This window comes from the organism of the source record quoted next, unplaced genomic scaffold, assembly GCF_019419815.1.
Source record: "Pyrus x bretschneideri cultivar Hongxiangsu unplaced genomic scaffold, Pyrus_bretschneideri_v1 Contig17, whole genome shotgun sequence".
Classification (NCBI taxonomy): domain Eukaryota; kingdom Viridiplantae; phylum Streptophyta; class Magnoliopsida; order Rosales; family Rosaceae; genus Pyrus; species Pyrus x bretschneideri.
In genome coordinates this window covers 7,137,257-7,247,478 of record NW_025999468.1, presented here as the reverse complement: position 1 = coordinate 7,247,478, position 110,222 = coordinate 7,137,257, and the positions used below count along the sequence as shown (strand labels likewise).

At 37.1% G+C, this 110,222-nt stretch overlaps 14 protein-coding genes, 1 long non-coding RNA gene and 1 pseudogene across 17 annotated transcripts; 12 read left to right on the top strand and 4 right to left on the bottom strand.

Moving 5' to 3' along the window:
* Nucleotides 1–2,485: 2,485 nt before the first annotated feature.
* On the top strand, nucleotides 2,486–6,249 carry LOC103946380 (ras-related protein RABD1-like). Its single transcript, XM_009357065.3, has 8 exons — nucleotides 2,486–2,648; nucleotides 2,784–2,856; nucleotides 3,001–3,048; nucleotides 3,323–3,370; nucleotides 3,911–3,982; nucleotides 4,872–5,027; nucleotides 5,733–5,836; nucleotides 6,013–6,249. Exons 1-8 carry the CDS (start codon nucleotides 2,635–2,637, stop codon nucleotides 6,101–6,103), a joined length of 606 nt encoding a protein of 201 aa, XP_009355340.1. The 5' UTR covers nucleotides 2,486–2,634; the 3' UTR covers nucleotides 6,104–6,249.
* Nucleotides 6,250–7,495: 1,246 nt separating this feature from the next.
* LOC103946379 (ras-related protein RABA2a-like) lies at nucleotides 7,496–10,065 on the bottom strand. The gene is made up of 2 exons (XM_009357064.3): nucleotides 9,793–10,065; nucleotides 7,496–8,171 (listed from the first exon to the last, which is right to left on the bottom strand). The coding sequence occupies exons 1-2, from the start codon at nucleotides 9,955–9,957 to the stop codon at nucleotides 7,686–7,688; spliced, it is 651 nt and encodes a 216-aa protein (XP_009355339.1). The 5' UTR covers nucleotides 9,958–10,065; the 3' UTR covers nucleotides 7,496–7,685.
* Nucleotides 10,066–17,473: 7,408 nt separating this feature from the next.
* Nucleotides 17,474–20,607, top strand: LOC103946377 (elongation factor 1-gamma). The gene is made up of 8 exons (XM_009357063.3): nucleotides 17,474–17,603; nucleotides 17,734–17,779; nucleotides 18,247–18,396; nucleotides 18,480–18,540; nucleotides 18,624–18,676; nucleotides 18,824–18,925; nucleotides 19,440–19,947; nucleotides 20,039–20,607. Exons 2-8 carry the CDS (start codon nucleotides 17,771–17,773, stop codon nucleotides 20,416–20,418), a joined length of 1,263 nt encoding a protein of 420 aa, XP_009355338.2. The 5' UTR covers nucleotides 17,474–17,603; nucleotides 17,734–17,770; the 3' UTR covers nucleotides 20,419–20,607.
* A 1,253-nt stretch (nucleotides 20,608–21,860) lies between these two features.
* Nucleotides 21,861–24,256, top strand: LOC103946376. Its single transcript, XM_018647269.2, has 3 exons — nucleotides 21,861–22,020; nucleotides 22,846–23,105; nucleotides 24,005–24,256. Exons 1-2 carry the CDS (start codon nucleotides 21,945–21,947, stop codon nucleotides 23,082–23,084), a joined length of 315 nt encoding a protein of 104 aa, XP_018502785.1. The 5' UTR covers nucleotides 21,861–21,944; the 3' UTR covers nucleotides 23,085–23,105; nucleotides 24,005–24,256.
* Nucleotides 24,257–26,299: 2,043 nt separating this feature from the next.
* On the bottom strand, nucleotides 26,300–32,588 carry LOC103946375 (KH domain-containing protein At1g09660/At1g09670). Its single transcript, XM_009357062.3, has 8 exons — nucleotides 32,430–32,588; nucleotides 32,055–32,165; nucleotides 29,950–30,035; nucleotides 29,093–29,232; nucleotides 28,485–28,619; nucleotides 28,281–28,397; nucleotides 27,152–27,295; nucleotides 26,300–27,076 (listed from the first exon to the last, which is right to left on the bottom strand). The coding sequence occupies exons 2-8, from the start codon at nucleotides 32,150–32,152 to the stop codon at nucleotides 26,918–26,920; spliced, it is 879 nt and encodes a 292-aa protein (XP_009355337.2). The 5' UTR covers nucleotides 32,153–32,165; nucleotides 32,430–32,588; the 3' UTR covers nucleotides 26,300–26,917.
* A 2,217-nt stretch (nucleotides 32,589–34,805) lies between these two features.
* LOC103946373 (regulator of nonsense transcripts UPF3) lies at nucleotides 34,806–42,658 on the top strand. Of its 2 annotated transcripts, XM_048581700.1 has the most exons (12): nucleotides 34,808–35,238; nucleotides 35,903–36,009; nucleotides 36,371–36,466; nucleotides 36,592–36,690; nucleotides 36,809–36,888; nucleotides 37,056–37,169; nucleotides 38,120–38,267; nucleotides 38,944–39,014; nucleotides 39,536–39,983; nucleotides 40,711–40,823; nucleotides 40,924–40,984; nucleotides 41,917–42,658. In XM_048581700.1, the coding sequence occupies exons 1-11, from the start codon at nucleotides 35,096–35,098 to the stop codon at nucleotides 40,960–40,962; spliced, it is 1,458 nt and encodes a 485-aa protein (XP_048437657.1). In that variant the 5' UTR covers nucleotides 34,808–35,095; the 3' UTR covers nucleotides 40,963–40,984; nucleotides 41,917–42,658. The 2 variants fall into 2 exon arrangements, with proteins under 2 accessions (XP_009355334.2, XP_048437657.1); XM_009357059.3 differs by lacking the exon at nucleotides 40,924–40,984 and having other exon boundaries at nucleotides 34,806–35,238.
* A 1,413-nt stretch (nucleotides 42,659–44,071) lies between these two features.
* LOC103946374 (prolycopene isomerase, chloroplastic) lies at nucleotides 44,072–47,699 on the top strand. The gene is made up of 9 exons (XM_009357061.3): nucleotides 44,072–44,294; nucleotides 44,484–44,707; nucleotides 44,802–44,912; nucleotides 45,219–45,272; nucleotides 45,356–45,643; nucleotides 45,905–46,096; nucleotides 46,195–46,353; nucleotides 46,568–46,804; nucleotides 47,250–47,699. The coding sequence occupies exons 1-9, from the start codon at nucleotides 44,108–44,110 to the stop codon at nucleotides 47,562–47,564; spliced, it is 1,767 nt and encodes a 588-aa protein (XP_009355336.2). The 5' UTR covers nucleotides 44,072–44,107; the 3' UTR covers nucleotides 47,565–47,699.
* A 3,279-nt stretch (nucleotides 47,700–50,978) lies between these two features.
* On the top strand, nucleotides 50,979–57,507 carry LOC103946372 (shaggy-related protein kinase kappa). Its single transcript, XM_009357058.3, has 13 exons — nucleotides 50,979–51,231; nucleotides 51,564–51,819; nucleotides 52,051–52,143; nucleotides 52,269–52,328; nucleotides 52,418–52,690; nucleotides 52,788–52,862; nucleotides 54,000–54,056; nucleotides 54,155–54,295; nucleotides 54,388–54,438; nucleotides 54,773–54,868; nucleotides 55,823–55,906; nucleotides 56,004–56,106; nucleotides 57,105–57,507. The coding sequence occupies exons 2-13, from the start codon at nucleotides 51,673–51,675 to the stop codon at nucleotides 57,191–57,193; spliced, it is 1,269 nt and encodes a 422-aa protein (XP_009355333.1). The 5' UTR covers nucleotides 50,979–51,231; nucleotides 51,564–51,672; the 3' UTR covers nucleotides 57,194–57,507.
* A 1,788-nt stretch (nucleotides 57,508–59,295) lies between these two features.
* On the top strand, nucleotides 59,296–62,083 carry LOC103946369 (bifunctional protein FolD 4, chloroplastic-like). Its single transcript, XM_048581699.1, has 5 exons — nucleotides 59,296–59,614; nucleotides 59,796–60,121; nucleotides 60,689–60,925; nucleotides 61,001–61,168; nucleotides 61,498–62,083. The coding sequence occupies exons 1-5, from the start codon at nucleotides 59,425–59,427 to the stop codon at nucleotides 61,666–61,668; spliced, it is 1,092 nt and encodes a 363-aa protein (XP_048437656.1). The 5' UTR covers nucleotides 59,296–59,424; the 3' UTR covers nucleotides 61,669–62,083.
* Nucleotides 62,084–62,813: 730 nt separating this feature from the next.
* On the top strand, nucleotides 62,814–65,825 carry LOC103946370 (phosphoribosylamine--glycine ligase). The gene is made up of 4 exons (XM_009357057.3): nucleotides 62,814–63,222; nucleotides 63,350–63,720; nucleotides 63,896–64,426; nucleotides 65,281–65,825. Exons 1-4 carry the CDS (start codon nucleotides 63,000–63,002, stop codon nucleotides 65,701–65,703), a joined length of 1,548 nt encoding a protein of 515 aa, XP_009355332.2. The 5' UTR covers nucleotides 62,814–62,999; the 3' UTR covers nucleotides 65,704–65,825.
* A 2,321-nt stretch (nucleotides 65,826–68,146) lies between these two features.
* On the top strand, nucleotides 68,147–71,028 carry LOC103946368 (uncharacterized RNA-binding protein C1827.05c). Of its 2 annotated transcripts, none has more exons than XM_009357053.3 (10): nucleotides 68,147–68,259; nucleotides 68,662–68,818; nucleotides 68,919–69,033; nucleotides 69,164–69,219; nucleotides 69,492–69,539; nucleotides 69,626–69,723; nucleotides 70,203–70,272; nucleotides 70,392–70,502; nucleotides 70,671–70,724; nucleotides 70,803–71,028. In XM_009357053.3, the coding sequence occupies exons 2-10, from the start codon at nucleotides 68,669–68,671 to the stop codon at nucleotides 70,815–70,817; spliced, it is 717 nt and encodes a 238-aa protein (XP_009355328.2). In that variant the 5' UTR covers nucleotides 68,147–68,259; nucleotides 68,662–68,668; the 3' UTR covers nucleotides 70,818–71,028. The 2 variants fall into 2 exon arrangements, with proteins under 2 accessions (XP_009355328.2, XP_009355329.2); XM_009357054.3 differs by having other exon boundaries at nucleotides 68,154–68,259; nucleotides 68,665–68,818.
* Nucleotides 71,029–71,228: 200 nt separating this feature from the next.
* LOC103946367 (trafficking protein particle complex subunit 2-like) lies at nucleotides 71,229–73,433 on the bottom strand. Its single transcript, XM_009357052.3, has 5 exons — nucleotides 73,242–73,433; nucleotides 72,764–72,849; nucleotides 72,606–72,667; nucleotides 72,211–72,296; nucleotides 71,229–71,575 (listed from the first exon to the last, which is right to left on the bottom strand). Exons 1-5 carry the CDS (start codon nucleotides 73,320–73,322, stop codon nucleotides 71,483–71,485), a joined length of 408 nt encoding a protein of 135 aa, XP_009355327.1. The 5' UTR covers nucleotides 73,323–73,433; the 3' UTR covers nucleotides 71,229–71,482.
* Nucleotides 73,434–78,400: 4,967 nt separating this feature from the next.
* Nucleotides 78,401–89,993, top strand: LOC103946462 (annotated as a pseudogene).
* A 2,925-nt stretch (nucleotides 89,994–92,918) lies between these two features.
* LOC125476028 lies at nucleotides 92,919–94,084 on the bottom strand. The gene is made up of 2 exons (XR_007257385.1): nucleotides 93,947–94,084; nucleotides 92,919–93,433 (listed from the first exon to the last, which is right to left on the bottom strand). It is a non-coding gene; the product is annotated as an uncharacterized LOC125476028 (long non-coding RNA).
* Nucleotides 94,078–96,943, top strand: LOC103946366 (cytochrome P450 98A2). Its single transcript, XM_009357051.3, has 3 exons — nucleotides 94,078–94,647; nucleotides 95,583–95,980; nucleotides 96,192–96,943. Exons 1-3 carry the CDS (start codon nucleotides 94,152–94,154, stop codon nucleotides 96,834–96,836), a joined length of 1,539 nt encoding a protein of 512 aa, XP_009355326.2. The 5' UTR covers nucleotides 94,078–94,151; the 3' UTR covers nucleotides 96,837–96,943.
* Nucleotides 96,944–102,966: 6,023 nt separating this feature from the next.
* Nucleotides 102,967–107,182, top strand: LOC103946365 (cytochrome P450 98A2). Its single transcript, XM_048581697.1, has 3 exons — nucleotides 102,967–103,485; nucleotides 105,818–106,215; nucleotides 106,426–107,182. The coding sequence occupies exons 1-3, from the start codon at nucleotides 102,990–102,992 to the stop codon at nucleotides 107,068–107,070; spliced, it is 1,539 nt and encodes a 512-aa protein (XP_048437654.1). The 5' UTR covers nucleotides 102,967–102,989; the 3' UTR covers nucleotides 107,071–107,182.
* The last annotated feature ends 3,040 nt before the right edge of the window (nucleotides 107,183–110,222 follow it).

The following is a 110,222-nucleotide window of genomic DNA, read 5'->3' as shown; positions in this document are numbered from 1 at the left end:
TGCCAGCATGTGTGCCTATTTGGACAGAAAATAGTCATTGGGCCGTTATTATGGGCCAATATCATTTCTCATTCAAAAATGTTATTGGGCCTTGATTTATTTGGAGACATCAGTCAGTCACCACGTTCAGAGACTCAATCAAATCTATAATACTCTCTATTAATTAATAAAACACTAATTGTCAATTAAAATTCTACGAAATTATCAGTTTAACTCTCTAATTAAAACATAACATGAATAAAAAATATGGGGCATAAATGTAATTTCACACAACCAAATTTTTTTTTTCTTCAAAGCGTTGCCTATATGTAATCCTAACATATCTCTATTTAAAAAAATTAAAATTAAAATTAAAATATAAAAAAAAAAAAAAAAAAAAAAAAGCACTTCCCACTCCCACATTCTCTATCACTCTCTTCCTCTCTTCTTCTATTTCAAAAACAAAAATAAAAAAATTTCTCACACACTGTGTGTGCGCTAGTAATATTTTTAAGAAAACCTTCCGTGTCAACTTTTTTCTCCTTTCTTTTCCTATTTTGCCATCACTTTTGATACACACTATTGAAAAAAGGAGGGTAAAATAGTAATTTTGTACCTTTTGACAAATTGATAATCATGTCCCTATTTTTCCTCTTTTATCCTCTTTTTTTATACTTATTTTTTCAATTTTACCCTCACTTTTGATACACAATATTTACATATGGAGGACAAAACAGTAATTATGTAATATTAATATGCACTTATTAAGAGAAGAACCGCAATTCTCTGCTAGTGGCTTTTAGAATAAGATCAAGTTGATTGAACTCTATAAAAGGGAGAAGAACCGCATAAGGTAAGACCATCTCCAAATGAGATGTCAAATTTTAAACTTAAAACTTAAATTTAAAGGCTTATGTGGCACTTTGGCATTTTAAAAATTTTTTGCTCTCCAACCGATATGTCAAATTTTAAACATAAAATGATAATTCATATGTATTTTCTTTGCATTGGGAATGAAAAGAAACAAAAGGATAATGCTTTAAACCAATAAAAAAACATTTAATAATTAACTAAAAAAATCTGAAGGTGCTGTCAAATTTGGCAGTAAGGGGGAAATATGTCAATACATGTCATGCCACATCAGATTTGGCTTCTCGATTGTAAAACATTAATGTTGTCCTTTATTACCGTTATTGCTGATTTGGACAATTTGACATCTTCTTTGGAGATGTTCTAAGGATTCAACTTTTCAACCAAAAACTTTTGATATCAACTTGAGCTATAAGATGTATTTGCAAGGAAGCGATACTAGTTCTTAGCTCTTTTAGTGATCATTTAGGCTTTCTTTTGCCACATATGTACGTTTATAAGCTATTTCAACTTCTTTTCCTTTCTTAGTCTCTAAGCTTGTATGAACCATGTCAACTGAATAAAATCACTTTCGATTTAATTTCAAATATTATTTCGGTATTCACTAAGATGATATTAAAATCTCTAGCAAGCAACGCATAGAAAATAATCAAGCACGAGTCATTGCCCCGCTCATGGCACAATTATTTGATTATAAGTTAGTTAACTTGTGGTGTAAGTTTCATTACCATCATCAATTTCACTAAATTTACAATTCTTTGGCACATCTACAGTCAATCAACAAACACATACAACTCAAGAGTCAGGCTTTTCTCTGTGGCTTTAAGTGCAATCATTGAACATCAAAGAGTCAAGAAATAATTGTCATCGTTCAAATACGAGTGCTTTTCATGGCTCCGTATTTCGTTGATTTCGAAGGCTCTGTATTCATGTGAGGAACATAGCGGGTCCTGAGTTTTTTTATGCCCGAGACGAATCTCAAAATGTTATTTATCAAAAGTTAGAAAAATTGTCTTTAAGAAAAAACAGAAAGAAAAAATTGAATGATTGCTATTTAAAATAGCTTTAGAGATTACCATAACTTTGTACTTTAGTTTAAAATCGATATAAATGATTTTTGAAATTGTCTACCGACAATTATTTCGGTCAAATTTCTCTTAAATTGAAGTGCTTTTGTCAAATCAACCCCTTACATTTTTTTTTTTCAAAAGGATGACAACTGGTGGTAAGTCACGGTTATTCACTTCTTACAAGGGTCGAAAAGACTCACAGAGGCATTTCAGTCTCTCCCAGCCACAAGTTTGGCTTCCACACCAGCAACAAGTTTTGAACCCGAAACCTTCAGTTTTTAGTTTTAAGGAAGTCTCGTAATCTACCTTTTATCACTCGATCACCAGCTCGTAATTAAATCAACCTCTTACATTGAACTAGTGGTTTCTTCAATTTAACAGATATTTGTTGCGGAATGATCAGAATAATTAAAAGTGAACAATATCTCAACCACTCATATTAATTTTAAAACTCCGGATTTAAAGTAATAAGGTATGTTAATCCGGAAAAACATTTTGGACAAAAAGTCAAAAGTTAAAATCATGAACTTCGTCGTTGGGCCGCCGTTCCAAAACGTTGTCTGAAACCCTTGACGAGTGAGGAGGGGAAGGAAGTGAGGAGGGGAAGGAAGTAGAGCAAAAGACTGAGACAAAACTCCTCTTCTTTCTTCGTGTCTTTAAAACCCCGAAAGGAAACTTGCCCCAACATTTTTCGATTTCAATTTGCAGCTCAATCATGAGCAACGAATAGTAAGCCATTTTTCTTCTCACCAAACTTCCCCTTCCCCTAATTTTCCCTCCCTTTCTTTCAATTTTTTTTTATCACGTGCCTCGATTATCTTACGGATTTTGAGTTTTCTTCTGTTGTTTTGGGTTTTTATTTAGCGATTATTTGTTCAAGCTTCTGCTAATTGGGGACTCGTCCGTTGGAAAATCTTGCTTGCTTCTCAGATTCGCTGTGAGTTCATTTCCTTTACACTTTTTCTTTTCTACCTTTTTTGGAAAATTGTTTGTGCTAATTTGGAAATAAATTTTAGGGTTTTGAGGTTAATTATTCTGTAATTGCTGCTCTAATTAATGCCTTTCGTATTTCTTTTATCAGGATGATTCCTATGTTGACAGCTACATAAGCACCATTGGAGTTGATTTTGTGAGTATATGCATCTGATATATATATGTGTGTGTGTCATTGCACTCGGTTTTGCGCCAAGTATTCTGTTTGCTCCAAGTATTCCATTTCTATTCTTAAAGTCTCTTTTTAAGTATTTCTAGGTCTTCCTCCACTCTTTTTGTTCTGAGCCTTTGACTAATAATTGCATCTTCGAACTAAGAGCATCTGTCTTTGGTGCACATGTACTCATTATTTGTATATTTACTTTGTTATTTATGGCTTATTTGTTGATATTTTGTTTTATAATTTTCAGAAAATCAGAACAGTGGAGCTGGATGGCAAGACAGTCAAGCTGCAGATTGTGAGTAGCGGTTGCTTTCCTTTTTTTTTATTCTATTAAATGCAATTACTTGTTGGGGCCAGTGAGTCTTCATGTTTGTTTGTCAAAAATCAAAAGTATAGGTATGGGCCTATTACGGGTTTTGAATCAATTGGCAGTATCTGATTTATGTATGTATATTGGGTTTTTGGTAAAAACTGTTCTCCGAAATTTGATAATCTTCTGATGTAAATGCACGTTATGAGTTGGCTATTTGCATTCCGTTTATGATGAAAACTTTAAGCTTAACAGAACTTTAGTTCCAAAACAACTACAAATTGTATGTCTGTGTCATATAAGAGGATAGTTCTAACTAAGTCTATGTCTAATTTAAACATCTTTAAGTTTATCAAGTCTAACGCAGGCAGATCAGTAGAAATATCAAAGTTGACAGCGGGGATATATTGGAAATGTTAGGTGTGATGCGTCATGGAAAACTAAATAGGCTGTTCCATTTCTCTTGCTTCTTGATTGATCAACATTTGGTTGGAAGTTAACATATTCTGCTTTTCTGTCACCTAGTGGGATACTGCTGGACAGGAGCGATTCAGGACTATAACAAGCAGTTACTACCGAGGAGCACATGGGATAATTGTAAGAATGCTTGCTTGCTTTTAGTATTTTTTTTTTTTGTTCCTTGGGTTGGGGGTTACCGGAGTTGGGGAAAGTTAATTGTAAGAATAGATCTTGGGACCCATGGACTGGAAGTATTAGTCAATACCCTTAACTGGGATGGATGCACATGATTTTGTCGCTGGCTTTTGACTTACAAGTTACTGATTTCTTATGCAATCATTCATGATGTAAAACAAATGTAACTGCAGTTGTTTTGTTCATCATAAAATATAACAGTTATCCCTGTGGAATGTTAAGAGTACTATTATTCTGAGCTTAAGGGCCCGTTCGATAACCTTTTCATTTTAGTTTTTAATTTCCATTTTTTTTCAATTTTCATTGGAGATAGAGAGAGTCGATGGAAGGAGGGAGGAATCAAGAACATGGAGGGAGTGTAGTGGGAGGAAGGTGGGAGAATTGCACATGGAATGCCTAGCAAAATGAAAACCAAAACTAGAAAAGAAAACCTATTTAAAGTTTTCAGTCTTTCGTTTTTGGTTTCTCTATTGTGTTGTTGCATGACCACTTGGTTTAGTGAAATAGCATGGACCTTGTGAAGGACCTGCCGGATCAGTCATTTGCTGCAATCAATCAAACTTGCATGATGAAGTTACCTGAGATAAATGTTGATGTAGATTATTACTACCTCTTTGTATATATTTTCTTTTCTTTAAATCAAAGGGCGAAATATTACCTTAACTATCTTTCTTTATTTTCTATGTTGAAGTCAATAGTTAATGAAAGTGACTTTTTAAAAGCTATTCTGCAACATTAACGGTGCATAACTTTTCGATTTTACACAATAATGTAACGTGTGGTTTAACTCTTTATTGTAAATGAAGTCTTAATTCTTTTGGAACTGCTACAGATTGTGTATGATGTTACTGAGATGGAGAGCTTCAATAACGTGAAGCAGTGGCTGAATGAGATTGACAGATATGCAAGTGACAGTGTGTGCAAGCTTCTAGTTGGTAATAAATGTGATTTAGTTGAGAACAAGGTTGTCGATACACAAACTGCCAAGGTAAAGATTGTAGTTTGGTTGCCTGAACAATTAAACAATTTACTTTAAAGCTGATTTTCATCACGACACACTTTTGGGCAATTGATATGCTCAGTCCCCTAAAAGCATCACTCGTTCCATAGAACTGTTAAACTGTAGGCGTGTACTGTGTTACCTTATATATCTATATGCTGTTGCTAATTTGTTGCTTCAGATCTCAAGTCTGATTCATGCTTTGCAATATGCTTCATTGTAAATAACGTGTGTGTGTGTGCGTGTGTCTCATTTGTTGCCTTTTCTGTGGGATTGATATTCATTCGACATTTGACGTTTGTTTTTTTGCTTCAGTTCTCAACTGCCAGATTAGGGGAAAAAAATCCATATTCCGGTTATGTTTATTCACCCACGTCTGGTTACAAGTCTGGTTATGTTTATTGCGTATTATAATGCTATAATATAAATTCTTCTTTGAAAATAATAAGTGTACCTCTGAGTGCTTATCATTATTAGAGCGGGTGTAACAGATTGGAGCTTCTGGGAAGACATTTATGGTCAAATGCCCCTTATGACTTTCAGGATGATTCACGTAAAATGTTGAGTTGGAGAAAGTGATTTCCATTAATGAACATACAATCTTTGTCGATTAAGCTGTCTGTAAATAGCAATGATTTGTTAATAACTGCTTGCTGTGGCGTAATTTTTGTTTCTTGTACTGATGCACCGTAGGCTTTTGCTGATGAGCTTGGGATTCCTTTCCTCGAGACAAGTGCTAAAGACTCGATCAATGTTGAGCAGGCTTTCTTAACCATGTCTGCCGAGATAAAGAAAAAGTAAAACCACTAATCAACTCTTTCATGCTCTAATCACTTGCTTAAGACTTTCTTGTTATAGACGTCCCTAAATTGATCTTACTAAACTGCAGTTGTTTTTTTGTTGTTACTGTTTATTCTTGTCGATGGATAGCAATCTCGTGTCTTCGTAATTGTTTTCCTTTAAAATTTTGCAGAATGGGAAGCCAACCAACTGGTAACAAGTCGAGCGGAACTGTTGAAATGAGGAGCCAGCCAATTCAGCAGAACAGCAATTGTTGCGGTTAGCCATTACGTTCCTCGAAAGAAATCTGTTATAAAATCGTAGAATTGTGGAACTGTGTTGAGTGAATTGTCTGTGGATCTTTCATAAACTTGTAAAATATTGCCTACTTGAAGACTTGCCTATGGGAAAAATGGAATTAGGCCTCTTAGATGTTTCGGCATTGCCGTCCAACACGATTGAAAGAACAAATTTGCAGGATTACGAAAACTGTTGAACTCAAGTGAATCCAAACCTGATAAAAAATTAATGAACCTGATTCCGGTCCAACATATTGAGTAAAAAGAAAGGAAAACGAACGAAAATTCTAAAAAAACTTTAGTTTTAATGAAAAATGACAAATAAAGGTGTAATGAATAGTATTAGGGAAAGGTAAAAATATGATTTTTCGTTAAAAGTGAACAATATCGGGATTATATCATTAAAACTCCCAAAAAAAGGAATCGTTAAAATTCCCAAAACGTTCAAAAAAAAACTTTAGTTTGAATGAAAAATGACAAATAAAGGTGTAGTGAATAATACCAGGGAAAAGTAAAAATATGGTTTTTCGTTAAAAATGAACGGTATTGGAGTGTTTCGTTAAAACTTTTTGAAATAAAATTCATAGAAGCTGCAAATTTTAGGAAGAAAACGCTGAAGGCCCGTTTGATGCCATTTCGTTTTTTCATGTTCCATCTTTTGCTCTATGGAAAGGGGGAAAAGTATGAGTGCCTTGTGCAGTGGCACCACGCCTACCCTCACGGCCAGCCCTGATATACGGAAGAATGAAGAAGGGTGAAAGCAGGGTGTTGATTTTCAATTTTTTTAGCTTTTGCACGCTTACCTCTTTATTTTTACCAACGAATTGAATAAATTAAACGAAAACTGTCAAGGTTTAAATAGAGGCTAAAAAGGGTTGTGTATGGCGTTATTTTCTCTTGTTTGCAAAAGATAAAACAACAAACGAGAGGAGGAAATGCCGCTCAAAGGAGAAATGCTGCCGGAAGAAGAGGAAACAAGACTCGAGTTTCTAGAAATGTTCCAAGAGGGAGTTCCATAGGAAGAGGAAAATTATTAACCTAACGTACATGGCACCGACCTAACAACTACATCTCAGATCAATTCAATAATTTGTTGTACCGTTTTAATTTTCTTTTAAAAGCAAAACATTTGGGGAAAATGGTTGAATACAAGAACTACTTGAGCCATAAACCTCTTGCACGATGCTTCCAATTCTTAAAAAAGGTCGAATACTGCAAACTATTTTTCGTTTCAATGTACACACCCAAAAAATCATTGTCGTGACTACGGAGCCAGAGTATAGACATAGCCTTGCCTATACTCCATGACTCCCTCAAAGAACGTCTTGCTACGGTTCCTAATAGCAATAGTTCGAAATATCGAATGCAAGCTTCCTGTAAATAGGTAGAAAATGATCATTTTGGGTGTGACCTGTTAAGTATTTCTACAATAAATATGCCCTTACAGGAAAAACCCGGGCAACGAACAAATAAATTATAGTTCGACATAGGAATAAACAAAAATAAGTTGAAAATAATAACCCACGACAGAAAGGAATATGAAAAGACAAACTGATTTTGATCAACCTCAGGTTGAAGAACAGCAAGTCTTCTTTGTATTGACCTCTGATCCTCCTGTGACTGCAATAGTCTTCCCTTCTTTGACGCTTGCAGGTGTTGGCTCGCCTGATGAGAGAGACTTCTTACTAATAATCCGGTATATCTCTGCCAGAATTGTCTGGAAAGCCTTCTCAACGTTGATTGCTTCAAGAGCAGACGTTTCAATGAATGAAAGGCCTTCCCTTTCGGCATAACCCTGGGCATCTTCAGTGGCAACTGCACGTAGATGCTTCAGATCAGTCTTGTTCCCGATCATCATGATCACAATGTTTGCGTCAGCATGGTCTCTCAATTCCTTCAGCCACCTGCTTACATTCTCAAATGTTGTTGGTTTGGTTACATCATAGACAAGTAAAGCTCCAAGGGCGCCTCTATAGTAGGCACTAGTAATTGCTCTATATCGCTCCTGTCCTGCTGTGTCCCATATCTGAGCTTTCACAGTTCTCCCCTCAACCTGATAAAATCAAGAGGAGGTCTTAAACAACACAATTCATCCACTCAAGTGTAAGCAAGTATTGTCTTGTTGACCGAGGGAGGTCATAAATGTGATCTAATGGCAATGAGGTGGTGGATGATAGAGGTGAGACTTTGCTTGTACAAACCTGACCAATCCTAACTTTGGACAACTTGGCCCAAAATATTCAGCAAGCTCAGCAAGCACAGACATAATTCTTAACATGAGTTAAAAGTTGGGAAAACGTAAGAAGGGGAATCACCAACACAAGCAACACGAGCAACTTATAAGTGAATCTGTTTAATACATACCCACATATAAGGAAGGACCGACAGACATCCACATCATTGAAAAAATGAGGACATCAAACCTCTGGCAACCTCAACTCGTGGTCCATTTCTTAGGTTCATTTCATGGATCATTTATGGTAAAATTAGCCAAATTGGAACCCGTTAGTCATCGAACTTGTGCATACAAACACAATGGATCTGATAAATTGAAATGACAAGGATTTTTGGTCAAAATGATTCCTGAGATTTGCATAACACATAACTTTAGTCCCTGAGATTTAAATTCAATAGAAGTGATCCCTGAGATTGTTCACCATCCAGTATTTTGGTCATCCCATTAAAAAACTCCGCACATAACTTTGGTCCCTAAGATTTGCCAAATACATAATTTTGGTCCTGGGATCTGCCTAACCCATAATTTTGGTCCCTGAGATTGTCCATCATCTATCATTTTGGTCATTCCGTTAAAAAGCTCAGGGACCACTTAACGGAGTTTTTTTTAATGGAAGGACCAAAATAATGGATGATGAACAATCACATGAACCACTTCTATTGATTTTAAATCTCATGGACCAAAGTTATGTGTTATGAAAATCCCATGTACCATTTTGGCTAAAAAGCCAAATGACAATGATGGTTATCAAATGGCCAAATGATTTCCAATTTGTCTAATTTATAACACCACAAAAAACCAAGAAACTAACTTGGGAAGCTGTGACCAACCCCTCACATGAGTTCCCTGGGATCTTAAGGCAAAGTGAATGTCTAAGGTGGGCAAGCAAGAGCAAACCCCTTAATCCAACCATGCCTTCCAGATGGCCGGGGATGATTTAGTATCTAGTTACGAAATTTGGATTTCTCTTGTAGGAAAAAGGATTTGGCAACTATCCATCTAATCCCACGAGGTATCATTTCTTAATTTTTAGAACTTTTTTAAGAAATGCTTGTGTTCGGAAAAAAAAAAAAAAGTAATCAGATCCCAAATTCGGGTACTCAATGGGAGTGAAGAACAAACCCAATTGAATCGGTTCTCGAGAATTCAACAAACCCCATTCTGGAACCAAGAAACATAGCAGATCTGGAACAATTTTGCATTATAAAAATTGGAAACCGATCCAAATCCCGGTTCAATTATGCATTTCTCAAAAAAAAAAAAAAAAAAAAAAGATCCAAATTAACTGAAAAAAATTATGAACAAGCATAATAAATGAGATCAATTCTGGTCCAGTAACAAGCACAAACACAATTGGGTGTGCGTAATCTTTCTATATATATATATATATATGCAAGAGAGAGAGAGAGAGAGAGAGAGAGAGAGAGAGGTGGTGAACCTGGAGAGTCCGGGTGGCAAATTCGACGCCAATGGTGGACTTAGACTCCAAACAGAACTCGTTGCGAGTGAATCGGGAGAGGAGGTTCGATTTCCCAACGCCAGAATCGCCGATTAGTACCACTTTGAATAAGTAATCGTATTCCTCGTCCGGCCTTCTCGCCATATCTCTCTCGTTTTTTGCCTTCTTTGTAATTTCGTTCGAAATTATGAGTGCGAAAAAAAACAGACGAGCGAAGAAGCAGCAGCAGCAGCACCAGATGTGTAGAAACGGACAGAAAATCAAAGCGCTGACGTGGGTTTGGTTGGCATTTTGTGCAGGTCCAAAATGTCCCCGGTCTTTTGACTGATATAGCCTTGAATATTTAATGGTTTGTTGTTATATTGGAAATAAGAAATGGTAGAAAAGAAAACAAAATTATAAAAAAAAAATTTAATTTTTTTTCTTAAACTATCAAGTAATCTAAATACTTTGTTTAAACTTTCTATTTTAATAAATTTTAAATATTTTATTATTAATAATTCAAATTCAATCCATTCATTTTTTAAATATTGTTCTATGTTATTTATACTCTTCTTACTCAGGGATCACACTTAGTGTTTAAATTATCGGAGTCGGTGAAAATATCGAATTCGATATACAAATTTGTGAAAATATCGATGGATATATCGATATCGATGATCTTAGGCGGAAATGATATAAATTTGCTTAAAACATGAAAATTTAAAATGAAACTTTAGAGAATGTCATATGAAAATTTGTCGATAATAAACTAATCAGTCGGAAATCTATTAATTAAACGACATTTAACAGCTTATCCAATATCTTCACCCCGCCTTACATATCTTTCTCTAATTTTTAGAAGAAATTTCAAACACTGTCCACAAGTCTTTTTTTTTTTTAATATTTAACAAGTAAACAATAATTCTCTAAATTTAAAGTGTAGCTGGTCATTTTGCTATAATAGCGAATTTTTTACAATAATTTCTTGAAGATGATTTTTTAAAATTTCTCTCTTTAAAATAAAGTTTTAGTTGTTTTATAACATCTCCTTTTATTTGTGGCATTTTCTCTGCACTCCATCTAAATACTCCGTGTCCATATCAGATAACGACATCAAGGATAAAAAGGCGACCATCAACAAGAAGTTATAATATTGATTCCGAAAGCAATATATGCAAATCCAACGGCACCTAAATTAAAGACAGTTGAAGATGCACCTGGCATAGCAGTAAAATGGAGTGCTTGACAAAGGGAAAGAGATCCTATCCGAATTTCTTCCACCAATGTCACTGGATCAAGTGATCCGGATTTTAATCTCTGTCTTCTAAATTTCATCCAATGATCCACTTGTTTTGATCTTTTAAAAGTTGTGATAATTTTTTACCGTTTAATGAAATTTGGAAAGTTCAGATCACTTGATCTGATAATATTGACGGAAGAGATCCGAAGAAGATCTCTTTCCTTGACAAGTAGAGAAAACTAGGAGGGACATGAAAGAGGGGAAGGATCCTACCATTGCTAGCTTTCAGAACAAAACGGTACAAAAATTTCATTGCCTCGTTAACCCTTTGCAGCTGTACCAACAACTTTTTCTTTTCCTTTTTATGTTTTCAGTTGAAGGGTACCTTTTAAGGTTCCTAAGTTTCTATATTTAGTCTTTGCACGTTTACCCGTATTTCTCTAAATTTCCATCATAATTCAACGATTCATAACATGACACATCATTCAAAGATGAATTTAAAAGTGATAGGTTTTAGGTATGATTCTCATCAAAAACGAATTTGAATCACGTTATTGTTAACCCATTGTGAGGCCAAGATCACCCCTCTCCCCTAGTATGAATAATATCATTTGTTCAAAAAAAATATTTTAATAAATTTTAATATTTTATTATTAACAATTCAAGTTCAACCCACTTATTTTTTAAAATATTTATTTTTTGAAACAATATTCTTTGTGATGTGCTATTCACACATATTTTTTTATTTCTCACAGACCTTTCTGATTTCAGTCATCAGATCAGATGAAATGAAGAAGATCAAAAGATAGAAATTAACAAGGGGTATGAAATAAGTAAAAATGGGTGTGTGGATAGCACATCCTATTTTTTATATATTATTATATCTATTCCACACACCCCTATTTTTTATATATTATTATATCTATACTTTTCTCCTTTCTCAGGATCACTTGCAATGACCTAAGTTTCACAATGAGCTAGCAATAATGTAATTCAAATTCGTCTTTGACAATATTCAAATCTAAAATCTCTCACTTATAAGTGAATAGGAATGTTACTCGATTGTAATACTAAATGGCAAATTTAGCTCTTTAAAATAGAGATTTAGTTGTTTTCCAGCATCTCTTTTTTCTTGTGGCATTTCTCTAACCCTTCGTCTAAATAATGTGTGTTCATGTCAGAAAATGATATAAAAAATAAAAAGGCAACCATCAACGAGACGTTGCTTCGAATTCCGAAGCATCAAGTAGTAATAATATTGAGAGAGGAAGTTTTAATACATGCAAATCCAACGACATTTCTTTTTCTGATCAAAACGGTACAACATTTAATATGCCTGGTAACTCTTTGCAGTTTTGTAACAACAACTTTCTCTTTTTCTTTTTATGTTTTTCAATTGAGGGGATCCTTTTAGAGTGGTTCCACAGAGGGCTCTTTAGGTTGGCACCCAGCCAAGTTATTGGCTCGGCACCTAGCCAATCCACTCCAGTCCAGCCCAGTAAATAGGTTGGCACCCAACCCAAGCTGGTCTCCATGCTAGCCCAAAATCGACAGAGCCATGGACCAACCCATCTGACACCATGCTGACGCCAGCGTGGCATCGGAGGGCATTTGAATTTTTTTTTTTTGCTCCAGACGCATGCAATACACGCACATGTGGCCGCACGTCCCAACAACAAAAAGTGGGGGTGGCCCGTCAGTGCAAGCGCACTGAGATGATCAAATGGGAAGCCACGTGTTCGTTTCTAGGTCGTTGGATTTCCAATGGCTGGTTTTCTGGACCGTTGGATTTTCAACAGTAAAAAAATTTTGAATTTGAAATTGACCTGGACCGTCTAATCCAGAGATCAACGGTCCACATTTGTTTGCCAGAAATAAATAAAAAAAAGGCACAATGATTAGAATTATGATTGTTGGCCACATGTCAAGGTATAGGCTATTGGATTTTAATCTTTTTCAAATCCAACAGTCCAGATTAATTACCTAAATTAAAATTGATCAAAATTAAATAAAAATTGTTTAAAAAATACATAAAAGTTTTAAATTTTTTTTTCCTATAAATACCTAACCCTCATAGTCCACCTTACACTACATTTCAATATTTTCAACAATTTTTACCAAAGCTTTCATATAATTTTTTAGAGAAAACAAAAAATGACTACGTGGAAGTTCATCGAAGATCTTACTTTGTCTGAATGCTGGGTTCACACTATTCATGACCTGATTACGTGTAATGAGATGGATAAACGAGAAATGTGGAGTAAAATTATGAAAGTGTTTTGCGATGTACATGAAAAAGATGCTAGAAGTAGTCAAGGTATTCAAGGTTGTTGGAAAAAACTCAACCTGTATCAAATGGCATTTAGTCGAGGTCTTCAAGGTCGTTGGGTAAGGACATTTAGGTCATTCTGAGCTATTGGAACACCAAAAAAAACATGCCAAATCCATGTATCAAATGAAGCCATCGCTTCCAAAATGATACTTTTGGCTCATTTTCTGTCGCCATAAGCTCCTTGCCATGCACTTGGATAGTTTTTCCAAGTCCAATGCATGCAGTCGATGCTTTCAATCATGTCAGGGAAGCCTCGCATCTCACCCTTCCTTAGAAGCTTTAGCATGTCCCTTGGCGTGGGTTTTCGGAGGTACTCATTGGTATAAAGCATTTCAATTGCAAAGCAAAACCACATTAGGGACTCTAGAACAGTTGTTTTTTCCATTCTCACGATCTCATCCACTCGATTTGTAGATGCTCCATATGCAAGCATTCGCAAGGCAGCCGTAATTTTTTGTTCAGGAAAAAGACCTAGAGCATGAAAAACATCATCTTTTTGCACAAAGTATGGATCATGGTTGCAAATGACACTCATGATTTTGTCGAACAAACTTCGACGATGTCTAAAAACATGATTAGGAAATACGCTGTTGGGAATAAAATAATCTTCTAAGAGATCTTTACCTCGTCTTTCCCTTTTTCTATTGAAGTTCGCGGCATGTCTAGGTTTGGCTTTCTGACCCACAGCTTCCATGACATGGCGGGAATGTGAGGCCCTTTGCCTTCTATGGTCATCATCCTTATCCTCCTCCATTGCGAATGCCTCATCTCCACCTCAACCTTCCTCGAGATTGACCAATTCTTCCTGTTGTTCTAATAATCTTTTCTGTTGCTCCTCAAACTGTTTATACACTCTCCTTGAAGAAGACATTGTAAAAAGAACTCAAGATTTGAAAACGATAAAGAAGGATTTTGAGCTAAAAAAAAAGATTTGAGTTTGGTGTGAGGATGGATGTAGGGATGTAAGGTAAAAAGAAAGGATGAGATTCTGGACAATGCCATGTGGCACTACATGATTGGTTGAAAATCTTATCGCAATATTGGCTAAATTATTGTAAACAGATAGTGACACGAGGCGCGTCGGGATTGGTTGAAAATCTTAGCAGAAATCTATTCACAAAATAGTACGTTCGGATAATGACACGTGGTGTGATGAGATTGGTTAAAAATCATATCCAAAATTAAAACTACTTTTATTTATTATTTTAAAAAAAATTAATAATATTTTAAAGGAATCTTTTGATATAAGCGATTCAGTTTTGAATTTTCTAAATCAAACATCCATGTCTTTTAGTGATTTGATTAAACTTTTTTTTTTTATCATAATTTTGGTGCTATATGCACATTATATTGTATCAAATTCCCTATAATCTAGCCTTTGATTACACTCTTCTCCGTTAAAGATAATTGTTAAAAAAAAAAAAATTGGTTAGATTCAATTTATTTTCACAATAATGCTACAATTTAGCAATAATTATCTACGATTTAAGATTTTTTTCTTTCCAAAATAGTTTCAAATATTTTTAAATCCCTCAAAATCAAACATACCGAAATAAGTTTTTCTTTTAGTACGTGAAAAGAAAATAGGATTGAGAATGCTATAAACGTACCAATACACAATGTGTACAAAATAAAATGTACCAAAATAAAAATAATGTACCAATATTAACAATATGTATCAAATCAAATGTACAAAAATTGCAAAAAAAAAAAACGTACCAATTAATGATTTTTGTAAATTCAAACGTACCCACATATAATATATACGTAATGTATTGTACCTAATAATAAGTTGTCAACAACTATACCTGAAAAAAACAGCAAAAAAAATATAATTTCACAAAAAAATTAAAAAAATTATACAGAGTTTTTATGTTGATCACCAACTATTTGAAAAAGAAAAAACCATTTGGAAAAAAAAATTATATTAAATGTTTGCATAACAAAAAAAAGCCTATGATAAAAAAACATATTTGTAAGAAGAGAAAATATAGTTTAATTACTAATATCTCTACTAAATAAGGAAAAGTGCATCATGCAGATAAAATGATAAATTCAAAAATTATTTTAATTTAAAAAAATAGAGGTGACTGTTGGTTAAATCACTTTAATTAAATTTTAAAAAAGCATAGATGTTTAATTTAAATGATATAGAAAAACTGTAGGGAATTCTAATTTCCCTATTTTAATTGGGCTGGGTGCGAGCACATTTTGTAGGGGTGGAGATCGTTTGTGCCAGCGCATTTTTTTAGGGGGTGGAGATGCATTTTGTCACATCCCGGCTGGAGCCCTCACCACATCCAGGCTCGACTCTACCGTAGCACGATATTGTTCGTTTTGGGCCTCTACCACACCCTCACGGTTTTGTTTCTAGGAACTCACACGAGAACTTCCCAGTGCACCACCCATCTTGGGATTGCTCTTGCGTGAACTCGCTTAACTTCGGAGTTCCGATGGAACCCGAAGCCAGCGAGTTCCCAAAAGGTCTCGTGCTAAGTAGAGATGAGAATATACATATAAGGTTTACATGATCCACTCCCCTGGGTGATGTGGGATGTTACAATCCACTCCCCTTAGGGGCCCGACATCCTCGTCGGCACACATCTGGCCAGGGATTGGCTCTGATACCAAATTGTCACATCCCAGCCCGAGCCCCCACTACATCGGGGGCTCAACTCTATCGTAGCACGATATTGTCCGTTTTGGGCCCCTACCACACCCTCGTGGTTTTGTTTATGGGAACTCACACGAGAACTTCCCAGTAGGTCACTCATTTTGGGATTGCTCTTAAGTGAATTCGCTTAACTTTGGAGTTCCGATGGAACCTGAAGCCAGTGAGCTTCTAAAAGGGCTCGTGCTAGGTAGAGATGAGAATATACATATAAGGCTTACAAGATACACTTCCCTGGGTGATGTGGGATGTTACACATATGGCCTATTACTGTTCATTGGGGTCTATCATTGTTGACTGAGTGGATTAAATAGGCTGGGTGTTGATACATTTTTTTAGGGGTGAAGTTGCTTTTAATGATTCTGAGTCTCTACATTTAGTCTTTCATGCATTTACTCGCATTTCTCTGAATTTCCACCATAATTCAACGATTCATAATATGACACATCACCTTCAATTAAGTTGATTTATAATTCCAAAATGTTTTAGTTTTTAGAAAAAGAAAATAAGTTTCTTTACGTCTGTTAACTCTCTTTCCTTTAGGGTTAATCTTTTAGCCGCATCTCTTCTTTTCTTTCATGGTCATTCATTTGTCTCCAATCTCATTAGAAACTGTATCTCACAAAAGAGCACTAAAAAAAACTAAATTAAGAACAAGGTTTGCATAGGCAAGGGGAAAACGACACTTCAGAGAATATGTAATAACAAACTTCCTCCCTCTTTTTAATATTTATCAACCTCGTGCATATAATGCGAAGCAATTGTCATTTTCACTAACTCTATTAGAATTTCTATTCAAAATAAAGAGTCTAAAGGGCAAAAAAAAAAAAAAAATAGATAGAATTCTAACGGAGTTTGCCAAAAGAACTATTGCTCCGCATTATTACAAATTCAGGAACCAATATTCACGAATTTTAGTTTAGAGACCAAAGCTCCAATTGAGTTAAAGTTAAAGAACTATTGTTCCAATTATCCCAATAAACCTTCAAGTGACTAGCATATCACGAAATATAACACACTCTAAATGAAAATTTAATTACGAAACAATACAATACATAAGTTCGAATCATAAACATGGAATTTTGGAATCTCTAAATGTGTTCCAATTTGCATTCAACTTCTTCCAAGATATTCGGATTCGGAAACTTTTGAATCAAATTGAAATTTTTACTCATGGAATCGAAAATCTGAATCCAACTTCTACCCCTAGGTCAGCCATTGGGCCGACCATATTTACACACTTCTTTTTATCTTTTACACACTCATTTCAATTTTTAGCCGTCAGATCGAATGAATTGAAGAAAATCAAAGTACAGAAATTAACAAAAAGTGTGCGATAAGTTAAAGAAAATTTGTGGGCTTAAAATGGGCCGGATGGTAGTTTAAAGGGAAAATATGACCCGACCCATAAACAGTTGCAGTCGTTTTCACTCGGACTAAAAACCCTAGCACTTGGCTTTTCCTACATCGTCTCTTGCTCTCTTATTCGCATCACTCCACTTGTGCTGCAGCTGCTCTCTCTCTCTCTCTCTTTCTCTCTCGCGGAAGAACGCTCCGCCTCACAGGTCTCTCTCTGTTTGTTTCTCGAGAAAATTGAAATGAAAATTCTTCTCTTCCAATCTACCAATTTCTTTTCCTACGGTAATCAAATTGCTGATAACAAAGGTGTTTTTTTTTGGCCTTTGCATGTTTCAGATCTTAAGTCTGAGCGAAACGTTTTTCCGGAACAGCCATGGCTTTGGTGAGTTTAGTTCGTTTCTTCTTATTTTTCGATTCGAATTGTTCTGATTGTACTGTAGTCCAATTCTTATCGCGGTTGATTTATGTTTGGTTTGCATCTCAAAAAAGTTCTTAATTTTATGAATAATATGATCGTATGTGTTCGGTTTTACCAGTGGCCGATTTACTTATGGTTGATGATACAATTCAAATTTGGATGTTCTTATATTGATCTGTGTTCGAAATCGGATTCATTTTGCAATATGGGTTTTGTTGATCTGATATTATTGATAAACACTAGAAAACTCGTCAGAACTTAAGCAATTTTAGGGGTTTGTTCTGCTTTAGTTCACTTCATATTCGTACCTGTTAAGGTTTTTTATATGATTTGTGGGAACCACCCGATGTGTTTTGGTTTCAATTATTATGTTATGGGCTTCAATTTTGGGATCTCCGTTTGCTAATAGGTTTGTATTGTTTACTTTTCAGGTCTTGCATGCAGGGAAGACAAACAAAAATGGTTACAAGGCGCTCATTGTTGCCGAGTACAGTGGTGTGAAAGTTGAACTTGCACCGAACTTTGAGATGGGTGTTACAAACAAGACTCCTGAGTATTTGAAGTTAAACCCTATCGGAAAGGTAGAATTTCGTTTTCTTTACATATACATGCTTGATGAAATTTTAGTTTGATTTTATGTATTAAAGAATCTGTCATATTCCAGGTTCCGCTGTTGGTAACACCTGATGGTCCCATCTTTGAGAGTAACGCTATTGCACGCTATGGTAAGACTATGTTTTTCATCAAATTACTTTTATCAATTTCTACTGGTGTATTAGAAATTAACTATGTTTTTGTGTTGCTTCAGTCGCACGCTTGAAGGCTGACAATCCTCTGTGTGGTTCTTCTCTGATTGACTATGTAGGAAACAATATTCCTTCCTGAGTTGTTTTTCCTTGAGTAAATCTAAAGGCTCAAGTGCATTTTTCCTTTTTATGTTTTATCTTTTGTCTCAATCCTTGTGAAATAAGATGTTTGTTATGCTTACATTTGTTTGTTATTCTTTAGGCCCATATCGAGCAATGGATTGATTTTGGATCCTTGGAGATTGATGCTAACATACTTAATTGGTGGTTATCGAGAGTGGGACGTCGCATGTACCTTCCTCCAGTGAGTTGCATAATCATAATTCTTTATGTCTCTTTATATTCTTCCCAATTTAGATAGCATCTTTGTCCGATTTGGGTGCTTAAGGTGTGCTTATTTTGTTTATTCTTTTGTCATGATTGAAATCGATCATTATTTATGTAGACAAGATCAGATGTACATTTTGTTGAGTTAGTAGTGTCACATTGTGAAGATTGATGGAATACGATTATAATATTAGTTGTACTCTGTAAGGCTAGTTACAACGAATCCTGTTAGGTGTTATGGTTAGATATACAATCATGTCAATTACCTTGGCTGAAATGGTCAACAAAAACTTTGTGGTGACTGGTGACACTTGACCAAATTGAAATATATGATTCTTTTTCCCTTATTTACAGTGCACAATCTGTATTGTTTATAAACCACATCCCCCCCCCCCCCTTCTCTTTCTCCCTCCTCCTCCCCCTCTTCTGTTCCTTCCAGCTTCTTTGATGCTTCATGGAGTATTTCTAACTTTTTTGTATATTCTATTTAGGATGAGGAAGCTACAATTTCTGCATTGAAGAGAGCACTAGGTGCCTTGAACACCCATCTTGCTTCCAACACATACCTAGTTGGGCATTCTGTAACCCTTGCTGACATTGTTGTTGGTTGCAATTTGTACTTGGGGTTCACCCAAATTTTGACTAAGAGCTTCACCTCAGAGTTTCCCCACGTTGAGAGATACTTCTGGACTCTGGTCAATCAACCAAACTTCAAAAAGGTAATGGGTGATGTCAAGCAGGCTGTTTCAGTTCCACCAGTTGTATCTGCAAAGAAGCCTGCCCAACCTGCTAAAGGCAAGGCCAAGGAGGAGCCCAAGAAAGAAGCCAAAAAGGAGCCGGAAAAACCCAAGGCAGAAGCTGCCGAGGAAGTGGAAGAGGCTCCAAAGCCTAAACCCAAGAATCCTCTTGATCTGCTTCCCCCAAGTAAGATGGTATTGGACGACTGGAAGAGACTTTACTCTAACACAAAGACCAACTTCCGTGAGGTTGCTATTAAAGGTAATCATCTTAACGCTTGGTCTTTCTGGAATGTTGGCAGTCAAAAGCATCATTTGGGTTAAGTTGATGTTTGCGTCCTTGTTTATTGCAGGATTCTGGGACATGTACGATCCCGAAGGATACTCTCTTTGGTTCTGTGAATACAAGTACAATGATGAGAATACAGTTTCCTTTGTGACACTGAACAAGGTCGGTGGATTCCTTCAGAGGATGGATTTGGCCCGCAAGTATGCTTTTGGAAAGATGCTTGTGATTGGCTCAGAGGCACCCTTCAAGGTGAAGGGGCTGTGGCTCTTCCGTGGGCAAGAAATTCCCAAATTTGTGATGGATGAGTGCTACGACATGGAGCTCTACAACTGGACAAAGGTTGACATTTCGGATGAAAACCAAAAGGAGCGTGTCAACCAAATGATCGAAGACCAGGAGCCGTTCGAGGGGGAGGCTCTTTTGGATGCCAAATGCTTCAAGTGAAAGTATCTAAATCTAATCCCTTCACTTGAAATGGTGTTTTTTGTCTGTCTATCTTTTTTGTTAGGGTTTGTTTCTTTGGTGTCTGAGTGAGACCAAGTATAAGTTACAAGTCATGTTTCTGCACTTCAATTTTGGAGAATGGTTTAGACATCTAAAATTATATATGATACAGTCTTCGAAGGTTTATTATCTATGGTTTGAATCAGTTAGGTTAGCACAATGTTAGTGATACTACCAGCCTAATAATGGGGTGTATTTGCCTTTGACAACTTCTTGAATGACCTGTTAATATGCCATGAAAGACACGAAAGTAACATGTTCTGCGTCAATTTGTTAACGAGTCGAGTTGTTATTTGATCGTCCGTTAAAACTCGATAAGATTCGATAAGATATCGTTGTCAGATTTAGATATTAGGCATGATAAATTTTTACATGACCAGTTATCACGACATGAAAAGGCACGGTCCATTAACGAATTGGATTTTTATTAGGTCACAACACGAACATGACTTGTTTGCAAGATCTAGGGCGTATGGCATCTCTTGTAATCAAAGATACCATGTAGGACATCTCTAATATCCGACCTTCCTATGGTGCGGGATCTTGATTTGAACCCTCGTTGGTCTTCTCGAAGAAAAGGAAAAAGTTTGGGATCTTGGAATCTTGTCATTGAATCGGTTCTGCGCCACAAACTATTTGGATTCAAAACGCATTGCTGATTTGAAAAAAATGTACGACATTTTAGAGTGTTGAGTAATCTTTAATTTTTGATTAAAAACAAATCATTAATCATCTATTTATAGTCTTTAAAATTGAACGATGGTTAGATGAGATCTAACTCTAAGAGTAAGGGCTCTTGATGGTGGAGTATTCAATACTCATGAACATCGTAGCCTCAATATTGTTGATTATCTAAATAAACTATTGTGTCATTTTGTATTACTACGTCATTTGGGTGATACTCATGCTCGAAGTTTCTAACATGTCTCTTTTTATGAAATATATACAACCAGAATTGAAACTCCATGTCTTACCCTGTAAAAAAAAATTGAGGAGAATGCAACGTTTTTCCTTTCTCGGCTTTTCTTGTCACACTTCAACCATCTGCTTTCTAGATCACTTGTAGAACTTCAACTATGCAAATAAATTAACCAAGTTAGAAATCGTTTAACCGTTAATTAAACATAGTTTGTCAACTCTATTCTATCAAATAATTATTGGATGAATAAACAATAAGAATTTAATTATTTTTTTTACAAAGACAATCTTTAGAGAATGACTTAAAAAATAGGCTTTTCTAATAACTCCCTCCTTCGGAATAAAAAGGAATCTAACATGGTGCAATTAGTAATATGGAAAATACGTGGGTCATTACTGAAAGAAATAACATTTTTGTTGTATTCAAATTTAAAAAAAAAAAAAAAAAGATAAAAAACACGAAAAGCGTTGTTGCGTGTAAGGGGAGCGATCTCTCCAAAAAAAACTTTGAGAGAGCGGAAGGTTTCAGAGAAGACAGTTTGGGAGAGATGAGTGAAATTTCTGGTTGCAGATCGCCGACTTTGCTTTTATTATTAGCTTCAATTTCTCTCCAATTCTTTCCAGGTTGGGCATCACAAACTCCTCATCAATTTCTCTCCAATTATTCTGCTTTAATTTCATGTTGATTTATATATTATATGCTTTCATGTTGATTTATATACATATATTTATATTTATATATACTTGGTAATTGAATTCTCTCTGTGTTAGTTGCTTTCTGGGTCTGTTTCAAATCACTTTTTTGGTTTCTGAGAAAAAGAGAGTTCTAAATTTGTTGTTATCTGTTGTTCATTAGCTAAAACCTACCTTACCCAAACCCAAGTTAGTCATTATTTGCTTAATCTTCCCTTATAAGGAAATGTTTATGTTTACATTTAAAATTAGAGTCTAAGAAAAAAAAAATCCAAACTTTCCTTTTCCTTTTGGAACATTGTCTCGATATGTTTACTTTCGTATGGCCGACTTTGAAGTGGATTGTGTATCTGTGTTATCTGATTTGGTGGAATCCAAGTATCGTAGCTGGGTTTTGAATGCAATCTTAGTGGAAATCTATGGTTGAGTGTGGTGTGGTTTAGAAACCTTTGGAAAATGGACAAAAGAGAAAAACCACATATTTTGCAACATCCCCAAATTTGAGTACTTGCTTTGGTATTGAAGCATCCCTTAAGCATTGTATGATCTAATTGAAGTGCTATTGCATTTAAGTCTTGAAAGAAGACCTTTCGATAGACTAGACCCTTGCTTTGCGAAGTAACAAGCCTTTATGTGACATGAGGGGATTTGATGGACAGATGAAGGAATGAGATGTGATGCTGCAATACGCGTATGATTAATTGTTTCTCATGTTACCACGATAAGATCTTTTAAATTTTGGTCCTTTTCTTTCAGGCCTTTCTGACGATTCATCTAGTTCCAAAGATGGTAAAAAATCTGAGAGTCATTCCACTTCCAGCCACACCGGTTCAACGTTGGTCATCATATTCCTTGGACTTGTAGTAGTTGCGTTGTTCTCCTTTTTCCTTTTCAAGCTATGGCAAAAGAAGAAACGAGAAGAACAGTATGCCCGGCTTTTGAAGTTGTTTGAAGAGGATGATGAGCTTGAGCTCGAACTCGGTCTTCGGGATTGAAATACTTTGTTTATATTCAAGGTGTGCCTCCTACCCTATTGCTTTCTTCTTTTTAGTGTGCCAACTGTTAATTCTTTCTTTCAATTGATTTACGGGGATGACTATATTATAATTGTCATTAACAATGCGACATTGCGTGACCAGTTTTCTTTTCTGAATGCTATGTAGTGTTGATACCTTTACAGTGAAGCTGTATGGTGCAAAGCTTGGTGACATTGAATGAACCAGTAGAAATGCCCTTTTAGTTTTTATACCCTGTAATTAGTCGGGTGTCAGAATACTAAGAAACTATGTAGAGCATCTTAATTGATAGACACAAATTCACATTTTTACTTACAATTTCCGGCCCAGATGGGTATTTTTTTACATCCCCTTAAAATTCACCCATTGGAGGGCTTTATGGCCAACAAGAACTGTAAAATTCGCATGCCTACATTTTTCATCTTCCATTTGAGATGCTCTTTGAGATATCAAAATTGACAATAACCTTTATATGGAAAGCTAACGGTATAGTGGGAATTCTAAAAATGTGTTAAGGGGAGAGTAAGAGTTATTAATAGTGTATTGTAAAAGGGAGAGACCACTTTCTGCACAGAAGCCTATATGGATCAATATAAAGTGAGATCTTATCAGTTTCTAATCTTCCTTGTTTTTATTTAGAAATCTAGACTGATGGATTTTTTGGTATCCTTTTCCTTTTTCACTTGTGGTTTGATCATACTTTAATTTATGTAGATGATCTACCAAAAATTTTGCAAGTTTATATCAAATCCTTGTGATATCCATCGCTTACCGTATCCTGGTTAAGTTTGGAAAGTTAGTCAGGTTATGGTATTTCTTCATATGGACACCTGTATCATTATGATTGTTGGTTGAAGAATCACTTCCTAATGAGGGTTTTTTCTTCTTTGTTTTTGCAGAGTTGCGTGGATTTTGTATTTGAAAAACTCACTCTCCTAACCAGGATGGAAGTTGGGTGTCTGGGGTTGAGGTTAGATAATTTCTGTCAATTGTGACATTTGTGATCATATCTTCAAATGTAATCTTATGCTTTTACTTTTCGTTTTGTTTCTTGAGTATGATATCATACCATATGTGAGGGATACTATTTCATATGGAGCGCTGAGGTTCACAAATCAGTGTTTGTATAAATGACCTTGATTTCGAATTCACATGCTTGATTGACATCAAAATCTTAGTAAGTGGTCTGAATCTTGATATAATTTCAGGCAACTGTAAGTCTTGTAAGCCCTTAGCACCATCTTCTTTCAATTGGTTGGCGTGCATATAAATGCCCGCTTGATAAAAATATTGTTCGATCACTCTGCCTACGTGGAATGATATGTCCTAACGGATATTTTGTGCGTAGAAAACAAGAAAGTTATTTCAGTTGTTTTGAGAATAAATGAAGTTAGTTCACTTGTATTTGGTAGATGGTAGGTGGTAGATGGCTTCTGGTATGGGAACTATTTTTTTGTACAGTTGTTGGGGACACCTGCAAGGCATGTCAATAATAGTAGTTGAGTGTTTCATGCTAGGCCTCACCTTCAAGTGCCTTTGTTTGTTTACGCTAAGTTTTTGATGTAAAGCAGGAATGATATTACGACTTGTCTTATGCTCCTAGGTTCAAGATGGTTAAGTTTTGAAGAGTTCGGATTGGACGTTATCTGAGTATGACGGTAGTAGAATTTACGGGGTCAGGATGTCTTTCTCAATGCATAAACTATTGAGAATGCTATTCCTAGTTATCCGGACCTAGATAGTAGAATCATCTCTAATGCTTAAAAGCTACTTGTTTTCTTTTTTTTTTGTCATTGTTTGATTTTCATGCTGAGCTGCATTTAGAAAGGTTTGATATTACAAGATTTCGGGCAAATCTTTACCAGCACAGTGGTACGCTTTCCGTGCGCTCCTTTCATGAGTTCCATGATGATCCTGTTAACAAGGAGATCCCTTTTTATTTCTTTCGAACTATTACTAGCGCAGTGGTTCATGTTTTAGCAATGATCTGTGGATTGTATCTGTTTCTTACCCGAATTTTGGGGTTACTTATGCTGCCTTTACTCTTGGAATCATAATTTAGTTGTGTTTCGTTCTTGAACTTTTTGAACGGATTGCAGAATTTTGGTATTTTCGTTTGGGAGTGAGCTGTGAATGTCGATGTAGCACCTTCAAACCCGTAATTTATGTTTTCAACATTCACAGCTCACTCCCCTTTCATTTGAGTCTCTCTCCCTTTCTATTTCTTATGATCTAAGGTATCACTAAATTTGTATCGCCGATTGCCTTGCCTTTCAAGTAAAGATCGAAGAAGGTGCCGGTGCGAGCTACCGGACTTTAAAATTTTAAACTTATTTCTGCTCGGCTGTTAATTCAAAACCTTGTTTCTGTGACTGAAATATTGGATAATTCCGAATTTTAATTTTCCATGCACTTACTAATATATAATTAAATACTTAGAAAAACCTAAGGATTAGACTGATTAGGGGAAATACTTGATTCAATTCTCATTCTCTCTCCCCAATTCATTTAAATATGTATGAATTTCATTCTATTCCGTAACATCAACGAAACCTTTTTAATTACAAGCGGTATCACTATTTAAGCTACATTGAGGGGAGGCCTTTTTTTTTTTTTTTTTTGAGTACAACGATATATTTTACACTAAGGATTCAAATTTGCCATCCACGATATTCGAACCTAAGACCTCTCACTTACAAGTAAAGAAAAATAACATCAGACTGTAGTACTGAATAGCAAGTAAAAAGGCCGGGTTCAAACCCAAGATATGGTAGGTTGAAGAGGAAGGTCATATCTATCGGAAAAATATTCTCTTCGGATCCGAACCATCCAGATCGTAGTGATCAAATAATCCCAGCCATTTATGTAAATTGTGCGGCCGAAATCACTTTCATCTTTAACATTCTTACTCCTTTTCTTTCTCCTCAACATCCATGCCATCTTCTTCGTGGCGATCGACGAAGCAAAACCACAGAGAAAGAACGAAAGAAGAAAATGCGAGGGTTGAAGGTCGGGTAAACATGCAGTGGCAATTGGGGTGCGATGGGGAGGGGGATGTGAGTGATGGTAGGGAGGTCCATAAGGATCCAGATGGTTCTAATCTGAAGAGGATATGTCCCCGTATCTACCAAGGTAATCCACCGCTTGCAACATAGAAAAAGTGAGTAAAAAGATGCCAAACAAAATGGCAAAAATTAGAAACTCATCTGAACTTATTTTTATTGTAAACAATAGCACAATACACGCATACAAGATAAATATAAACTTAGTCAATGTAGCATTTTGCCTGGTACAAGATGCTGGAATATGATCACAGGAAAATCAAACGGCGGCCTACAAGCTTGAGGCTATCAAACAAAGAATATGGGCTCGTTCAGAAGTGCTTTTAAAATGAGAGGTGAAAATATTTTTAAAACCAATCTTTACTAAAAATCCAAGTGGATCATAGAAAAGCGCTGCTTCCTTAAAGAAGCATATAGCTGATGTTTTTTTCTTAAAAAAAAAACACTTAAAAGTGCTTTTAGAACCCAAAATCAATTTCACCAAAAGCATTTTCATTCATTTTAAAAGCACTTGCAAACGAGTTCTAAATCACTGTGGACGTAGAAGGCATGTCGTACGGAACTGCCGAACCTGTTCACCCCGTCTGAGAGGCCGGACGAAGGGCCCGAAATTTGTTCATCAGTTTGTCAACAATGCTTCCCAATGTGTTGGAAATCAAAATTATCAAGATGCCGAAAGGTCTTCGACAAGGCAGATGTGAATGTTTTCAGAGATTAAACCACTAACGATCAGCATAGTTTTAGGATTTATTACTTCCCTGTCTTGGCTCGTTTCATCCCTGCACTGTTAAAGGGCGACATGCTCGGGCTTAGACTTGGGCTCATGCTAGGGCTCTCTTCCCTCAGTGTACCGTTCAGCATAGCCAATTCTCTAAGTTGTTGCTTCTTATAGTGATCGAAGGACTCGTCCTGCAAGAGACGGGTTAAAACCTGTCCAAGAAAATGAATTAAGAGTCAAAACTACGCGACCAATACTATTCATACCACAGGCTTCAGAAGGTTCTCGAGTATTGCCACTGCATGATCCAAGCGAGCATTGATTATATCCTCCGGAAATTCAGCCTCCACCAACACGTGCAACGGCTCATTAAGATGTTCATATCCAGGCTCGTCTTTTAATTTCTCTTCCTGAAGAAAAACAATGTACAAGGCACATAAGGAGCCAAATGATGTCAACGAAAACTAGAATTTGACAAGGATACATGAGTATTTTTCAGACAAATAACTCTTCGATGAAGTTTGCAAATCGATATTCCGCCTGCCATTTTTAGCACACCATGCCATTCAGAAAATGACCAACTTAATTGTCATTCAAAAGTTGAGACCATAAAAATGTAAGGATACATTATCTGTTGAAGCACACCTGACCCCAACCAAAGATTAAAGAAAATGAACGAAAGACTTAACAATAATCAGGCACTACTACACAAGTCCAAACTACGATATCAGACTGAAGCAGTTAGTTCCTAGCTACCTCCATCTCCGTCATTTTGGATCCATCAAGCTGTTTGTAGTGAGTTGTAATACAACTACACAAATCCAAGCTAGAAACATATTTATATTTACACGTCAAGAGAGAACTGTATACCATGAACTCTCACTAGCATCAATTTCAAGCTTCATGTTAAAGTTTTTGGAAACCTCACGGATGGCCTGAAGCTTGTGTGAGTCCTCTTATTAGAGATCCCTTCTATTCTAACACTGAGCGCTATTTCAAACAGTTTCAATTTTTTTTACTCCTGTTTGTTACTCCTACGCTACTGGCCTACAACGAAGTTTGTCGTTTTGTTATGATAATGTTTTTCTCGTACATTATATATATATATATATATATATATATATGTACACACACACATCTATATTATTGTATATTTATTACGCCGCCATGTTTCAATTAAACCTTCATCCTCGCATTTGTGGCATCCTTATTTTAGAAGTTTGCAAAGAGGTAGTGGACAAGAACATATGATCTATGAAATTAATTATGTTGAGTATTTTGTAGAATGCATGAATTAATACCTACCATAAACGAATATGAATGAGCAAATTTAGAAGTAAATTTTCATGCAACCATGCCAGTGCCAACTAACTACCCAAAAAAGATGAGCAATACCTTTCCAGAATCCTTCACTGAGCCCCGGCCTCGGATGTACACCCTACACTCTGTCATGGCTTCAACTCTTTTTAAGGAGTTCCCACGTGGTCCCAAAATTCGGCCAACAAAATTGTACTGCCAAGTATGGTGTGAAAAATTGTTAATTAAGACAAAAAGGTTGAAAATAAACTCTGCACAAATCATAACCCCTTCCTTACTTACATGTGGATATTTGTCCACGGGAAGATCAAGTCTAATAACTCTCTTTACAATAGGGGTGGTTGGAATTCCTTGCCCCCCAAGCCATCCCATAGAAGGAGATTGGAATGGGGCCATTCTCTGGATATGTCCATTGTCCTACAGGAGACAAATTATGATGAATGAAGATTCACACATACAAACAACATAAGACATGAGCAAAACCTAAACTCTCTTCCCACTATGTCATACACCATAAAAGAGTTTTATTCAGCTATGAGTAGATGATTGTACTGCGAATGGTAGAGTGGTTTCAACAATAACATATTGGAAGTTGGCTTGGATGGCCACCAAAACATTACAAACTGGACTACAGCTCTGGCATACAGTGTCTCACAGGCTTGTCAAACACGCATTAAAGAAAACAAAACTCTTGTCTTACATTTCAAGAAATGAAGGCTATACTGTCACACATGCAAGCAAATATGAAGACTATGTCCTTGTATGCTTCTAATACTATTGAAAAAAATTAAGAAAATTAGACAATGATAATTGAATTCAAGCAACAACTATGGTCAAAAATTCAAACAAAATACAAAATAAGCATCACCCACTTCTATTAGTAGAATTACCTCCATGTGTATTCCTGGCCATCCCTCCAGATCCATTGGTCTACCATTCGCATTTTGACTTAATGACCTAAATGGACTGTCATGCGTAAATCTTTCACGATCTGCAGGAGTTTGATTGAAGCCTGATATTTGTCTGATCTCTGTCATGGCGTCAAAGAACAAAGTATGCTTCAGCAAATAACCAAAAAAGACCAGAAAAATGAAACTGTAGCTACACATGGTTAAGCATTTTACAAGAGCATGCAGTTTCCAACCAACATGCTTAAACATTGATTGTTATAGGAGACACTGCACAAAAATTTATAATAGATGATTGTATAGTGAAGAAATTACAGTTACCACCGCCTAACAGCCCTTTTCAAGGACTCAATACTTTCTCTATATAGAAACTATAACTAATGTTAAATGTGAGGATCTGATAATTTACAGCTCAAAAATCATCCAAAAAAAAAGATCTTTGTTCTAGTGTTCTTTTTATTCATTTCTAAATACACCATTTGGTATCATTACTTCCGACACGCAGGGGAAGCATAGACAGTGCAAACATATTTTGTGTTTTGAAATATGGATTGGAACAAACATATCCAAGAACAGCTGTCAAACACACACATGCCAAGTAGTTAAATCCAAACTGATATCACAGTACATGACTGTCTGCACATACATGTAAACCTGTACAGAAAAGTATCTTGGTTATGGATTAATCAGATTTTTAGAAAGAAAAAAGGGCGGCCAAAACTTATTGTCAACCCTAAAAAAATGTTCTTAGTTCACAAGAGAAAACAAAATTTAATGAGACATAAAATTTAGAAGTGACCTACATAGGGGAAAAGCATTAGATAGAAATTTCATCTAACCATGATTTAGAAGTCTGCTACATTGGGGCAATATTTGCAGGAATGGTCCCAACTTTTGCTTCTCTGCCAGTAGTTCAGCCAAATATCTGCCATAACACCAGCCAAATCATGTGTCAATTCCTAGCATACTTCGAAAAGCAGTAGTATGTAGTGTTTATTACCAGTTAATATTTGGAAGTTGAAAATTGTATTAATGTAATTTTGAGAAAGAATATTCATGTTATATCATATATGCAGACATCACAACGTTGCTTTGATTCTTTGAATGATTGTTTTCACGAACTTAAATTGAATTATTATCAGAAAAAGATCATGATTTCCAAGGGAATAAGCAACATGCTCAAACATCTTCAAATGTATACATGAAGTGAGATGTGCATCAATGATTGAGTACAAGTACAAACATCGTTACAAAATGAACAAGATGTCGACAGGAAGCCAAAATAGTAAAGAACATTAACATGACCAAAAGGATAAAAGCAGCCCTCCAATCAGTAAAGAACAGCAAAATAAAAAGAGTTTCTCTGAACTTTGAAGAGTCTAAAGTCCACAAAGACGACTGTGCTTGAAATTTGTCCCCAAACTTACCTCCCTCCTGTCAAAAATCTTTCTATATCTTTCTTAGCACCACAATCACACCACATCTCCATAGAACTTCTTATGTTAACCTTTAAACTTCCTCATTAAAAAATAAAAATTGAAAAACAACTTTCTGGTAAAACCTGACTTTCCCTCAGGATCTCCACCACAACCAAACGCAACCGGGTAATGACAAAAAATGTTCAATACTTTCAACCATGCCACAAGTGTTTCACCTTACAGTTAGCAATGATCCATATGTTTCACTCAAACATTATACACCAGTCAAAAGAGAGGGGTATTAGGTGTCTAGCTTTCAACCATGTCACAGGTGTTTCATCTTACCATTAAAAATGGACATGTGGGGTCTGGGGACTATCTGACACAACAACAGCAATATGCATAACAACAGCAGTGATTTGGTTACGCTTAAAAGCTCAGAGACAAAGCAGGTGAGCACGAAAGTAGGTTCCAAACTACATCTCACAACTTTCACCTGCCATGCTAACAACACTTTACCACTGAAGACCTTGCTCGCATCAAAAGAATGAGTGGGTTTGTCTTTTTCCTTTTATGATTTGATTCAATATTTAGAAACATATAGTACTATGTATGATCTGAAAGCAGCCGTGAAGTGAAATAAGAACTAGTAGGGCTAAAGGCCAACGTGCAATCACTCAAATATATATTCACCCTTTGAAGCTTATCCATGTTAACAAGTTCCTGAGGATTACTGTGTTCGATATTCAATGGGGTTCGTTGGCTATATTTTGTATGAAATGCATGCAGAAACAACCTCCCAAATGTATGTACGAAAGAACCAATCAATTTTTTTCTTCATTGGTAAAACAAATTGACTATCTATGGTAAAACAAATTGACTATCTGTGGCATTTAAACATATTTCTACTTCAATTAGAGCCCGAAATGCCTTCGTAAAACATATCTATATTAAAAACATACACATTTTCTCTTGAACAGTAAAAGAAACCGGCAATCTAGATATAATTTATGGCATTTCACATTTCAGGAAGAAAAAAGTTGTCTAATTACAAGGTAAGCTAAAATGTCTGAAAGAACAATTTCCCAAATATGAAATCATTTACTACCTCCCTTTAAATGTTTTCCATCGGAAACTGAAAATCAAACGGGGTTTATGTAATTAACTCCCAAAAACTCATGGAGCATACTCAAGGACTCGATAATTCATAGTGCCATACTTTCTTAACCCTACTAAAGATAATAGACGAAATATAAGGACTGAAACCCAAAAGACATCAGAAAAGCATGGGACAGCCACATATACGGGATATAACACATAAGCCCTTGAAAACTAAGTATATTCTATGAAAGCAAAACCAAATAGAATAGCCATCAATGTACTAATGATAAAACCACCACCCACACCGACAGAAAACGTCAAGTACGGAACCACCAGCTACACATGTCACCGACAAACTATCGACAAGGAATCGAAATGAGATTGAATTAACGGGTGAAACATTAAAAGTTAAGCAAATTACTGACCTCTCTCGATCTGCAGGGAGAGAAGACCTGTGTGGAGAAGCATGGACACCAGGAGGTGGGTACTGGAAGTAACTTCCAGGAGGGATTCTCTCTCCCATAACGCAGGCACTACTGTATATGTCAAATAACCCAGAAAACAAATTAACAAACCCACTTCAGAGAACGCACAAAAAGTGGCATATCATTATGTAAATGTCAAATGAGCAAAACCCAGTTGAAGAAAACACCGATGAAGCATTATCTTCACAATAAAATTGATCCCACTTTGAAGAAAACACACAGCAAACAATAGAACAACACACAGCACAGCAAGTAAACAACAACAATATGTATTTAGAGAGAGAGAGGAGAGAGAGGGGAGAGAGAGGGGCTTACCGGACGGGAAGGAGAGAAGAGGGAGGTCGGGGCAGAGAGATTCAAATCTTTTCTGCCCCTTATTGGAGGCGGGTGTTGGTGCGAGAGAGTGAACAAAGAGGCAAAATTCCTACTACAGCATGAGTCTCAAACCATCCCTCCCTTGCATTTATATATTTTAAGTCAAATCACTCTTTTTTATTTTTCCTTTTATTTTCTTTTCCTGCCTGGTAAAGTGCCACTCACCAGTCAATGCTCTATTATTTTTTGTTGTCACTTCAAGGTGACTTGCTACCGCCGCTCGTAATCAAATTTTCTGCATTTATCATTTGACATATGTTAAATTTATGACAATAAAATTATAAAAAATTAAATTTATAAATACGTATCAGTTAATGATGAGGTCGAGAGGCTACACTCATTTAAATGCATAAAATTTGATCTCATAACTCATGGTGGGGCATTGACACTAACCTGATTTAGGACATATTTAGAAAAAAATCCAAATAATAAATTATAATTTAATTAGTGACTTAAAGTCTTCCAATTCAAAATAAATAAATTAAGTGAATTTGAACTGATCCTTTGTAAAAGATTGGCCTCTTCCTTTTGATGCATTAGTTGTAGATGATTGACCCTTACAAGTGAATTTGAATTGGGTAGTCGTGAAAGTAGTGATTGACGTTGTTGAATTTATGTGATGGAGGCAGCGGAGAAGGTACTATTTCATCTTGAGTTAAATTCTTCTCACATTTTAAAATTAAGCGGCCCAACCTACAACAATAAACACAAATTATTGCTAATTAGTTTATTATTGTTATATATAAGATTCAATGTATTGAACACTAAAAAATAAAAATATAAAACTAAATACTTCACTTACTGAGTCTTCAAGTTCATCCTAGAATATGAGGTCGTCAATTGTAGATTATAGAAATAAAATTCATTCCTCCTAAACTAATCACTAGTACACAGTAGAACATCAATCATTGTAGTTGAGGCCAAGAGAGAGTTGATTTTAATTCAACGGTTGAGATTAAATCTCAACCAATCCGAAAGCCATATAAATTATAATCTTATTTTGTTCAATTTTTTTTTTTCTAATCTTATATATTATATATTTAATTTGGTTTAGTTTGGTCGTTATTGTGACATCTTGGCTCAGGCCTCCACCACAACCCAGGCTTGACTCCACCGTAGCATGATATTGTCCGCTTTGGGCCCCTACCACACCCTCACGGTTTTGTTTATGGGAACTCACACGAGAACTTCTCAGTGGGTCACCCATCCTGGGATTGCTCCTGCCCGAACTCGCTTAATTTCGGAGTTCCGATAGAACCCGAAGCAGTGAATTCCCAAAAGATCTCATGCTAGGTAGAGATGGGAATATATATATATATATATATATATATATATATAAGGCTTACATGATCTACTTCCCTGGACAATGTGGGATGTAACAATCCACCCCCTAGGGGCCCGATACAGGTGTCGTCCCAGCACGGCTCGATTCGGGGTCCTAGTGGACATTTTGGGTCGGGGTGTGTCAGTTATATTGACACCTATACCGAATTTTTCCGTATTTTTAGTTTGATATCTATATAGAGCGGGTCAATTTTGGTTTTTTCGGTTGTTTATTCCACCCTATCAATAAAAGATGAGAATGAATGTCTCACTTGCTCAACTTATCATTTATACAATTAATCACTTTGATGTTTTATTTAGTTATAGCTTCACGCTATAATGTTTGATAAATAGACCTCTAAGTATTTAATAATTTCTCTCTAATTTCCCTAATATTTGATTTCTCTTCAAATTTTCCAAATCTATTGCATATTTATATCATTTTTAACACATTATTGTTACAAAACAATAGAAAGTGTGTTCCCAAACTTAGAGCTCATTTATAACTGTTTTTAGAAATAACCAAAACGCTTATGTTCAAAATGTTTTTAAAATGAATCATTAGTAAAAATTAAAGTGGATCTTAGAAATGCACTTTACTTGCTTTCTACAAAAAGCATATGTCTGATGCTTCTTCCAAAATAGATCATGAAAAAACACTTAAAGTACAGTTAGAACTTAAAATCAATTTCAACGTTTTCAGTCATTTTAATAACACTCTTAAACGAGTTATAGGATATTAGACTTGAATTCGAATTCATAATTTGATGAGTACATACATTTTTTTTATTTTTTATTAAATGACAAATTATGTTAAATTAGCCACCAATAAATTCAAATCCACACCATCATGACATCAAATATCTTTCCACCACCATCATGACATCAAATCGCCACTTGCTAACGAGATTACATGCATTGATTTCAGGCTATTTCAATACTTTATTACTTCGATATGTCACGTGCCAAACACACCCACGTATGCATACGTATATCACTTCTTCGTACTCAAAACCCAGAGAGAGAATTACAGAGGAGGGGGAGAAGACCTGAAGGCGCAAAACGCAACCGTTTCAACTCGCTCTTGCGTCTGTAGCATTTTCGTGCATGGCGATTGGTGAATTAGGGGTTTCAAATCGACCTCGATCGATGATTTTCAGAAGCCAAGAAGATGTAATTTAGCGGAGATTTTTCGTGTATTTCCGAAGCAATTTGCGAAAACCGTTCGATTCTGCGAAGCTTTAAGTTGGTTTTTCTAGGGTTTTTGTTTTTGGATTGGGGAGATGATGAAGGGCCAGTTGGATCGAACCAAGGTGGTGGTTCGACACTTGCCGCCTTCGATTTCGCAAGCTGCGCTTGTGGAACAAATCGACGTTTTCTTTGCTGGCCGCTACAACTGGGTTGCTTTTCGTCCTGGCAAGAGGAGGTGGGTTTTCTGGCAAATTTGTTAGTTGGTTCTACTTGAAATACAACTTCTTTCGCTGTCTTATGTGCCATTTTGGCTTTGTTTTCATAATTTTGTTGATGGGTTAGCATAAATTTTGTGTAGAAATCAAAAGGGGATACGTATTTGTTTGTGGGTTTATTTTAGTTCATACTATCAACTCATGGTTTGTTAGTACCTTAGGTTCATGCTGCTTGGAATGTTGACTTTGTATCGGATGGGAGTGTTGAGTGGATTCTTCTGATCTGTTGAAACCTTTTCACATTTCAATTTGCACGGTTGAGATTGTATACTTCTTCATAGCTACTGTGTTTTGGCACCTCCAAGTTATTGCATTTATTTTTTATTTTTAGGGGCTATTTCGAATTATGGTCCTCACTTTGTCTATGGTGCCTATAGAATCGTTTACTCTGTCGGTTGCTTGTTTTCTGCGGCATTAGTATTTTTATTATTTTGATAAATAGCTTTTGAAGCGCGTCTTATGGGCTCCTTGTTCTAATAAAGAAACTTTTTATCATGGCTTAAATTGTAATCATAATAGCATAATGACTAGTCATATTTGAGCATCAAGTGTTTGAAACTTTGAAGTAACATTCGGCAGGATGGAAGATTAGCTAATTTTCTTTTTCTTGAATTAATTTTTCAGCCAAAAGAATCAGTCATATTCTAGAGCCTACATTGATTTGAAGAGGCCAGATGATGTATTCGACTTTGCTGAGTTCTTTGACGGTCATCTGTTTGTTAATGAAAAGGGTACTGTTTGAGCTTGTTTTGCGGATTTATCATACACATCAACTTTCTTGTTAGAAGTCTTATTGAAATATATCTATTCAGCTTATATGCATATTTGTTTTGGTTAATGATATTTTATTCTTTCTTTTGCTAAGGCGCTCTCCTAACTCATGGTGGTAATGAAGTTTTTTCATGTGCTTTACTTGCAGCTAAAAAAATATATAAACTGCTGATTTTTTATTTTTTATTTTTATTATTTTTAAAAGATTTAACATGTTGTTCTCATATATATGTATTTGTTTGATTTCTATTTGTCTCAGGAACCTTCCACAGTTTTTATTTGAGATAATGAAATTTAAAAGTATTTATTTTCCATTTTCAGGCAGTCAATTTAAAGTTATTGTTGAGTATGCTCCTTCACAACGTGTTCCAAAACATTGGTCTAAGAAGGATGGTCGTGAAGGAACCATATTCAGAGGTAATAATTTAATGTGTAACATTCATTTAAAGAAAAATTCGACAGCTTGTTTTGTTGCGTGTGGACTTATATATACAATTATTTTCCTGTTAGTAAGTACAAGTATTTACTTGATGAACATCTAGATCCCGAGTATTTGGAGTTTCTTGAATTCATTGCAAAGCCTGCTGAGAATCTTCCAAGTGCAGAGACACAATTGGAGAGAAGAGAAGCAGAACGATCTGGTTAGTCAGACAGATCACCTAATATAATAACAAAGAAAATTTATATTTAGTATTGAATTCTCTTTTAGTGCATTCTTTCAAATGATTCATTTTTCTTGTCTAACTTTTCTTTTTAAAGGTGCTGGAAAGGACGTTCCAATAGTTACACCATTAATGGACTTTGTTCGTCAAAAAAGGGCTGCCAAGGCTGGATCTCGGGTATTTAATGGCTTATATTACTGATAACTAGGAGACGATTGATTAGTGGAATTCATACTTTCAATATGATTTTCAATTATTGCATTTTAGTGCTGTTAGGAGATGTTAAAATTGAATTTTAGATAAGCATTGATGAGTTTCTAAGCATACTTCATCTTTGCTGACAGAGGTTACCGTCTAATGGTAAAACAAGTAGAAGAGCTGGTGCATCATCTGCTCGAAGTCCTACTTTACCTATGACCAAACGGGGTTCTGAGAGGAAAAAGAATTCTGCCTCAATGGTACTCATTTTTTTATGCATATATGTAGCCGAAAGCCAGTTTATCAAATCACCTTTTTCTGTTATTTTTTTTAGCTGAATAAGTGTTTTCGTGATAAATCTCACTCTACCCTTCCATTGATCAGAATTGAGAACTAATTGATCTAGAACACCCAGTGATTCACAACCTCCACCATCTTTGGAATCCTTTCCGTTCCCTCGCATCATCTTCGAAATCCTAGTTATTATGGTCATAAGTTTCAAATTATAGATCATCTTTCATCTCATTGGTTGTTTGAAACTCTGACTACATGTTCAAATATGACAAAGGCTGGTAGATATTTATGTTTAAAACTGGTTCATTAGGAGTTTGAAATTTGCATTGGCCAGACTTCTCCTCATAATCAAATTGAGGGGTTGATAATTTCAACTTTTAACCGTTGGAGTTCCTCAGAGATGAAACAAATACATTCCGCAATGGTAACCCCCCTTTTTGTTTATGTTCTTTCAAAGCTATAATAATATGAATTTAGTACTTCTAATACTTATATTATATGCACTTTTTGTAGTCATTATATTTGATCAATGTTACTGTTATCATATGTCATTGTTCAAAAAGTAGAAGAGATGAAACTTAGAAGGCTAGTTGTTTTTTCTACTTTTGTGTATGGGTTGTATATCCAAAATTTGAATAATTTTTGTAGGTTTTCTGCATTACTTTTGGGACTAAAAGGTATCGTACTAATGTAGAATCCTTGGCTTATCCTCTTCTTGCTGGAACTTTTTCATCTTATTCACAGGGTTTTGCATTATTCTGTTTTCTTGTAGGTGGCTGGCTTTTGAGGCCTATGACATTTTCTTAGTTTTTCATTTTTGGCAGTTCCTAGTTCCATGTTCGTCTCGGAAATTTATAATTGATTGCAAGTCAAATTTTATGTTTAAGGTTATTTAGAGGGCCTGTCTGATTTGCAGTATGTTGTGAGGGATGCTAGAAAGAACACCAGTGCCAAAGACAAGTCAACATATACATTGGTACCCAAGCGCGATGATCAGCAACCTTCCGAGAAGTCTGCCATTTTGGCATCTGCAGTTGGAACTCAATTGTTTGAAGAGGAGAGTGGTATGTTATTTGATTGTTTGAGAGTATTTGCTGATGACTAGGCATTTTTTGCCCTAGTACCCTCACTCACATGCAATGGTTCAATGGTTTTCCTTGTCTATGAAGTGGAAGTTATCACTTTTGATGTCTCTTTTAAACTTACTTTGATGTCAAGGTTCTTTTCCCTTTCATTCGTCTGGCGCTTGTGATTATGTTGCAAGTACTATAGTTTTCCCTTCAGTCATTTTCTTTTAGGAATGGTGGACTTTGTGCATTTTATCATATACAGAATTTAAGGTTTTAAGTTTTGTAGAGTTTTGAACTTTGTTCTTAGTTTGGTTATAATCTTTATTTAGTTGCAGAGAATACTTTGAGCATTTCATAGCTAAGAAATATTTTTGGTAGCTTTCATTGTTTCAATTAATTTTCAAGTTGGTTGGTTGATATAGTTTTAAGTTTTAATTGGAGAAAATCAGAAGTTTTGCATTTACAAGCTTCTTCCTTGCATCCCCTTACATTTGATTTGTAGGTTTTTTTCCTCCCTCTTTATAGTTCCCTTTTTGAGTATTATCTTTTATTGTAGGGTCTCTCCCCCCCCCTCCTTTCTTCCTGAATTCTGGTATTGCGCCTTTTTTTTTCCTATCTGACAGTGAGTTGCTTTCCATTTTTGATCTATAAGTTCTTACCCCTATTTCAGGAGTTTTGGGTGCTGATGCTGGGAAAAAGAAAGTCTTGCTTGTGAAAGAGAAAGAGAAGGAGATATCTCATGTAAACCTCCTCCTTGCTTGATCTCATTTATTGGTTATCTTTTGGTCTACAATGGTGGGGTGAGAGGGCGTTTTATGTTTTCTGATGTAGTTCTGTCAATATGCCAAATGATGTCAGTTAACTAGTTAACTTGTTCTACTTTTTGCACAGCATGATATAATTTAACACTAGATTGAGTTGTGACAGGAAATATTGACTATAGGTGCAGACGGTAGTGATAACGACATGCATGTTATAGTATGCATGGATTGCAGTTTCAGCATGATATAATTTAATATCAAATTATATTGTTTATTGTGTGCATGTTTCTGTTGAAAATCTAGGTGCGACTATGTACTTAATTTGCATAATTTAAGCATATGTTATATAAAAATAAACTTTTAGCTTCTGAAAAAAAATGGTCATCAAATAAGTTGCAAAGTGGCAACATTTTGTTTGCGTATTTAGACTGGCTGAGGGCTTTGACACTGAGAAATGTGATCTCCTTTTACTTCTGTTCATGTCTATCACTCCTTGTGCAGGTGCCGGCGAACATGTCACTGCAGCATAGTACATATTCTAAAAACATGGGTGGTTCAGTTGCACTGAAACAGAACCCGCGTCATCATGATAAGGGAAGGATTATCAAAAGTATACTTCTAAACAAGGATGCACGTCAAAGTCAGTCTTCTGGGATTCACTTGGAGCAGCAAATCCAGAGTTCAAGTTCAGATAGGGACAAACGACTTCCTCGGTCGCAACATGTGCAATTGATTTTAAAGGATACAAATGGAGCTCCAGATCATAAGATAGTTGGGAATGACTTGCATGGTAGTTATAGTGAGAAGCAGGAGAAACGGACGAGGAATAAGGACAGACCTGATCGTGGTGTATGGACTCCTCTTAATCGTTTAGATGGATCATCTGCAAGCGATGAGTCTTTGTCGTCTGCTTTTCAACCTGATCACTCACTCTTAGATTCTTCAGAAGGTGCGACTACTGTTCAAAGGAAACTTTGTTTTAGGGTTACATTGCTACGTACTCTAATCAATGTTTATATTTCTTTCCATGAATAAGTGAAAATATATGGACATAGGTAAGAAAATATTATTGTTGAAACCTTGAAGAGCTTATCAGGCATTATTTTGCATGAATAAAAAAAAATCCTGTGTAGAGTTCTTATATCAAATACTGAGTGGAAGTTAAAACCCAGGTATTAGATATCTGTGTAGGTTCCAAAAACACAATTATGGACGAAAATTTTAATGTCTCTATATTGGTAAAAGTAAGAGAAACATTTTTTGTGAAACTTCAGATGCTGTTTATTTGATCAATAATTTACTATTTTGACTATAAAAAAACTAGTTAAATGTAGGTCCATAGGAGCTCCCTTCTTTCTACATATAGTGCAGCTTACATGCTTACTCTTAAATTGTTGTAGTGACTAGTGGCTGATTGAAATATGTCAAATTTCCACTTGTAATTTTGGTAGAACTATTGAAATTTTGAACAAACACGGGAAATGGCAGTTTAATGCCATTACTATTCCAGGACCTAAAAAATATATATTTTGGCAAAAATACTGATGTTTCTGTATGACTAGCAAATGTTTTGCACATTAAAGCACCTATGCATCTGCACGATCTATCTTTGGCCTGGCAGGAGCTTGGTGCATTTTTCTTGATGCGGTAATAACAAATACTAATACTTTATGCAGGCTCCCATAAACATCATGGTCGCCGTGGAGCAACACATGGTGTTAAGGATCTTGATGGCTCTCCAGTTGCAGGTGAAGGAAAACATTCGAAGAGAGGCTATGGCTCCCATGAGGTGCTTGTTTTTTCAGCATACCACTTAACTTGTGTTCAATATCTTGTCTTTTATTCATTCTGTAATAGGCTGTTACACATTTACTTTAATGTGTCTGCAGAAACAAGTGTGGGTTCAGAAGTCAAGTTCTGGTTCCTGAGGATTTTCTTTTTGTTAAATTGGTAAACACAATCTTATATCCATCATCATATGAATTATCCTGATGATCATCTGAATTACCCTGCCTTCATTCTTTTCTACACAATGGATAATTGATAGTTAGTAAAAAGTCGATACAAGTTGATTGAAAAAGAGTGATACCTTTTACTGATAAGAGAGAAACTAAGCATAGGTGGTAGGAACATATGCATTATAGACCTCTAAAAGGGGGACCACTCAAAGTAGACAGATCAAAACTAACATGTGATTCATTTGCAATATGGGATGGCTCTTTTATGTATTTAATTAATTAGGTTTTGATCCGAGTCTTCTAATTGTTTAGTGACCAGTAAGAAGGGAATTAACTGTCTAATGATCTATTTTTTGAAAAATCAATTTTTTATGTGTAATAATCACTCTTTCGCACACCAATAGTACGGGCCATCAATTGTGGTAATCATTGGAGCTGGAGGACAGCTCAACTTAAATGAGGTCATTTGTCATCTTGTATGAATTGTGGTAGCCTAATGCATCATATGAAGTTTATTGTCCTGTTCTATATGGCTTTCATTTGAGATTCCAAGAGTCTCTCTCGTTTGTGATGGTATGTTGTGACAATCACTATTCCCAGCACTGCCGAAGATGCTATCTTTTTATTGTCTTCTTTAACTGCTAGCCGTGCTATCATTATCTAGAACTACTGTGTGCACAACTGCATTAATTTGTTATTTAAGTTAGCGTTTCTTGTTGAAGCTTCATGCCTATCTGCACTTCTCCCTCCTGCAGATATTGTGTTACATGTATGATAGGTAGTTAAGAATTCCGTGTATGCATGATTAGTATATATTGCAAGAAATTGAGAAAAGAAGGAAACAACTCTTCTTATAAGAGGTTTAAATCGGGATTTGTCTTTTTATAAACGACTTAAAATTGGTTTCTGTTGATGACTTTGCAGTGCGATGTTTTGGCTACTTCAACCTTGAGAGTGAATTACCAAAAAGAAAAAAAAGAACCTTCAGAGTGAGCATGTACCAGTGCCCTGAAGCTGTCTGATTTTTTCCGGACAGATTACAGAGTTGTAAACAAAGCGTCAGCAGCATTGAAAGATGTTCCTTTCGGAAAGCCATACGGAGTGATGGAGACACGTGTATATAAGGATAGCATGGGTTTGAAGAAATTTCCAACTTTGCTGGTGACAGCACGGAAATAGGAGGGGAAACGAAGAATAGTAAAAGACATCAGCATCATTAAGGTATATAACAGTTTTTATCAGAGTGCCCCCCAACAATGGTCTCCTTGCAGAAGAGTTATGCACATTCCTTCTCGCCTTTCACTGGATATCGGAATATTTAGGTATTTATGTTATAGATGGTTGTCGTCCATTAGTATAACTGTAAATATGAAGGCTGTGCACTGTATGCGGCTTCACGGTTTATTTCTTATGTGTCTATGCCCCCTGTTGCGAGCAGTGTAGCATCTGCAACCAGTTAGTATTGTAAGGCCCTGGAGTTTTCTCTGATACTCTGATTGGGGGCTTGTTTCGAATAGAAAAGACAGCTCGAGCCATTTTGCAGTTGATGGCCGGGCGAGTGACTGATTGATTCGGTCTATGTCTTGGCAGTGTTTCACCTTGTATTAACGGAGGAGACATTGTTCTGAGTGGAGATTGCTGGAATATAGTTTGTTAGTTTGTTCTCTCTCTCTCTCTCTTTCTCTGAAAAAAAAAAGGCTTCCACCGGACAGTTCTTGCCAAGGCAAGTGGGGGGCCACGTGAAGCCCGACCGTCAGTCCGAGGAGCCTTTAGGGCATGTCATGACACAGTTGGAAAGCAACGTTGATGATTGGAATTGTATATTTCGAATTCTCTATGTGCATGTTATAGCCTTAGGTTTTTCGAGCTAGCGGAACTGTATAGGAAGCACAAAAGAGGAACATTAAGGCTCATTTGGCGTGAGCATTTATATGATGAACTGCTTAAAGTTTTACCAATTGGACCATTTGTTTTCTGCTATAGTAAGACGGCTAAAGTAAGATGAGAGCAAAACGGTTAAGGTGGTTTGAACACGTGAACTAAAAAATATAAGATGTTCTGGTTAGAAGAGTGACTATGAGACGGAGGCTTAGGACAAAAAGGGTAGACGAAGTCCTAAGAAGACTTAGAAAGTGATTATAAGAGAAGATAGGGTACTTGGAGTTAACGGAACACTTAGTGCAAGATCGAGCGCATTGGTGTTTTAGGATTCATACAGGCGATCCCAATTAATGATACGAGGCTTGGTTATTGTTGTTGGTAAAACTTTGAAATATCAATCTTAAGTAGGACTGGGACAAACTAGTTACTGTCGGAAGGAAGTGATTTTCGCACCTTTTCAGTGCACAAGGAGAAAGGAATCACATGTGGTTATGTCTCACGTTGGGAAGGATAAAAATGAGAGATTTGTAAGCCCTTAGTTTTGAGCAACATAATCAAATGAATAGAATTTTGAAAAAAGTTAATGACAGAGACCAATAATGCACATTGTGTTAAATTCATAAAACTCAATTAACAAATTTTTCAATTCATATTTTTCTTTTAAGGAACGGTAACATTAGCGGATTAAAATATTAGCTAGTAGGGGAAGAAGGATCAGAGAGAATCGAACTCACACCAGAGTGCATAGGTATGATTGTTTTCCGAATTGCGATAAAGCGCCATTTGCAAACAATTATAACACATAAACAAGAGCAAAAAATCAGGAACCAATTCTAAGTTTTACTCTCACAAAGGAAAGGAAAGTAAAGAAATGGAATGCTTGCTCACCATCTTTGAGCGGTGATAATGTTCATCACTTCATTGATTATCGTTAGATGAATTCGATTTAGCCTATTTATTATACAAATATTGAAATTTAAACTGCAATCTAATAGGGTGGCGAGCAAAAATATTACTTTCTAAAATGGAGTTAAGAGTTTTGCTGATGGATAAACCCATAAATAAAACAAGGGATGGAGATTGGAAGTGGAAGTAGGGCTGAGAAATTGATGACGTGGCTAGCTACAAAACACCAAGTCCTACTCTCTCTTCTTTACCAACCAAGCAAACTTTTAGTTGGAACTGAAAACTGAGATTGCATGAGGAACTCCCAAAGCTCGAAAATATTTTGACAATGGCATTGGCAGCATTTCCAAATACTACTCTTCAGTTTTTCCAACCTCACCTCTCTCCTTCCACCTTGCAATCCTCAACGGTCAGAAATCATCCTGTTGTTTTGGCGCGAAGTTCCGTCGGACAGGCCCCCTCTTCTTCCACTGGCGCTGGCGCTGCCTCTCTCCAAGACAACAAATCTTTCTCAGGTAACTCTCTCTCTCTCTCTCTCTCTCTCTCTCTCTCTCTCTCTCTGGGATAAGTAACATACATTATCTCATCTTTAGAAAACTACTGAATCCCCACTGACCTCCTCCCCTAACGGCTAACAGTTTAACCCTTTAACGCTATCGTTTGTCCAAAAAAAAAAGAAAATAACTACTGAACCTGTTGTGCAGGGAAGGCAGAAGCTGATGTTGTAGTCATTGGAAGTGGGATCGGGGGATTGTGTTGCGCGGGGCTTTTGGCTAGGTACCAGCAAGATGTTCTTGTCTTAGAGAGTCATGATCTGCCTGGGGGTGCTGCTCATTCATTCGAGATTAAAGGCTTTCAGTTTGACTCCGGCCCCTCTCTATTCTCCGGATTTCAGTCCAAAGGCCCTCAGGCTAATCCTCTTGGACAGGTCAGTTGTTCCTCCTACTCATTTTCCTTTGCTTTCTCTTTTCTTGTCACTGCTCGTTATGATAAGGAGGACTTGTTCGTATTCCGTATTTCAGGTTCTTGATGCATTGGGGGAGGCAATTCCTTGTGCCAGTTATGATTCATGGATGGTCTACTTACCTGAAGCTGAATTTCTATCACGCATTGGTCCCACGGAGTTTTACAAGGTTGAATCTTGTTGTGAATTGTACATGTTTCATTACTTTAACCTTAATTTGGCCTGTCTTTTGCTGGCTTATTATTGCTTACTTATCTCTCGGGAATTCTCCGGTGAGGATGCAAGTTTCTCCTGAAACAATGAGCAGTTCGTAGCTAATCATTAATCAATAAACTTGCATGTCGGTATATTTTTCTTCGCATCCCCTTTGTTGCATCTATCTAGCCTCTTTTTAATCGTTATTTTGTCCCATCGATAATTCGCTGAGAATTTTACAGTCAAATTCACTATGTTTGGTTTTTTTCCCTCCTTCCAGGACCTCGAGAAGTATGCAAGTCCAAATGCTGTTCGAGAGTGGAAAAAACTTCTTGTGAGTACCATCAGCATATATCTTGATTTTCTGCAGTTCTCTTTTGGGTTACCTCTCATATGAAAAGTGAAACTCTTCTACAGGATGCCATTCTCCCGTTGTCTGCAGCTGCAATGGCTCTGCCTCCGCTTTCCATCCGAGGGGATTTAGGTGTTCTTTCCACTGCTGGAGCTAGATATGCTCCCTCTCTCTTGAAATCTTTTGTTGAAATGGGACCGCAGGGAGCACTTGGCGCCACAAAGCTTCTCAGACCATTCTCAGAAATCGTTGACTCGTTGGAACTGAAAGATCCCTTTATACGTAACTGGGTGGACCTACTGGCTTTCTTGCTTGCTGGGGTGAAATCTAATGGTATACTTTCAGCAGAGATGGTAACTAATATGCATTAAGTCCTACATAAATTCTTTGTGTTTGTTATAAGTGCATATATATGCTGTGCTCGAAGCTTGTCTAGCGGTCTGTACTTGTTTTCCAACTTGTTACATGCAATAAAATTAATCTGTGCGGCTAATGATGTTTTCGACTCTTCAAACTACTTCTTACTTCTATGATTTCCAATTTTAAACATAATTTATAAGACGTTGTCATGTCACTGGAGCATTGAATAACACTTTTGTCCTCCGATTTTTCAGATTTACATGTTTGCAGAATGGTATAAGCCAGGTAGCTGTCTTGAGTACCCTCTGCACGGAAGTGGTGCAGTTGTTGATGCTCTTGTCCGGGGAATGAAGAAATTTGGTGGGCGTATTTCTCTAGGAAGTCACGTAGAAAAGATTGTTGTCGAAAATGGTCGAGCAGCAGGAGTCAAGCTAAGAAGCGGTCAAGTGAGTAAATTATGCGTGACAAAATAAACTTTTGAAGTCTTCGAAGTGAATTATATGTTGTTTATGTGTTAACATTCGAACAAACGTTTACGCTGCAGTTTATACGTGCAAAAAAAGCAGTTGTTAGCAATGCATCTATGTGGGACACTCTAAATCTATTACCTAAGGAAGTTGTTCCAAAGTCATTTCTCGACAGGACTAAGACGACCCCCCAATGTGAATCGTTCATGCATCTTCATTTGGGATTCGATGCAAAGGTGAGTGATCCGATCGAGAAGTGACATAAGTAGTAACATGATCCCGACTCTCTCTCTCTCTCAAGGATCACCCTGCACATATCATAGCTATAATGATCTGAAATAACTTACGAAACTATTGCCTGCAAAGCTCCTGGTGTTGTACAAACCTTGTAATTCATTTCATAAATCTTAGGTTGTTTAATATGTGTTCAAAATCCTGCTCATCATCCAGGACATACGCGAGGACTTGGGGATTCATCACATAGTTGTTAATGACTGGGATAGAGGAGTAGATGCCGATCAGAACGTTGTTTTGATATCTATACCTAGCGTACTAAGTCCGGATCTTGCACCACCTGGGAAACATGTGTTGCATGCTTATCTTCCTGGAACCGAACCCTTTGATTTGTGGAAAGGATTGGACCGTAAAAGCTCTGCATATAAAGAGCTCAAAGCTGAAAGATCTGAGGTACGTGCATATGCTTTCTTATCATTCGATGTATTTATTCTGCAGCTGTTAAAATTACTAAAACAAGTACAATCCAGTTGCGAACTTACAGCCACATTCTCATTCGTCGAATTCAAAGAAGACAGAACAAGAGAATATATAGTGCAGCCCTACAAAAACCGAAAAAACCAAACATAGTCCCAATGCGAGCATATAAACTCAACCGAGTTATATATACAGCAACTTCCGAAAAAACATGTTGATAGTGTATAATTAATAGATCAAATTCGATTTCCGCTATGGTTTCTCAAAACTTCATTGATGTGCTGAGACTAGTGAAACGTTACATGAGTAACATGTCATAATCTGAATTACAAGAAAGTGAAGAAACACGAGGACATGTTCCTCGGTTCCTTCCAAACATGTGTCAAACTGCATTGCTTATGATTAATCACTTGCAATCCAGGTTATGTGGAGAGCCGTGGAGCGCGCAGTTGGTCCCGGATTTAGCCGTGAGAAATGCGAGGTGAAGTTAGTCGGATCTCCATTGACGCACCAGAGGTTTCTTCGAAGGAACCGAGGAACGTATGGTCCAGCAATACAAGCCGGTAAAGGGTCCTTCCCGGGGCATTCAACTTCCATCCCTCAGCTTTATTGTTGTGGTGACTCTACATTTCCCGGCATCGGAGTCCCTGCAGTTGCTGCCAGTGGTGCCATTGTAGCCAACTCACTAGTTTCTGTGTCTCAACACTCTCAACTTCTTGATGCCATTGGAATTTGAATTTTCTTATCAACTTTTTTGTAACATTTCTCAGAGTTTATTTGTCTTTTACACACTTTTGGTTTGTATTATTTCTTCCTCTGAGACTTGTGTTATACTGCTACATATTATGAATGGATGATACAATATTATGTATCTACTATTGTATTCAAAGACGAAAAATGTGGCATCGTATATGTAACTAAAGGGTTCATCTAATAAGCATAAATTGACGGAACCTAACTGATCAATAATAATTTAATTTGGATCGATTTCAATAATGGAATAAGTCAAAACCGAATCAAACTGAACTGTTGAATACTAATTGATTCAATTATATTTTTGGTGTTAAACCGAACAAACTGATCCGCGCCAACCCTAACAAAAACTGTGAGTATGTTGCCATCCAAGATTTTTAATTGCTTTGGATGAAGATAGGGAATGCAAAGAGATAATGCATGCAAGAATGATTATTAAGTTCCAAAAAAGTCAACATAATGGAAGGTAGAGGTCGGCCCCAATGATGCAGATGTTGTCCCCACATTACATGCATTTTGATCGAGTGGTCCACTTCCATGATATATCAAAGCTCCATGCATATGCTTTTCTTTTTTCGTATGTCAAGAGAAAATGAGTGGAGGAACTTATAGTGGTTAAGGCTTCCACAACTCACAGGTAAAACCTAACCACTAGTATATCTGGTAAAGAACTTATTCAGTTGGAATTACAATGCAATATGATTTTTTTGTTAATTTAGTTCTCTCAATTACATGATTAGATCACATAAGGATTGAGCAATAGTTCTGAAGCAATGTAAATTCTCAAGTTCATATGATTCACATAGATATGATTGAATTTGTTGCTCAATCGTAATCAAACACTTTGGAGAATTCTTAATTATATATCTCGTAGCAAGTCTCCCTCGTTATTGAAGATTTGAAGATAGACATTGAGGTACATGCTTGATCTAACATGTCTATGTAACATTATTAAAGATAAAGAAAACGTATTCATACGACAACTATGGTACTTCAGGTTTAATGACTAATTTGTTTATTGCAACTAAAAGATATCTTGTTTGACATGTAAGTAAAACTTTCTTGACAAGTTTTTCTTATTGACTGTGTTTAGTGTGCGCAATCCTATTAAGCACATACTTATCTTAGTATTTTAACACGAATGACCCGAGACTAGTCATTCTCATAGGTGAATTAAGTACTAAACAGTGCGTACTAGTCTTTAAGAATTGATATTAATCCTATAATACGGAATTATTTACGATACATCGTTAAGATTGAAAAGTCTCATTAATCTAACTTCTGTATATTGCTTCATTTCATTTCATGATCTTTAAACTTTTTTTTTTTTTTTTTTGAAAAGATGATAGCTTAGTGGTTAGATGTTAGATTAGAGAGTTAACTATGTTCAAACCCACGCTGAGATGCTACGGCATAACTTATTTCCGCCACTGTGGTAAAGGGCTACTTGCATGATCCCTAGACTTTGTTGTATAAGATAATAACAATATATTCTATTTTAAGTTTTTTAATACAACTATCTATTTACACTAAGACCGAAGGGAATAAATTAATATCAAACTCGTCATTTATAATATATGAACCTAGAATTTGATGAAGATAAATATTAATGAACTATAGTACTAAGTGACTATAATAATTAAATACATAAAACAACATATTTGACCTTTTGATTAATACCTCAAAAAATAAAGTAACAAGATAAACTATCCATAAAGGATACTTCAAATTATTGGCTTTTAGAGCATGCTTTCTACCTTGTTGTCTTGTGGGCCTCTTTTATTGGGATTTATCCTAATTCTTTGGACATTTAGTTCTTGAAAAGCTATTTTTGGCTCACTCAATTGGTCTTTATGTAATTTTAAGTTGTCAGAGATTCAAATTTGAGATTTTTTTCAACATTTGAATAAGTGCAGGACCTTCATGCTTGATGAATTATATCTTGGATGATCTTGTAAGTTGAAACTGTTGAGTAATCATGCTTGTATTGGCATGTATGGCCTCTTTTTTCTTCGCTGGTGTTTTTTTTTTTCTATGATTTTACTCGGATAAGATTTTATATTCATTTTAAAATATATATTAGACTAATTTAAACTTATAATACAAGGCTGGGTTGCTAATAAATTAAGCAAAACTGAATATCACTTTCTTCAAACTTGACTTGTTTAACTTTTTTCGAACTCAAGTTTGGCTTGATTTGCTTCTTAGATGAGCCTAACTCATGTGAAGTTTCTTTAGAAATAAAAGAAAACCTGGGGACTTCATATCAATCTTTGTCTTCAAAAAAAAAAAAAAAAAATCAAACTAACGGTGGTCAGTCTAAACTTAAAAAGAACTGTAAACACGATTCTTCAAAAGGGAAAGAGATCCTCTTCAGATCTCTCTTTCCAAAATTCAGGGATTAAGCGATTAAAATTTGATTTAACGGCTAAAAATTATTATAACTTTAAAAAGTTTTTACTAACTTCTCTGTTTTTAACCGTTGGATCAAATTTTAAAGATCCAGATCATTTGATATCTAAACTTTGGAGGAGAGATCCGAAGAGAATCTCTTCCTCTTCAAAAGAACCATGACCTTTGAGTTAAGCCTGACTTGTTTATTTCGCGAGCCCAATCCGATGCAAACTCAAACTTTTCGAGCTAACTTACAACAGGATTGAAACTAAAAGACAAGCAAAATTCTGATACAATGATAATAGCATATGGGCACACACAAAAAGTGTGTGAGAAAATTTTTTCTTTTTGTTTTTGAAATAGAAGGAGAGAGGAAGAGAGTGATAGAAGATGTGGGAGTGAGAATTTTTATTTTATTTTTTTTAATTAAAGATATGTTAGAATTACATGTAGGTGAGGTTTTGAAGGAAAAAAAAAACAAAATTTAGTTGTGTGAAATTACATTTCTGCTTCATATTTCTTATTCATATTCTGTTTTAATTAGAGAGTTAAACTGATAATTTCATAAGGTTTTGGTTGATACTTTTATTAATTAGTAGAAATAAGTACCACAAAGGATGGAGGAATTGGTTATAAACTCGCTATTTACGAGATTCAAACTTGAGAAGTGTCGTTTAGATTTTACAGTGTACTGGAAAAACACGGTCTAGTATACCAAGTATCATAATATAAGTGGTTAGATACTGAAAATAAAAAAAATTTCAACCACTTGTATTACAACACTTGGTGTACAAGGCCGTTTTCTAACGCACTGAAAAATTTCTACTCTTAATTATAACCAAAAATAAGTATTAATAGACTGTAATAGTAAGTGACAAAAAAGAACCAAAATTAAAAGTATAGAATCATATTATATTCCCATCCTTATGTTTTAGATAGAGTAATGAAAGCAAAATTCAACCTCCATTTGTCCTGAACCCCTTATTATTTTCTTGTATTTATACAAGAACCCAAAGCTGTCAACTGCTGCTAAGTACTCCTCACTCATTCACTGCTCAAATTAAATTTAAAAAAAAAAAATTAAATAAAACCTCAAAAAGTAGATTAAATTTTTTCGCAGCAGTAACAGTATCCGAGCACTCTCTCCGATCAAACTCTTCTCCTTCCCATAATTTTCTGCCCAAATCTCAAAAATTCCAGGAGTGGAGTTTAAAATGCGCGAGCTCTGCTTCCAGGCCTCCCCGAAACGCTTGCAGGTCAGTCGTTCGAACCGTTCCGTATCTCTGAATTTTGAATATAATTGCGTTTGAATTAATTCACCGAAAATTATTTGTTTTGTTGGAGTCTGATTGGTTTCGGAGGATCGGCGGTGGTCTTTGAATTCGTATTTTGTGCTTAATTTAGAAAGTTGGAGTGAGTTTGGCGTGGATCTGAACTAAATTAAGTTAATTAATTAATTAATTTTTAATTTGAATTTTTTTGACAATAATTTCAGCTCAATTTCTATGTTTTATGAATTTTAATTTTAATTAATTAAATTTTTGAGGAAAGAAATTTGAAAAAAGTTTGATTCTTTTGTTGTTAATAGAAGGATAGGTGCTTGGATGGGAGTGGACTCAGGAGCAGAGAGTGTTGCAAGGAGGGGAAGTAGTAGCATCGTCTGCTCTGCTGCAGTAGTGAGGTGATCAGACGTCGGTATGGCGTCTGCTGGCCTAGGGAATGGTGGAGTTGGCAGTTCAAGGTCTGTGAATGGCTTCAAGAGTTCGTCTAGTTCGGTTGATTGGCTGGGGAGGGAGATGCTCGAGATGAGGTTGCAGGACAAGCCAGATCATGATGACGAAAGAGTAAGCGGTGTTCGTTCTATACTGTTTAAATATATTGTGAAATTTTTGCATTAACTGTCATTTGTTGCAAGTATCGCTTAACAAAATGCCACAAGCAACTGATGAGCAAAATAGTTCTCAAGCATTTTGGTCTAGATTAGGCCCCCGCTCTAGTTGAATGCGACTTGTTTTGACTAGAATTTGGTGTTTTTATTACACTGGTGACAGTCCTTACAATTTCTTCTGTTGTAGGATAGTGAACCGGATGTAATTGATGGAGTGGGTGCTGAAACAGGGCACGTAATACGAACGACCGTTGGTGGTCGAAGTGGTCAATCTAGGCAGGTTGGACAAGATTCTATTGTTCTTCAAATTTAATCTAGTAATGGTATTGCAAGTCAGAAGCTTTGATTTCCTATAACTTGGTGACTTACATTTTGTTTCTTTGTTTGGTTTCTAACTTTCTACAGACAGTAAGCTATATTTCAGAACATGTGGTAGGAACTGGTTCTTTTGGGGTTGTTTTCCAGGTAGGTAGAACTATATATTTTGCTTAATTGAACCCACCTGATTTTCCAATGAATTACGTTGTTGATAAAATTTTAACTTCATTGCACAGGCGAAATGTAGAGAAACTGGAGAGATTGTTGCTATCAAGAAGGTGCTCCAAGACAAGCGCTACAAGAACAGGGAGTTACAGATTATGCAGATGTTGGATCATCCAAACATTGTTGCCCTAAAGCATTGCTTCTTCTCAACCACAGACAAAGAAGAGGTTTACTTGAACCTTGTACTTGAATTTGTTCCTGAAACGGTTAACCGCATGGCGCGGAACTATAGTAGAATCAACCAGCGGATGCCAATAACATATGTTAAACTTTATACCTATCAGGTATGAATATGTCTTCATTTTTCTTTTCTCCATCTTTTGGTTTAATTGTAATGAACACAACCTAAGGCTTCTCTTTTTCAACTTTGTTGTGGTGCAGATTTGCAGGGCACTTGCTTATATACATAATTGCATTGGAATCTGTCACCGTGATATCAAGCCTCAGAACTTACTTGTAAGATTTTTTTTTTTCTTCCTAAGGAACTGGGAGCTCCTGTATGACAAAATATGTGATTTACACCATTGCAAGTTATCTGTCTGACCAATACCCTCAGTTACTAAGCAGAGCCAGTGATTGCTTTTACTGGTCAACTCCCGTGTATGTGTCAGATTGGTGCAGTACCTTGGTTATTTAGATGGTAATAGTGTTTTCAGAGTCGAAGGCATAATATGAGGCGTTTTGTTGCTTTTTGAACCACCATAAACTTTTCGTGTTTCCTATAAAATTGTAATTAAGTTTTTAAATCAAGAAGATCTTAGGGTAATGCTGCACATGCACAATGTAGTTCTTGTGTGACAACATGCTAATGATTACAGAATCAATACTCATTATCTGGTAGACTTTGTACCTTTCATGTATCTGAGTATTTCTATATGTGTTTTGTGTGTGTCTAAAGTTTCCACACCATGCTGCTTCTGTGCCTCTATTTTATGTACCTCGAGTCCTCTAATTCCAGAAATTCCCTGCAGTGTGATGGATAACATTCTCATCAATCTATCTCATATGTGGATTTGCTATTTATTTCTCTTAGAGCCTATATTATATTGAGCATTTTGGTATCTATGGAAAGTGCTTGATTTTTGTTTCTTAAGGGGTGTGCCTAGGAAGTTACCACCCTTCCTTATTAGTTTGTAAGACTGTATTATCATTGTCAGCCTAGCAAGCTTAAAAGAAAGTTGGTCATATTCCATAACCAAGAAATTGAGAAAGAAACAAGATAGATAGTGTTGAATAACTCGGAGCACATTTTGCAGAAGTGTGAACATTCTTGTTGGGCACGTTCTGCATTGTCTTTCAATAATTTGAGCCATCCACTTTTTAGATCCCACTATAAGAATTTATCTGATCACAATTGGATGCCTAAATTGTTTACAATTTGTCAAATTTTCAAGGAGTATCCTTGGAAGGTTCTGAAAAAGTAGAGGGTTCAATACATTGAACTACGTTGCAGGGTAGCCTCTACAAGGATGTCCACACTTTTCTAAAAATGCAGGCCTCCTCTTTGAATAGTTTTCCTACATCTATATGCGTGTGTCTATAATCTACCATTCACCTTTCGTTGGTCATGTTCTAATGCTTCATGTCATTCAGGTGAATCCACACACGCATCAACTGAAACTTTGTGATTTTGGGAGTGCAAAAGTGTTGGTAAGTTTTGCACGCCATCCTTTTTACTGATGAAGGTGTCTTATGGTCTTGTTATCTAATTTCATTTGCTTACAAGGCTGTCCCATTTGTGTTATCAGGTGAAAGGAGAACCAAATGTTTCTTACATCTGCTCAAGATATTATCGTGCTCCAGAATTGATATTTGGTGCCACCGAGTACACAACAGCGATTGATATATGGTCTACAGGTTGTGTGATGGCTGAATTACTTCTTGGCCAGGTGATTTGGTACTCAAATGTTGAATACTTACTGTTTTTGTTACTCTTGTCCTAAATTTGTTTTTAATATTGTCTAGCCAAATTCTCTTGCAGCCCTTGTTTCCTGGCGAAAGTGGAGTTGACCAGCTAGTTGAGATCATTAAGGTGAGGATGTCAATCTAGTTCTGTGGAGATTGCCATTTTCTATTACTTTGAATATTGGATTAAAACTGTGAAACAAAACCATCAGGGTTGAGAATATGAGTTCGCTTCCACTCTTTTTGGGTTGAGCCTGGTCATCCTACGTTTAATCAACTACCATAAACTGTTATTCCTTAGAATGCCATTTGTTTTGGTGGTGAAATCTTCTAGGATTTAAAAGTATAAAGTTCTCTAGTCTTTAAGAAGCAGTTGTTATCTTGATATGCTTTCAAATTTCGTAATTATGAAAAGGGGAATGCTCAAATAGACGTACGGTTAATCATACATTTTTGTGCAGGTTTTGGGGACTCCAACCAGGGAAGAGATAAAGTGCATGAATCCAAATTACACTGAATTTAAATTCCCACAGATAAAGCCTCATCCCTGGCACAAGGTGTGTCTTTGCACGTACTCTTACATTATTCTTAGATGTATGCTTCTGACTTCAAATTTTATTTTAGGTGTTTTATCCAAAATGGTCATTGAGATTGGCATAACTCCTCACTTTGGTCCCTAAGATTTAAAATCGATAGAAGTGGTCCTTGAGATTGTCTATCATCAATCATTTGATCCTCCTGTGAGAAATCTCCGTAAATTGAGAGTATTTTTGGCAAATCAACCCCTCCCATGAACTGGTGGTTTCTTCCCTTTAACAGAAATTTTTCACAAAAGGACCAAAATGATTGACAGAAGCTAATCTCAGGGATCACTTTTATTGATTTTAAATCTCAAAGACCAAACTGAGGAGGTATGACAATCTCAGGGACCATTTTGGCTAATATATTTAAGATGAATGGGCGTGCAGAAATACTGTATAGGTGGACCTGGCAAAGTGGGGTTGCAATTTTCTTGAAGATGGAGACTATTATTCATAGATTTTTAATTATGAAATCATGGTCATGACACATAGGTGTTGAAGGTTAAAAATTCTGTATGGGGCCAAGTCTTGCATTAATAGTTTATAGCTTGGATTTTGAAGTTTGAAAATTCTGTATGGGGCCAAGTCTTGCACTAATAGTTTATTTATAGCTTGGAACCCTATGTTGTTTTTTTCCTTAGGTCGATATGATAATTTTCTTGATTGTCATTCGGATGCTCAAATAAACTCGTGAAAAGTAACTGCTTAATCATGAATCTTTGACTGCCTTAACACATCTTCTGCCAAATTACCTTATCTAATGCAGAACGCCGTATGCCTGTTCCCATTGATGTGATATTTATATCCATCTCATATGCAGCTTCCATCATTATTGCTGTTGTTCACTTAGCTTAGTGATAATCTATTGCTCTAAAAAGGAAGGAATTATTTATTATGGAGATTAACCATGATATTCTTGTCATGTTGCAGGTATTCCAAAAACGCTTACCCCCAGAGGCAGTAGATCTTGTTTGTAGGTTTTTCCAGTATTCCCCGAATCTGCGATGTACTGCTGTAAGTATGACTTTCAATTTAGTTTCCTTAAGTAAAAAAAATAAAAAGGGAAAGAAAACAATTCAGCGCTAATTACTTTTTTGCATTGGTTTTGCAGTTGGAAGCTTGCATTCACCCTTTCTTTGATGAATTGAGAGACCCAAATACTCGTCTTCCTAATGGTCGTCCTCTTCCTCCTCTATTTAACTTTAAACCCCAGGGTGAGTTTGATCTTTATCCTTTACATAAACGCATAATACCATTTCAGTTTTCTAGAAATTTTTATGGAGATTGCTGGGATTGGCTTCATGGTGATTACGATAACTGCAAGTTCATTAATCTGATGTGAATAAAATGGCTTGATTATGTCTGTTAGAACATTACATCCAAGAAATTTTTTATTTGGGACACACCCATATAAGCCTTGAAAAGCTGTGAACAAAACTAATTATGGGAGAAAGGTTGTTTTGTGCTTTTCTGATCTTTCGTTTAGTGGTATTCTCTCTAGCTTATTAACTTGATTACCACATCTATGTGAAGTAATAGCTATAGTCCTACATATTTTGGTATAGTTTAGAAGATAGATTTTGTTTCTCTAACACCTTTGTATTCTGTGTATTAATTAGATGGCATTAGGCATTGAGCCACTTTGGGCCACATTTAATAGGGATAGACGTGGTTCCCATACGTTGTAACGAGTGAGATATATTCTTGTCCTTGTTCCCTGTCTCTGTCTGGAGTCCAACTCCTTGTTTCTATGTGTACACTTGTGTCATGTGTTTTGTTCCAAACTACTTTTTGTTCAGAGTATAAGTCAAAGCACTCTGAACTCTGTCCAGAGAGGAAGTTCTGAGTTTTAGATGTTACAACTTACAACCATGTTCTAAGGTTTGGGGTATTTACAATCGTTTTCTCTTATACCTGACCAATTGATTTTCGGTCATGCTCCTCAGTCCCATAGTTTTTGTAGGTAAATTATGTCAAACAGTTGAAATCACACCAAGGATAGGTAGGCAACTCGTATCTATTTGATTTTCCTTAAGCAGACAGTATGACCAAGAGGGGATACACTAGTTGAAAACAGATCTACAAAAACCCAAGGGGAAACATTTTTTGTTCGTGTTCTATAAATGTGCATTTTTGCATCCACCACATTTTTTATGTTTGGATTCCATGTTTCTAATGCTCCTTTTTTGTTTCATTCTATTCGCTTTGATAGAGCTTCAAGGAATTCCACATGACATAGTCAACCGACTTATTCCAGAGCATGCCCGTAAGCAGAACTTGTTCATGGCTTTGCACACCTAGCAACTTCCACGAGCGTATCTTGCTTCTGCGTACCGTTCCACTCCCGTATGGTCCTGTATCAACATATGTAAAATCTCTCTACCATTTTACTAGTCATCATTTGTCCTGTGATCGTGAGTAGTACGAGTGTTGCAAAAGTTCGCGAAACAATTTAGGAAAATCCAAGGCTTTAAGTTTGCATGCGGATAGAGGTGGTTTTGTATGCTTATTTGAAGACCAAATATAACTAATATGTATGTTTATTGCGATTCCCACTGCAAGTAATTTAAGATAAAGACCGGTAATATATATACGCAAAGAGTTCCTTTTTTCCCTTTCCTTGGTGTACGGTTGAACTTCCTTTTCGTTCGCTGTAATTTGTTTAATGTTTTGACTCCGTCTTTGTGCTTTCAATTTGAACAATGTGAATCTTGCGTTTCCTGAGTTACGTTGATGTTATGCTTCCTCAAACCAAAACGATAATAGCTTCTACGCGTGATCTTCGTTCTTGATTTTTGACATGAATGAAGTGTCTACAAGATGGACAGAACGGAGTGTGTACTTGGATCGGCTTTGCACTGTTCGAATTTGATCGTGTTCTCTTCTGAATGAGCTTTTGATATTGGAAACTCAGCTATGCACGAAACCTCATGCGCTCCTCTCTTCCGGTGGAGTGAAAAAGTATCTTCCAGAGGAGCGAAAGATACTTTTTTGAAGTGTTAATAGCAGCTCGAGGGAAAAAAGAAAACGTAGATATGCTTTTGGCTTCTTTATCTGCTTCCATTAGAAGGCTGTTTGGATTCTGAGGAGCATTGGAGAGCGTTAATTATGGGGAAGGAAGCATGGCAATTGCAAAAGGAACGCAATGATTTTATTTACCCCAGTTTACGAGTGCAAGATGAAAACTACATGTATTTGAACCGGGCGACAGAAAGGAGGAAATAACATAAAAATACCTTTTGCTTGTTTTGGTGGCAAGTAAAAACGTTAGGATTGATTTTTGTGCACACAAAACCGAGTTAGATGGTGAAAGTGAAAATCATAATAAAAAGAATCATGGAGTGAAAATAATGATATCCACGAGACCAAACCGACTGAAGTACTTTTTCGATGCGTTAGAGATAACCCTATATTTTAATTTTTTTAGGGTTGAACTTATTAAGTTTGAATAGCAATTTTGACATAACAGCTGAGTTGCTTAAATTTATTTTTAAAATAGCTTCTTAAAAATTTTAGAGCTTTAATTGTATTTAGTAAATATAGAGCTTGTTTAGATGTGTTTTTAAAATGACCGAAAACGTACTTGGTGAAAATGTTTTAGAACCAATTCTTAGTAAAAATTCAAATAAATCTCGAAAATTGACTTAAAATACTTTCCGGAAGAACCACATAATTGGTGTTTCTTACAGAAAGCGCTTTAAATGCTTTTGGAACTTAAAAACATTTTATCTAAAAACATTTTCAATTGTTTTAAAATACATATAAACAAGTCCATATTTAGGGGGTGTATTCAATTGAAAATTTGAGAGATTTTAATAGATTCATAAATCTATGAATTTTTATGGAGTTTAACTGATTTGTATAGATTCCATGTAAAATTTTGATTCAATTCTCTCAAAATCTCATGGGGAAAAGTGAGATTTGTGGATGCTTAAAATACACTACAAAATCTCTCAAATTCCCTTTAATTCCTCAACATTTTCAAATTCTTTAAATTCAAATTCTAATTGAATATACCTGGAATGTTATAAACTTCTTTAAAATCCTAATTGAATACACCTGGATACCAAATTGTCATATCCCGACCCGGGGGACCACTTCCCGGGCCCGCTCCACCACCGTAGCACGATATTGTCCGCTTTGGGCTTACCATTCCCTCACGGTTTTGTTTTTGGGAACTCACGAGCAACTTCCCAGTGGGTCACCCATCATGGGATTGCTCTGCCCCTTCTCGCTTAACTTCGAAGTTCCTACGGAACCCGAAGCCAGTGAGTTCCCAAAAGGCCTCGTGCTAGGTAGGATGAGAATATACATTTAAGGATCACTCCCCTAGGCGTTGTGGGATGTCACAAAAAGAATTAAAATCCCTCAAAATCTTATATGAATACACACCCCCTTAATCTCTTCAAAAACCCCAAAAGGATTTTAGGGTTTTTGTCTTTGTTCCTAAAACCTTTTTGGGTTTCTGAAGTTTGATCATAACGTACCGAAAACTCCCATCTTCTTCTCATAGTTGTCTGATAAAACATCCGATGGCGTCGAAGATATTCACGGACTGTTCCTCCTCCACCACCCCTCGCCTCCTCCGCTTCAGACGGAACCCCCTCTTCCACTGCAACCACGGCGCCGTTTTCCTTCGCCCCCTCATAAGCCCTAGCTCCCCCAGACGCCTCTCCCTTCACTCCTCGTCTGCTTCTCCTTCGCCGTCTCCGTCGGCCACAGGTAAGCCTCTCTTCCCTCTCCTACATAGCAAATTAGAGTTTGAGAGCGTTTTGTTTTAGGCCGCATTTCATCGAACATGTGATGGGCTATGAATAAACCCCTTTGCAAAATTATAAAAGTAATTTCCTGAATGTCTTGAATTTTTCTGTACTACTTTAATTTTAATTGATCCATTTTGCAGCTTCGTTGGCTACTGAATCATCAGCAGCAGTGATCGATGGAAAAGGCGTTGCGAAGCAAATCAGAGATGAGATCAATGCCGAAGTGTCAAAGATGAAGGATGCGATTGGCATTGTTCCGGGTTTGGCAGTTATTCTTGTTGGGGACAGGAAGGACTCTGCCACCTATGTCCGCAACAAGAAGAAAGCTTGTGAGTCCGTGGGGATTAATTCCTTCGAAGTGCGCTTGCCTGAGGATTCAACTGAACGAGAAGTGCTAAACTCTGTCGCGAGATTCAATGATGATCCTGCAGTTCATGGCATCCTTGTGCAGCTACCCCTGCCTTCTGTATGCTTCTAAATTCCAATTTGCTTTCCATTTGTGAAATCATGTTGCAGTCATAATATAAATAACAAGTTATTCTAATGTTTTGAAGTCAAATCACTAGTTTTGCATAATTTCAAGCTCTTAGTTTATTCGATTTCGCCAATATCCTCGTTTAGAAAAACTGCTGGTCATGTAGGTGGGTGTTTTAGTTTCTTGAGAATGATTGACTCTGTTAACTGCTGTCGATGGATACTTTGTTGGTTCCATATGATGCAACTCTAGGTTGTTTTGCTTAGTCAGTTTCAGGGCCTGTTCAATTTTCAGTGTTTCCTTCAGGATTTCATCATATACATGCTTTTGGATAAGGGCATGTTTGGTTGCCCCATGGATCTTGCCTTCCTTTGTCCTCATGTCGTCACTAAAACGTCTAAGATTCATGCGATTTGCCATACGGGATGTGTGTGGTGTTCTTTATCACTTTTTGTGACCATGGAACTGTAGATGAATTTTCAAAATTATTAGAACTGCATTTGTTCAGCTATGATTTATGACTACCGAATCTAACTGTTTTCATCTGTATGCTACCAGCATATGAACGAGCAAAACATCTTAAATTCCGTTAGCATTGAGAAAGATGTGGATGGGTTTCACCCGCTAAATATTGGCCGTCTTGCCATGCGTGGTAGGGACCCCTTGTTTGTTCCTTGCACACCAAAAGGATGCATAGAGTTGTTGCATAGGTATGGCATCCCTATCAAGGGAAAGAGAGCTGTTGTAATTGGCCGGAGTAATATTGTTGGGATGCCAGCTGCTTTATTGCTGCAGGTGACATTTCATTTGCCTCAGTGATAAGTTATTTGTTTATCTTCTTGAGCTAACTTGATATCTAAATGTTGATAGAGGGAAGATGCAACAATCAGCATAGTCCATTCCCGAACCAAGAATCCTGAGGAGATCACAAGACAAGCAGATATTATAATCTCAGCTGTAGGGCAACCAAATATGGTGAGGGGCAGCTGGATCAAACCCGGTGCAGTAATTATTGATGTCGGAATCAATCCAGTTGAGGTGAGGAAGGCTTCATTGATACTCCTTTCATCGTGCTTTGCCATTTATTCCTTAAGCGCAGCATCTCTCTCTCCATTGTAGCGTTGTTAAATCTGTTGATTTTTAGAATGCATTAGACAATTCATTTCTTAAGCTTCTCTCACCCAATGTTTTTGGCTGACTTTCCTCAAGATTTGTGAACAAAATGAAGCACTGACTAGTTTGTTAGCGGCTTTTGAAAATCAGTGTTCTTAGAAAATGAGATTAGATGATTCGGTCATGCCATGTTGATGTTTGTCGATGATCCAAGGTAATAGGTATTGAGCTCATTGCGTGTATAATTTTTACAGGATAAAAAAAGCCCTCGAGGTTACCGGCTGGTCGGAGATGTGTGTTATGAGGAGGCCAGCCAGATTGCTTCAGCAATAACTCCAGTTCCTGGGGGAGTGGGTCCAATGACAATAGCAATGCTTCTCTCGAACACTCTTGCATCATCAAAACGAATACACAACTTCCAGTGAGACGTTCAGAGTTACTGTTATGAGCCCGTTTCAGTTGGAGAAGCCATCTTAACCTAGATCTGAAGCAACTGTTGTTTTCTGTCGCGGGAACATTTTCTTTGTGTGCTTATCGGCTGTCACCATTTGAAATCGAGAGTTGTCTTTGGTCAAACGAGCGAAGGCTTGGCCGGACAGTATTAATGTATTTATGGTAGGGAGGTTTATGCAGCAGAGACTCCATTTTCAAGACTCACCTCTGATACGAAAAATCTTGGAAGGCGTCCTCTCTACAGAAAGTGGAGATAAGGTTTGCAATCTTCATGTAAAAAGTGACGGTGATACGCACCACTCTTTTTATCATCGTTGGATGGGTTTAAATTTCGAGATCTGTGATTATTTCAAATTTTTTCTATCTAATTGTAAATTTAAGGAGTCACTGCCCGAAGTTTTTCTCATGTTAAATGTGTGGCCTAAAAGTTAAATGTCAAATAAAAGCCAAATTCTCTCCAGAATTTAGCCCAAAAAATGATGTGGACATCACTAGTGGGATCCCATCCACATGGCCATGTCTCCTAAGATTTATTGAATTCAATGGCTGAGATTGAATATAATCAAATTTAACGGTAAAAAAATATCTAATGGTCCAAATTTAAATCCAACTATTAAAATAATTAAAAAATTTATTTAACTCAAAATTTATCCAAATTTAGTGATTTTTTAATATTTATATGAATTTAAATATTTTTAGGTAAAAATGTTCATAAAATTAAATTATGATAGTGTACATAATTTAAAAAATAATAGTAATTTAAAAGAAAAAATTAGCCTAAAATGATTCTTAAATAATCTTGGGTTAAAAAATTTAGGTCAGAATGATTGGATCAGAAAAGTTGTTTCTAGACTAAAAATTTTAGATTTTAACCCAAGAGTTAGAGTTGGTCTTATGGTGCTTTTATTAATGCCCAACAAAAAAATTTGAACTTTCCCTATGCCTTTATTTATAACTTTCTAACAAACCAATTTTTTTTTTAATACAACAATATTATTTAAACCAAGCAGAATACTGCTTAACCGAATTATTCACTTATTCTACCAGAAAATAAAAATCTCATTTATTTAAAAAAAAAAAATATATATATATATATATATATTTTTTTTTTTTAATTAGTTAGAGCGCCTTAAACCCTCAAAACTCCAAAACCCATCGTCAATTCGTCATCGTGCTCGTCTTCCTCTCCCTTTACTCTTCTTCTTCCTTCCAACTTTAATCTCCGATCAGGGTAATACAGGGGCATTTTCGGAACAAAAAAAGGAGAAAACAGCCAGACAGATTCTCTGATTCGTGGGAAATAATGGGTTGTGCGACGCTGGACCTCGCCGGAGCTGTTTCTCTCAAGCTCAACAACGACACCCACTTCCTCCGCTTCTCTCCGAAGCCTTTCCTCTCCTTTGTGGAGCTCATCCGCTCTCGCCGCCATCCCAACGGCCCCCCTTCCAACATTCTCAGCTGTCGTGCTGACAAATCACGGCCGTCCATTTCCCTTCGTGCCCAATCAACTACTACTGTTGCTCCTGGTAATTCTGGCAAAAAATAAAAATACCCCTCTAAATTTTAATTCATTTGATTTTATTGCCTTCAAGTTTTCATATTTTTTGGCTAATTTTCTCTGATTTTTGGTGATTGGTTATACTACGGGAGAAGAGCGGGTGGTTGTTTTGGTGATTGGTGGAGGGGGAAGGGAACACGCTCTTTGCTACGCATTGAAGCGGTCCCCTTCCTGTGACGCTGTCTTTTGCGCTCCTGGCAATCCCGGAATATCCAGCTCCGGGGATGCCACTTGTATTTCTGACCTCGACATCTCTGATAGCTCGGCAGTCATATCGTTTTGCCAGAAATGGCGTGTGGGGCTTGTCGTTGTCGGACCTGAGGCCCCTCTTGTTGCTGGTCTCGTGAATGATCTGCTCAAGGCTGGAATCCATGCTTTCGGCCCTTCATCTGAGGCTGCTGCTTTGGAAGGGTCCAAGAACTTCATGAAGAGTTTGTGCGACAAGTACGGAATACCTACTGCTAAGGTTTGTTCATTACGTTTGATATTATGTTACGAAAGAGCGTTGTTAATTCAAATATTGCTTGATTATTGTAATTAGAACAAGAAAACATTAGGGAAAACGAATGCCGTGTCAAAATGAATTTGCCTTTGCTTTCATACAAACAAGAGTTAACTAATGCATTGATTAATTGATGCAGTATCAAACGTTTACAGACCCGTCTGCTGCAAAGCAATATATACAAGAGCAAGGGGTGCCTATTGTTGTTAAAGCAGATGGATTGGCTGCTGGAAAAGGAGTTATTGTCGCTATGACTTTGAACGAGGCTTTTGATGCTGTTGACGCAATGCTAGTAAAAGGTTCTTTTGGGTCTGCAGGTTGTTGTGTCATTGTTGAGGAATATCTGGAAGGTGAAGAAGCGTCTTTCTTTGCGCTGGTGGATGGAGAGAATGCTATACCTCTGGAATCTGCTCAGGACCATAAACGCGTTGGGGATGGTGATACGGGGCCAAATACTGGTGGAATGGGTGCATACTCACCTGCTCCCATCCTAACTAAAGAACTTGAAGATTTAGTCATGAAATCCATCATTTACCCCACAGTGAAAGGCATGTCAGCCGAGGGCTGTAAGTTTGTTGGGGTTTTATACGCTGGACTCATGATCGAAAAGAAGTCTGGCCTACCTAAACTGATAGAGTACAATGTGCGTTTTGGAGATCCAGAGTGTCAGGTCAGTAAACAGACCACTAGTAGATACCTATATATATATGTTTTATTCGTTGATTTTAAATGCGGAGGATTAGGATTTACTTGAACTCTCATACAATCATTGTTTAATGCACCTCGTGTTCCTTTTACCATTTGTGAAGTCTTTATCAAGAATTTTTTGCTAATTTTATAGCCAACAATTTAGGTTCAGTAATTGAAAGGTCATCTACGTCTGTCTCCGGTTCTTTTCCGAATACTTTTCTTTTTATTGAAGGAATGGGTTGTGGAATGAGTTTGATGAAAATTTGAATTGATCTTAGTATGAATGTTAGGCTGGTGTGGGAATGGGAGTATGTATTATTCTTATAAAAGGAAAAAGATGGAACTAACTGAAATGAGTTTAGTGAGACAGGAAACTATGATGGCAAAAGGCCAATTTCATTTGGATGCGGTATTTGAAGTTTTGATGGATTTTGTGTTCTTATTTTTTCTTCCTGTTTATGTCCACCTTCAGTGTACTGGTACTGGTTTGGGTTATATACCTCAATTGCTTGTTCAGCCGCTGTTTTTTCCCCTTAATCTTTATGCTATCCCAGTGCTACTTGGCATGAGTTATGTGGGTTATGTACACCATATGGTTGCATTTCTTTGCACTGTTCTCATACCTTAGAATAAATTCTGTTCGACATCTTTAGTGTGGCCGTTACTTTTTGTGGTTTTCATGTCATAGCTTAATGTTGTGCGGTCAGCATCTTGTATAGTAGTTGATTTGAGGCAGGGAAATTGAGATTTGTCGTGTCTTGTTTAGATCATGTTGGTGTTGAATAAAATGTTAACAACAGTTTTGGGTGCTTGTTTGGCTTTAATGATAAACAGGTTTTAATGGTTCGCTTGGAGTCTGATCTGGCACAAGTTCTACTTGCAGCTTGTAGAGGACAGCTAAGCGAAGTGTCGTTGAACTGGTCGGCTGGGTCAGCCATGGTGGTGGTAATGGCAAGTAAGGGGTACCCGGGATCATATGAGAAGGGAAGTGTGATCCGGAACCTTGATGAAGCAGAAGCTGTTGCCCCATCTGTTAAGGTATTTCATGCGGGAACTGCACTGGATTCAGATGGCAATTTCATTGCTGCTGGAGGGCGTGTCCTTGGGGTGACCGCTAAGGGAATAGATCTCAAAGAGGCACGCGATCGGGCATATCAAGGCGTTGAAGAAGTTAATTGGCCAGGAGGGTTCTACCGCCATGATATTGGCTGGAAAGCCCTCCCTCTTCCTCAGAAACAATTTGTGACAGGAGGTTAAACATTTGTACTAGAAAGGGGAGAATTTGGGGTGTTCCTTTTCAAATGGGAGGTTAATACTGGCTAAACGAGTTGTCTGTTCATCATGGTTAATATATGTTTGCGTATTTGCGTTACAAGTCATTTTTTTTTTTAGCACAACCGATACCAGAGATTATGGTACCAGAGAATGTGAGATTATAGTAAACGCTTTTAACCGCTTGAGCCAAAAGTCCTTACCTAATCAAACTCTAAAATTAAAAAGACAGCTTATTTTCTTCTTTTAATTGAAATTCTCGAAGCAATGCCCATGGTATGTTCACGTCTGTCAAAATTTGTATACTTTTAAAGGGTACATTTGCATTAGTTAATTGCTCCACAAGAGACTTGTGGAGCATTTGTTCCGGCCACGGAACAAAGCACTAAAAATCTCAATTATTCAAAGCGTTAAAAACCTCATATGTTAAGTAGCATCTGTGTTCCAGCCACGGAAACCTGTTTGTTGTGCTCGCCTCTACGGTCAGACAACCTTAAAATTCAAATACCAACACAAATTCTTTATAATACGAGCACTGCAGCTCTTGCTTCCTACAAGCATACCACCTTTACAGTTGATGGCACTATTTGTTTCAGCTCTTTCGTAGCACGATCCTTCCTTGCACGATCACTTTCCAATTCTTCCCGTTTCTCACAATGCTTTCGATATTGTCACAATCTTTTATCACCAGGTACTTCAATGGGAATTGACAGACCAACAACTCTCAGTATAAGCGAATCTGGCCAATCGTTCGAGAGCTGGACAGTTACACAAAAAGTACTCGAGACCTCCACCAGCAAGACGAACATTTTTGAGCTTTACAGCTCTGAGGAAGTTGGAGCCAACGTCGATGCAAGGTTGTAGACTAGGAATGCCACCTAAAAGTTGGCGGGGAGAAAAAGTAGAGCATGGTACATGCACAGAACCATCATATGCCCGGAGGATATACTTTTGAGAAGTTAAACTCAAGAATTTGAACTCTTTTTTTCATTGCAAATCGAGTCCATTTATCAATGGAACTTGAAAATCTTCCATTTAGGTTAAAATTAACCCTAAATTGTTCGATACTCAAGCCTCGGTGTTGTTCCACAGTACTATCCACCCACCTGCCGTACCTTTTCCTTTTCAGAACTTTAGGTGTGTGTTTACGTATTTGTAATTGGAATGAGAATGTGGAATTGAATTCCGATTACGGAGTACTTCGGTGTTTACTAAACATGGAGGAATCAAAAAAGCAGTGGGGCCCACACAAATTTTGGAATTCAATTCCTTGTATTGGTGGAATTGGATTCCCTAGATATAGGTGGTAATCCAATTCCTGATTGTTTGGGCAATCGGAAGGACATTTTTGTTCCTTTTATGCCCTCACTTACTTTTTTTATTTCCATGACTATCCTTTATAAACCCATTAAAGTACATAAAATATTTGATTTGGGACAAAGGCATTTTAGTAATCATATTAGTTTATACTCCGATTCTGCTGAATTAGTAAACAACTTTATAGAATTCTATTCCGATTCCAGAACATTTAACTAAACAACTTCAGCAGGAATCTGATTCTAACTTCTCCTCGTTCCAACTCCTCCTTAATTCAATTCTTTCTCAATTCAATTCCTCATATTTTCATTACTGTTACCTAAACGCGCCATAGGATCAACATCAAAATCAAGAGTCCGAGTAGATGTCCATGCATACCTCCATTGCGTAGAGAGGATACGGGTACCTGCTGCTTCTCTTAGCGGCAAGAGAGACACTATGCTAACAAGAACTTCATCTGGCGAGTCGCTGATCCGGTCCGCCATCACCAACCCACGTTTTCGTTTCGTCATTTGGAAACTAGAAGCGAAATGATCAGAGTAAACAAGAGTAATATGACCCTACACCCTATATAGAGCACTTGGTTAACTGGACCGGCACTTTTAGAATATGGAAGGATGAAGAGATAGGGTGGAGCTTTAATGCAATGGACGGCACATTGCTTTGGTGGATTTCATGCATTTGTTCTTATTGGAGTTGGTCGCTCCCGCTACATTTATCTTACATGGGGGAGTGCATTTTTGCTCCTCTTGATTGTCGTTAGATGAGTTTAAATTTCAAAATTTATATAGTAGATCAAACTCATCTAACGATAATCAATGATATTGGCGGAAGAGAAATTGGCCAGGAACATTCTACCGCCATGATATTGGCGGAGAGCCCTTCCTCTTTCTCATCAACATTCATGACATGAGGGTCAAAACTAAAAGAAAATTGTACTACTGCCCATAGAGAAAAAAATCTCACGAAGGTTCAAAATTAAGACATTAAGTTTGAATCACAGATTTGCTTAAACATGACCTAAGCCCGAGCCGAAACCCAAGCCCAAGAACGAAGCCCAAGACCAAGCCCAAGGCCTTTGAGAAAACGAAGTCGACCAAAAAAATAAAACAGAAAAACCTTAACCTAAAACCCGCCTCTTTCCTTCTCCTCCTCTTCCACTTTCAGACTCCCAGTCTTCTTCTTTACACAGAAAAACCCTAGCTCTATTTTCTCCAAGTAAAGGTACACCCTACTCTCTCTCTCTCTCTCTCTCTCTCTCTCTGTGCATATATATATATATATATGTAATTAGCGGTGATTTTTGTTATGTTTTGTGCTTTAATTGTTATCACGGAATGGTGATCTCAGATTCCTTCAAGTTATGACGTTTGCTTGCTCTCTCATGAATCCTAAACTTCTGTTTGTTTGCTGAGAAGATCGGTGGGAAAATTCGAGTTAAAAAGAAATTAGAGCTCGTTTAGATTCATTGGATTTTGATTGCGTGAGTTTGTTTGGGATTTTTTTTCGTGCTCTGCAGCACTCATGTAAATGTTGTCAATTTCTTGTAGTTGGTATATTAATTTTGTCCAAATTATTTTATTTCATTTCATTTGAGATTAGTAACAAATTATTGCATATTCGCAGCAGGGAGATGGGGGCCAAAGCGAAAAAGGCGATGAAAAAGCAATTGAGCAAAGCCTCTGCTCAATTATCAGCTTCTTCTCACAAAAATAAAGAAGCTGCTGCTTCTGCTGCTCCTGCTACTGCAATTGTCCCTGCTTCTACCGCTGCTGATTTCTTGGTAATGCTTAGTTTAATCCTATTTATTATGTATTTGTTTATTTTCCCTTTCTCTTTTGGTTGTGTTATTTATTGTTTTGGTGGTGAATTTATGTGTTAAGCCATTAGAAGGCGGTCCAGCGCGGAAACTCCCCCAAGAAAAACCCACGGAGGATGTTGCTACTGTTTTATACATTGGTCGGATACCTCATGGCTTCTATGAGAAAGAAATGGAAGGTGTGCAATAGAGATTGTCAAATGTGATGTATTTGAATGAAGAACAAATGTTTTGTAATATGTGCTCAAGGTTATTGCTATGTTTATAATTGTATACCTGCTAAAACTGCTGATTGGATGTTTTTCATAGGATTTTTTGGGCAATTTGGTTTGATTAAGAGATTAAGAATTGCGCGTAACAAAAAGGTTAGGCTGCTGGACCACAACTATGCTACTATATATATGTTTTCCCTATTTTTTAAGTTCCCAATTGAAACATCTTTAGCTCCTTGTAACTGAAGATAAGTATAATGTTTATCACTCTTGAACGTAATTCTACAACACCTTCTTTCCTCCGTGACTTGTCAATATTTGCAGATCAAAGATCCCTTTCATTTAGTATGCGGTATCATAGTTACAGGAATTATTATGTTTTTGACATTTTTTAACTCTTTTTTTCTTTTATCTATGTTCAATAGACAGGGAAATCAAAGCATTTTGGCTTCATTGAGTTTGAAGACCCTCAGGTTGTATTCAATTTCTTAGAACTTATTATCTAAACTCCCAAACATTTCCTTTTTTTTTAGCGGTGCTAACACTACCTTGTTTGCAGGTAGCGAAAGTTGTAGCTGACACTATGCATAACTATTTGTTGTTCGAACACGTGTTGCAAGTCCATCTTATTCCTCCGCAGAAAGTTCACCCAAAATTGTAAGTAATTATTTGTTTATCTTTTATTATTATATGAGAGTTAATTTGGCATCAAAGATAGTTTTGTTTATAGTAAATCTAATGTGTGTTAATGTGGTTAAGCTGTTCAATTTTTCTTTAAAAGATTTATCATACGACTTGGTTCATCTGTGTGCTTTGAGTCCCGAGTGGTAATCATTTCACATTCAGTTTTCTGCATCACTTGAAACTTAGAACAGTGAAAAACCATAAATAGGAATGGAGGGAAAAGATGCGAGCAAAGTTAAGGGGGACTTTTATTGTAGGAAAAAGTTTTCAGGGTTTAAATTCAATGTTTTGAAAAATAGATCATTCATCAAACTAGCAGAGGGAAAGGGTAGGGCCAAGGATCAGTGGTTCAATTGTACGTTGGTTGCTGGGTTGAGAATTTCTTGCGTTCCCCATTACTGATAGTTTTTGTTGCTGTAAATGCTCACTATTTGTGTCTTGTTTAACTTTAGATGGAAAGGTTTCAACTACCGAGTCAGACCCGTGAACTGGGTTCAAATTGAGCGGAAGAGACAAGACAAGGTATTCAGTGAAAACATGAAAAGCAACTTCTAGCAAGTTCTCCCATTTGACATTGCACAACAAACCTGCAAGGACTTTCAACTTATTAACCTTTTCCTTGTTGGGTGGTGATTTTTCAGGAAAGAACAGTGGAAGAGCACAAGAAGTTAATGGGGAAGATTGTGAAGAGAGATCTGAAGCGTCAAAAGAAAATTGAGGCTGCTGGTATTGATTATAAATGCCCAGAAATTGTAAGAATCTGGTCCTACTTACGGTTGTATATATTCTTTTCACTGTTGGAAGGTTGTTCGTAGTTGTTTTTTGTTTTCTTCATGTTGGTACTTGACAATTCATCGCACCTGCATTTCTTTGTGGTTGATTTAGTTGTTAATATTGCACATGTTTTCGGTTCCTGGCAGGTGGGTAGTAGTGAGGAGCCTGCTCCAAAGAAAAGGAAGACCGACCGAAAGAAGGTATGTCATGTTCTCTTTGTACCATTTTCTGGAAGATAAAACATATGTTGTCATCTCATCTCGTCTCTTCTATGGCAGGTTGTTTCTAAATGATGAAGCACACGCTCTCGTCTTGGTCCCACCCCTAAAACCGGGAAAGAGACAGTTTTGGATATCAGAATTGGTCTTGGGTTTTGAATCTTATTTGTAAGATTTTACAAATATAACGTAGTTTTTCTCATGACCTTTTCATCACTCTTCATGTATTGTAATCGTGCATTTTTTATCGACAAGTTTATGGGAACATCTTCAGTTTCAAAGTCAATTGTCAAGTTTTTCTCCTCTGATTTAGGCATTACGTAGTTAGAAGTGTTTATGATTCGCGAAAGTCCTCCCTCTGGCCTAGTAGCTACTGCTACTTTCTGTTGTGGCAGCGGAAAATAGACACATGGATCGCTTGTATGTACGTGTGTTTATGTGCGGCCGCAGACCCAAAATCTTAGGAAGAAAAACACAGGGAGACAGTGAATTTAAGATTTGCTTCCTAGGATGTTTTAATACTTAAAATGTTCTCTTTCATGCACTTCTCCCTTAGCGTTGAAATGTTGATCGACTTAATCCTAATATCGCAAATAACACGTGGTATAATACGTAACAGTCTTGAACTAAAATCATGAAAAAGAAACAAAAAGGAAAGGCTTCGAAATCCCCGAGTTGCAGAAGCTGTGCACCTCATTGCGAAATGTCAAGAGCTTGCGTACCCACAGCATACATTGCCCCTACAGATATTTTCGTGCAAGAGCACGAACTTTTGTATCAAAATGTGATGACGCAATTCGTGAACCAGGCAGGTAGAGAGGATTGAGAAGAGTCTGCAAATCCACAAACATCTTGTGAGTCAATGATCAATGCCTTTCTGTTATGAAACGGAAGTTTACATTGCGAAATGGAGACTGTGTAATGAAGTAATCAAGAGTGTTTCGACAAAACTCTTAAGATTTCATGAACTGACATGAACTAGTATCGTTGTTTGGATTCGCAAGAATAAAAGGAAAGACAAAAACTCTGTATTTACATATTTTCTTTTTGCACATCATTCAGTGATATTGCCAGTGAGTTTCGACTCTCTAACTTCGATTACTATTCATCCAAGATACCACCAGATGATCTTCCTCACAAGGAGTTACATTTTAAAAAATGTGGCTCTATTTGCTGGTATCAGAGGATACTCGGAACACTAACGAGAATATGTGTCGCAGTCAAAAGGTTTCCTAGGCACTAACAACTGACCATGAGCACTTCTAAATGAAACATGTGTAGGCAATGTAACTACGTACTTTCTAAGGAGAGCTAGCCCTTCTACTACATTTCATAATTACAGAACGCATAGCAGAAATATATAGTTAGACGACATAGGGAATCCACAGAGAACACATCAACCAACAAGAACCCACGGATGTGTAAAAATGAACTTAAATAAAAGGGCTGATGGTATGTAGTGACTTACTTTGATGTAAAGCTCATGAACCTCTTGGAAGAAGCTCTTGATTCCATCATCGTTACGAGAGTCATGAAGTAGCATAAGTCGTGTATGTATGTCTAGTTAAAGAAACTGTCAAACTCGAAACTGCACAGTACCTAACAGAGTACAACATAGGCACAACACGGGAAGCCCTTTCACTCAGCCTTCTATCAGGTTGAAAAAATCCAAATAACAGCGAAGTTCGGAAATTGAAAAAATACAAATAACAGCAATGTTCGGAAGTTAAAGATACTTTCTTGATTTGAAAAACGACGGAGTTGCTAAAGAACTGGCGCAGAAAATAACACATCCGTGAAAACATACAATTCTAAGATAGGTGAAGGTGAAACATATATTTGAGTTGGAAATACAAAGGATATGACCAGCTGTAACATAGACGGAAACCACCAAATCATTAAAGCGATCGATTGCTTTCAAGTACCTGCACCAAGAATGTTACAAAGATCAATAATATACGCGTAAACAAGTTAAGGGAAGAAGAAAGGCATGGAGGGTACAGAAAAAGTGGCTGGCTCACATGGCACTGGTAGTCCAGGCAAGGTCCTGAACAATGTCGAGAGCCGCATGTAATATGAACTGATGCAACTGTGCAGCATCTTCTCTCTGTGTCAAGTGTCAAACCAACACCCATTACCCATCCAAGTATTTAGCCGTACAAACATAAATATTTAGATGAATTTACAAATTATTAACTACATTGCCTAGAGCGGATGTGCTCCGCTGTGCACCCGAGTTCGAATCCCCCTCCCCACAGTTTAGATTAGTTTAAAATAGAACATCAAATAAATAAAAAAATTACAAAAACTAAAGAAAATTGAAGCGAGCATTGCCGATGCAGAGAGATTGCCAAGAAATGAAGAAACCCAGTTTAATTAATTGAAATTGGATTGAATTTGACGAGATTATATTGTCAGAATGAATCAAACAATGGAAAATCAGAACAAAATTGCAATTGGAATTAGAAATTGAAAGGGAAGAAAAAGAAAGAATGATACTTTGGCGGCGGATCCGACTTCAGCTTCGTAAATAGGGATGTCGTTTCTGCTGACGATGATGAAACACGCCGTCGTTGCCATCTGCTCTGTTTTCAGTCCGACTTCCGACGAGTCACGGAGACGATGAAGGCATCTCCAATGGCGGGGTATATTTGTCACAAATCCAATCTCCAAATGTGGGCTAAATAGAATTTGACTGAAAAGGCCCAATTGGCCCAAAAGGTGTACAAATGTTGCAAGCACGAGGAGGGATAACACGCGATGCGGTGCATGAGGTGCAATGCACGCTCGAGAATTGACGGGTCAGATGTATGGTACGTTCAAATCTAGCAGCTGTTGTCGTCTCAGTGGAGCTCACCAGGTTGCCGGTAGTTGGGTGAGGGGAATTTGGCATGTATCAGGTCATCTTCAATAAAAAGGGCGAAAGAAAAAAAAGAAAGATCTAATTTGGACAAAAGTCAACTTCACCAAATGACTACTAAAAATTATAGAGTTCATCAGACAAAAACACTATCAAAGAGGCATTGAGCTGGCTAAACTTAGCATGATTCTCACCTCGTTTGATGGGCCCCAGCAACATTTGCTGCAATATGCAATTAAATCCAATGGCCAGATATTAAAGAATCCAATGGCCATAATTGAAATTTTCTTAAGGCGGAAATTATTAAAAAAAATTCTAAAAACTCCTAATTTCTTCTAGCCTTATCTTAGGGGTTATCCACCCTTCTTATTCTCACCCTACCCGTAGTGAATTTTGGTTGGTATGAGCATGAAAACTCCGATTCAAGGTTGTCCTTACCATACCTAGCTGAGGGAAAGATAGAAGGATGGAGATCCATCAATGAAACAAGTAAGGCTAGTCGATTTCCAAGATTTTAGTAGCTCTGGTTGGGAGATGCAGCCACAAAGCATGGATTTTGGTCCGATTCATTGAGATCACCAGCCTCCCACCTATCTAGGCGTTATCCCCATGGCGAAGCATCGAGTGTTAATATGATATGTATAGTAAATAAGGGAATCATACCTAAAAAGAAGGCTTATTTTTAGCTATCACATTTGGAACTTCATTATAATCTTACTTTGCTCTCTGTAACTCAAAAGTCACTTTACTCTCTACTCAAAATTCGTTTCACTTTGATTTCTGGACTCTCTCTTTTTCTTGAAACTTATAGGTTGTCTTCTGAAGCATATGTGGGACCCAGCACTCAGTAAAATTATGCCACATGTGCAATAAATTTAATTATAAATCTTCAATATGCGTTTACATTCAACAATCAAAGAATATTAAGTGTAAAAGAAATTGAGGAGATGAAAAAATAAAAAAGAAATTGATTAGCCTGGTGCACCCAAATCAAGCTTACATAAGAAATTCACAAATCCCAGGTAATGTAGAGCAAATTTTAAGTTTTATAGGATCGACTTTCAAGTTTCAGGAAGCATAGTGGAGTGAACTTTGAGTTTGAGAGAATAAAGTGATGACTTTTGAATTATAGAGAGCAAAAATAAAATTAAAATTGAGTTCTAAAAAACGTAGCTGAAAATAAGCCTAAAGGGAAAGAGATTAGTCTTCGGCAACCTGTAACTGGCAATCCCCATAAGACTAATCGAACACCTTCCTTCCCTACACGGCAATCAGACTCAGCCACCAGCAATCAAACCATGACGTCGGGTAATTACTAGTTTCCGGTTGAGCTGGAGCAATTAGCAAAACACTACCAAATGAGAAATTATTTTCACATAAATTATTCTATTTATTTTATAAATTTTGTTCGTTTTGTTTGATTATTTTCTTTTTATTCATTCATTTCAAGTGATTTCAATGCACTTTTCTTGTTCTCTTGCACATTTTCTTTCGTCTTATTTTTGGTCTTTAAAATGAATAAATTTAAGAAATTAAAATTGGGAGATAAAAATAAACAAAAATATGAAAAAGGAAAATAAAAGGGGTACAAATATCATTAAGGCTAATTAGTACAAGGTAAAGAAGCATCCTCTACAATAAGAACACTAATTATAATAGGAGGTTCATCTACCCAAGTACAATCTTCCCCAACATAGAGGACAAAACGAGCCAGGCAATGGGTTACTGAGTTTGCATGACGGCGGATCTGGGCAACCGAAGCTTCAGCAACCATAGACATCAAGAATTTGGTATCGTCGATGATAGGTCCCATGGGAGACAAGTTCGTCAAAGACTCCTCCACTGCCGAAATGATCTGAAGCACATCACTCTCAATATCAATCTTAATTAATCCCCAATCAACCACCAATTCAAGACCAACTCGCCTAGCTAGTGCTTCCACCTGGATAGGGGAAAACACATCCATGAACATACGGGTAGCCGCACCCACAAAATTTCCTTCAACATTTCTGATTATTATCCCAGCTCCACCTAAGCATTTGTCATCATCCTAGGGCTCCCATCTACATTGAGTTTCAATCTGCCAGTTGGAGGACACGACCACCGAGGAGGGACACCATGGCTAACTGGTTCGGAGGGAGGGCAGGTGACGCGTAGAAATCCTGCCACCAGTTCACGGCTCAACCCATAACCATCGTAGGACTCAGATTAGGAACATCTCCCCAAAGTATAGCATTCCTAGCCGTCCAAATCACCCAGAATAGCTTAAGGATGCATTCAAAATCTGACTTCACTAAACTTTGCCACATTTGCAGTGTCCATTCTTTCAAGGAGCATCTATTCCAATGAGAAATGTGGAACTTTAAGGGTGAGACTCACCAGATATCAATTGCGAAAGGGCACTTAAGCATAAGGTAATGCATCGATTCCGAGGCTGATTCACAAAGCACACACAATGAATCAATGGGAGCTTTCCGAAGACAGAGGTTACCATCCGTAAGGACGATATTTGAAATTATTCTCCATGCCATCATCTTAACTTTGGGAGGACACGAGTCTACCATAATCAATCCCACAAGTCAGAAAAATGGCTATAAAGGGATGAAGAAGATGAAGTAAGAGAGGGGGAGAGTCCATTCCCAAGCCACATGATAGGCGCTTTAACAGTGAATTTGCCCTTCTTATCATAGTGCCAAATCAAGTTATCACCTATACTTCACTTACTCAACGAGAGAGTTCGAATAAGCTCAACCTCCTCAAGAGGCAATAAAGACTAAAGCAAGTTCACATTCCACTTAGCGTCATCAGTAATCAACTCTCGAACAATAGATACATGGACAGAGCCAACGAAGGCTCACTGGGGGCATATGCTCCCACTCAAGTGATTCGTTTGTTAAGTTGTAGACTACAATTATATAATACACATGCGTTATCTTTGAAGAAAATATATGTATCTAATATCCAACATACCATCATACGACATATACTCCATATTAAATATTATATAAGCAAAAGTACTCTTGTTCTATCATTCAAACCGAAAAACCTTTTCCGCGTAATCATGTATTAATATTTTTCTTATCACTTTGCCACTTTCCAGTACTACACTGAAATTTTTGTAACATTGGAATTGTGATGCATATTCATTTGGAATCATCCCTATTATCATTTTAGGTATAAGTCATACTATAATAAGGTTTTCTTAGTTGATTTTCAAGTTGCCCCCACTAGAAGAAATTTCTAGCTCCGTCCCTGAACAGAGATGCTACAATATGTAGGCTTAGTGGAGAAAGATTGAAAGGTTGAGGGGCGAGGAATCCAATGATCACCCCAGACCTTGATAATGCTTCCATCTCCAATTTGCCACCTAGATTCCCGTTTAATTGCCTCTCTAGTAGCACATATGCTTCTCCACACATAGGATGCATTAGGCCACACCACCGCATCCATGAAAGAAGAATCAGGGAAATAATTAGCCTTTAGAGTCTGTGCAACTAAGGATGAGGAGTAAAAAATGATTCACCACCCCTGTTTTGCAAGCAGGGCTAAGTTAAAGGCATAGAGATTGTGAAATCCAAGTCCACTCTCAAATTTTGGAAGGCAGCTTATTCCAAGCCATCCAGTGAATCTTCCTCTCATTTTCCGTTTCGTTCCACCAGTAAAAGGCCACTAATTGGTTCAACTCATCACAAAAATACTTTGGAAGTAGAAAGCAGCACATGGTATACAATGTAATGGTTTGAGCCACAACCTTCACAAGCAATTCTTTCCATGCGGCACTGAGTGTTTTACCTTTTCATCCTTGAAGTTTTTTCCAAAACCTCTCTTTGATATGGTTGAAAAAGACCCCTCGATTTCTTTCCACCCCTAATAAATCAGCCAAAAGATTTTGTTCACTCCTCCTGACATTCCGACTAAAGCAAACTGCACTCTTGGTTAAATTGACCTGTTGACCAGACGCTCTCTCGTAACAGGCAAGGATGTCTTTCAATGTATTACGGTAGGATTTTTTTGCTCTACCAAATATAAAACAGTCATCAGGAAAAAGCAGATGATTAATGGGGTGGGGCATGTTGGCACACATATATCCCTTGAATTGCTCCACAACGTTCCATCTTGGTAATGAGTACGAGAAAAGAGTACCAGACGGAGAAGACAACATCATGATTAAACTTACCCATTTTTTAATTAAGTCCTTAAATTCCATTTTGAACTCCTTAAATTCATTTTGAACCGTTAAATTTCTCCCTAAAATAAGATTTAATTCTATTTTATTCATTTTCTCATCAATTTAAATTACTTGATTTCCTAGCGTCGTAACACAAGTTACATGACTAAAATCGACTAGTTTGAATCTTATCGTACGAAAAATTGTCAAATTTAAATGAGTTAAAGGATTATTTAAAAAAATAATGATAATTTAAGAACTTATTGTCACTCGTGTAATAACTTACCAATTAAATCGCCACATATAACACAGTGAATGTGAGTGATCCATCTGTGCTTAAAGCCTGTCCACATCTAAGTGAGTCACCCTTTTTATCTCAAGAGAGATTTTTCAGTGTACCTAGAACATTAGATGGTATATCACATATTACTAAAAATTAACAACTTAAAAAGTAAAACTTTTCACCTCTTATGTAATAACACGTAATGTACCACCTATGTTTCCGGCACAATAACAAATTTCTCCTCCCTCTCTATTCAATGCAAATCCATTGACTAACTCCATCCTAAATGTCTATCATTTATATCAACCTCCCTCCAACTCGAACCTTAATTTTCTCAATTATCCAACATGGCTCTCGCCGGAGGACTACTACTTCCCATCTCATCAATCACCATCCTCATCTCCCTCGCCTACAAGCTCTACCAACGCCTGAGATTCAAGCTCCCGCCAGGGCCACGTGCATGGCCGATCGTCGGAAACCTCAATGACATAAAGCCCGTGAGGTTTCGTTGCTACGCCGAGTGGGCCCATATGGGCTGACTATGGGCCCCACTACGTCAAGGTCAGCAAGGCCTGCACCCTCGAGCTTTTATCTCCCAAGAGGATCGAGGCTCTCCTACCCATCAGGGAAGATGAGGTCACCGCCACGGTGGAGTCAATATTCAAACACTGCACCAAGCCTGGTACATATGTCTTTTAATTTCTATGCGTTACTCATTTTCAATTTATTCATGAATTTTCTTATTTCATAAATTAATTAGCAGTTATCATCTTGAAAAATTAGCCGAAATGATCGCATAAATTAAATTTCAATTGCCGGCCATTTATCATAGTGGTGGAAATCAATTGAGTCATTGTATGATAGTATAGATTTGAACCCCGTTGTAGCTAATTTAACATCCAATATAAGAAAAATTTATTGTTTGACAAAAAAAAAATTCAATTGCTAAACTTATAGATTCGAACCCCGATAGTGGATGACATGTGTAAAGATTTGAAAAGTATGGTGAGTTATACACCATAGTTTAGGATGGTGAACAAAAATACTCTTCATCCATTGATATGAATAAGGTGATGAACATTACCACTACCTGAGGTTAGCGAATAAAAATACACCCTTATTTGACTATTTTATTTCTCGAGATTCTCAAGACATGTGCCAATGTCACCAACCAGACCTTAGGATATATTTTAATTATGGTACAACAAATAGTATAATGAATTTGAAGATGGATATTCTGATGCGAGAATTATACGCACACAAATTAACCCTCTTGTTGTCAAATTGTAGTAAGGATGCAAGTAGGGATCGTTCTAGACCGGGGATTAGGAGGGCTTGCTAAAACCTCTAAATTGACTCAAAAACATAAAAACAAAGTTAAAAACGTTCACAAAGACTCAAAGGACTCAAAACAGGTTCAAAAGACTCAAAACTGCCTAAAAACACTAACTAGGCAGTTTCTGACCTTAAACACAAATTTGGACGAATTTAAGATTAAAGGTTGATTCAAAACACTTTAAAACACAAATTAAGACACTTTAACACTAAACTAGACTCAAATAATGCAAAACTAAAAGTTAAAACACTTAAAACAAACCTAAAACCCAAAACAGCAACTAGAAGACTCAAAACTGCCTAAAAACCACTTTCTGGGCAGTTTTGAGCACCTACACTAATTTGGACGAAATTGGATGAAAACTTGAACCAAAATACTTAGAAACACAAATCAAAACACTTTCTAACTAATCTAAGACTTCAAATTAAAGGGGGATTTGTTTTGGAGGAAAATTGAAATAACGAAACAAGTTAATAAACTAGACAGAATGTAAATATGAAATTGATGAAATGGAATGAATGGATGCTAGCCAAGGGGTTCATCTCCACACATGTTACACTTGCATAATAAAAAGATTTCCAATTGCATTTCAATAAATTATGAAACTCATCACCCCGGGTTAATTAGGTCCGCTTAAATTAACCTTCAAATCTTCCTAACGTTATTGAATTGGATGATTGCATACGACAACCCAAAACATTTCCCACAAGTCCCCTACATGATTGCATAATAGAGATACAAGCAAGAATCATTACGCTCTATGAAAATTATAAGTGTTGACGAGGCATTCGTTACTATGATTGCATGAAACTTATGCCAAGAATTCGTTTAACGCGATTGTTTATAAGCAACCTCCACTACTTGTGAATATAAGTTCGTAACTATTAGGTGAAACTCACTTATATTCTAGCGTCATATTCATGCATGAAAATTAAGCGTGCACTCTCAATAAACATACATAAATAAGTTATCAATCAAACAGTTAAACAAATTGAATCCACGACTTATGAAATGCAATTAGAAGTAATCAAATCAAAACGCAAGCATAAACATATATTTCGAATTCCCCCCCTAGCCAAGGGGGGTTTAGTTCCTCATGATACAAAACAAAGAGAATCAAAGAAACACCTAAACATTTCAACAACTCAAACTTGAATTGTATGAACGTTTAGGCCCTCTTCTCTTCCATTCCTCATTCGTACAAAACAAAGAGTATTGAAATTAAACATTGAAATCAAAGAAACACCTAAACATTCCAACAACTCAAACTTGAATTGTATGAACGTTTAGGCCCTCTTATCTTCCTCTTCGTTGTAGCACAAGGTCTAATGGATAGTTTGATGGTGTGAATGGTTTGGGGAGTGGTGAAAATGGAAGGAGGAGGCCACGGCAATGGGATGATTTCTGGTGTGGTGTTTGGATTATTAGGGAGAGAGCATGGCACAAGGGAATGGTTGGTGTTTGTGACTGAAATGTGTATGGAAGAATGAATGAGAATGAGTGGGAATGAATGCTTATTTATAGGCGAAATGGGGGGGAACATGACAGCTAGGAGGGAATGTGGCTGCATGTTTGAATGATTAAAGGATGCATGTGGGTTGGAAATGCATGTGCAAGCATGTGTTGGCTGATTTAAAGAATGTGAATGCAATCTGAAATGCATATGAATAAAGGGAGTGCATGTTTGAATGATTAAAGGGACATGTGAGGGTGCAATGATGAAGGAATAATCTGAAATGGGAGAGCATGTGGGTGGAAATGCATGTGGGTTAAGTGGAATGATGATGGGAGATGCATGTGGCTGATTTATGCATGTGATTAAAGGGAGTGCATGTTTGAATGATTAAAGGGACATGTGAGGGTGCAATGATGAAGGAATAATCTGAAAATGCAAGGTGAAATGAAGTGGAATGACAATGGCATGTGGAATGGTTATAGGAAAGGTTTAAATGTCCTAGAACTAAAGGGAACAAGGTTCCAACACTTTGGTCTTCAATTAGGTCTTCAATTTCGTCCAACACTTTGGCTCCAAGCATAAGCTATCCATCCTTAGCCCAAAAGTGCTCCAAAAGTCTCCAAAATGCATCTTTTTGCTCCTTTAGCCCTTTGGACCTACAAACACACGAAAATAGCTTAAAGTACTAAAATAACTAAAGAAACATAACGTAAATGCACGAGAACAAGCCATTTAAGTCGCATGAATATGCTCCTATCAAATACCCCCACACTTATCTTTTGCTAGTCCTCGAGCAAAACAAAACAAAAACAAATAAACAAAACGACACTAAACACGTAAAACACAACCTAAACCTTCCAACAACCGTCTTACGGATTTCCAATGCACATGACATGTTAAAAATCATCATTCTCACAGATTTTAGTCATCTTCACACTTAAGTACATTCTTAATCATAGTCACCACATACTATTTCACAATTAAGCATTTAAAACCATGTTTTGAATGTAGTAACATGCCTTAGAGAATTTGCTCAATTCCTTACAAGATATGCACTCGATTTTCACTCAGATTTTCTAACTACACACCCTAATCTAGTCATATGTGAGAAGATTAATGAAAACGAACACTCACATATATATATCACAAAGAGAGCAATTTCCGGAGTTAATAAGCATGTTTAGATATGATCTCATGAATGGAATGCTACTACTTAGATGCGAGAACTAGTGACACCATATGCTCATACCAAATTCAAACTCCACAAATTGAAACACATAACACTCAAGATAGAAGTTAAGGGTTGTAATGGGGCTTGGGGTGTTGGTTAACAAGGAAAGGATAGGGAAAACAAACGTTCTTCAAGCAATAGTAAGCAAAGCAATGAAATTGAGACTTAGAATTCACTTAGATTGCAGAAATTAACTTTAAAACACAAGGGAAAGATTTAGACAACTCCTTAGGGCCGAATTCATTGTTTTGGACCCTTACTTCAACAAACAATACTTTGGAACTCTTTTTCTCAACTTTTCAACTTTTTCTTCATTCATTTTTTTTTTCTTTTTCCACGAATTTTTTTTTTTTTTTTTTTTTTTTTTTCGTGCCTATAGCACATAATTCCTCATGAAAAACACTTCCCCCACACTTGTTTTCTGCCAACATAAATCAAAAGGATTTCAATTTGAATCATGCTTTGCTATGCTTCAAGAACAAGGGTATGGATAGTCCTAATCTAGGCTAGGTGAGGAAAACATGAGTTAACCAATAATGACGGCTAACAAGGCTCAATGGGGTTAAAAACCTACAAAACATAATGACACAGGGTACACGGCTTTTTGGCTAAGGTGGTGGTCACTACACAACTTCATCTTGAATGTGTGTTATGCAAATCAATAACATGCTTTGAATGAAATGGATATAAGTTCTAGCATTTAGTTCTATCATGATACAATTGCATTCTAAGTAGCAACCAAGCAAGGAATAATGAGATCATGCAACAACTTTAGAAAACAAAGAATCACAGAAAATAACTCTCCAAAGAACATTTAGGCTCAAGTCTCACAAGGTTGTAGCGTTTGTTTGAGTTCCTTCCTTCAAGCATGTTACAAAAACAATTTTTTTTTCTTTTATGATTGCATGTGAAGTCATACATTATAACCATAACCAAGCATATACCAAGAGTAAATCAAACTTTTCTCTATGTTCATAACTCTTTTTAACAGTCATGCAATTACAAACCAAATCCTTATCATTGTGTTGGAAGGTACCCTAAGACACAAACACACAAAAACGACTCAAAACACTCTTTTTAGGCTTTTCAAAACATGTTTTTCAAATTTTTATGTGATTTTCGGAGTTATAAAAACAAAACATATTAAAACACTCTAAAACATCTTAAAAACACCTTAAAACAGCAAGGAACAACATTTGAAGTTATGGGTGATAAAATCCCACGAATTTGCATCAAATATACTTAGTTACCCCCCCACACTTAAATCAAACATTGTCCTCAATGTTTTAAGCATAGATTCACACAAAACATAAGTAAACGCACAAAAAGCAACTAAACATACTAAACATGGCAGAATGTAGTTAACAAAGAGAAGAGTTTAGAGACGCAAATCTGGTTATAGAGTGTAAATTCCATCTTCTCCTTGGTAATTGCATTGAGGCTTGGATTTTTGTGATTCCACAGGCTTACTCTTGAACTGCGCTGCTCCCATCGTTGATTTTCCTTTGTGCTACTCTTGAACTGGGCAGCAGGCTTCCTTTGGTCTCCCCCGAAGGTCTGAGCTTCCTCCTTTTATCTGTTTCTTTGTTCAATCTCTCCAATTCGTATTGAAGAGGGTTAGAGGATAGCTCAGCATATGCAGTTATTGCTTGTCTCCACATGCTTCAATGTGTCATTTTCACTTGCCTTACTTGCTCCCCTTTGCAGAAGTGGTCCCTTCTCTGGAAGTGTATCAACCGTTGAAGATGACTACTTGAGAGCAACGCTAGGTAAGCAATCAGGAAAGGGATTCCCGGCCGTCGGAAGACTGACTCCAAGTGCCGGCTGATTGCTTCTTTTACTTTGCTATGCGAGTAATAACAAAGACAAAGGAAAAGACAGGGAAAGAGCATGATATGAGATACTTTTGCTTTTGACCTTGATGATATGAGATACCTTTGCTTTTGAAGAAGCGGTGAATGAATCAGCACATGTATTTGTTGTGCTGTTTCCTCCTGGGTCATATATACTCCAGGCATCTGGTATCATCTTTGGGGAAGAAGAAAGAATTGAGTATTTTGAAAGGCTTTGCTGGGAGTGCGCCCTCAAAAGTGAGGAAGAGTTGGGCATTTTCTTCAGGTTTGCCTTGCCATAAAAGATGAAGGTCGACATATATAGGGATTTCCCAATAGCAAGTGGTGGTATTGTTCTTTTACCCTTGTCGACAACGTTTTGATCCCGCAAATCTGGCTTTTTGAAATAGTGACGCCTCTTCGATTTCTGAACGACGCCTCTTCGATTTCTGAGCAGGCGCCCCTTCGATTTCTGAGCGACGCCCTTTCGCTTTCTGAACGACACGTAGTAGTGCGGATGCGGCTCTTTTGACAAAGCTGCATGCGTTTTCTGAAAAGTAGAGAAAGCGTCGTCGAACTTTGCGTTTGTCGGCTAAAGATGTGTAGTTGCGATGATGGCCTCCACGTGTTTTCACTTTGTCAGAGATCTTTTCACAAAGTGAACGCGTTTTCTGAAAAGTAGAGAAAGCGTCGCCGAACTTTGCGCAGGAAATTCTGGCTTTTTGAATTGGTGGACGCGTCGCCTTGGCTTTTTATAGAGCTACCGATCACCTCAAACATACACACTCTGAAGACTGCCCATTTTTGAAAATTGTCTCTGGCCCTTTGAAATTTAACTTCATCCACCCCTTCTCTTGAACACCTTTGAAAAATGGCAAACCCATCGAACCTTAGCTTAGAATTGAGTCTCAGCAGTGATACGGGCGCGCCGCGTCAAGGTAACGTATGGCACCCTTCTTTCTTATCTTCTAACGGTCCTCTTACAGGTGAAGACTCCGTGATGCAGGATGCCACAACAGCTACAATAGTAGCTAGGAACCTCCTCACTCCCAAAGATAGTCAGCTGCTTTCAGGACGGTCCGATGAGTTGGCCGTTCAAGAATCCCTCGCACTTAGTGTTCAGTGTGCGAGCTCTGTGTCCAACATGGGCCAACGCCTGCTTGCTCGGTCCCGTCAAGTGGAATCATTGATGGCAGAGGTGGAAAATCTTAAGCAGGAGATCAAACAGCTTAAGTACGAGAATAGAAGTTTGCATGTGCTTGCAAATAACTATTCGTCGGGCATGAAGAGGAAGCTTGATGAGCTGCAAGAATCTCAAGGTCGCGTTCAAAGTGACCGTCAAAGGCTTGCGTCTTTCTTCCAGAGGCACCTTTTTCCTGGGTCATCTAGCGTTCCACCCAGTATTGAGGCCTGGAATGCTCTAGCTCCGATGCCTCCTGCTCCGACGCCTTCCGCTCCGATGCCTTCCGCTCCGATGCCTTCTGCTCCGACGCCTCCTAGTGGGGCTTCACGTAAACATCCTTTGTGAAGGCTCCATCTTTCTCCATGTTTAGTATCTTTTTTTTATTTATTTTTTTATTTTTTATGAACATGCTTTGTTTTATTCAGTGCATTGGGTTGCCTCCCAAGTAGCGCTTTCTTTTACGTCTTGCAGTCGGACGAAGAACCCAATCACTCCAGGATATGTTCACGAATCGGATGAGAACTCCGAGTCATGAACTAGTACCTAAAACAAGAAACAAAACAAAATTAAGAATCTGGAAAAATAAAAACAAACGAAAATAAAACAATCCAAGGGATTAGCAAAGTTGCTAATCCCCGGCAACGGCGCCAAAATTTGATGCGAGAATTATACGCACACAAATTAACCCTCTTGTTGTCAAATTGTAGTAAGGATGCAAGTAGGGATCGTTCTAGACCGGGGATTAGGAGGGCTTGCTAAAACCTCTAAATTGACTCAAAAACATAAAAACAAAGTTAAAAACGTTCACAAAGACTCAAAGGACTCAAAACAGGTTCAAAAGACTCAAAACTGCCTAAAAACACTAACTAGGCAGTTTCTGACCTTAAACACAAATTTGGACGAATTTAAGATTAAAGGTTGATTCAAAACACTTTAAAACACAAATTAAGACACTTTAACACTAAACTAGACTCAAATAATGCAAAACTAAAAGTTAAAACACTTAAAACAAACCTAAAACCCAAAACAGCAACTAGAAGACTCAAAACTGCCTAAAAACCACTTTCTGGGCAGTTTTGAGCACCTACACTAATTTGGACGAAATTGGATGAAAACTTGAATCAAAATACTTAGAAACACAAATCAAAACACTTTCTAACTAATCTAAGACTTCAAATTAAAGGGGGATTTGTTTTGGAGGAAAATTGAAATAACGAAACAAGTTAATAAACTAGACAGAATGTAAATATGAAATTGATGAAATGGAATGAATGGATGCTAGCCAAGGGGTTCATCTCCACACATGTTACACTTGCATAATAAAAAGATTTCCAATTGCATTTCAATAAATTATGAAACTCATCACCCCGGGTTAATTAGGTCCGCTTAAATTAACCTTCAAATCTTCCTAACGTTATTGAATTGGATGATTGCATACGACAACCCAAAACATTTCCCACAAGTCCCCTACATGATTGCATAATAGAGATACAAGCAAGAATCATTACGCTCTATGAAAATTATAAGTGTTGACGAGGCATTCGTTACTATGATTGCATGAAACTTATGCCAAGAATTCGTTTAACGCGATTGTTTATAAGCAACCTCCACTACTTGTGAATATAAGTTCGTAACTATTAGGTGAAACTCACTTATATTCTAGCGTCATATTCATGCATGAAAATTAAGCGTGCACTCTCAATAAACATACATAAATAAGTTATCAATCAAACAGTTAAACAAATTGAATCCACGACTTATGAAATGCAATTAGAAGTAATCAAATCAAAACGCAAGCATAAACATATATTTCGAATTCCCCCCCTAGCCAAGGGGGGTTTAGTTCCTCATGATACAAAACAAAGAGAATCAAAGAAACACCTAAACATTTCAACAACTCAAACTTGAATTGTATGAACGTTTAGGCCCTCTTCTCTTCCATTCCTCATTCGTACAAAACAAAGAGTATTGAAATTAAACATTGAAATCAAAGAAACACCTAAACATTCCAACAACTCAAACTTGAATTGTATGAACGTTTAGGCCCTCTTATCTTCCTCTTCGTTGTAGCACAAGGTCTAATGGATAGTTTGATGGTGTGAATGGTTTGGGGAGTGGTGAAAATGGAAGGAGGAGGCCACGGCAATGGGATGATTTCTGGTGTGGTGTTTGGATTATTAGGGAGAGAGCATGGCACAAGGGAATGGTTGGTGTTTGTGACTGAAATGTGTATGGAAGAATGAATGAGAATGAGTGGGAATGAATGCTTATTTATAGGCGAAATGGGGGGGAACATGACAGCTAGGAGGGAATGTGGCTGCATGTTTGAATGATTAAAGGATGCATGTGGGTTGGAAATGCATGTGCAAGCATGTGTTGGCTGATTTAAAGAATGTGAATGCAATCTGAAATGCATATGAATAAAGGGAGTGCATGTTTGAATGATTAAAGGGACATGTGAGGGTGCAATGATGAAGGAATAATCTGAAATGGGAGAGCATGTGGGTGGAAATGCATGTGGGTTAAGTGGAATGATGATGGGAGATGCATGTGGCTGATTTATGCATGTGATTAAAGGGAGTGCATGTTTGAATGATTAAAGGGACATGTGAGGGTGCAATGATGAAGGAATAATCTGAAAATGCAAGGTGAAATGAAGTGGAATGACAATGGCATGTGGAATGGTTATAGGAAAGGTTTAAATGTCCTAGAACTAAAGGGAACAAGGTTCCAACACTTTGGTCTTCAATTAGGTCTTCAATTTCGTCCAACACTTTGGCTCCAAGCATAAGCTATCCATCCTTAGCCCAAAAGTGCTCCAAAAGTCTCCAAAATGCATCTTTTTGCTCCTTTAGCCCTTTGGACCTACAAACACACGAAAATAGCTTAAAGTACTAAAATAACTAAAGAAACATAACGTAAATGCACGAGAACAAGCCATTTAAGTCGCATGAATATGCTCCTATCATATTCACACTTGCTTTTGTAGTTGATGACTCGACAATATGGTACAAATAATGTTGGCGAGCACAAACGCCATCATTTGTCAGATTAGGTTGCATCTAGTTCTACTAGATTGCCTACATACATTGTGCTCTAGCGTAGGGACGTAGTTCTCTCCCGCCTACATCTTGTAGAACCGAACTATAGGGAGAGATTTTTGCGAAGGATGTGAGTGAGAAATTCCTAAAGGAATTTCGGCTATGGATACTTTGGAAGGACTGATGTGTTTCTCTATCACCAACCGTCTCCCTAAGACCTCTATTTATAGTGGTCTAGCTAGGGTTAAGTTGGAAATTTTTGGAGGCTAAGTCAAAAGCCAATACCAAGCAAACTCCATATCCACCACCACATTTGGGTGGATTATTATTTATTTAATAATTGTAGTGAATAAATGTAACAAGGACGAAAAGGAAGAGTAAGGGTTGTTATCGACAACCGGAAGTGGTGGCGGATGTTGACGAGAAAGAGAAAAAGAGAGAAAGAGTGAGAGATGCATATGTGATGAAGGAGAGAGGAGAATTATCTCAGTCGTACCGTAATGCAGTAAGTTATGGGAAGAGTTTGTTAGTGAGGAAATACTTGGGACAGTGGCTTTCAACAACATAACAGGGCTAGCATTTGGAAAACGTTTTGTTAACTCAGATACATTGATGAGCGAGGGCTAGAATTCAAGGCCATCGTAACCAATGGACCAAAGCTCGGTGCATCACTTGCCATGGTGGAGCACATTCCGTGGTTGCGGTGGATGTTCCCCATGGGAGAAGAGGCATTTGTCAAGCATGGTACATGACGAGACCGACTCACAAGGGCAATCATGGAGGAGCACACACAAGCGCGCAACAAGAGCGGTGGTGCCAGGCAACATTTTGTGGATGCGTTGCTTACATTGCAAGATAAGTATGACCTTGGTGAGGACACTATCATTGGACTTCTTTGGGTGAGTAGTAATTAATATATGCTTTCGGAAAATGATTTCTGCACTTCGACTTTATCCCCTTTGCAGTTTCTCTCTTGTTTCTAATGGTTGTGTCTTTTATGCAGGACACGATTACTGCAGGTATGGACACCACAGCCATTTTAGTTGAAAGGGCCATGGCCGAGTTGATCAAGAACCCAAGTGTGCAACAAAAAGACCCAAGATGAGCTAAACCGGGTCATGATCGAAGTCAATTTCTGAAGCCTACCTTACTTACAATGTGTAGCAAGGGAAGCACTACGGTTGCACCATCCAACACCACCAATGCTCCCCCAGCGAGCCAATGCCAACGTCAAGGCCGGTGGCTACGACATCCGCAAGGGTTCCAACGTTCACGTAAATGTTAGGCCAGTAGCGTGTAACCCAGCGGCTTGGAAAAACCCACACGAGTTCCAACCCGAAAGGTTCCTAGAAGAAGATGTGGACATGAAGGGACACTACTTTAGACTACTTACATTTGGAGCAGGAAGGCGAGTATGCATGGGAGCCCAACTCGGTATCAACTTGGTGGCTTCCATGTTGGGCCATATGTTGCACCATTTGACTTGGGCTCCGGCGGAAGGGGTGCAGCCAAAGGAGATTGACATGTTGGAAAATCTCGAACTCGTCACATACATGAGAACTGCATCTTCAAATGAGATGCCAACAAGTCCACATAAGCTATAATGACTAAAGAAGACAACATTACTATTCTCCAACCGAATGTCAATTCCTATGTGGCATCTCCAAATAAATGCTTTTTATAATTTTTGTTATTATCTTTTGTCTTAAAAATACTAATTACAATTATGAAAAATAAATAATGCAATAATAATAGTTTAAATTAGACATATCGGATGGAGAACAAAATTCCCAAAAAGATCAATGTGCCACATAGCCTTCAAATTTAAATTTTGTGTAAATTTTCAGAGCACATCCACTGTGGGCACTGTAGATTGGCTCCAAATTAATTTCAATCCCACCCCCACCCCAAAAAAAAAAAAAAAAAAAAAACCCTCTAGCCCACCTCAAGCAATTGGGTTAAGGGGAGCCCAACCAAGAGGTCAGGCGAAAATGTGATGCAAGGCTAACGTCAGCCACGTTATTAAAAAAATTTTGTGTGAGGCGTGTAAGAGCACGTGAGGGTGCGTCTCCAAATATTTTCAGATGGTGGGGCCTGTGTATCAGCCCTACTCAGTTACTGTTGCTTGAGCAACGTGGCTGCTTCTAGGCCGTTGGATTTCCAACTGTAAAAAAAATTTCAAACCTCCCCCAACAGCTAGATAACGTGGCACAATTTGGATTGTTTGATTTCCAGATCAACGGTCCCTGTTTTTCAACTTTAATTTTTTTTAAAGAGAAAAAAATAGAGATGTTACGTTGGGCCACGTGTCACAATCTAAACTATTGGATTTCAATTTTTTTGTAATCTAACGAACAAGATTAATAAAGTTAAAAATAATTAAAAATCCCAATTTTTTTAAAAAATTATAATTTTTTTTTTCTATAAATACCTTACCATTTTCTCCCACTTTACACCACATTTTAATATTTTCAACGATTCTAAATAGGTAAGGACACGTGGCGCGACGGAATTGATTAAAAATATTAACAAAATCTATTCCAAAAAATTGTACTTTCGAATAATGATACACAGCGTGACGAGATCGATTAAAAATCTTATCCAAAATTAAAAATAAAATTATTATTTATTATTTTATAAAATAAAAATATGAATATTTTAATCCGAATTGTCTGGGCTATTCATTTCAGTATAGGTGTGTCGATGCAATAGACAATTACTGTTCATTAAATGAGGTTACTATTCACTTGAGGGGATTGAATTGCTTATTGCCAAAGGGAACCTTTACACACTTAAAATGCTTTTAGAGATGGTCTTAGGGCTAATTTGGTATTGTTGTGCTTTTAAAAAAAAAAACTGTTTATACTGAGCTGTGAGAATAAACAGTTGTACAATAAAGTTGTCAAGTGTTTGGTAAACATTTGTTCTGTAAAAGTGCTTTTAATAAACAACAACAGTGTCTAAGTGTTTGGTGAACTTTTATATAAATTGCTTTGAATATGTTAATAACTAAAAAAGATATAATATTTAATGTGATATAATAATTGTCAAGAACAATAATGTAGTGGCAAAGATTGTATTTTTGTAAAATACGTGGTGGTATACTTCCATTTGAAAAATTCATTAAATAAGCATTAATTATTATGCTTTGAAAAAAAAAAAACATTTTTTTTAGAAGCATACTAAAATTGGCTTTAACTTTTCTACTTTCATTAACAGTAATTTTAAAATTAAAAAAAAGTTATTTTACCAAACACAAATTTTTTAATAAATCTTTTTTTTTTTTTTTTTTTTTTCAAAAGCACCACAATACATAACCAACCATTAGACCATCTCAAACTGAAAGGTCCACAAGGTCAGAGACTCGAAAATCGTCTCCAACCGAGGGTTAGGCCAGATGGCTCGTGGGCCCCACGGAATCTGAAAGGGCCAAAGGGCTGGCTGCATGCTAGCCCCAGGCTGGCCCATTTTTTTATTTTTTTATTTCTGTCGGATTTCCTGTCGGTTATAACCAATAGGAATAAAACAAGTAGTGTCAGTTATAACCGACACAAATAGAAGGGAAAATTTTGAATCCAACAGCTAGTTACCGTTGGATTCAATTTTTTTTTTTTTAGGCCAATTTTTTTTAATGAATTTAAAAAATTCCCCTTTTTTCCTTATAAATACCTAAATTATTCCTACACTATTTCTCACATAATTTTCACCATTTTTAAATTTAAGTTGTTGTAGTTTTTAAATTTAAATAAAAAATTATGTTTGACCCTATACCTATGGCCCTTTAGCCCTCGGTTGGAGACGGTTTTTGTGACAGGGTTAAAACGAGCCTTATGATCATTTGACCCTCAATTGGAGATGGAGGTAAATATAATCATGTACTGTTTATTAAAATATTAATATTTTGAAGAACCAGAAAATTAAAACGAGCTCTCTGATTAATCCTTAGTTGAAGATGATCTTACAAGCCGTGCCTGCTCCCAGCCCTTCATCACAGTTATACAAACGAGTGGCTGCACCGCACACATGTAACTTGTCAGTTTCTTCTTTTTATTATTTTAATTTTTTTTGAGTTTTGATTTCTGAAAAGTCATACTTATTAATCTTTTCAATTTAATCCATCATTAATTACAGACATGTTTAATTACCTCATTAAATTAAGATAAAAATGGGTGTGTTTTGTACTTCTCTTAAGATATGTCGGCGGCCCACCGCCCGTGTCGTTCCAAACAAGTTGACGTCTCATGAATATGGACGCTGGGACCAGAGCACTCGGATCATCTCTCATCCTCACATTCAATAGGCCTTAAATAATTCACCTACCACCCTACCCTCTCTGTCTCTTTCTCGTCCACTCATCCCACAAAAGCAAATAAATTCAAATCATGTGATGATATTTAGTTTCAGAAAATGATTTTCGCCCATTCTTTAAACCTTTGTTTTTTTCATTATTTTTAACTCTCGAAATGAATTAATAAAAAAATAAGAAACAAAAACTAAAGAGCGTGTGAAAACCAAAAGAAATATGTAAAAATTATTACCCTCGTTCCAAACTCTGCAAAATTGACCGAATATATCACAACATTTGACGCTAGCAATGAAATGTTTGAATGTGAAAGTTCAGCATAGAGATTCGATGTGAAGTTGGAGCATCGGTTGTTGACGACTGACGCCCACATGTTCTTCTTTTGTTTGGACTTGTGAATGGCAACGTAAGATAATGGGCAATGGCATATCAAACTCCCTCCAGCCTCCATTCTTGCTTCAACCCCCATTCCTCCTCCATCTCCCGCTCTCATCCTACATTCTCCAACTTTTTTTTTTTTTTTTTAAGGGTTTTGTTTTGTAAAGAGTTTATTATTTTTATCTTAAATCGGGTATAAAATTACACTCATAACAAATTAGAACATGTTACGTCTTTAAAGTGTTTATTTGAAAAAAAATATCCCATGTAATAGAGAGTTTGTCAACATATCCAATTAAATACCACTACGTTTTTTTATTTTTTTGTCAAGCAAGAGAGCTTTCATTCCATTGAAAACTAGTATAAGGCCAACATGAACTAGGTAAACAACAACACATAAAGTAAAAGCCTCAAGTGAGATAAGAGCAACAAACTCAAGATACAACGGGAGAGCTACACAAGCTTAGGCTCGAAGACATAATGAGAGCTGCAAAAACAAATAACAAAAACCCTAATCTCAAGCAGCATAAACTAGACTGTCATTGCCGTCACATCCTCGAAGGAAGCCAAACTTCGGACCAAGAGAGTAGACACCAGATCCAAGTTCCTTTCACAAACCCCTGCATATATACAAACTACAATTTTAAAAATAGAATTCCACAAGCTGGGGATCCTAAAATAGACGCATAATAATATTAAGGTTAATACTAGCAACTTTCTCACTGGAACTTTCTCATTTTACATACAATTCTCTTTCTCATCTTACAATGTTACTTGATGATCCGAACAATTTACTTTATATATCACCCATTAAAGATCAACTCTATAAAAAATTAATTAAATTATAAATCGTTTTAACTTTTGTTTAACATTTGTCAAAATTTTGGTGTTTTAAGTGCGAAACATAATTTGTCTATTTATTGGACAACATTGAAAGATAAGTACCAAAATCCAGAAGATTGCTAGTATTCTCTTAAAGATAACGTTAGAAAGACAAAATTTACAAACTAAATAACGTATTTCCAATAGGAATGAATACGTTTATCAACGTTTAAGTAATAAATTAATCATCAACTTATATATCATTTAGTTTTTAAAATTTTATCTAAAATTTAATTTTCCTAGTAATATACCTCTTAATAATAACAGGTTCTTGTGGCAGTGATGGGAGTGAGGGGTTGTTGGCTTGTAGTCCCACACATGAAAGTTTGTTACCGCACCTACCACCCAAATATCCGACCCACATTTTTCACAACACAATAGGACTCCATATATTTCAGTGTGTGTGTATATATATCCCTCTCCGGAGTGTCGATTATTTGACTACTGCACTCACACATGGCTCTCCCTGGACTACTTCTCCCCACTTCATCAATCATCATCTTCATCTTCCTTGCATACAAGCTCTACCAACGGCTCAGATTCAAGCTCCCACCCGGTCCACGTCCATGGCCCGTCGTCGGAAACCTCTACCAGATAAAGCCGGTGAGGTTCCGCTGCTACGCCGAGTGGGCAGAGAAATACGGGTCCATCTTCTCAGTGTGGATTGGATCCACACTGAACGTCGTAGTGAGCAACACAGAGCTTGCAAAGGAGGTGCTCAAGGAAAATGACCAGAAACTGGCTGACAGGCACAGGAACAGATCGACCGCAAGGTTTAGCAGGGACGGTCAGGATCTTATCTGGGCTGACTATGGGCCGCACTACGTGAAGGTGAGGAAGGTGTGCACTCTTGAGCTTTTCTCTGCAAAGAGGCTTGAGGATCTCCGACCCATTAGAGAAGATGAGGTCACTGCTATGGTCGAGTCCATCTTCAACCACTGCACCAAACCTGGTGATATTTCTTTCTTTTTCATTAAGAGTCAGTTAACTTTTTATTTAAGCCAACTTTTTATTCAGTACGTCATCTTGACTTGATATCTTCTTTAAGTTCTAATCTTTTTTCCTTCTGTTTGAATAATTACACATGTTAATGTTTTGTGTTAATTTTTTAATAATCAAAAGAACAAAACCGAAAGGAAGGAAGAGAAGGGAATGAGACCGAGAGGAGAGATATTCCTGCTCCTCAAACTCGTCCTTTCACCAAAATTGCACATGCCACGCTGGTATAACACGAAAGATCCGTACACAAAAATTAAGAAAATATAGAAAAGTAGGTATGAATGGAATGGTGAATCCAAATAATATTCATTTTTTATTTTAGACCATACGACTACTATGCAACCTATTATAAATTTAAGAATGTTATATTTACACATTTTTTTTTTCTCATATATTTTTATTATTTTTTAATTTATTCAATACGACAGTCAGAATTTAAGAACGTGTGAGAAGTAAAAAGAGATATATAGATAACACATCTCTAAATTTACCGTCTTTTTTTTTTTGTGTGATGATTGGTAGCATTAGAAAGATTTTTCGAAATGCCTAAAACATTACATGTATTACACAATTGAAGATTTTTTTTTTTTAAAAATGTCTCCTTCCAATTGTTTAATGAGATGTGACATTCCGTCCCACAACTTTGAAAGGTTGGTAGTGATGGAATGGTAATATTGATCCTTGGCTACTTGTCTTGTCTGATTTGAGGGCCCTCCCGACGTTATTCGGGACATCATCTTTCAAAACTTGATATCTTCTTTAAGTTCCAATTAATGATATGGTACTAATTAAATAAAAAATAAAAAACATGTTTGGTAAATGCACTTGCAAACTCGTCCTTGTACCGATTAACCGATTATTGTTAACAATTTATTCACCATATTACAGAAAACCATGGGAAAAGTTTGGCAGTGAAGAAGTATTTGGGAAACGTGGCTTTCAACAACATAACAAGGCTAGCATTTGGGAAACGTTTCATCAGCTCCGATGAAATAACTGATGAGCAAGGGAAACGATTCAGAGCTCTTATGGCCAACGGGGTGAAAATAAGTGGATCGCTCTCGGTGGCTGAGCACATTTCATGGTTGCGTTGGGCATGCCCGTTTGACGAAGAGGCGTTTGCTCGACACGGAGCAAACAGAGACAGACTCACCAAGGAAATCATGGACGAACACGCTCAGGCACGCTCCAAGGGCGGCGTTGCCAAGAGCCACTTTGTGGATGCATTGTTTACCTTGAAGGAAAAGTATGACCTTAGCATGGACACTGTTATTGGACTTCTTTGGGTAAGTATACATTGATACGTTCTTATTTTCCTATTTTGTTGCTAAAAAGTGGCGATTAATTCTCACTCACGTTTGTATGTTTGCACTCGATCGTTCCGCTTGTTTTTATCCTTTTTCCTTTTGATTAGTTAACGAAACTATTATTATCACTCTGATATAGTCATTGCGCATTCTTCCCTTACATTCGAAACTAATGAAGCGATTTGGTCAGGATATGATGGCTGCCGGTACAGACACCACAGCAATTTCAGTTGAATGGGCCATGGCTGAGCTGATTAAGAACCCGAGGGTGCAACAAAAGGCTCAAGAGGAGCTAGATCGGGTTATTGGGCACGAACGAGTCATGACCGAAAATGATTTCTCAAACCTCCCTTACCTACAATGTGTAGCAAAGGAAGCACTGCGGTTGCACCCTCCAACACCACTAATGCTCCCCCACCGAGCCAATGCCGATGTCAAGATTGGTGGCTACGACATCCCCAAGGGTTCGATTGTTCATGTTAATGTTTGGGCTGTAGCACGTGATCCCGCTGTCTGGAAAAACCCAAATGAATTTCGACCTGAAAGGTTCCTAGAGGAAGATGTTGACATGAAAGGCCATGATTTTAGACTACTTCCATTTGGAGCAGGCAGGCGAGTATGTCCCGGAGCTCAACTCGGTATCAACTTGGTTGCCTCCATGTTGGGTCATCTGTTGCACCATTTCAGTTGGGCTCCTCCTGAAGGGGTGAAACCAGAGGAGATTGACTTGTCGGAAAATCCAGGGATAGTCACTTACATGGCAACCCCAGTACAAGTAGTGCCTACTCCAAGGCTCCCTTCACACTTGTACAAGCGTGTGGCCGCGAATATGTAATTTTTATTGTCATTCTATTGTTATTGTTCTAGCACTTGATCCGATAACGAAACAACTTCTTTTCGCTACCCTTCCCTATTGGGACAATAAAAATCCCGTTTGTGTCATGATAGTCATAAAGACACTTCCATTTCCTTTTCAAAGTGTTTTTATGATATTGTTAGTTACTACCAACGACGGACTCCAGAATTTATTTTTGGGTTGGCGATGTTTAAAAGCTTCCCAAATTTAGTCTAAGTTCCAGAAATGCTCTTCTAATGCATTTTCAAAAATCAAGTTTAAAATGCTATGAGCTTTTGAAAGTCCCTCATCCAAATATAACATTATAGGTCAATAGACAGGGTCGGTCTTAAGACTTTTGAAACTTGGGGCGACCTTAAAAATGTTCCCTAGCTTCATATAAGAAAAATTATTTCGTTTCACACGTAAGACTTCGATAAAATTATACTTAGAAAAACACTTCAAACTTAATAATTTAGACACGGAAAAAACTTATTTATTTTGTATAGAGAGAAGGGAACCAAAAAACCCTGGACTTACAAGTAGATAGATGATGAGTTTTGTTTCCTTTCTATCTGAACTTTTAAAGGGCTTATATATAACTCGTGAGGTCTTTTTTCTTATTTATTAACCTTGTCAATATGGGACTAAACAAATAATCATATTTTCGAATCTTTGGTTGATATATATAGTTGTTAAGTTCATATCAATTAAAACCCTAACTATTGTCCAATAGGGGTTGCTTTTTTCTCTCTCTTCGAGAGCCTTTCTCACCTCTATGTGTGGGTGTTTTCCATCACTGCATTTTCTCCTCAACCGCCAGCCTTAGCTCTGGCCAGGGTCGGTGGCAGTCATCTGCTTTTCCTTGTTCTTTTCTCTTTTTGTTTCCTTATGTTTCAATTTTCCACTGCCAACGTTTTTGGTCCGCCTTACTCTTCTACCATTTTTCCGTTTTCGATCTACCTTACCTCCGTTTTCTTCTTTCTTCAAATCATTGTTCTCCTTCCACTTCCATGGCTTTCATCTATCCCTCTCACTCTACCTCTCCCATTTCTTCCACTCCCACTCCAGGTTGGCTCATTCCTTCCTCGTTGCTTCCTCTTTTCCAATTTGCAATCTCCTTTCTTCACAGCACTCGACTGTGGTTCTTTTGGAAGGTGCGTAGATTTTCGACTCGGGTGTACACACCACCACCTTCCACTTGCTTGCCTTTATTGGCACTGTCGTTGGTGGGTTCTCCATCGGCTTCTTTCGTATTTCTGGTTGTGTTTGGCACAGTGGTTGTTGCAGGTTATGGGAGTCACCATCTTCTTCTTCTCCAGGAGGTGTATGCTTGACGGCGGTCCAAGGCGTTGGATTGCGTTGATGGGTTTGCACTATGTAGGCGATGGCGACGTCTGCAGAAGGCTAGGTTGTTTTGTTTTGTGGTGTTTTAGTTTTCCAACTAGTGTTTTGGGCACTGTGTTGTGTAACTTTGGGTCCTTTTGTTTTTTGTTGTGTATCACTTGTTTTGGACCTCCTGTGTTTAGTTGTTTGTTGGTAATAAAATTCGCAACTTTGACCAAAAAAAAAAAAAAAAAGAGACATGCATCCATTAATTTCTTGAACGCTAATGCTGGGGATACCAAATTTTTAAACTAAATTTTGTAAACTGTATGATATGATTGTTGATGATTGGATTATTACTTAAGTGTTGATTAACATGTTTATTTCTTATTAGTGACAAGTTATAGAAAATAGAAAACGCACATAACGTTTTGAACCCGGGACCAACTTGGTAATTTTAAACATCATGAACCACCACTTCTAGTTAAACTTCTTAATTATTTGACCAAATGTTATAAATTTATACCTTTATAAAAAGAAATCTGTAAAAATTAGAAAGTAAATAAACACATAGCTATTTAAACTTGAGACCTCCTTGTTAATTTCAAACAACATAAACCACTAGTTCTAGTTAAATTTCTTGGTCATTTAACCAAAATTTATAAATTTGTACTCTTATGAAATTATATATGAATACAACACCCGAAATAATTTTGGTGCCCCTAATTTTTTTAGGCTCCGAACAGTTGCCCAGCCAGCATCGGACCTGGCCGGCCCTGTCAATAGAAAAGAAGCTCATAAAACGAATCTTGGATCATGCATGAGTTCTGAGCTAGCTACAATCAAAACGATGAACTTAGAAATTGTTCCTACATAATCAGAAGGTACGTCGGGAGAGTGCTGCAGAAACGACACTAGCATAAGTAACTCTAATGTCAAACTTCAGCATGTATTGATTAGTCAAATTAATTAGGGTACATGGCCATAAACCCGTACCTTAGATTATTCAAAGAGAAGAGAATTAATTGTCTTTGCTTTCCTGTAGTACTTAGTATTGGAGTATGAATTGTCTTTGCTGGCAATGAAATGTTTGGATGCGAAAGTTCTTCATAGGGATTCGATATGAAGTTGGAATGTCAGCTGTCGACTACCTGATGCCCTCCTATTTTTCTTTTGTTCGGATTTGTGACCAACAATGTAAAATAAATTTATATAAGCGAAACATAAAGTTGCAAATCCAAAATATTGCGACAACAATGAGCAATAGCATATCAAACTCCCTCCAGCCTCCATTCCGGCTTCAACCTCCATTCCTCCATCTCCCGCTCCTATCTTACGTTATCCAACTCTTCTTTTTTTGTTATTTTGTTTAGGGTTTTGTTTTGTAAAGAGTTTATTATTTTTATCTTAAATCCGCCATTAATTTCACATTTTGGGTATGAAATTACACTCATAATAAATTAAAACATGTTACATCTTTAAAGTGTTTATTTGAAAAAATATCCCATGTTATAGAGAGTTTGTCAACATATCTAATTAAATACTACAATTTTTTGTCAGGCAAGAGAACTTTTATTCCATTAAAAGTTAGTACAAGGCTAAAAAAGAATCAGGTAAACAACAATAGATAGAGTAAAAGGCCCAAGTCAAATAAGAGTTGCAACTCAAGACTCAACGGGAGGCCCACACAAACTTAGGCCCGAACATACAATGAGAGCTGCAAAAAAAAAAACAAAAAACCCTAATCTCAAGCAGTATAAACCAAACTAACGCTGCCGTCACATCCTCAGAGGAAGTCAAACTCCGAACCGAGAGAATAAACACCAAATCCCAAGTCATTTTGGGGATCCCAAAATACCTAAAGGACAATAATATTAAGGTTAATGCTAGCAACCTTCTCATTGGAACTTTCTCATGTAGTTATCTCTCTCATTCTGCAATGTTACTTGATGATCTAAAACATTTACTTTCTATATCACCCTTTAAAGGTCAACTCTATAAAAAATCAACCAAATTATAAGTAGTTTAATTGTTGTTTAAAGTTTGTCAAAATTTTAATATTTAAGTGTGAAATATAATTTATCTATTTATTCGATAACTATTTGATAACTAAATGATTTCGAACTACTTGTTTTATATAAATGATCTTTTAAAGGTGATTTAGAAAGTGGTTTATGAATTTTAATTCTTGTAAGATTGAAAATTAATTAAAAAAAGTTATTTGATTCTTGTTTTAATATTTAATGCTTATATTCCTCCCATTATAATTGTCCATAAATGAGGAAACATTACAAATAAAAAAACAGTGACACATAAGAAAAAAGGAGCAAACATGTATCAAAATGTTTGTACTTAAATGTGTTATAATAAATTAGTGTACCTAAATGTCTGTATTTTAATATAATAAAAAAATAAATACATCAAAATATCTATACCTAAATATATTATAATAAATTAACGACATGTAAAAAACCATGCAGATTCCATTTTGTTAACTTTTAGGTTTAATTTTTGGGCACGTTGGTAGGCCTGTCCCTCTTCCAATGCAGATTCAGCGATTCTGAATCCATTTGCGCTTATGTAATGTATTGTAACGATTTCAACTCTAGTACGCCACTTGAGATCTCGATCAAACCTTGGGTATACCTAACTATAACGAAAAGTCACACATCTATGCGACGCCAACCAGTTCGCTGTCAAATTGGCTGATCTTGGAGTCCAAGACCAAGGACAGTCATGGAAGGAATTGCCAACTTGCTTGCACTTTGTTAAGATTGGAAACGTCTCCCACCTGCCATTTGTGATGCTACCCTATAAAGAGGAAATGGAGTTCGAGGAATCAGATTCAACAATCACATAACTAAGACCCAAAAAGTGACCGAACTCACAACCGCGAAGAATTGCCAAAGCCTCCGCAGTTGGAACATAAGGGGCCTGAAAATGGAACCTCCTAGCAGCAAGAAAATGAACCAGAGAGTCCCTCACCACCACCCCGATAAAGCCATCATGCGAGGCAGCAACCCAACTGGCATCAACATTGATTTTAACATATGGAGAGCATGGCATCTGCCATCGGGCCTGCAAATGCGAGTGAGGTCGACGCTGCGGCAAACTGCTGTGAATCAAAGTGTCCGAGGGCCTGAAAGAAGCCTCTCCAAAAGCTCTTACCTGTGTGGAAATTACAGCCATCACCTGCGAATGAATAATTGGTTTCTGTTGGAAAAGGAATGCGCACCTAGCCTTCTAAATATACCAACAATAAAATGCAACCCAAGTCAGAATCCTATCTCTATCATCTTTCGAATGATCACAGGCCCGGATGATTGCCAATAACCAATTCGGCGAAGTAGTAATTTCAGCCCTATTAACCTTATGGTTTAAAATGCCACCAAACCAAATAGTTTCCACCCATGGACAGAGGAGAAGAAGGTGCTCAATCGTTTCCCCCTGAGAATGACAAATGGGACAAAAAGGTGAGGAGGTCGAATGTCTTTGATAGAGGGCCGCCATCGTAGTAAGGGCATTGTGCAACGTTTTCCACAAAAAATTTCTGAGCTTTGGAGGAGTTTTTAAGTGCCACACCACTTTCCATATCAACTCCGGAATGGTAAAAGACGAAGATGATCTAAAATTGGTCCGAGTTACCTTCCTAGAATACAACTAGTGGTAGCCGGACTTAATAGAGTATATTCCCCTTTTATCAAAGGGCCAGATTAACCTGTCTAGGAACAAGGGATCACCAATATGGACATACTTAAATAAAGTTTAGAGCTCGTTTAGATATGTTTTTAAAATAACTGAAAACTCTTAGGAGTCAATTTGCGAATTATGTGATGTGTTATTAATAGTAAATAAGCAAGTTAATTAACATCTAAATAATAATCTAATTATCAACAACCACGTCATATGATCTACAAAACTTAGTTTAGATAGATGATCTCTAAAATTTTAATCTTGAAACAGACATTAATCTAAGTTTCATCTTATTTGAGAATTAGAGTCTAATTTTCTATTTAAAAAATAGATGTATTTTTGTCATTAAGCAACACTATAAGAATTAAAACCGAGAACATAGCATGATACGATTGCTAGCATTATCTCATTATTAATTAATAGGTTCTTGCAAAATTGGTTATTTGGGGTGTGTTATTTATACACTTTTTTTTTACTTTTCACACATCTTTTATGAATTTCTATCCGTTGATTTTCATTAATTCAGTTGATCTGACGGCCGCAAGTTAAAGATGGTGTGTACGAAGTAAAAGAAGTATGTGGATAACATACCCCTAAAGTTTTAATCTTGTATCAGACATTAATCTAAACTTAATTAGAGTCTAATTTTCTATTTAGAAAATAGATTTTTTGAAAAAATTATTTAGCAACACTGAAAAATGAGAACCAAAACCGAGAAGATAGCATGAGAAGATTAATAAAATTCTCTTAATATTAAGGGTAATGCTAGGGAAATAAAATTTACAACCTAAATAATGTATTATTAATAAGAATGAGCACAATTACCAACACTTAATAATAATCTAATCATTAACTTTTATATCATTTAATTTATAAAATTTTGCCTATAAATTTAATGTTCCTAACATTCCTCTGATATTAATTGGTTCTTGCAAAATTGGGAGTCACGGGAGGAAGGGTTGTTGGCTGGTAGGCCACACATTAAAGGTTAGGTACCATACGCACCACCACCTAAAATTTCCGATCCACACTTCCACAACACAATATGACTCCATATATCCCTGTGATTACATATATATATAATATTATATATATGTATATATACCTCAGCTCCTTTCAAGGTTCAACTCCAACATGGCTTTTTCTGGACTACTTCTGCCCATTTCATCAATCATCATCTTCATCTTCCTTGCATACAAGCTCTACCAACGGCTCAGATTCAAGCTCCCACCCGGTCCACGTCCATGGCCCGTCGTCGGAAACCTCTACCAGATAAAGCCGGTGAGGTTTCGCTGCTACGCCGAGTGGGCAGAGAAATACGGGCCCATCTTCTCAGTGTGGATTGGATCCACACTGAACGTCGTAATGAGCAACACAGAGCTTGCAAAGGAGGTGCTCAAGGAGAATGACCAGAGACTGGCTGACAGGCACAGGAACAGATCGACCGCAAAGTTTAGCAGGGACGGTCAGGATCTTATCTGGGCAGACTATGGGCCCCACTACGTGAAGGTGAGGAAGGTGTGCACTCTCGAGCTTTTCTCTGCAAAGAGGCTTGAGGATCTCAGACCCATTAGAGAAGATGAAGTCACTGCTATGGTCGAGTCCATCTTCAACCACTGCACCAAACCTGGTAGATATTTCTTTCTTTTCATTAAGAATCAGTTCACTTTTTATTTTTTATGAAATAGTTAATTGAAAGCATAATCTTCTTAAGAAAACTAATATTTACTATAATAATTTGGAGAAAATTGCAAATCAACCAACAAGTAGATAAACCCCTGATTCAGGAGAAGAAGCCGTGCGGCACCGGACGAAACGTTTCGTTTCATGTCACTAATACGAGAATATGTGTTATACTTTTGTCCGCGTGTCTTTGAATTTTTTGGATGGAATGCTGCTGCGGAGAAATTTTTAATTGTGGCAGAAATATGAGTAGTACATTATGTGTTTTAATATGAGTAATGGAAAATTTTATTTTTTAAGTTATTAATTTTTTAGCACACATATCCCACTATTTGTATAATGATACGTGGTGTATTATTCTGTGTACCAATCACACTGGCAAAACTCTCGCCACTGTGACCATTGTGTCGTAGAAGTTGAGAGATTTTTCAATATGACCGTCACACGAGATGGTACATCACCTGTTCCTATATAAATGATGAGATATGTGTGTAATTAAAAATTTTTAACACTTATATAAAAACATATGATATACCATCTCTATTCCCGTCACAGCTAAAAATGTCATGTTGAAGTTGCTCTTCTGATTGAGCCACCCAAATTACCCAAAACATTCTGAAATATAGAAAGGTGTGTATTAACCCAATTTCTTAAAGATAATACTTGGGTCCTCACCGGGGAGGATCCAATGGCACTTACTTCTTATGTCGTCGAATCATTTTAAAACACCTGTCCCTTGAAGTTTCTCGAGCACTTTGCTATTCTTATAACCAAACACGTGACCAAACACTTCTTTTAAACACGTGACCAAACGTACCTTGTCTTCATTCTTCCCCAACTCCAACAAGTCTGTCAAAGTTCGAAGGAAGTGAGAGGGACGGGATGAGATCCGATGCATGGACCTAAGGAGAAATTGGCTGTTTGGTTGTAGCTGTAAGGTTATAGTTGGTTGTTTGGTAATAGGTTTAGAGAGCTTTTGTTAATTACATGTGGTTATATTTAACTTAACCACATGACAATGTCAGTACGTTGGGTTCTCCCGGTGAGGATCCAAGTATTAGCCCTTTCTTAAGCCAATTTCAGAAAAATTCAAATAATATTTCATTTTTCAAACTTTTGACTACCACCTATGATTACCTTTTTGTGAAGATTGGTAGCATTTGAGAGGTTTTTCAATGTGTTATAACACGGAATATAACATCACATGTTATCATATAATTGGAAAAAACTTTTTTTTTTAACTTCTTTTCTTTAATTGTTTAATGATATATGACATTCTGTTTCGTGTTTTAAATATATTAAAAAATCTCTCTTAGTTTTAAAAGATTGTTTTTAATAGAACAGTAATATATCATTGTATAGCAAATCTTGGCCCGTCGGTTGGTAATTGTTTTGTTTGGTTCGTGGACCCTCCAAATTTGTTCAGTACGTCATCTTGACTTGATATATTCTTTAAGTTCCAATCAATGATGTCGTACTAATTAAATATAAAATACAAACGTGTTTGGTAAATTCACTTGCCAACTCGTCCTTTCACCAAAATTACACAGGCAACTGGTCGACAAAAAATTGGCATAACACGAAAGATCCGTACCCAAAAATTATGAAAATATAGAAAAGTAGATGTGAATGGAATAGTGAATCCAAATAATATTTATTTTTTATTTTAGACCATTTGATTAGTAAGCAACCTATTATAAATTAAAGGGTGGGGTATTCAAATAGTGTCTTTTACTTTTCATATATCTTTTATTAATTTTTTTAATATTTTTTAACTATTTGATACGATGGCTAGAATTTAAAGATGTGTGAAAAGTAAAAAGAGGTATGTGAATAGCACATTCTTAAATTTACTTTTTTTTTTTTTTGTTTTGGTGAAAATTGATAGCATTGGTGAAATTTTTCAATGTGTTCAAAACACGGAATAAAATATCACATGTCATTATATAATTAGAAGAAAGTTTTTTTAAAATGTCTACCTCTACTTGTTTAATTACATATGATATTCGATCTCGTGTTCGGACCATTGAAAAATCTCCTGCAACTTTGAAAGATTGGTAGTAATGGAATGGTAATATTGATCATTGTATGGCAAATCTTGGCCTGTCAGTTAGTACTTGTCTTGTTTGATTTGAGGACCCTTCCGACGTTATTCGGGACATCATCTTCTCGTACTAATTAAATAAAAAATAAAAAAACATGTTTGGTAAATGCATTGCAAAACTCGTCCTTGTACCAATTAACCGACTGTTGTTAACAATTTATTCACCATGTTACAGAAAACCATGGGAAAAGTTTGGCAGTGAAGAAGTATTTGGGAAACGTGGCTTTCAACAACATAACAAGGCTAGCATTTGGGAAACGTTTCATCAGCTCTGATGAAATAACTGATGAGCAAGGGAAAAGATTCAGAGCTCTTATTGCCAACGGAGTGAAGATAGGCGGATCGCTCTCGGTGGCTGAGCACATTTCTTGGTTGCGTTGGGCATGCCCGTTTGACGAAGAGGCGTTTGCTCGACACGGAGCAAACAGAGACAAACTCACCAAGGAAATCATGGACGAACACGCTCTGGCACGCTCCAAGGGCGGCGTTGCCAAGAGCCACTTTGTGGATGCACTGTTTACCTTGAAGGACAAGTATGACTTAAGTATGGACACTATTATTGGACTTCTTTGGGTAAGTACACATTAATATGTTCTTAATTTCCTACTTCGTTGCTAAAAAGTGGTGATTACTGTTTCTCTCGTTTGTATGTTTTGCATTTGTTCGCTTGTTTTTATGCTTTCATCTTCCTTTTGATTAGTTAACGGAACTATTGTTATCACTCTGAGATAGTCATGGCGCATTCTTTTCTTACATTTGAGACTAATGAAGGGATTTGCTCAGGATATGATGACTGCCGGTACAGACACCACAGCAATTTCAGTTGAATGGGCTATGGCTGAGCTGATTAAGAACCCGAGGGTGCAACAAAAGGCTCAGGAGGAGCTAGATCGGGTTATTGGGCACAAACGGGTCATGACAGAAAATGATTTCTCAAACCTCCCTTACCTACAATGCGTAGCAAAGGAAGCACTGCGGTTGCACCCTCCAACACCACTAATGCTCCCCCACCATGCCAATGCCAATGTCAAGATTGGTGGGTACGACATCCCCAAGGGTTCGAATGTTCATGTTAATGTTTGGGCTATAGCGCGTGACCCCGCTGTCTGGAAAAACCCAAATGAGTTTCGACCGGAAAGGTTCTTAGAGGAAGATGTTGACATGAAAGGCCATGATTTTAGACTACTTCCATTTGGAGCAGGCAGGCGAGTGTGTCCTGGAGCTCAACTTGGTATCAACTTGGTTACCTCCATGTTGGGCCATCTGTTGCACCATTTCAGTTGGGCTCCGCCCGAAGGGGTGAAACCAGAGGAGATTGACTTGTCAGAAAATCCAGGGATGGTCACTTACATGGCAACCCCAGTACAAGTCGTGCCTACGCCGAGGCTCCCTTCACACTTGTATAAGCGAGTGGCCGCGAATATGTAATTTTTATTATCGTTCGTATTGTTATTGTTCTAGCACTTGATCCGATTACGAAGCAACTCCTTTTCACAACCCTTCCCTATTGAGACAATAAAAATCCTTTACGTGTTTGATAGTCATAAGACACTTCTATTTCCTTTTCAAAGTGTTGGTTCAGATGCGAGGGAAATCCGTTGCAATTGGACATTCCGAAGAAGTTGTGTGACAACCCGTCCCTAATTTTATGTTTTTATTAATCTTAAAAGCGTGAATTTATGAAAATACCCTAGAAACATGGACTTTGACTTCCGTTGACAATTGTCTAGTGGAATGTAGGACTTATTCTTTTAGCGTATCCTCGTAGTACTTGTCACTACAAACCCATAAGCGAAAACCATTTGTGGGTCCAAATTATAACGATATAGTTACGGACATTTGAAATTGGTTATTCAAAGTTTAGTTATCATTAAATTGAACTTCCATCTTGTGAGAAAGAAGCCCAATCAGATTTTAGGCACGAATAAGGGGGGACTAATCAACTACAAAGACAAGTGACCAATCAGCCAATCAGGAACGAGAGAGAAGAACCTCATCCCCCTCCCTTTCAACCCGTGCAACCTAGTTCGACCTCCTATTTTCCAAGGCCGATCTGGCCAACTCTGGTGGAATTTTTTGACACCACCACCATCATCTTGAAGCTCTCATTCCCTTCTACAAAACCCACCAAGAACCACCTTGATTAACCACGGTATGTGGCGGTTTGAGGCCACGAAAGTCGACGAAGATCAACAGTGCTCCGCCCACTCTTTTCAATTTTCCGACGAATCGGCAAAGTGATGGCCGATACCACCACTTGATCTTTGTAGCCCATCATCCCTGGAGTAAATCCTAACCAACCTTGACCTCGTTGGACCACTGTAGACGACGAATCGACGTCGGGAAGCTTTAGGCACCCACCGGCTTTGTGGGAAAAATTGACCATCTTCCGTCCACTATTAAACTTCGTGGCAGATATGAAAGTTGTTCCTCTCTTTGAGATCTTCATTTCTATGAAATTTGAAATTTTTTAGAAATAATGGTATTTTCCGACGAACAATGGCGGCCAGCCACCACATGTGGCGGCGCATGGGCCAAGAACCCACCTCACCATCTTAGGCTAATTTGGATGCTCCAATTCTATATTTGACATTCATTTAGTGAAATTACGATGTTTTAATGTAGTTTCGTAGTTGACCACCTAGTTGGCCTTCATGAAGTCCTTGCATGAATTGACATTTCGACCGTTGGATCGTTCCGAAACTTTAGGATGTTGTTCTAGAAGCTTAATTTAGATATGTGGAAGTTACGGATCGAAAATCCGAGGTACGGATCTTCCGAATCAAGTTATGTAGGGTTGTGGACTCTACCGTCGACCTTTGACCGACAATTTACTTTTCGTCAATGGGTTTCAATTCATTCTAGAACGTCCTCAAGGATGTGTTTTATATGAGTTGCATGTTCTATTAATAAGAATTTTGAGACGTGATTTGATAATTGTTCTAGGCGATGATCGTTCGTGACACCTTGATATTCGTGCTAGGGAGTTGTAGCGCGACTCCAGGTGAGTGGGCAATTTGTTTTTATACCTATACATAGTTATAGTTTCAATAAATGCGTATTTACTTCATTTTTACACTTATAATTGCCAAGTATTCGTTATTGTGATATAAATTGTGAGAAATGCTGCTATATGGTTGGGATATCATTGTCATGACATACATGCTCATTTGATGCACCCCCGTGTTAGTACTCGTCCTAGGGCCAGGGCCAGTCCATCAAGTGTATGTTCACATCTGCACCATTCGTTCGTCTTGGATCCAAGTTAGGTGCCTATCATGTCGGGTATATTGCATTAGGCAATCCGACTTGTATGTGATCGTGCTTCTGCACCAGCCTTTACATGATCGTAGTACTAGAGGGTATTGATTACACCCAGTCTTGTTTATGTAAGAGATTATCGGTTTGAACTTGTGTGTCAACTTAGATGGATGAGCACTTAGTTATACTTGATTATCACATGATTATATACTATGGCATTTGATATCTCATGACTTGGCATATTTCCTGGTTATATTGTTGTTATTGTTGTTTACATACTTACGTAGTATGTTTTAAAGAAACTATACTTGTTTTACGGCAAGGGGCTAGTATATTAAAAAATAAAGGTTTTTACAAAACGTTGTTTTGCTGGCCCACTCAACTTTGTTTTTTGCCCCTCCAGGTTTAGTAGCTGTGCTTACGTATAAACGAGGGTTCTGGCAAATCTCAGGAGATGGTTATCTTCAGTGGTATAACCATCATCCTATTTACTATATTGTCTTGTACTCTAAGATCATGTGTGAAAAGGGTTCAATCCCGCTCACCCGCGTACTCTTTTGATTAGGCACTTTTAGGTTTAAATTTATTCATATTTTTCTTCCACTAGACTACACTTTGTGGCTTCGTGCTACGGTGGAGTCGAGCCCGGGATATGGTAGGGGCCCAGGCCGGGATGTGACAATTTGGTATCAGAGCCAATCCCTACCCGGAAGTGTGCTGACGAGGACGTCGAGCCCCTAAAGGGGGCGGATTGTAACATCCCACATCGCCTAGGGAAGTGGATCATGTAAGCCTTATATGTATATTCCCATCTTAACCTAGCACGAGGCCTTTTGGGAGCTCGCTGGCTTTGAGTTTCGTAGGAACTCCAAAGTTAAGCGAGTTCATGCGAGAGCAATCCCATGATGGGTGACCCACTGGGAAGTTCTCGTGTGAGTTCCTAGAAACAAAACCGTGAGGGTGTGGTCAGGGCCCAAAGCAGACAATATCATGCTACAGTGGAGTCGAGCCCGGGATGTGCCCATCATAGGATTGCTCTCGCGAAAACTCGCTTAACTTCGGAGTTCCTACGGAACCCGAAGCCAATGAGCTCTCAAAAGGCCTTGTGCTATAGGAGGTGGGCATGTACATATAAGGCATAGATGATCCTCTCCCCTAGGCGATGTGGGATCTAACAAGTTGTTTGATATGTTTTAGAAGATGTTGAGGTTATGATTTGCAGTCACTACAACCAATGAATAAGGTGTAGATTTGTTAGCTGAAAAGGTAGCTAAAGTGCTTTAGGTTGGTTCTAAATTGGCCTGATGTATTTGTGACAG

What these genes read in the sequence shown, in the direction of transcription:
- LOC103946379 (XM_009357064.3), bottom strand. Translation starts at nt 9,957, where the DNA reads ATGGCGAGAAGGCCGGACGAGGAATACGATTACTTATTCAAAGTGGTA. An exon ending in TTGCCACCCGGACTCTCCAG is followed by an intron (nt 8,172 to 9,792) that starts GTTCACCACCTC and finishes TGATTTTATCAG; the next exon opens with GTTGAGGGGAGAACTGTGAA.
- LOC103946368 (XM_009357053.3), top strand. Translation starts at nt 68,669, where the DNA reads ATGGGGGCCAAAGCGAAAAAGGCGATGAAAAAGCAATTGAGCAAAGCC. An exon ending in CTATGAGAAAGAAATGGAAG is followed by an intron (nt 69,034 to 69,163) that starts GTGTGCAATAGA and finishes TGTTTTTCATAG; the next exon opens with GATTTTTTGGGCAATTTGGT. An exon ending in ATTATAAATGCCCAGAAATT is followed by an intron (nt 70,503 to 70,670) that starts GTAAGAATCTGG and finishes GGTTCCTGGCAG; the next exon opens with GTGGGTAGTAGTGAGGAGCC.
- LOC103946376 (XM_018647269.2), top strand. Translation starts at nt 21,945, where the DNA reads ATGAGTGAAATTTCTGGTTGCAGATCGCCGACTTTGCTTTTATTATTA. An exon ending in TTCTCTCCAATTCTTTCCAG is followed by an intron (nt 22,021 to 22,845) that starts GTTGGGCATCAC and finishes CTTTTCTTTCAG; the next exon opens with GCCTTTCTGACGATTCATCT.
- LOC103946377 (XM_009357063.3), top strand. An exon ending in AGTTAAACCCTATCGGAAAG is followed by an intron (nt 18,397 to 18,479) that starts GTAGAATTTCGT and finishes GTCATATTCCAG; the next exon opens with GTTCCGCTGTTGGTAACACC. An exon ending in TAACGCTATTGCACGCTATG is followed by an intron (nt 18,541 to 18,623) that starts GTAAGACTATGT and finishes GTGTTGCTTCAG; the next exon opens with TCGCACGCTTGAAGGCTGAC.
- LOC103946372 (XM_009357058.3), top strand. Translation starts at nt 51,673, where the DNA reads ATGGCGTCTGCTGGCCTAGGGAATGGTGGAGTTGGCAGTTCAAGGTCT. An exon ending in CTTTTGGGGTTGTTTTCCAG is followed by an intron (nt 52,329 to 52,417) that starts GTAGGTAGAACT and finishes TTCATTGCACAG; the next exon opens with GCGAAATGTAGAGAAACTGG. An exon ending in TCAAGCCTCAGAACTTACTT is followed by an intron (nt 52,863 to 53,999) that starts GTAAGATTTTTT and finishes CATGTCATTCAG; the next exon opens with GTGAATCCACACACGCATCA.
- LOC103946380 (XM_009357065.3), top strand. An exon ending in GCACCATTGGAGTTGATTTT is followed by an intron (nt 3,049 to 3,322) that starts GTGAGTATATGC and finishes TATAATTTTCAG; the next exon opens with AAAATCAGAACAGTGGAGCT. An exon ending in TCTGCCGAGATAAAGAAAAA is followed by an intron (nt 5,837 to 6,012) that starts GTAAAACCACTA and finishes AAAATTTTGCAG; the next exon opens with AATGGGAAGCCAACCAACTG.
- LOC103946374 (XM_009357061.3), top strand. Translation starts at nt 44,108, where the DNA reads ATGGCATTGGCAGCATTTCCAAATACTACTCTTCAGTTTTTCCAACCT. An exon ending in GAGAGTGGAAAAAACTTCTT is followed by an intron (nt 45,273 to 45,355) that starts GTGAGTACCATC and finishes ACTCTTCTACAG; the next exon opens with GATGCCATTCTCCCGTTGTC. An exon ending in ATTTGGGATTCGATGCAAAG is followed by an intron (nt 46,354 to 46,567) that starts GTGAGTGATCCG and finishes CTCATCATCCAG; the next exon opens with GACATACGCGAGGACTTGGG.
- LOC103946367 (XM_009357052.3), bottom strand. Translation starts at nt 73,322, where the DNA reads ATGGCAACGACGGCGTGTTTCATCATCGTCAGCAGAAACGACATCCCT. An exon ending in GCCTGGACTACCAGTGCCAT is followed by an intron (nt 72,668 to 72,763) that starts GTGAGCCAGCCA and finishes TTCTTGGTGCAG; the next exon opens with GTACTTGAAAGCAATCGATC. An exon ending in TTCATGAGCTTTACATCAAA is followed by an intron (nt 71,576 to 72,210) that starts GTAAGTCACTAC and finishes GTGGATTTGCAG; the next exon opens with ACTCTTCTCAATCCTCTCTA.
- LOC103946369 (XM_048581699.1), top strand. Translation starts at nt 59,425, where the DNA reads ATGGCGTCGAAGATATTCACGGACTGTTCCTCCTCCACCACCCCTCGC. An exon ending in GCCGTCTCCGTCGGCCACAG is followed by an intron (nt 59,615 to 59,795) that starts GTAAGCCTCTCT and finishes TCCATTTTGCAG; the next exon opens with CTTCGTTGGCTACTGAATCA. An exon ending in TGCAGCTACCCCTGCCTTCT is followed by an intron (nt 60,122 to 60,688) that starts GTATGCTTCTAA and finishes GTATGCTACCAG; the next exon opens with CATATGAACGAGCAAAACAT.
- LOC103946366 (XM_009357051.3), top strand. Translation starts at nt 94,152, where the DNA reads ATGGCTCTCCCTGGACTACTTCTCCCCACTTCATCAATCATCATCTTC. An exon ending in CAACCACTGCACCAAACCTG is followed by an intron (nt 94,648 to 95,582) that starts GTGATATTTCTT and finishes ACCATATTACAG; the next exon opens with AAAACCATGGGAAAAGTTTG. An exon ending in CTGTTATTGGACTTCTTTGG is followed by an intron (nt 95,981 to 96,191) that starts GTAAGTATACAT and finishes CGATTTGGTCAG; the next exon opens with GATATGATGGCTGCCGGTAC.
- LOC103946375 (XM_009357062.3), bottom strand. Translation starts at nt 32,152, where the DNA reads ATGGGAGAGAGAATCCCTCCTGGAAGTTACTTCCAGTACCCACCTCCT. An exon ending in GGCCAGGAATACACATGGAG is followed by an intron (nt 28,620 to 29,092) that starts GTAATTCTACTA and finishes TGTCTCCTGTAG; the next exon opens with GACAATGGACATATCCAGAG. An exon ending in AGAACCTTCTGAAGCCTGTG is followed by an intron (nt 27,077 to 27,151) that starts GTATGAATAGTA and finishes CGTCTCTTGCAG; the next exon opens with GACGAGTCCTTCGATCACTA.
- LOC103946365 (XM_048581697.1), top strand. Translation starts at nt 102,990, where the DNA reads ATGGCTTTTTCTGGACTACTTCTGCCCATTTCATCAATCATCATCTTC. An exon ending in CAACCACTGCACCAAACCTG is followed by an intron (nt 103,486 to 105,817) that starts GTAGATATTTCT and finishes ACCATGTTACAG; the next exon opens with AAAACCATGGGAAAAGTTTG. An exon ending in CTATTATTGGACTTCTTTGG is followed by an intron (nt 106,216 to 106,425) that starts GTAAGTACACAT and finishes GGATTTGCTCAG; the next exon opens with GATATGATGACTGCCGGTAC.
- LOC103946370 (XM_009357057.3), top strand. Translation starts at nt 63,000, where the DNA reads ATGGGTTGTGCGACGCTGGACCTCGCCGGAGCTGTTTCTCTCAAGCTC. An exon ending in AACTACTACTGTTGCTCCTG is followed by an intron (nt 63,223 to 63,349) that starts GTAATTCTGGCA and finishes CTACGGGAGAAG; the next exon opens with AGCGGGTGGTTGTTTTGGTG. An exon ending in TTGGAGATCCAGAGTGTCAG is followed by an intron (nt 64,427 to 65,280) that starts GTCAGTAAACAG and finishes AATGATAAACAG; the next exon opens with GTTTTAATGGTTCGCTTGGA.
- LOC103946373 (XM_009357059.3), top strand. Translation starts at nt 35,096, where the DNA reads ATGATGAAGGGCCAGTTGGATCGAACCAAGGTGGTGGTTCGACACTTG. An exon ending in TTTCGTCCTGGCAAGAGGAG is followed by an intron (nt 35,239 to 35,902) that starts GTGGGTTTTCTG and finishes TTAATTTTTCAG; the next exon opens with CCAAAAGAATCAGTCATATT. An exon ending in TCTGTTTGTTAATGAAAAGG is followed by an intron (nt 36,010 to 36,370) that starts GTACTGTTTGAG and finishes TTCCATTTTCAG; the next exon opens with GCAGTCAATTTAAAGTTATT.